Source organism: Nycticebus coucang, chromosome 18 (assembly GCF_027406575.1).
Source record: "Nycticebus coucang isolate mNycCou1 chromosome 18, mNycCou1.pri, whole genome shotgun sequence".
In the NCBI taxonomy this organism is placed as follows: domain Eukaryota; kingdom Metazoa; phylum Chordata; class Mammalia; order Primates; family Lorisidae; genus Nycticebus; species Nycticebus coucang.
In genome coordinates, this window is record NC_069797.1 from 8,318,418 (window position 1) to 8,462,596 (window position 144,179).

The 144,179-nt window shown below is 43.8% G+C and overlaps 3 protein-coding genes and 1 non-coding gene across 4 annotated transcripts; 1 reads left to right on the top strand and 3 right to left on the bottom strand.

The window, feature by feature from the left end:
* Nucleotides 1–2,003: 2,003 nt before the first annotated feature.
* Nucleotides 2,004–31,028, bottom strand: LOC128570998 (putative ankyrin repeat domain-containing protein 20A5). Its single transcript, XM_053570702.1, has 8 exons — nt 30,459–31,028; nt 30,219–30,316; nt 29,156–29,370; nt 24,848–24,962; nt 24,514–24,687; nt 20,731–20,805; nt 18,960–19,096; nt 2,004–2,172 (listed from the first exon to the last, which is right to left on the bottom strand). Exons 3-8 carry the CDS (start codon nt 29,356–29,358, stop codon nt 2,004–2,006), a joined length of 873 nt encoding a protein of 290 aa, XP_053426677.1. The 5' UTR covers nt 29,359–29,370; nt 30,219–30,316; nt 30,459–31,028.
* Nucleotides 16,381–16,483, bottom strand: LOC128571375 (U6 spliceosomal RNA). Its single transcript, XR_008375803.1, has one exon. It is a non-coding gene; the product is annotated as a U6 spliceosomal RNA (small nuclear RNA).
* Nucleotides 29,883–110,939, bottom strand: LOC128570999 (voltage-dependent N-type calcium channel subunit alpha-1B-like). The gene is given in 20 exon segments (XM_053570703.1): nt 29,883–30,035; nt 30,307–30,516; nt 33,786–33,882; nt 36,418–36,524; nt 37,624–37,683; nt 37,975–38,104; nt 40,671–40,797; nt 54,913–55,130; nt 56,041–56,844; nt 60,467–60,529; nt 65,732–65,853; nt 68,500–68,581; nt 75,577–75,661; nt 75,664–75,697; nt 90,129–90,201; nt 90,401–90,532; nt 92,763–92,875; nt 102,760–102,872; nt 106,303–106,512; nt 110,438–110,939. Coding segments are annotated over 20 exon segments (3,435 nt in total).
* Nucleotides 110,940–121,003: 10,064 nt separating this feature from the next.
* On the top strand, nt 121,004–121,942 carry LOC128570585 (olfactory receptor 7D4-like). The gene has a single exon (XM_053569885.1). The coding sequence runs from the start codon at nt 121,004–121,006 to the stop codon at nt 121,940–121,942; it is 939 nt and encodes a 312-aa protein (XP_053425860.1).
* The last annotated feature ends 22,237 nt before the right edge of the window (nt 121,943–144,179 follow it).

Sequence of the window (144,179 nt, forward strand, 5' to 3'; positions counted from 1 at the left end):
TCTTTGTAAATTTTTATCGTTTTGTGCCTTTAATTTAGGTCTATTATCCATCTTAAATCAATTTTTGTGAGTCGAGAATGGTGTGGTTCCACTTTCGGTCTTTTACATGTCCTTATCCAGTTCTCCCAACACCATTTATTGAATAGGGATTCTTTCCCTCAGTGTATGTTATTGCTTGGTTTATCAAAGATTAGGTGGCTTTAAGATGTTAGTTTCATTTCCTGGTTTTCAACTCGGTTCCAAATGTCTATGTCTCTATTTTTGTGCCAGTACCATGCTGTTCTGAACACTATGGCCTTGTAGTACAGCCTAAAGTCTGGTATGCTGATGCCCCAAGCTTTGCTTTTACTACTAAGAGGTGCCTTAGATATATGGGGATTTTTCTGGTTCCATACAAAACAAAGAATTATTTTTCTAAGTCTTGAAAGTATGATGTTGGTATTTTAATAGGGATGGCATTGAATCTGTAGATTCCTTTGGGAAGTATAGACATTTCAACAATGTTGATTTTTCCCAGCCATGAGCATGGTATGTTCTTTCATTTGTTAATATCCTCTACTATTTCTTTCCCTAGGGTTTCGAAATTTCCTTTATAGAGGTCCTTCACCTCTTTTGTTGGGTATATTCCTAGGTATTTCATTTTCTTTGCAGCTATGGTGAAGGGGGTTCTGTCCTTAATTAGCCTCGCACCTTGGCTGTTACTGGCATACATAAAGGCTACTGACTTGTGGACATTGGTTTTATATCCTGAGACATTACTGTATTTTTGGATCACTTTCAGGAGTCTTGTGGTTGAGTCTTTGAGGTGCTCTAAGTAAAAGATCATATCGTCAGCAAAGAGGGAGACTTGGACCTCCTCTGCTCCCATTGGGATGTCCTTTATTTCCTTCTCTTGCCTGATTGTATTGGCTAAAAACAGAACTATGTTGAATAGTAAAGGCAATACCTGGTAACCTCCTCTTTATTGACCTAAAAACTTCTTATTCCGTCCTTATGCCCAGTTTAAAGGTCAGGCTATTAAATTGTGATCATTCTGTCTTTTTGATTTAGGCATTGAAGGTTATTGATTTCCCACCAAAGAATGCTATGGCTGAGTCCCATAGATTATAAAAGCTTGTGTCCCCTTGTTTTTTCCTTATTTCACAATTTATTTTTAAAGAAGATCACAACACCAAGCTTTTGGTGCATTCTGCTATTGTACAAGCTCTATTTAAATGCTGGCTCAGCAGCTGAAGGGCACTCTTTCATAGCATGCCTGAAATGTGAACAAAAGTCCATATAAAAAAATATTTAAATTTTTTCTATAGGAACACAGATAAAGGTAACCCCATATCCTAATCCTCTGAATTGCTTCATCTGTGCCAACCCTACTTTTACAAAAACATTTCAAAACTAGCAGTGATTCAGTTAAGTGTACCCCAAAATCCCTAATGCCAGCTAAACTCACAGTTAACAGCTATAGAATGATGTCTACACATTATTAATGGCTGAAGGACACACTGCTGGGTGACCTTTCATTTCACTTTCCCAAGTACAAGACACAGGCAGAATGCTGACATCCCTCTCTTCTACTTCAGGTAGGACGTCAGGGTTCTGGATTTGTTCAGTTGCCATATCAGTCCTGACATCACATAGTAGACAGTCGAGTAGAAGCAGCAGCTACAGTGTAAGTAGCCAGGATTTCAAGGAGCATCCAGAAACACACATGCATTTCAGGCAGGTCACAGCACTCAACAATCTTATCAAGGCTATCACATACTCATCCCCAGAAGTAGATGGATGAATACTACTTCTCATCTGATTTAGGACTCTTATGCAGAAGAGGCTTTACATGCACATAATCATTAGGATGTTACCAAATGACCCCTACACCCCGTCTTCACATAACACAGACAGACTTATTCACTGCACTCATCATCATCATCATCAGAGCCTATCTGTTCCTTCAACATGACTTTTTGGGCAACAATATTAACTGCAAGCATGAAAGGTGATGCAACATACTATCTGCCTGGCTCAGCTACGATTTTCACTCCAGGGTCTGATGCAAAACACTTGTCCAACACTGGGCTGATTACACTGATGATCTCTTCCAATTTCAGCTTCACATCCTCACATTCAGGCAAACCACCACCAATACGAAGCAGTACGTGCTGAAACCAACCTCGGCTCCTATGTTAAAGACATAGCAGACACCAGAGACCACCTGCATGAAGGGCTCAGGATCATTACAGCCATTTCCTACATGGAAGATAATGCTGATAACATTAATATTTAGTGCTTTTTCTTATTCCACAAGAAATCTTCTGGTTTTGAGCATGGCACCAAATTTAACAGAGTCAACAGGCTGCCTTGGAACCATCAATGGCAACCAGCAAAGCCAACTTTGGCTTTGGTTGTGTTTTGGCAACTTTCATCAGCTTGACTGTGCTATCCAAAGTCATAATCTGGACTCCATTATTGGCAGCACACTTAATTGTAGACACTTGTTTACAGGGATTTGCATAGATAATCCTCTCTAGAGGTACATGACACTCTGCACCAATTGTATTTCAGTCATGCTAGCACAGTCAGATCCGGTCCCCATGGAAGTGAGGATCTTCACAATGACTCTGCTGTCATGACATTTGACTGCATAAAATGGAGTGACAGAAGAAGAAGCTTTTCGCTACTTTTGGGGTTTCCCCAAAATCCCAACATAGAAGGCATTATTCCCTTCAGAAGAAGAAACCTTATTCATTTTTTGGTCCCGAATGTCCCTGGGAGTAAAACCTTGTGTTTTTAGAATCCCACTGTGTGCATCCTCAGATCAAAATGGAAATGTTCAGAGCATCCAGGTGCCACGGGACAGCCCCATGGTCAAGCCAGGGTGCTGCTGTTCCACGTGGTCATCAGTGCCTCGCTCCCACCCATCAGAGATGCCACCCAAGACGGTGTCCAAGCAGCAGGTACAGGGGCAGCTGGCAGTGGCTACAGGGAATGACCTATGTTTCCCTGTTTTTCAAATTATTTCTTGATTTCCATCCTAATTTTATTTTTGACTCAATAATCATTCAGCAGCAGGTTGTTTAATTTCTGTGACTTTGCAAAGGTTTGAGTATTTCTCTAGTGATTCACTTCTAGTTTCATTCCACTGTGGTCTGAGAAGATGCATAGTATGATTTCATTTTTTTTAACTTCTTGAGGCCTTTTTGTAGCCTAAGGCGTGATCAATCTCAGAGAATATCTCATGCGCTGCAGAGAAGAATCTCTTATTCAATAGTTTTGAGGTAGAATGTTCTGAAAATGTCTGTTAGGCCCATTTGATTTACAGTCTGCATTTATTTATACTCTGCTTTTATGATCTGTCTATCTCTGACAGTTAGGTGTTAAAGTCCCCAGTAAACACAATCCTGCCACAGTAATCTTCCTGCTCTCTGGAACCCATGGGGATGGTATATTCCAGATAAATGTAGTTTCTGGTTACTTGAGAATTCCTTTTAAAAATAGCCCTATCTCTTTTGTTCACAACATACCATACCATACCACTAATTCTGTATTGACTTCATATTAATATTGAAATACACTGGTTAAAAGCTAATTAAGACAAAGACAGACTTCACTTACTATAACACAGTTTTACTGTGTTATAAAACAGCTTTTTAAATGCAGTGTACAATTTTAGCTAAATTGAAGTCAAAACATTTTCTTTCTTTTTTATTGTTGGGGATGCTTTGGAGGTACAATAAGCCAGGTTACACTGATTGCATTTGTTAGGTAAAGTCCCTCTTGACATAGTGTCTTCCCCCAGAAAGTGTGGCACACACCAAGGTCCCACCCCCCTTCCTCCTTTCCTCTTTCTGCTTTTCCTCCCCCACCCCATAACTTTGTCATTAATTGTCCTCATATCAAAATTGAGTACATAGGATTCATGCTTCTCCATTCTTCTGATGCTTTACTAAGAATAATGCCTTCCCCTTCCATCCAGGTTAATTCGAAGGATGTAAAGTCTCCATTTTTTTTAATAGCTGAATAGTATTCCATGGTATACATTTACCACAGCTTGTTAATCCATTCCTGGGTTGGTGGGCATTTAGGCTGTTTCAACATTTTGGCGATTGTAAATTGAGCTGCAATAAACAGTCTAGTACAAGTGTCCTTATGATAAAAGGATTTTTTTTCCTTCTGGGTAGATGCCCAGAAGGGGATTACAGGATCAAATGGGAGGTCTAGCTTGAGTGCTTTGAGGTTTCTCCATACTTCCTTCCAGAAAGGTTGTACTAGCTTGCAGTCCCACCAGCAGTGTAAAAGTGTTCCCTCCTCTCCACATCCACGCCAGCATCTGCAGTTTTGAGATTTTGTGATGTGGGCCATTATCACTGGGCTTAGATGGTATCTCAGGGTGGTTTTTATTTTAATTTCTCTAATATATATGGATGATGAACATTTTTTCACATGTTTGTTAGCCATTCATCTGTCATCTTTAGAGAAGTTTCTATTCATGCCTCTTGCCCATTGATATATGGGATTGTTGGCTTTTTTCATGTGGATTAATTTGAGTTCTCTATAGATCCTAGTTATCAAGTTTTTGTCTGATTCAAAATATGCAAATATCCTTTCCCATTGTGTACGTTGTCTCTTTGCTTTGGTTGTTGTCTCCTTAGCTGTACAGAAGCTTTTCAGTTTAATGAAGTCCCATTTGTTTATTTTTGTTGTTGTTGCAATTGCCATGGCAGTCTTCTTCACGAAGTCTTTCCCCAGGCCAATATCTTCCAGTGTTTTTCCTATGCTTTCTTTGAGAATTTTTATTGTTTCATGCCTTAAATTTAAGTCCTTTATCCATCTAAAAGAAAGTGTGAGTAAATATAAGTAGGTTTCATAGAAGTACTGAGTACACTGGATACTTTTTCCTCCATTCTTGAGACATTTTACTCAGGAGAATATGTTCCAGATCCCTCCATATAAACACAAAAGAGGTAGAGGCTTCATCTTTTTTAAGGCTGCATAATATTCCATGACATACATATACCACAGTTTATTAATCCATTCATGGGTCGATGGACACTTGGGCTTCTTCCATGACTTGGCTTTTATAAATTGATCTGCAATGAATAATCAGGTGCAAATATCTTTTCTGCAAAGTAACTTGCAAAATTACTTTGGTGTTTTGGATACACTCCTAGTAGAGGAATTGCAGTATCCAATGGCAGGTCTGCTTTATTTATCTGGAAGCTGCTATTTGAGGTGCATACATACAGTAGAACCATCAGGGTCGACCAACTCCCTACATTGACCCTCCTTAAGTTGACTTAATTTTCATAGACTGGACATGCACCACATGTACGTGTCAGTACAGTAGGTCTAGTTCTTGACCAGTTGACCAGTTTTTTACAGTCCCTTGGGTGTTCTGTTCAAGTCGCTGAGGTTCTACTGTATTCAGGATTGTTGTAATTTCTTGTTGAACTTCTCCTTTTACCATTTTAAAATAACCCTCTTTGGCTTTCTTTACGTTTGCTAATTTAAAATCCGTTTTATCTGATATGAGAATGGCTATGCCTGCTCTCTTTTGGTTTCAATTTGTGTGGAATACTTTTTACCACACTTTCGCATTGTATCTGTATGCATCCTCAGTGGCTCCAATATGTTTCCTGGAGAAAATAAATACTTGGATTGTGTTTCCTTATCCATTCAGTCAGACTACACCTTGTGAGTGGTGCATTTAAACCATTAAGAGATACAATTGATATGTAGGATGCTCTTCTGTTCATGGTGTTGGGTAATACCTTGTACCTTTTTTCCCTTTTGTGCTATTGTTCTATAAGAGTTGTGAGCTTTACTTTTCTGGGTGATTTTACATTGGTGGCTATCAATTGTGCTGATTCATGTATAATGCAGTTTTGACTACTTTCTGCAAGGCAGGTCTGGCCGTAACAAATTCCCCCCATGCTTGTCCGGAAAAGCTTAATTTCTACATCAAATATGAAACCTAGTTTTTCAAGATACCAGATTCCAGGCTGGTAGTTGTTCTGTTTAAAAAGATTAAAGAGAAGACTCCATCCCTCTGGTTCATAAGATTTCTGCTGATAAGTAAGTTGTTAGTCTGATGGCTTTTCCTTTGCAGGTCAGTTACAGATTACACCTAGATGCCTGTAGAATTTTCTCCTTCATTTTAACTTTGGCCAAGTTGATTATCATGTGTTTCAGAGATGTAGCATATGCTATGAGACTTTCCAGAGTTTGATGACCATCTTGTATCTAGATGTCTGGATCTCTGGTGATACCATGGATGTTTTATTCAAAAATTCCCTTGAATAGATTTGTGTACAGCATGGAAATCTATGGATTATCTGAGATATCTCTCTGCCCCCTAAGAGTTTCACATTCAATAATCACTAAATCATGTTGACTATATTTCTTCTTCTGCATATTTCTACTAATGCTGCAGGGTTAAATATTAATACATTAAAATACATTGATAATTCCTAGTTTAGCATGTGCTCTCAATGCATCATTCTCATAGGGAAAACAAACTACCAACTATCATTGTTATTTCATAAATGAAAAAAATACTTTAAGAGAAACAAATAAAAAAGTCATAATGCCAAGAAAAAGACCAACACTTAAAATAAAAAAAAAAACTAAGCTCCCTATTTTTCTATATTTTACCATAGATGGATAAAACCTCATAATAGATTGAGAGCAAGAATTGGTGCCAAGGTAACTGTGGCTTTGACTACCAAAAAAGCTTCCTTTGTCTCCTAATCGCTTCATGTGGTTACCTTCCTCCTATCCCCTACACGAGGCCTCAGAAAACTACAGACAACATATAAAAATTCATCCTGGCATGCCTTTATAAGTAACATTTATTGGAATAAATTCATATCTATTTGCTTACATATTATTGATGACTGCTTTCACAGAACCATGACAGGGTTGAGTAGATGTGACAGAGATAACCAGCTGAGCTAAAATATTTACTGTGTGGCCCTTTGAATAAAAACTTTGCAAGTCCCTGCTTTACCCATAAACAGAGCTCTCTAATACTCAAATCTGACCTGTGACTTCTTTGCTCAAAACTCACCAATGAATCCCTACAGCAAACTTTACTGGCTCCATACCTAATAGCCATTCCATGTTCCCTCTTGCTAGAGAAACACAATCCTATTTGGATATTTATCAACCCAAAACCCTTCCCCAGCTCCAAAACCAGAAATAATTATTCTAAGCTAATCTGCTTTCCCAGTGACTGGTTTAGGGATGAGCATATGATGTACCCCAGCCAACAAAATCTAACAGGATGTCCCCTGCGAGCATGTGAGTTTTCTCTCCATTTAACTGAAACATGAAGAAAAGCAGGCCTTCCAACCATGAGACATCACCTTACAGGAACACAATGTTTGGAGTTACTGCTAATTAGGCAACCACAAAAGGAGACATGAACAAAACACCAGCAACAGCACAGCAGAAAGAGGGACAACAAGGGGGATGCTGAGGATGTGCACTGACCCCCCCCCCAGAAAAAAACAACTCTGTTTTCTGTGGTTGTAGCCACCATTGGTTAGGTCATCTTCAGCATGGATGGAGGGAGGGTAATTGGTGGGAACACAACTACGGTGCATTTTACAAGGGTACATGTTAAATTTACTAAGTGTAGAATATAAATGTCTTAACACAATTAAGAAAATGAGCTGAAGGCTATGTTAACTAGTTTGATGAAAATATTTCAAATGGACAATAACCAAAGCAAAGAGACAACCTACACAATGGGAAAGGATATTTGCGTATTTTCAATCAGACAAAAGCTTGATAACTAGGATCTATAGAGAACTCAAATTAATCTACATGAAAAAAGCCAACAATCCCATATATCAATGGGCAAGAGACATGAATAGAACTTTCTCTAAAGATGACAGACGAATGGCTAACAAACACACGAGAAAATGTTCATCATCTCTATATATTAGAGAAATGCAAATCAAAACAACCCTGAGATATCATCTAACCCCAGTGAGAATGGCCCACATCACAAAATCTCAAAACTGCAGATGCTGGCGTGGATGTGGAGAGAAGGGAACACTTTTACACTGCTGGTGGGACTGCAAACTAGTACAACCGTTCTGGAAGGAAGTATGGAGAAACCTCAAAGCACTCAAGCTAGACCTCCCATTTGATCCTGCAATCCCATTACTGGGCTTCTACCCAGAAGGAAAAAATTCCTTTTATCATAAGGACACTTGTACTAGACTGTTTATTGCAGCTCAATTTACAATCGCCAAAATGTGGAAACAGCCTAAATGCCTACCAACCCAGGAATGGATTAACAAGCTGTGGTATATGTATACCATGGAATACTATTCAGCCATTAAAAAAAATGGAGACTTTACATCCTTTGTATTAACCTGGATGGACGTGGAAAACATTATTCTTAGTAAAGTATCACAAGAATGGAGAAGCATGAATCCTATGTACTCAATTTTGATATGAGGACAATTAATGACAATTATGGTTATGGGAGGGGAAACAGAAAGAGGGGAAGGAGGGAGGGGGTGGGGCCTTGGTGTGTGTCACACTTTATGGGGGCAAGACATGATTGCAAGAGGGACTTTACCTAACAATTGCAATCAGTGTAACCTGGCTTATTGTACCCTCAATGAATCCCCAACAATAAAAAAAAAAAAAAGAAAAGAAAAAAAAAAGAAAATACTTCAAATGGTATATAAAACCAGCACATTGTACCCCATAATGGCATTAATGTACACAGCAATGATTTTTAAAAAAATGCCCATGACCTACAGAATAAGACCTACTCATTTCTATACTACTAAAAAGGTTTTCATGAGCATGTGTGAGCCAGGTATTCACCTCATTCCCAGCATAACTGAACCTTTGAGAAATCCTGCAAGGCCATTTATGAACATCAGATTTTACACTTGCTCTTCCTTCTGACAAATATGTAATCTGGTTAGATATTCCTTCTACAAGCATCATTATTTTGCCTCTTTCACTGGAAGACTGCTGTTCACTCTACCTGCTTACCTTATATCCTATTCATTCCCTTAAAGCTTTAATTTCTTTGCATGGACTTAAGGTGGCTGGCATATACACAACATAATAAATACATAAGGAATGATATAAGCATGTGCTCACACACAGTAAACACTGAAGATAGTAGCAAATAATTAAAATGATAATGATAATAACTAGTTCTTGACTTGGCACTACAGCATAGTGGTTATGGTGCCAGCCATATACACAGACGCTGGTGGGTTCAAACGCAGCTACACAATGACACCTGCAACAAAGAAATAGCCGGGCATTGTCGTGGGTGCCTGTAGTCCCAGCTACTTGGGAGGCTGAGGCAAGAGAATCGCTTAAGTACAAGAATTGGAGGTTGCTGTGAGCTGTGATGCTATGGAACTCTACCCAAGGTGACTTAGGGAGACTGTGTCTCGAAAGAAAGAAACAAACAACAACAACACAAAAAACTTCAACTAGCTTCTGATAGTATTTTTTTAAATGTTTGTCTTCTATAACACTAGCAAAATGCTTAGTAAAAGACACTTAATAGTTATTTGTTAAAATAACTAAATAAAAGACACTTAATAGTTATTTGTTAAATGGGCAAAGGAATAAAGATTATTTCCTTAACAATTCTGTTCATCAACCTCAGGAATTAAATAGGAAATGATCTATTTGGAGCACCTTACAGGCCCAAACTGTCTATTCCATCTGTTTTCTTTGAGACAGTGTCTCACTCTGTTACCATGGGTAGAGTGCCATGGTGTTGTAGCTCACAGCAACCTCAAATGCTTGGGTTCAATCCATCCCTTTTTTTAATTTTTTTTTTTTATTAAATCATAGCTGTGTACATTAATGCAATCATGGGGCACCATATACTGGTTTTATAGACCATTTCACACATTTTCATCACACTGGTTAACATAGCCTTCCTGGCATTTTCTTAGTTATTGTATTAAGACATTTACATTCTACATTTACTAAGTTTCACATATACCCTTGTAAGATGCACCGCAGGTGTAATCCCACCAAGCCCCCTCCTTCTCCCCACCTCCCCCCTTCCCTTTCTCCATTCCCCCTATTACCTCAGCCTCCTGAATAGCTGGGACTATAAGCACCCACTACAACACCCAGCTAGTTTTCCTATTTTTAGTAGATATGGGGTCTTGCTTTTGCTCAGGCTGGTCTTGAACTTCTGAGCTCACTCATTCTGCCTGCCTCAGGCTCCCAGAGTGCTAGGATTACAGGCATGAGCTACTGAGCCCAGTCCACTCCATCTTTTTTTTCTACAACTTGAGAAACCTGATACAGAAGTTCTTTCAGAAAGATACACAACATTATATTTCAGATTGTATAATGCATTTATGTCACATTGAGGTAGCCTAATAGCACTTTTGTTACTATGAAATATTTTTGTACTTTTATTATACTTTGTTTACTCAGAGTTGGGCATTTGGAATATTTATGAGGTAAAACCTCTAGCGAATGGTAACAGAGTATCTTCTTCTAACACAATTATGGTTACCATGATAGTTACCTAGCACACAGAAGAACACACCTTATTCTAACCAAGTAAATATATCTTATTCAATTACAATTTTTGGTTAATGAAGTCAATAATAATAAGGTCTTGTTGGTATAAGAATATATAACTTGTGCTTCTCAACAGGGATTGCCCTTCTGACTCGCCTACTCAGAAGATACCATTAAGAAATATTCACTTATTGGTGTTAGCCCACACTGGATATGTTTCGTAGTTTTATGCCTATTTATGGTACCACAGAGGTATTGTTTATTGTTGAGTTCCCAGGTTTAAAGATAGTATGTCTTTAGAGACAGATAGCACTATGTAATACAGTTAGCCTTTAAACAACAGGGGTGTTGCCTGCAGCATCCACTTACGTGCAGATTTTCTTTCACCTCTGCCACCTGCAGACAGCAAAACCAATCTCTCCCCTCCCTCCTCCTCAGCCCCTGTGAAGACCAGGAGGTGGAAGTCCTCTACAATGATCCACTTCCACTTAATGAACAGTAAATATACTTTTCAATTCTTTCTTTCTTCTGAATGAATTCCTTCCTCTATCTTTATTGTAAGAATACAAGATTCTTTCTTTATTGTGAGAATCAGGTAGATAACACACACAAAAATATGTGGTAATTGATTGTTTCATTCACTAAGGTTTTCAGTCAACAATAGGCTATTAATAGTTTGTAGGGAGCCAAACATTATACATAGGTGGATAATCCTAGCACTTTGAAAGGATGGGGGGATTGCTTGAAACCAGGAGTTTGAGACCAACCTGAACAAGAAAACAAGACTCCAACTCTATAAAAATTTTAAAAATTAGCTGGGCATGGTAGTATATGTCTGTATTCCCAGCTACTCAGGAGGCTGAGGCAGGAGGACTACTGGAGCCCAGGAGTCTGAAGTTGCAGTGAGCTATGGTTGATGCATCCCTGGCCAACAGAGGAAGATCCTGTCTCCCCCCAAAATTGTTGTATGTAAATGTTTGACTACAAACCACACATTTTTTGAGGGTAAACAGTAATTAATATTCTTTAAATGAATGTAAATCCCTTATTACAAAAAGTAAATGGAGGATTTATTTTATTAACAAGTTCAACTCATTACAGTGTGATGATAGAGGACATTTTGAACATTCCAACTTGCACATCTATTTTCTCATTTATACAAAAATCTCATATAAGATTTTAGAGGCCATAACTAATTAAATGAATTGTTTTCGGACAATATTATATTGGATTCTAAGTTATCTGCAACTGACTTAATAAACAATTCTGAACTGTAGGCCTGGAAGGAACAAATGAAGAAAAAAATACATAAAATTTACAATTTTTTTGGTAACTGCTCCTTTGTGTTCAGAACTTACTACTCTTACTATAATAGGTCAACCCAGAGTAATTCACTATCAGAAGTCTTACCTTGTGCAGGAGTTATAGGTTTAATTTTTGCCTTGTATTCCAAAATTTTCTGTTGAATGCTATGTATAAAGAATAAATAGAATTATAGTTTTAATACTGATATGAAATATATTTACCACATATATTAAATTATTAGACTATTTCAGAAAACATAAGAGCTGACATCAGAATGTTATCCCATACAGATCAAATTTGTAAGCTCTATGAATTTTTTATACAGCTTCTAAAGAATAAAGAAAAAAAGCAAGGTGAAGTACTCATGAATTGAGGGAAGTACAGCTCATTACATTAATTAGAATTAGCTTGAAAAAATGGAAAACTTCCTGAACTCAGAATAAGTTCTACCTCTACAACAAATAGCTAATTGTTCGTGCCAAAACTGCTTCTTTAAGGATCAATTTTTTTTCTAAAAATAAGGATTTTATGACCATCTTTAACTAGGTTATTATGATGCTTTACTGAGACAAAATTTTTAAATGCTCAGAGAAACAGGAATACAATGGAATACATTGCTCCTAAAATTTATTATTGAAACTGTCATAGAATCCCACATAAAATACCATCTGTATTTTTCATAGGTTGTAATTGTTTTATTATTTATTTATTTTTTTTGAGACAGAGTCTCACTAAGTCACCCTGGGTAGAGTGCCATGGTGTCACAGCTCACAGCAACCTCAGACTCTTGGGCTTAAGTGATTCTCTTGTCTCAGCCTCCCAAGTAGTTGGGACTACAAGTTCCCATCACAATGTCCGACTATTATTGTTGTTGTTGTTGCAGTTGTCACTGTCATTTTGGCTGGCCTGGGTGGGATCCAACCGGCCAGCCTTGGTGTATGTGGCTGGCATCCTACCCACTGAGCTATGGGTGCTGCCCCATAGGTTGTAATATTCTAATGTTGCATTTTCCAGTACATGTTCATTAAGTCCTACTTTTTTGGATATTGGTTGTTTTCTACTGTGTGGCTTATAAATCAGATTGACAGCACACAAAGCGAGAATAAGATGGAGTTAGTCAGGCTAGGGCTGAGATGACACAGACGGTCTGGCTGGTTAGGTCCTATGTGACCTCTGAGTATGTCCTATGTGACCTTTGCCTCATGTCTCCCATCCTTGTTGTCTTGTAAATATGGGTTTAACCTAACATTGTATATCTTGAATAGCTTAAGGCAATGTATTAAAGAGATTAACTTCTGAATTTGAATGTTGTTATATGGATCATGGGTTATGTCAATTATTGTTTGTTACGGATCATTGGTTATGGTGATTATTGTTATTTAAAATAAGTATTATTACTGCTGTTTAATATAAGGGTTAGTATGATTCTTTCTTTTAACATTTACATATAAAACTGATTTTGGAATATACCATATCAAAAGAAGCAAAAACAAAGACCTGATCCTCTCAATACATGCAGAAAAAGCATTTGATAAAGCCCAGCATCCTTTTCTGATTAGAACACTGAAGAATACAGGTATAGTTGGCACATTTCTTAAACTGATCAAAGCTATCAAACTCACAGCTAGTATTATACTCAATGGAGCAAAACTGAAATCTTTTCCACTTAGAAATGGAACCAGACAAGGTTGTCCTCTATCGTCACTACTAATTCAACATAGTGCTGGAAGTTCTGGCCGATACAATCAGGCAAGAGAAGGAAATAAAGGACATCCAAATGGGGGCAGAGCAGGTCAAACTCTCCCTCTTTGCTGATGATATGATATTATACTTAGAGAACCCCAAAGACTCAATCACAAGACTCCTGGAAGTGATCAAAAAATACAGTAAGGTCTCAGGATATAAAATTAATGTCCACAAATCAGTAGCCTTTGTATACACCAATAACAGCAGCCAAGACAAGAAGACAATCAAGGACACACTTCCCCTCACAGTAGTTTCAAAGAAAATGAAATACCTAGGAATATACCTCACAAAAGAGGTGAAGGATCTCTATAAAGAAAATTATAAAACCCTAAGAAAAGGAATAGCAGAGGATATTAACAAATGATAGAACATACCATGCCCATTGCTGAGGAAAATCAACATTGTTAAAATGTCTGTACTTCCCAAAGCATTCTACAGATTCAAGCAATCCCCATTAAAATACCAACATCATACTTTCAAGACTTGGAAAAAATAATTCTTTGTTTTGTATGGAACCAGAAAAAATCCTGTCTAGCTAAGGCCATCCTTAGTAATAAAAAAAAAACCTGAGTGAATCAGTCTACCATATATTAGGCTGTAGTACAAGGCCATATTGATCAAAACAGCATGGTACTGGCACAAAAATAGACATATAGACATTTTGGAACCAAATAGAAAACCAGTAAATGAAACTAACATCTTACAGCCACCTAATCTTTGATAAACCAAACAAGAACATACACTGGAGGAAAGAATCCCTATTCAGTAAATGGTGCTGGGAGAACTGGATAACCACACATAAAACACTTGAAACTGGATCTGCACTTTTCACCACTCACTAAAATTTATTCACGATAGATAAGAGATCTGAATCTAAGGCACAGAACAATAAAAATCCTTAAAGAAAATACTGGAAAAACACTTCAAGGTATCAGCCTGGGAAAAGACTGTATAAAGAAGACTTCAGTGGCAACTGCAACAGCATAATAAACAAATGGGACTTAATTAAACTCAATAGCTTCTGTACAGCTAATGGGACAACCACCAAAGCAAATGGACAGTCATCAGAATGGGAAAAGATACTTGCATACTATGAATTAGACAAAAGATTTCTAACTAGGATCTACAGAGAACTCAAACTAAGCAATAGAAAAAGTCAAAAATTCCTTCTGTCAATTGGCCAGAGAGAGGAAGAGAACCTTCTCTAAAGAAGACAGATGAATGGAAAAATAATAAACATATGAAAAAATGCTCATCATACCTAATTATTCAAGAAATGCAGATCAAAACCACCCTGAGATATCACTGAACCCCAGTGAGAATGGCCAACATCACAAAGTCTCAAAGCTACAGATGCTGGTGTGGATATGGAGAGCAGGGAACACTTCTTTTTTTGTTTGTTTGTTTTTATTATTTTTTTATTGTTACATCATAGCTGTGTATATTAGTTCAATCAAGAGGTACAATGTCCTGGTTTCATATACAATCTGAAATATTCTCATCAAACCATTCAACGTAGCCTTCATGACATTTTCTTAGTTATTGTACACTTCTGCCTGGGACTGCAAACTAATACAACCTTTTAGGAGAAAGTATGGAGAACCCTCAAAGAACTCAAACTAGACTTCCCATTTGATCCTCCCATTACTGAGTACCTACCCAGAAGAAAAAAAAAATCCTTTTACCATAAGGACACTTGCAGTAGACTGTTTATTGCAGCTCAGTTTACAATTAAAAAAAAAATGGAGAAACAGCCTAAATGCCCCCCAACCTAGAGTGGATTAACAAGCTATGGTATATGTGTGCCATGGAATACTATTCAGCTACTAAATCAAATGAACACTATACATCTTTTGTACTAATTAGGATGGAGATTGGAATACATCCTTCTTAGTGAAGCATCACAAGAATGGAGAAGAATCCAATGTGCTCAATTTTGATATGAGGACAATTGATAACCTAGTACATGTTGGGGGGTCAGAGAATGGGGAAGTGGAGAGAGGGAAGAATGGGAAGGTCACAGTGTTTGGCACACCTCTTGGGGGAGGAACACATTTATAAGAGGAACTTTGCTCGACAAATGCAATTAGTGTAACCTGGTTCTTTGAATGAAGAACCTCAATAAATCCCCAACAATAAAAAACTGTGATTTTGGAAATAGAAGAACAGGACAGTCTTGGAGAGGACACTCTCATCTTCTCCACAATTGATGGACTTCTGACAAATAAAGTTTGGTGCATCTATCCCCATCTCTGCATATTGGCTGACAGTGACAGGTGGCCAAACTCTCTTCATCCAGTAACAAGGTCATCTCAGCTGTTTCATAGTTTTCAACAAAATTTATTTGTAAGACATTAGCCCACTAAATTAGATAACATAAAGTAAATGTCCCCCATTATAATGGTAGAAAACTAATAGACGTCAAGACCTGGTTTGGATTCCTACTATTCTCTCTCTACCTAGTACCTAGTCAGACTCTGAACCGGTAGATCTTTGTTAGAATGGTATTTAATCTCCATGCTCATCTCCAATTGATGTAGACGACAAAAAAATCCTGCTTCCTTAAATTCCATGAAGGAACGAGATCCATGTTCATACTTTCTCATTTCTGAAATACATCAACAACACTTTGCACACAACATCCCAAGTGTTATTCAGCTACATGCTCATTTCATAGATCATCTTACACAAAATTTTTTTTAGAGAACATCACAGTTTCACTATTGGGTGCTGCCCATTTTGCCTTGACTCATACTATTAGAGATTGTCAAACAATTCAGTGACCATTCAAGAACTACACAAAATATGGAATGTCTTAAGAAACTGTATGTGACCTTTGCACATGAGTCATGCTAATCTTCTCTGTATTGTTTCAATTTTATTATACGTGCTGCCAAAGCAACCACAATGTTCTACTTTTGTATGTAACTATTTTTTTTTTTTATTTTGGGGGCTTCATTGAGGATATAAAGAACCTGGTTACATTGATTGCTTGTGTCAGATAAAGACCTTCCAATAATAGTGTTCCACCTCCAAAACGTGTACCACCCCCTGTGATTCCCACCCCCTTCCTTTCTCTGTTCTCCCCATCCTCAACCCCACACTGTGTGCTAGGTCACTAATTTTTCCCATATTAGAATTGAGTACATAGAATTCTTGCTTTTCCATTCTTGTGATGCTGTGCTAAGAATAATGTCTTCCACTTCCATCCAGGTTAATACAAAAGATGTAAAGTTTCCATCTTTTTTAGTGGTTGCATAGTATTCTATGGTATACATATACCACAGTTTGCTAATTCATTCCTAGGTGGGTGGGCATTTAGGCTGTTTCCACAGTTTAGCAATTGTAAATTGAGCTGTGATAAACAGTCTAGCACAAGTGTCCTTACGGTAAATAGATGTTTTTTTTTTTTCCTTCTAGGCAGATGCCCAGTAATGGGGTTGCAGGATCAAATGGGAGGTCTAGTTTGAGTTCTTTGAGGGATCTCCATACTTCCTTCCAAAAAGGTTGTACTAGTTTGCAGTCCCACCAGCAGTACAAAAGTGTTCCCTTCTCTTCACATCCATGCCAGCATCTGTAGTTTTGAGACTTTATAAGGTGGGCCATTCTCACTGGGTTTAGGTGATATCTCAGGGTGGTTTTGATTTGCATTTCTCGGATAATTGGGGATGATGAGCATTTTATCATATGTTTGTTAGCCATTCATCTGTCTTCTTTAGAGAAGATTCTATTCATCTCTCTTGCTCTATGTTGTAAAGGATTCTTGGTTCTTTTGTGTTTATTGAGTTATCTATAGATCCTAGTTATTAATCTTTTATCTAATTCAATATATGCAAATATATCTTCTTATTGGGTAGGTTGTCTATTTGCTTTGGTATTGATTTGTCATGTAAATACAACTAACCTGTTCAGATTCAGAGGTTTACATCCAGCAGCTACATTCTTAGAATTTGACATAGAATTTGAAAACATTCTTAAATTTTGAGGTAGAGAACCAAGTAGCTTCAAAGATTTTCATAATTATGGAGGACAAATCAATTGAGGGCCAAGGACAAGTTGGTGTCCACTACTAGAGAAGGATATGGGATCTTTTACAGCCTAAGAAAAGGTGCTGCACAGGCTGTAAGTAGGCTTCAGGGCATAGATCTGGTAACAAAGAAGAAACGGAACTCCATTCCTTTCCTGCACCGTTATTTGAAACTCTCTGACAGTTTAGAACAATCTCAACTACTATTTGCTAGACAAAAGGACTTTAAAGGAGAATGTACAAAGGATTAGGCTAAGTCTAAACTAAAATGTGAGCTCCATATAAGCTCTATATAAGTAGGGGAAGGGATCTCTTTGCTCACTGTGGGTTTGTGTGGCTAAAGGTCAGAGGCCTAGCTGCCAGAGCAGAGAAGGATGCTAGTGCTTTTGGGAACAATGGACAAGCATATAAGCAAATGTAAGAGAACTACAAAAAGTATTACTTTGAAGTTTAAGTGTGTTTGACCATGGAGACTGAGGCATCTGAATCAGCAAAGACTTCCTAGTAGCATAATTACCAGACTGCAGGACCAGTTTCCAGGCAACAATGCAGCAACACAATCAGGGGAAACAGAATGAGTACAAAGTCCTTCTTCTCCCCTTTCTGCCTTATAAAAGAGGATGGCCTTTCTTGCACTTTAAAACCTGTTCAGTTCTTGAAAATTTCAAGGAGGAAGGTCTAGAGCATAACAGTACAACAGGGAATGGTACAACAGCTTCTACTAAAGTGGACCTTTCACAACCCATATAACTACTCAGAAAAAAGCAGAGCTGTGACACTGTCTTTATCCCACGCATAGGGCCTGTACTTGTAATAAAACAAATAAAACTGAAATCCGTAAGGTTAAAGGTCTTAAAAGTCTTAAGAACCCTGCACTCATTACTACTTGTAACACCTCCATCCTTTTGATTTCTTCCCGCTATCTCATTTCCATTCTAAATCTTTCTGAAACAAACCATGAAATTTCAACTGATGTACAAGTTGCAATAGTTATAATTATTTTACACCTCAATTTAACATTAACTGGTCTTTTTTCTTTTTTTTCTTCTTTTCTTTTTTTTTTGAGACAGAGTCTTACTTTGTCCCCCTGGGTAGAGTGACATGTCATCATAGCTCACAGCGACCTCAAACTCTTAGGATTAAGCAATTCTCTTGCCTAAGCCTCCTGAGTAGCTGCGACTACAGGTGCCTGCACAATGCCTGGATATTTTTTTGTTGCAATTGTCATTGTTGTTTTATCAGGCCCAGGCCCCGTTCAACCCCGTCACCCCCAGTGCATATGGCTGGCACCTTAACCACTGTGCTACGGGTGCCACCCAGCATTAAGTTGTTTTTTATCGTGTACACTTACCTTTCAGAGTCAGGAAGAAGAAAATTATCTGTAGTCCGTCCAAATAAATCTTCCGCAAAGACATTAATATTTTGCTCCAAAAGAAGATCCACTAAGCTTTCCGAATTACAATTACAACAGCAAGCATGAGGGCTGTTCTAAAATAAGAAAGATAACCCACACTTACCAACTTGAAAAAAGTTATTTATAGTACTAATTGGATACACTTTACCAATTCAATATCCTGCCTGTCCGTGCAGAATGTTCTTACAGACATGAACATCTTGGGTACTGAAATGTTCATTTTAGCAAATTTCCACTGAAGCTAAAAGGAAGCCTCTTAACCACTGGTATAACACAGTACAAGTTGCTAATTTATAGGGCTTTAATGGTCAAGAAACTATGCTGAGATCACTTATCTTACATAGTGCAAGATTTAGATGTAGAATTCTCCATTCCTTCCCTATCTAAATAGAATATATTTTAATTCAAAGTCAGACAGTGGTCAAATAAGTAAGAGCTACTTGCAGACTTCCAATAACATTAATAATAATGGTAATAATTTTAGTCAGAGTACTTACAGATTTTGATGGTGATATTCATGTGCTAGGAACTGCATTAAATTATTATGTGTGTGTGTGTGTGTGTGTGTGTGTGTATTGTGCATATAAGACTTTACACACCATAAGCCTTGGCAGATTATGCTCCTTTTCAGATCAAAAAACACATCTGATGATAAATGATGTTCCTAACATCACACCTAGCAAGTGGAAAAGCCGGGAATCCAACCCAGGCTTTGGGGAATCTAAAGCCTCTCTGTTTACACTTTTTTTTTTTTTTTTGTAGAGACAGAGTCTCACTTTATGGCCCTCGGTAGAGTGCCATGGCCTCACACAGCTCACAGCAACCTCCAACTCCTGGGCTTAAGCGATTCTCTTGCCTCAGCCTCCCGAGTAGCAGGGACCACAGGCGCCCGCCACAACGCCCGGCTATTTTTTGGTTGCAGTTTGGCCGGGGCTGGGTTTGAACCCGCCACCCTCGGTATATGGGGCCGGCGCCCTACCGACTGAGCCTCAGGCGCCGCCCCTCTCTGTTTACACTTAATCACCCACCTATGGCTTATTTTATTCAAGGAAAAGTTTATCCAGTTAAAGTTTTCATCCTTCTGCCCATGCCAATTAAAACTAAAACATCAAACTATACTAGAAGTAAAAATGGAAAAAAAGCTGATGAACCCACAGGATCTGGTAATAGCAATTAATAGTCACTTAAGGATAATCTAACGTCAATATTCTTTAAAGAAAACAACTTAAAGCAAAGACTCACTAAGTCATTCAAAAGAGAAAATGAATCCCAGCTCCTATTTATGGGACACAGAACATTCTAAAGGAAAACCATATAAGCAACAGTGGTTAAAAAATACTATGAAAGAGTGAAGAATTTCATATTAAGTCATAAAGTAAACTACAAGTTTAAGTCCACATTTTATACAACTAACTAAAGCCTATCAGCTAATATATCACCAAAACACCAAATTATCAGTCAATATTGAAAAAAAAGGTAAATCCTTCTGTATACTGTCCTTCATATTTCTCAGTCAAAATAACTGCTTTTCTGCGTAACTGAAGATCTGTGTGGATATTTTTCACTATACAACAATTATGAGGTAACGTTATTGTTCATTTAACATTTCTGAGGAGAGATACTATTGCCACTCTAGAATACCACTCAGGTTTTAAAAACAGAACGAATTACTATACCTCCTACATCCATCAACTAGATGTATATTTGCCTTATGCTTAATTAAAAGTTCCACCACATCTGAATGGGTTTCCTTCAGAGCAAGGAAGACTGGTGTGGTGTCTTTCTGCAATACAGCAAAAACAATTAATACAATACTGGACAAAATTATACACTTTTATAAGTGGAAAACTTTATATAAGGTCCTAAAATTGTACACATAAGGTAGAAAATAAATAAAAAGTAGCCCCTTCCTTCTCAGTACTCTGTGCTTTCCAATGTGACACTCCTTCCCTTGGAAACACCTCTCATCTGCCTCTTCACATCAACTCAGGTTACCTCCAAAACTCAGTTCAGACATTTAATGCTTTGAAGAATCTTTGCTTCTATCACAGCATTTACCACAGTATAATACTTTATTGTTTCTCATCTAAACCAAGAGCTTCTTGTGGGCAGAGGCAGTATCTATTATTAATATCTCTATATCCCCCTACCCTAAGATATAGTAGTAAATATTTTCAGTATTTTTATTGAGTTAATGATCTAAATTATTACCCCTAGATCAATATTTCTTACACTGGATTTCAAAGAGTACTTACAAGAAGTATGTACCCCCAACACAAAGTTTCCATGATAATCTACGCATAACAAATATTACCAAACTTTCCATTATATGTCCAATATTAAAGCAATCTCTTGAATTTGCTTAAACCCTCTTTGGCAATACATTTTTGGGGCAAACCCTAACATTTGAGAAATTAGAGTTTCCGTGATCCTTGAAAGCTTTCCAACAAAGGGGGAGGATTTCACCAGGTATACCAACTCAGGACTCTCTTCTATCGATGGTGACAAGACCCCAGATGCCAATTGGTCTGTCACTCCTGCTGCGAATGGTTCACTAAGGTTTTCTGAGTGAAAAAAAAGCTAGACTTCAAATGAACTTTGCTTATCATTAAATGGCCAATGGGATGTCTCCTGTTACAAGATTATCAATTTTTTACTTATGAGGCTGAGGCAAGAGAATCACTTAAGCCCAAGAGTCTGAGGTTGCTGTGAGCTGTGACACCATGCCAATCTACCAAGGGCGACATAGTGAGACTCTGTCTCAAAACAAAACAAAACAAAACAAACAACAACAAAAAAAACAGATTACCGATTTTTATCTCAGCTGTTAGAAAGTTCACTGAGAAATTTTATTCTCGATGAAAATGGTATATGGAAATCTAATGCATATTTAACTTTCTAATCCATTTTTTTCTGGTTTCTCTTTAAATTATGTTTTTTTTAGGCAAAATATAAAGCAGAAATATAATGGTTTCTTAATAGTAGTTCTAATACTGACTTACATGAATTATTTACAGCCTAAGTAAAGGCACTAAATCATTTTCATTTTTAAGGGATGGTGCTGAGGCAAAACATATGTCATCTGCAATATGCATAATCTATCCAACTACAACCATGATTAACTTAAAAAGGCTTATAGGTTTTGTAACAGGAAAACAATTATTTGATAGATGCAAAGACAAAGAGATTTTAAAAGCCATTTTTTAAGTTCTAAGATATGACCCCATCACTAAGGACTAATATAATTTTTTTTTAAAAATTCCTATATGTATTCTTACTAACTTCATGGTTTTCAGTGTTTCAAACTGAGATCCTGATTATGCTGAAGCTCTAAAATATGTGCTAAGACAGTTCATATTACAGCTTCAACTAAAAAAAAAGGTAAAGGATTTGCTACTATTCTGATTGAGAAAACTCTACTTGTAAAAAACATTTATTGACTTAATCATCTGAATGATAACAAAGAGGAAATACTAAAATGGTCAGTCTGCACTTATTGAAAGACTATACACAAGTAAATTTCTAAAATCCCTCTCAATAACAGTAAATGATTGATGGTTGAAAAAGATAAGAAGTTGCTCTGTAAGCTAACAGATACTGCCAGTAACATTCCTTTTACCCTCTTAAGCAGTAAAAGACATCATAAACATCAGTCTAATATTACTGGAAAGCAGAGATTGAAAGAGAAGTAGTGCCTGTAGAAATTTCTTACATTTTTGATATATGTGAATTCATAATTACACTTAAGTGCTCAGTGCATCAGAGTCTTGAAGAAATTGTGTTGTTCTTAGGGACAGTGTCAGATAAAGTGTCAAGAACTCCTGGGTTGGTTCAGTGCCTGTAGCTCAGCAGCTAGGGCACTGGCCATATAAAAAAACCTGAGCTGGCAGGTTCTAAGCCAGCCCAGGCCTGCCAAACAACAATGACAACTACAACAAAAACAAAAAAATAGCCCGGCATTGTGACAGACACCTGTAGTCCCAGCTTCTTGGGAGGCTGACGCAAGAGAATTGCTTAAACAAGAATTGGAGGTTGCTGTGAGCTGTCATGCCAAGGTATTCTACCCAGGGGGACACAATGAGACTCTGTCTCAAAAAAAAAAAAAAAAAAAAAACTCCTGAGATTGACTGATCCTTCCTACCTCAGTCTCCCTCGAACATGTACCTGCCTTCAAGGAAATATTTTTAAATATATGTGCTTGTACCTTATTATATTTACTGAATCAAAATCTTCAGGACAGAGCCTAGACTTCTAAATTATTCTTTTACATTCCCCCCAGTTCATCGTGTTGCACAATTCTAGTGGAGAACTAATGCAACAGAAAACCACTTTTGTCTCATTGTCTACCTACATGAACAATTTCTGTTACCACTTGGGAATTTGGATAAAAAGAAGAAAGAGTAAGAGGTGGAGTCATTACTGAAAATTCCATTTAATGTTTCTAGGGAAGGGGAGAACAGGGATTAGTGAACTGAACATGCACCTTGATTTTGCTACGGAAAAGGTCCTTCTCCCCCACCTTCCCATCAAGACATTCTAGTCTTGAGAGCAGAGTTTACACTCTTACCTAAGTGGCTGCTTCTGCCAAATTAGGATGATCAGTTAATTATTTGTTCTTCCTTCTTTCTTACTTCATCATACTCATTGTCAATCTGGTTTTCTCGGAGTTCTCCTAAAATTGATGCCTAGACAAGTCTACCTCTCACTAACTCTCTCAAACTGAGAATTATTATCCCTCAAAATAAAGAGATTCTGGTTTAAATGTTAAAAAACTGGACAAAACATGCAAAACCCCCTCTTATTGGTATTTCCTGCAGTTATGTATTGTTTTAACTATTTTTTATTAATTATTTTGTATATAGATCATAAAAACATTTATGCCATTTTCAATGTGTTGATTATTTGTATAAATTGGAGTGCTTACATCATACTAATCAACATAGCTTTCACCTCATTTACCCAATCATGCAGTTTTTAAACTGGCCTGTGTGTTTCTGATCAGTCTCCTTTCCCTTTTCCCCATTTTCCTCTTTACCCCTTGCTTATGTGAGGCAAATCATGTTCCTAGAAATTATTTTTTAAGAAACCTGTCAACAGCAAGATTTCTATTTCTTGTAAAATACATTCCTTTTGTCGAAGTTTTAAGATAAAGCCTATTTCTAGGATAAATTGACTTTTCTGTGTTATTTTACAATAAGTAGAAAGAAACAGCAGAATGGTAAAAAAAAATTGAAAAAAATAATTTAACCTTCAACAAATTCAGTGTTATCACAAATATTTAACATAAATGCATAAAAGAAGATGTACTCTCTCATGCTCCTTCGAAAGTACCAATTTTTAAACAGAAACCTTTGACAATTGAGCTATTTCAAAATATTTTATTTTAGGGAATGCTTAAGTTTCCAAACTTGGAAAATTGAACCCTTACATATGTCAATGTTAAAACAAATGTATTTCCGATATTTTCAAAATAAAGTCAGTTAATCTATACCTTGTTCATTATCTCTGTAGCGGCACCATGTTCAAGGAGTTTTGTTGCAATCTCTACATTGCCGCTGTGGGCAGCATAGTGGAGAGCGCAGTTACCGTGGATATCTGTAATGTTGGGATCTGCGCCACGTTCTAAGAGGAGAGTGACGCACTGAGGTCTCTCGCATTGCACGGCCTGTCAGTTTTACACCAAGAAATAGATCATAAGTTCTAGGAATTCAATATAAACCTTTCACAGATTTTACTTATTAGTTATATTCAATTGAGATAAATTCATTTTTATTCTATGGGTTTAAATAAAATCCATCTCAAGCTGAAATCTGGCTACTATATACCTTTATCAGAGGTGTCCTTTCTTCAGCATCTCTGATGTTCAGATCGCAGTCCTTGTAGATCAACATAGTGGACACCTTGGCATAGCCTCTTATGCAAGCCAAATGCAAAGCACTCCTACAAAATTGAGAGAGCCTTTTTAAAAAATTGTAGCACACTAACTAAAAACATGTAATCATTCACGTAGTTGTAAGCATTAAGTTTCATTTATTCCTGTTTTCAGAATAAATTCTTAATTTTCTTGTGAAGATAGAACGATATTTATTAGCACTCACTGTGTAACAAAAGAACAGCCTATTGGAATCCAAAGACATTGGCCTTTGGATTCAGTTCAACTTCAGTTTGGGACACACTTAGCTTTTCTGTGTCTTAATTTCCTCATCGATAAAATGGAAATAAAAATAGTAAGAGCAGGCGGCACCTGTGGTTCAAAGGAGTAGGGCACCAGCCCCATATGCCGGTTGTGGTGGGTTGAAACCCAGCCCCAGCCAAAAACTGCAAAAAAAAAAAGAAATAGTAAGGACACCTTACAGGATACCCTTGTGATGCTGACCATTTTGAACAGTTCCTGGCACAAATAACAGCTCAGTAATTGTTGTCTGTTATAACTATTACTATGAATGCTAAGAAAGATAACATTCTGATTAAAGTAAAATGATACAATCATATCTACTCAGTGGTATGTTTTAAAGATTAGAAATACAACTGTATTATAATGTTTCTTTTTTTTTTCCATTGTAACATCTCTGATTTAGGAATGCCACTTGTAATTCATGATTATAAGTATAATTGGCAGCATTTTAAAAATTACAGTATTGAACTTAAGATAATGGGGCATAGCACATCCCATGGTGGCTTTACAGTGAGTGAGATTTGGCACACACAGGTCTCTAGCATTTATTTTTATATGAATGACATTTAAAGAAATTTTAGTTTTTAAATGTACTATGACAAAAAGATGGCTGAATTAACAACAATTTTCAAAAGAAAGTTAATTCTCATTTTGATTTCAAAAATATTTAAAACAAAAGAAATGCAGAATTCAAATGGAAGTGTGGCTCATTATTCAGTGCTTTGATTGATTGACATGTAAAGGAGAGATTTCCAATGATTAGTATTAGTCATTAAGACTGTTATAAAATGTCAAAGGTCACTAAAATATCTTTTTAAATAATTGTTTAACTTTAGGAATTCTTTTTATGCTAACTTTTATTCTCTTCAAAAGTAAAGGAATCTTTTTATCTGTGTTTAACAAGAGGGAGGAAAAACTGCATGTGAGATCAAGTCCTAATGCAACAATTTTAAACCTCTCATCTTCCTCAGGCTGCCCAGGTAAACATGATGGTTTAGGATGGAATGGTCCTGAAAGGCTATAGTATATGTCTCCTACCAAAGAGGTTTCCAGCTTATGTTTGGAGAATAAATGGATTCAAAGGATGGATAGGGAGCTCAATTAAAAGAAAAAAAAAAAACTCATGAAGTAAAGCAATACTTTTGCAAGATTAATAATCATTTATACTTGCCAGCTTTATTTTCTTAAGGGCACAAATAAAATGATGAATCTATAATTATTTGTATATATAATACATATGATGAAAACAATGTGCATAATAAAATGTATATGCAACAGAATATACATGCACAGATACAGGTAAAAAGATTCATTTTGAAGAGCCTACAAGTTAACAGAAGATACTAATTCAAATGAAATGAATTAATAAAAAGTGGGAAATTATTTTTCTTGTGTAAGATTCATATCCCATAATCCTTGTGAATGGATTATTTCATTAATAATAAGCTGCTACTAAAACTTATACAGGTTCACTGCAGAAATCACAGGGAAAAAAAGAAAAATCTTAGTCGTATACCAATTTCTAACACTAAATGCTTTTATCAAACTTTTTACATATTTTCAGCTAACACATTGCCATAGTCCATGTGTACGTATCAGCAAATTGACATTTTCCTCACTGTATATCTTAAAAGTTCACCTCCACATGTCAGCTGACACCTACCTGTTCATATGCCACCTTCATATGCTACTCTTACCTAAGTGGCTGCTTCTGCCAGATTAGGATTCTGTCACATACTGTACTACCCGATGGATGCATTGAAGTTTCTTTATACATATGTTATGTAGGTTCTCCTTAATACAGTGTTACTTTAAGCAGAGCTGAGAAAGTCAAATTTTATGAATTTCTAATTACTCCATAAAAATATTTTATTATGACTTGTTGGAGTCTATCTAAAAGGTCATGAGCACATAAAAGCATAAGTACCACCACATTGCATCTTTATAAACTTTGTGGATAGAAAAAAAAAAGTATTCCCTTTTTAATTTAAGGTCCTTGTCTTATCAAGAACACTAAATGTTTTTCCCAGGTCCATAGATCAATTGTAGATCGGTAAAGAAAAATGTACTTTGCACAATTTTAGAATTATTTTCTTTTTTGCAGTTTTGGCCAGGACCGGACTTGAACCAGCCACCCCTGCTTTATGGGGCCAGTGCCCTACTCCGTGAACCACAGGTGCAGCCCAAATTAAGATATATTTTCATTTGATGTGTTGCAATTATTTTGTAAACATGTTTTGTTAATTTTTTCCCCCTCATATACGGAGGGTTTTAACGTTTATTTTGCTGAAACAATCTTCAGAAAGCTTGCTTCAGAGGTCATTCTCACGAAGGGCTTCATTACCGTAAAAATGTATCTATCTCAATAGGCATTTGGGTTTGTTCCTAGTACTTTCCTCATTTGGTATATTTAAAACTTTTAATATGTATTTTATTATGAACTTACATTTATTTATGTATTTATTTATTTGAGACAGATTCTTACTATGTTGGCCTAGGTAGAGTTCTGTGGGGTCACAGCTCACAGCAACGTCAAACTCTTGAGCTTAAGCAATTCTCCTGCCTCAGCTTCCAAAGTAGCTGAGATTACAGGTGCCCCCGCAACACCTATTTATTTGTTGTAGTGGTCTTTGTTTAGCATGCTGTTCTTGGAACCCACCCCCCCACCCCCGGTGTATGTGGCCCGTGTCCTGACCACTGACCTGACGGTGCCCAGCCATGAACTTACTTTTGTGAATTAAAAATCTATCTACTTTATTTCCAGCTAACGGACACCTCAGTTATGAAAAATTCATCGTTCACTAATAATATAAAATGTCACCATTATCAAGTTCTAAATTCTCCTATATATTTGGTGTATCTGGATTTTATATTTTGTGCCATTCATTCATGTGTCTTTTCAAATGTTAGTAAAAAATTTGTGGAACTTAATAGCACATTTTGATATCTAAATAGGCAAGTCTTTATTCACACCATTACAAATGTTTCTTAATATCATGACAATAACAAAAGACGGATACCATATGCAACTCAAAAATTGAAAAATTTTGGCATTTTTATTTGGCTGATTTAAAATTAATAAACATGGAAAGAGCTCATATTTTCAGGAAAATAAGTCTTCCTACTCAAGCACATGCAATCATCTTACCACTTTAAAATTGCTTTCTAAGACCCCCTCGGTAGAGAACGCAAACCCACAGCTGCACTTTGATATGAAATGGAAATTGGACTTGATCTAAAGATGTGTTAGCTCAGAGGTGGACATATTGTAGGAATTCTCTCATTATGTACTTTTCCATAACATACAGAACATTATGTTCTAAAATGTGTACATCAAATATAAAATGTGGTTATACCTAATTTTCTTGGTTAAATTACTTTAAAATGGTCAATACAGGCTGGGCACAGGGGCTCGCGTCTGTAATCCTAGCACTCTGGAGGCTGAGGCGGGTGGATTGCCTGAGCTCACAGGTTCAAGACCAGCCTGAGCCAGAGCGAGACCACATCTCTAAAAATAGCCAGGTGTTGTGGCGGGTGCCTGTAGTCCCAGCTACTCTGGAGGCTGAGACAAGAGAAGTGATTGAGGTTGTTGGGGAGCTATGACGCCACAGCATTCTATCCAGGGCGAAAAAGTGAGACTCTGTCTCCAAAAAACAAACAAACAAAAAAGGTCAATACAGAGCTGTATAAGGGGAATCTGGAGTGGATGGAAACCAGATGAGGTTCAGCTTTTGCTCTGCTGCCCATAGTGGTGGCCCGGGACCTCTCCCAGGCTTCCCCATCTCTGTTTCTAAGGAGCCCTGGCGACAGGAGGGCTCGCCCAGGGAGCCCATGAAAGGGGGCGTCTCCCCCCTCACCCTTCATCCCTCACACCTGGTCACCCCACCTCTCACCCCCCACGCCGCCAACCCCTGCCCCCCGCCCCAGCCCGGGCCACCCGGCTCCCTGTTCCTATTACCTCTTCTTCTTGTCATATGCATTTAATTTATTTCTTTTCAGATGGACCAGGTCCATCATGTCGTAGAGGTCGCCGTCGTAGGCAGCTCTGTGGAGAGTCTTGAGGTCCTTAAAGTTGACCTCACACCCGGCCGTTGAGAAGACTGGGTCCTCATTCTGGTCCCAGTACTGGTGGACCAAAGGGGTCAAGACTGTGTTGCCCATCTCCACCTGCAGCTAACAATTTCTTTTAGATAGAGCTCCTGGCTCCGTAGACTCCCTTCTCCCACCCCCTCCCCTCCGCTTTCTCGCTCAGCGTAGCCCTAGGACGGTGTCCCAACCAGGTCTGGCAGCAACTCCAGGAAACAAGCCTGGCGGTTCCGTGGTCAGACCCGTACAACCGAAGGTTAGCAACGGCAATGCGCGTGCGCAGGAAGACCCGCGCTGGCATCCGGAAGTTGTGTGCAGCTGGTGCCAGGGCGTGCAGGGCGTGGCTACAGAGCTGGACCTCGGGGCTCCCTGGGTGCACAGGGTCCTCGCGCACTGCCCGCCAGGCCTGGCACACCTGCTGCACATGGTGCGTGCAGGAGGGATCTAGGGAGTTCTGTACCCTCTCAGCTCAGGCAGATTATTTCCTATCCTTGCTGCTGTTTGGACAGGGCCAGGGACTGTGGGGAGCAGCCCTGCAACTAGGAACCTGCCCGCGCCCCTAGCAGGAAGGAACCAGGCACCTGACACCTCAGTTGCAGTCAAGCCTGGCCAACGACCTGGCGGCAGCCGCTCAGCCGGACTGCCTGGTGGGCGCGGACCCCACACTCCCGGCATGGGCCCAGGAGGAGCTGGCCCAGGAGGCGGAGTCGGTAGGGCCCTTGGGATGCACGCTGGACGCGAGTCCTTGAGCGCTGAACACACCGACCTCAGGTTCGGTGGTGCAGCCGGTTCCACCCCTGAGTGCCGCTGCTAGTGCCGGGCCCACCGCCCGGCTTGGGGCAGGCTGAGGCCCCCCCAAATCGCCCCTCGCCCTTGCATCGGTGCTGCTGAGGGCGTCCCGAGATCTGGGATTTCTGGACAGTCACTGCAGGCACCTGGCAACGAGTTGCGGCCCCGGCTGTGGTGGCAGCGGGCTTGCAGCATAGTCCCTGTCCATCCTGCCTGCCTGGCCTGAGGGCCCACCCTCCTTGACCTGCAAATGAAACGTGGGGCAGCGATGCTGGACCTCGGACACAGCGCACTCTCCATTTTCAACACAGAACCTCCTCCTCCCGGTTCTCTGAACACCAGCTGCCCCTGGGCAGGCAGGGCTGGGACAGGAAGGTCGCACTCACGGTTGGAATCGCAGAACCCCGGTGTCCTGAGGGCGTCGCGCTGAGGTGGTCGCCGGGCCTGGTCCCCTCGGAAAGGGTGGCGCTGAGGAGCTGTGCGTTCTGTCACAGCCACAACGCCCAGGAGCAGTCGCCGGCCACGCCGAGGTACCGTGCCCGCAGCCAAGGGGCCCACGCGTTCTCTCAAGCAGGCGCGCTGAGGCTGCGCCGCCACGTGGTCCCACGCAAGCGCCCTCTCCCCCGGCGGGACGCGTGGTTCGCCCCTCTCAGGGCGTGGCGGGCCTTACAGCCTCGTAGTGGGACCGGACTGCTGCTCCAGTTCTAGTCCAGCCACACTCCTCTCCTGGAGCTGTCCCTGTCCTAATCCCTAGATCCTGTGGGTGTTCCTGTACCTGTTGAGAGGAGCTTTGCATACCTGATTAATTGAAGGATTTTGAAAGAAGGGAGGGGAGGGGAGGGACCCAGTGCCCGGACTTTTAGACTCCTGAGCTCCAAAACCATAACAATTCTAACAGATTTAACACTAAAATACAAACACGATGGTCTAACACAATAACCACATTGGGAAGGGGGCTCCTCCTGTTACTCCTATTACTATCTATATTACTATATACAAAACATGCCTGCCCTCCTGTCTCTTTGCTCATTGTATTAATTTCCAACTAAAATACCTTATGATCCCAAAATTAATACTTGAAATCATAGCCATTGCTCCCATGTCAAAAATTCCCCAAAATCCATACATACAAACCCAGAAACAAAACTAAAAAACGATAATGGATGCTGTTATCCTAAATAACCACTACATACTAGACACTACTAGACAAGCCCTGATGAAATCAGATAAGCCTACATGCCATTATCTAAAAATGATGTGTTCACTTCCAAACTCTACTATCGTAGAGTTGGTAGACTCCATAATACCAAAGACAAAGGACACTCTATACATGCAATAAAATATTAACTATAAATTTTAGTCTAAATAAAAATACTTTAAAAATATAACCACTTTAAAAACACAACAAAAAAATTTTTTGCATTTTTTTCTTTTCTTTTTCTTTTTTTTTTTGGCCAGGGCCCGGTTTGAATCCACCACCTCTGGTATATGGGGCCGGTACCCTGCTCCTTTGGGCCACAGGCACCACCCAAAACAACAAAAACAATTTTTTTAACCTTAGAATCTATAGACAAAGAGATCTACTTAATATATACTATGCTAGTTAATAACATTACTTCTACTTTTACTATATATAAAAAAAGTAACTTCCAAACACCCTCCCCAGAAGAACAGCTCTTTAAAAAGACATCCTTGCTGTTTGAAATTACTGACTTTTCTGTAAATAAAAATAAAATATTTTATCTCTTATCCACTCTTCCAGCCACACTCACGCACAGGAGCAAATGACAAAGCAATAGTTGCAAAGCAAGTGGCACTGACAAGCCTGAGAAGCAGGTGTACGCAGACTGCTGGGACTTGCACCTCCCTAAGCAGCCACAGGTGATGAAGTGAAGTGAGTCCCAGGATTGAACTGTCAGATAGGAACTGGATATTTCCCGATTTGGGAGTCAACGGCCGCCACCTAGGACAATGTCTCTGCTTTGGGTCAAACACCTGATAGTACTTTATGCAGTGGCCAATCTGACATAGCAAATGAAAGGCAGGATAAAGAACACGTTGTGCTGCTATTTTGAGTTCCCTAGAAGTATAAAATAATTGGAAGTGAAAGACTGTTTTTTTTTTTTTGAGACAGTCTTATTTTGTCACTCTGGGTAGAGTGCTCTGGTGTCATGGCTCACAGCAACCTCAAACTCGGGCTCAAGCGATCCTCCTGCCATAGCCTCCACCCCAGTAGCTGGGACTACCGGCATCTGTCACCAGCACCAGTAAGTAACAACTTTTACAACAATCTTGTCAACACCCTGTCAGTAAAGCAGAGATGACATCAAACTTGGTTGCAAAGGCCAAGCCCGACCCAAATCCAGGTCAGCACAGCTGGGGAACCAACAGTCTGATGTCACTTCAGTGTGGAAAAGCCACTAAGTGGATGTCACACCAGCAGCCACTGCAACACATGTGTGGAGGACCTCGGTGTGGTGGACAGTGTGGTCTCCGTTTCCATTTTCCATACGGAGACCCCCTCCTGGATCTCTAACCCTAACCCTCACCCTATGCCCCTAAACTTTATCTTGCAGGCCTCTCTGACCATAATTACCACCCAAACAGGACCCTAACTTTAGCTACACCTAGGGACCCAAACCCCCTATCCCACAGGTTCACCTGAACCAAATTATCATCCAAAATGGAGCCCTGATCTGAGGGGCCTGAACTCTCTTCATGCCGCAGGCCCCCCAGACATCAACCATGAGGCAAAGTCAGGAACGAACCCAGCCCTCATTCCAGGGGACAGAACGCTCTTCATCCTGCAGCCACCATCCCCATCACCCATCACGCCAAGCCGAGCCCGAGCCAGCCCGAACCCCAGTGGCCTCTGCGCCCGGTGTGTGAGGACGTTGGACACAGCGCACTCCCCATTTTCAACCCAGAACCTCCCCCTCCCGGTTCTCTGAACACCAGCTGCCCCTGGGCAGGCAGGACTGGGACAGGAAGGTCGCACTCACGGTTGGAATCGCAGAACCCCGGTGTCCTGAGGGCATCGCGCTGAGGTGGTCGCTGGGCCTGGTCCCCTCGGAAAGGGCGGCGCTGAGGAGCTGTGCGTTCTGTCACAGCCACAACGCCCAGGAGCAGTCGCCGGCCACGCCGAGGTACCGTGCGTCCTCTACAGCCCACGGCGCCAAGGGGCCCAGGCGTTCTAAGCAAACTTTTCTCTGCTCCTACATTGCTTAATGCTCCATGGCTTGCTTTTCTAAGCTATTAATAACAGGAACTAGCACAAAAAATTTGGAGGATTAAATGAGCACTTAGCACAGTGCCCAGCACACACTCCATCAAGATTAGATTTTAGCACAGTTCCAAATGTTTGGGCTACACTCATCCTCTGTCCACAACCTCAGCCATGCCCATCTCCTAAATCCTAACCTTCCTGGAGCCTCTGTCCTAGCAGCATCTCCCCTCCATGATCCTCCACCTCTCTAGACATCCCCTTCGTCCCTGCACTGTGGCTACTGAAGAAAACCCTTGGTCCTGCTGGGCTAACGAAGGGGAATGTTGGGAACAAGGTCTACTTGGGTAAGGTTTTGCAGCTAAGTGAGCCCATCTCCTTCATGCAGGTGTATGATTTGAGTAGACATACGTAAATGCATGCTCATATATGCACACACGTGTGCATACACGCACAGCACACCCTTCAAGCCCCAGGTCCAGGCTCTAACCTTGAGCTTGGGGAGCCGTTTGATGGTCTTGAGGGGCCGTAAGACGCGCAGAACTCTTAGGGACTTGATGGTGTTGATGTCTTTCCCTTTGGATCCTCTAGAAGGGAGAAACCACAGATGCAGACAGGTGGAGTTGTGAGTGGCACCCATGCAGCCCCCCAGGGTCTGGCTCACACCCCTCTGTATCCAGAAGCAGGGAGGCCTTGCCCTGCAGGTACCACAGGCCACTTGGCTCTTCCCATGGTTGCCTGGCTGGGGCCTCATCTGAGGACAGGGGCCAGGCTGGAACCAGCACCAGGACAGCAGCACCTGGGGCACAGGGAGAGCCCAGAGTTCCCTCAACCACACTCTGACAGCCACCCAGAGCCAGCTTCCAGGAGCAGAGGACAGGGGGCCTGTATCAGTACTGTAGCCCTTTAGTACCGCAACATTCTGGAAGGGCTTTTCCCCTGCTTTCTCAGTCCTGGCAGAGGGAGGTAAGGGGGCCGTGTCTGGCCTCTTCCTACAGTTCTCCTTGGCCACCCTAACACTATTGCAGATGACAAAAAGCTGACAGAAAAGAAGAGAGAAGTGGGGAAGGAAAGTAAGAAAGAGACGTTACATACATAAACCAAGAGTGAGGAAGGAGGGAGGGAGCCACAGACAGAGCAGTGGACAGGGAAACTCACACAGAGGGGAGCAGGGAGAAAGTCAGGGAAAAGAAAACTCAGGCATTAGAAACAAGCTCCGAAGTCCAGGGTTCATGTGCCCACATCAGGGACTCTCGCAGGAAAAGCCAGGGCAGACCTAGGTGCTGCTTCTGCTTGCCAGGCCCCCAGGAACTGGGCCTAGCAGGCACTGGGGGCCGACCTACTGACCTCCTACCAACTCCACCTGAGGCGAGGCCAGGCCAGGCTTCATGGAGAGCCTATTATCAGAAGCATAAAGCCCTTAGTCCATGGGGGCAGGAGTGAACAGATGGAGTGGGCTTCATTCATACCTGGGGCTCTGGCTTCTTTGCTCAGTGGGCAATGGCCTGCATGGGGGTGTGTGGTACTATCCTTAGGGGTCTTCCTGGGCCCACTGGGTGGGGTGGGCAGAGTGGCTCAGGCCTTCATGGGGCTGGAGAGTCTGGATACCTAGTCCTCTGCTGCCCCAGCAGCAGCCTGCACCCCAGAGTCCAATTAAACTCCCCTGCAATGCTGAGTTTTCAGGTGGGCAAAGCCCAGCCCCTCTAAATTGGCTATTTCCATCACTGCAGAAGCCCCTGAACCTGCTCTCAAACCACCCTCCTCTGCCAGACAGAGAAGGGAAGACAGACGCTGGCCTGGGGTGGGGCAGAGCAGGAGGAAGGCCACACTGCCTGTCTGGGAGGAGCAGCCCTCTGGCATCCATGCAGAATAGCCAGCTCAGGGCTGCCTCCCATTCTCTTCCTCTGAAGCCACCTGGCTGGGTCTCACCTCTCTCCTCCTGCTGGGACTGTCCAGCATCCCTGGCTTCACTGTCCTCATTGCAGGACCCTCCCAACACCCTGGCAAAGTTCTTGTTCCCTTTACCATGGAAGGAGGGTTCATTAAGACACCCAGAGGGGAAGCTGGGTATGGCTGGGCACTGATGTGGTCAGGAAGGAGTGGGGAGGAAGCTGCACTTCAAGAAAGGAGCCTCAGAGGAAGCAGCTTAAGAGGTCCAACATCCTGGGGCCTATGGCCACAGCTGGAAGTTGCCACCTCACTGCCTTCCAGCTGATATTCTCAGCCTCTAGCACGTGACCAGGACACCTTGATCTCCAGGAAATGCCGCAGCAAGGGCTGACCATGTCCAGCCCTAGGCCCCAACCCAAGGCATGACAGAAACACTGGGCTTGGGTACATGGCTCCTAGCAGCATGCAGCCCAGATGGGGAATGTGGGTGAGCAGGACGCGAGGCTGGTGATGAAATGGTATGGAGAGAGGCCATTGGAGCTGTGATACCAGACGCATGGGGGAGAGAGAGAGAAGCATTACCCCATGGCGCTCCTACCGAGTCCAGCAACAAGGAGGCAAAAAGAGCAGAGTCAGTGACACTGGCAGGATAGGAGGGGCCTTTGTGCAGGTGCAGCCTTCCCAGTAGGCTCAGAGAAGGCAAAGCCCCCAGTGTTGCCTATCGACTGTCAGGGGCCTTCCTTGTCTCTGGCTCTCACTTCACAGCTGCCCTCTGCACCCACCAGGTCCCCCCAGGCCCTGACACTCTCCTCGCAAGGCCTGACAGAGTTCTCTCTAGGCCCCACTCCAGCAGGGTGAGTATTCCCACAAGGGAGGCAGAAGGAACAGCCCAATACCCCAAGAGGGTAAGATGACCTCCAACTCTGGCTGGGAACAGCACTGGCCCAGATGCTCACCTCAGGTAAAGCTGCTCGTATGGGCCCTGTGGGGCTGCACCCAGTCCTAGAACCACCAGGTACCTGTGGGACGTCAGGGACAGACAGGCCTCGGGTCCCCTCAGGTCCCCTGGCCCCATAAAGCCCAGCTCCAGGAAGCTGGACCAGTTCCATATGGCCCACAGACATCACCCCATGCCCCTACATTCAAAGTCTCCTCCTTGGCCACCCTAACACGATTGCACCATGGTTCTGGGGGCTGCACGCATCCAGACCAGAGCCAATATGGTTACTTACGAGAAGGCAAACGCCACCAGGGCCCCACTGACCACAATGAAGTCCAAAATGTTCCACAGGTCCCGGAAGTAGACTCCAGGGTGAAGGAGCAGTCCCAAGTCAATCATCTTCAGGTGAGAAACACACATTAGTGAATATAATGTTCCAGAAAAGAGGTAGAGCCAGGTCCTGGTGTCACAGGGTCACTCCCTCTCAGCAAAGGTTTGCATGTCTGTGACCTCATTGCAGCCTCGGAACACGCTCACATGCCCTCCCAGGGCAGAGGTCACAGTCCAGGTCATACCCTCTAAGGGACTCAAGGTCACTGACCCCAGTGTCACAGTTCATGACAGCCTGGCACCCTGCCTGGGCTCCCTGCCACCCTGAAGCCTGAATGAGACTGGGAGGGTCTGCCACCATGTGCTCTGCAGGGCCATGCTCTGCCACACCTTCAGAGGGCCGGCTCAATGCAGCAGGAAGAGCAGCTGGTCCAGGTTATAGGACTTTCATTTGTGGCCTGGCTCTGCCACTCCCTGTGTGGGGACTTGGGACAGGTGCCAGGACCTCTGTAGCCTCAGTTTCCTCATTTATAAAACATGATGATGTGCCGAGTGCCACCCTGAGAGTATGCACTGGGCACACATGCTGAAGTCACAGGTGTACACACACGTGTGCACATCCAACCACGCTGAGCACATGCCTGTCAGACACTGATAAGGGAACACTCATATCCACACGTAGAGACAGAAAATGAAGGCTGCAGTGAGGTGGAAGACCCTGAGCCTGTTACCAGGCAAATGCCAGACCCCTTTTAAATTTGTGTCTTCACTGCCTACTTCCCACGGCCCCCCAGCTCTCTCCAGGCTTCTTGGCCTCCTGTCACACAGCAGCCCTAGGGAAGGAGCTGAACCCAAAGTGTCCTGTTCCAGGAGTGGAGTGCAGCAGGGACCCAGGCACTGCTGGGGAGGGGATCCTGCACAAGGGGTCCTCAATGAATGACGAAGCCTCTTGTTCTCAAAACACACCCCATATGCATGCAGCAGGTGCTCTCATGTCCTCACACATGTATGCATATACTCACTGCTTACCCGCCCACTGTGCACCCTCGCCAGAGGCTACCAGGAATGTGGCTTAACCCCCAGCCTTAGCCCCATCTCATATGGGGCTGGGATGGCCACAGGTAGCTGGGATGGCCACACAGGTAGCTGGGATGGCCACACAGCTCACCTTTATCACCATCTCAAAGGTGAAGACACCTGTGAAGATGTAGTCCATGTACTTCAGAGCCTGAAACCAAAAGGAAGGTTATTCCAAACACCAAGCTGGGGCCTGAGCCAGGGCTGCTGCAGGGGCTCCGAGCTCCTCTGAGTCACTGGGCAGACAGCCAATCTGGGAGCTGTGGACTTGGGCATTAGGAGGCAGGGCTCAGACATGCATCCATCCCTTTGGGCTAGTACCCTGGCTGTAGCCCCAACCCCTGCTACTCCTGCCTTCAGACATTGGGCCCTGCACCACTGAGGAGGGGACATAGCAGAGAGGGAGGATGTTAGGGGAAAAGCCAGCCCCTCTGCCACTCATATTGTTCCTGGGAGAGTCTGTCCGCACAGGGTCCTCTGCAGCCAGAGCAATGCTACTCAGGGCAATGACCATGAGGATGACCATCTCGAAGTAGTGCATGGTCACTATGTAGTGGCAGAGGCACCGCAGCCTGTGGGGATACAGCATGGAGGCTGTGAGCAAGCTGGGCACACTTGGCTCAGCTACAGGCACCAGAGCCTTCTCCACTTCTCCTGTGAGCATGGAGGCTGTGAGCATGGAGGCTGGGGATAAAGTGTGGGGATAAAGCATGGGCACACTTGGCTCAGCTACAGGCACCAGAGCCCTCTCCACTTCTGGCACAGCAGCCCGGTGACAATGGTGGCTGAGGTACTCATGAGGGCAGCCCAGGACAAGGAGTGGGAAGGCTGCACAGCCCACAGCTCACAGGCTACAGCTCACGGGCCACACTTCCGTACAGCATAACCACTTGTGTCCACCTGGCTGCTGTCTAGAATGTCAGCACTAGCATTCTAGCAGACGGCAGGCCTCTCCCAGCCTAGGAACCTTCCCAGGGCCGCCAGGAACACAAGCCCACTTGCTCACCTGCACTCACTCATGCAACATTACTGAGCATCTGCTCTGCCAGCCTGTGCTGAACTCTGGGGGACATAGTAAGCAACAGGGCAGGCAAGTCCTCCACCTCAGGAAGTCCCATTCTGGCAGGCAAACAGCAGCAAACAGTGTGGACAGAAATAGGAGACTGGTGCGGACAAGTGCTCAGGGGGTTGGAAAGCCAATCTCTGAGTAGCGGACAGAAGGGGCAGCAATAGATGGGCTAGGTGGAGTGGACTGTCTCTCGTGCCAACACAAGGAACATGCTCTAGGAGCACCACCTCTACCTCCTGCATCCCAGGCACACTCTCTGCCCCTCTAGCCCTTCCAGTCTCTCCTCTAACATTGACATCCCAAGACCTTCCACCCAAAGACCCCCTTCTCTCTCTTCTCTGGAGGGAGCCCATGCACATCTCCTTATCCTCACCTGGCTTCTACCCTCACACCCATGGATCTGCCCCCCAGGTCTACCAACAGCCTGCTAGTTCTTCACTCCATGGCATTTCTCCCTCCTTAAAAGAGACACTTTTCCTTCTAATTCAGCAGCCTGTGTCTGGGTTTCTACCACTTAGACTCCGGGCCACTTGGCTACAAGATGTCTCCAGTTGTCTTAGGTTTTCTCATCCAGACCCTCGGCAGCACTGCTAGTCTTGGTGAGCACACTACCTTCTGCCCAGCATCCAGCAGAGATTGGTGCTGTCCTTAACAACCCCTCCTCTCCCACATAGTACAAGTATCATCAAATTCTGCACATTATGCCTCCAAAATTTCTTCCAAGCACTGACTTCCAAACCTCTCCATTCTGACTACTCCAGTCAAACCACCACCGTTTCTTCCTAACACTTCAACCACCCGGCATCTCTGTCCATTCTCCCCATTGAAGCACCCTGCTGAGGTGCAGGCCGAGCATGTCCACCTCTCGGTGCTGTCCATCCCCAAAGGATGCCAGCAGTCAAGCTCTTCTCATCTTGGCGCTGCCCATACTGCCTGCAGCCTGCTGCCTCCCATGTCCACCCTCTGTCCTAGCCCACTATCTCCTACATCCTTCCTCTGCCCCACAGCTTCTGCCCTTCGGGTTTTGGCACAGGTGCCTCTTCTGCTAGGAGAGCTTTACTGACAATCCACCTGCTCCCCAATGCCAGCATCTCTCCATTGAGATATTTTCATGCTGAACTTACTGGATGTTCCCTGCCACTTGTGGCAGGGACCATGCCTGTGCACGTGCTGAGCTGTAACAGAGAGGGAGGAGGCAGGGAGATTGGGTGCTGGAGAGCCATGTGCAGACACCACTGGCTGCTGGGACAGGAGTGGCCGGGCAGACCAGCAACAAACGGGGTATAGGCCAACCTGCCTTTGATGCCCTTGGACTGCCTGTCTACATCCCCTGCTCTCCCTGCACACCCTCCCTTCCACTCCCAACCTTCCATCTAACTTAGTACCTGGACAGCATCTCCACCCCATTTTGTGCTTCCTCCTGCACTATGCACTGTTGGACGTCTTATTACGTCTTTTACTTATTTGTTGTGCCTGGTGTCTGTCACTCCCACAGGCACATAGGCTCAGCAAGGACAGTGCCTCGGTCCTGAGCACCTCCAGTGCCTAGAGTGCTGTCTACCACGTGGACTTTAGTTGGACCGATGAGAGCACCAGACTGATGAGTGGATGGCAAATGCATGCCAGACAGACATGGGAGGGCACACAGGTGAACAAGTAAACAGATACTGCATGCATGCATACACATGCGGGTGACAGGTGCAATGGAAGGGGATGCATGAAACCTGCATGCACACAGGGAGATGGGCCCATGTGTGCAGAGGAGAGTGAGCATGTAGGGCTGAACATGCAGGGCTGAGCAGCAGCTCTACAGCTGCTGGGTTCAAACCCTGCATCACCAAGACTGCTATATCAGTGCACGTAGCACAGAACCGTCTGTGTCCTCGTCTACATGAAAAGTCATGGGCATGTGTCTCGAGGGACTATGGCAGTGACCAAAGAAGCTCACATAGCATAGGGTGCAATTGCGCCCTCAGGGCACCTACAGGCCATGCTGGTTCCTGTGTCTCTGCAGGTCATGATGAATGGAAAAGAGAGACAGCCACATGCCAGGGCAACGAGGGACTCACAGGTTGGTGGGGCTTAAGCAGAACATGGAGCTATATGGCACAATGGGTCGGGGGCCACTCCTCGTCACGTCATCAGCTTCCACCTCCTTCTTCCCCTCCACTTGGCTCTCCGGGTCCACGTTACCACCTGTGAGAGTACAGAGCCACCAGGTAAGGGTGTGGTGTGCACACAGCCCACATCACATGATCTCTCCACCAGGAAGGCCTGGCTAGGCAGGCTTCGCAGACACGGCTGAGGGGATGACGGCAGGCCACAGCCAGAACCAAGTCTCTGAGCTGTGTGTGCAGAGACTCTGATAGGCCAGCCCCTCCTTGCATCTTGATTTGGCAGGGCTGGGGTGGGAACAGATTCAAGCCCAGTGCTGCCCACTAGGCTGTGCATGCTCCAAAAGGAGCAAAGCCAGCCAGGCCTCCCCACGGCCTCTACAGGACCCTTGGAGCAGTGAAATTGGACAGGCAGGGCTGGCCCTGATTCAGAAGCCCACAGGAGCTCCCTGACCATCATTGTCCAGTCTGAACTGACCTGGCATTTTCTCCCTCAGGATTCTAGATAAGGGCCCACAATGATAGGGAGGTCAGAAGGACCCACTGACCCAGGAAGGAGTTGCTGACCAGTCTCTGCTCACAGCTTGCTCTTCCTTGGGTCCTTATGGGTCCTCACTTGGCCCCCACTCAGCACCCGACCTCCCCCAGGCCCACCCTCTGCTTGCTGAATGAGTACTCCAGCCCTGCCCAGTTTTGTTCCCACAAACCAAACTGCCCAGGACTGAGATGGCCATAACCTGATATGTTAGATAAAGCCTGCTATTCATGCATTTTGCTCACAACTCTGCAACTTTAATTATCCTAACATATAGTTCAACTCTTGTGGGTGACAGAGTTCCTGAGACCTCAGGGACACCAAAGAAGATAGTACAGTGACTTGGAGCCCCCCCCACCTGCTGTATCTCCTTTTTACTTCTTTAAAGAAACATAAAAGCAAAGAGGATATTAAGAACAAAAATGAAGGTGCTTATCCCTACAGCCTGCTGTAGAGAACAAGCTCCAAGCCCTCCTTGGCCACTGACCACTCTGAAGTCCTGCAGAGAATAGCTGGGCCAGAAAAAAGAGCCTTGTGTGGCATGTGAGAACAGCTGACATGGCACCGGGCAGCCAGCTCCCCTACCCACAGGCATAGGCAGTTTTATAGTGACCACTTATGAAATGGGTATCATCAAATTTCTCTGCTGAAAACATAAATTATTAAATACACAGACCTCTGAGAAAGAAATCTGACAATACTTAATTAAAGCTTAAAATACTCTATTAATATCTAAGACATTATCCACTAAGGCAATCAAGCATACACACAGCAATCTGTATTTACTTTGTTATAAGTTCTTTTACAGTAACAAAAGTTATGAAACATATAACCATAGTTTGACTAAGTAAAATATGAAATGTTTATATGAAGCACCATACTATTAATATTAAAAAAGCTTACACCTGGGCAGCACCTGTGGCTCAGTAAGTAGGGCGCCGGCCCCATATGCCGAGGGTGGCAGGTTCAAACCCAGCCCCAGCCAAACTGCAACAACAACAACAAAAATAGCCAGGTGTTGTGGCGGGCGCCTGTAGTCCCAGCTGTTTGGGAGGCTGAGGCAAAGAGAATCACGTAAGCCCAAGAGTTACAGATTGCTGTGAGCCGTGTGACATCATGGCACTGTACCCGAGGGTGGTACAGTGAGACTCTGTCTCTACGAAAAAAAAACAAAAAAACAAAAACAAAACTCACACCTGTTGTCCCAGCAATGTGGGAGGAAGGTCACTTGAGACCTCAAGTTTAAGTCTAGCCTGGGAAACATAATGAGAACCCCATTTCTATAAATAAATTGATTAATTAAATTTAAAATGATTTCAGAGATGTAAGAGTTATTTCCTCTTACATGGCAAGTTAAAAGAAAAAAAAAAGGCAGGCCACATACTTGTACACCCTACATGAGCCCCACCTGTAGAAAATAACACCCATGCAAGGAGAGAAATAACACCAAAACATTAGCTGTGACCTCAGAAGGGCTGTTAGACCATACTTTTTGTTTTATTACACTTCTTTTGTCCTGCTCATTTGCATGTCTCATAATTTTTTATTGCATGCTGCACGTGGTATATAAATGATACCAGATAATGTCTTCCACCAGTGAAAGTACCCTTTTGTCTATTAGGCAGATAGGATGAAGGATTTATCACTTTAATTCAATCAGGGATTTATTTCAGGCTGAGTCTGCCTACAGCTGTGGCCAGAATCCTGTACCCATTTATATTATTTATGCTTGTAAGGGGAGGCTCTGGGAGGATGATGGTGGACCCAGCTCCTGCACCAGTAAGACAGAGACAGCTGCAGATGGGCACTGGGTACCCAGACACATGGCAATGGAAGACTAGACAGCAAACATTCAGCATTACCATCATGAGTTCTAGAAGCAGCACAAAGGGCTTGGATATCTACATATCACCTTTAAAGTAAGGAATACTTATTATTTAAAGCCACACTTCTTTCATAGTAACAGCAACGCACAACAGGAGAAAAGACCCAATTGGGACTCAAGAATTCCCTTCACATCACAGCTATGTGAGTTCAGGCCAAGGCTGAACCTTCTTTTCTTTATTGACAGAGTCTTATTTTGTCACTCTCTGTGGAGTACTGTAATGTCACAGCTCACAGCAACCTCAAACTCTTGGGCCCAAGTGACTCTCTTGCCTCAGCCTCCCAAGTAGCTGGGACTACAGGCACCCACTACAACACCTGGCTACTTTTTGGTTGCAGTTGTCATTGTTTAGCAGACCCTGGGCCAGGCTAGAACCCACCAGCCTTGGTGTATGTGGCTGGCACCCTAACCACTAAGCTACGGGCACTGAGCCAGGCTGTTCCTTGAAAGCAAATGCCCACCAGGATCCTCATCTCACAGGAAAACAGGGTTGAGTCTCCGCGTTTAAGGCTGCAGAAATTTTGACACTGACCATAAATGCTAATAGAAATTAAACTTTGTGGGTGGCGCCTATAGCTCAGTGAGTAGGGCGCCAGCCCCATATGCTGAGGGTGGCAGGTTCAAACCCAGCCCCGGCCAAACTGCAACCAAAAAATAGCCGGGCGTTGTGGCGGGCGCCTGTAGTCCCAGCTGCTCGGGAGGCTGAGGCAAGAGAATCGCCTCTCAAGAGTTAGAGGTTGCTGTGAGCCGTGTGATGCCACGGCACTCTACCTGAGGGAGGGACAGCGAGACTCTGTCTCTGCAAAAAAAAAAAAAAAGAAATTAAACTTTGCTATTATTTTTTATCAGGACCATTCCAGTTTTTTAGTTTCTGGTTAAAGAGTTAAACAACTCTTGAGTTATTGGGCCCAACTCTACTCTTCCTACACCTCTACGATTTCTAGTGCAAGGCATTTTCGGGAGTGCACGTGTCAGGTCACACAGGACTGTCTGAACTTTAGGAAGAAAGAGAATCATAGCAAATGGAGGTTTGAGCTGTAAGACTAAAAGGTAAGCCAAAGAGCAGTGAGAAATCTAAAACTGGCAAATCTAAATAAACATGGTCTCTATCATGTCAAAGCAATAATAATATCTACTGTGCAGAATTTTTTTTTTTTTTTTGTAGAGACAGAGTCTCACTGTACCGCCCTTGGGTAGAGTGCCGTGGCGTCACATGGCTCACAGCAACCTCTAACTCTTGGGCTTAAGCGATTCTCTTGCCTCAGCCTTCTGAGCAGCTGGGACTACAGGCGCCCGCCACAACGCCCGGCTATTTTTTTTTGTTGTTGAAGTTTGGCCGGGGCTGGGTTTGAACCCGCCACCCTCTGCATATGGGGCCGGCACCCCACTCACTGAGTCACAGGCGCTGCCCTCTACTGTGCAGAATTTTTAAAAAAGAACTGGAATGCTATACAACAGTAACAATTGTAACAATAATCTCAGAATTTTTTCCTGAAATAAAATACTTATCAATTGATTTTTGACAAAAGTACCAAAAATAATAAAATGGAAAAATGATAATGCTTTAAAAAAATGGTAATGGAATGATTGGACATCCATTAGAGGGGGGAAAAAAACCCTTTCAATCCTTATCTCACATTACATGTAAAAATTAACTCAAGACTTCAGCTTCTGAAGACAACAGTACTGCCTCATCCACTCTGCTAAGCACAGCAAATACAGTCATCCCCATTTACCCTTGGGGACTACATTCCAAGACCCCCAGTGCATGACCAAAATCTTAGATAGTACTGAACCCTCAAAATACTGTTTTTTCCTATATATACATACATATGATAAAGTTTAACTTATAAATTAGGCACAGTAAGAGGTTAATATCAATTTATAATAAAATTATAACAATATCCTGTAATAAAAACTATGCAAATGTGGTCTCTGTCAAAATATCTCATTGTATTATTCTCATCCTTCTTATGATGATGTAAGATGATAAAATGCCTATGAAATAGGATCAAGTGAGGTGAATCATAGGCACTGTGATATAAATGGAAAATTACAGAAATAAACAATTTACAAGTTTTATATTGCCCACTGTTCTAAGTAGTATGATGAAATCTCATGCCATCGTACTCCATTCTGCCCCCAATCACCTCTAGTCATTAGCTATTGTGTAAGCTGAAATGGTATCATAGTGCTTGTGCTCAAGTAACCCTCATTTTACTTAATAATGGCCATTTTCAGATTGCAGTGGACCTCAGGTAACTGAAACCTAGGAATGTGAACCCTTGGGCAAGGGTGCTACTCTGTATAAGATTTTTGGATATCACATACAAGGCAAATATGAGAAAGTTCTGAAAGGTGGAAAGAAGGCGGCAGATTGGCCAGGGACCTTGGGACCTGAGGAACAATGCAACAGAAAGTTTTTCTTTTCTTTGTTTTCTTTTATGCCCCATACACCCTCAACTTGGTGCCAGAGAAGCTGGCAACTCAGAAATGCCAACAAGCACAAATTTGTAAAAGTAAAAAAAAAAAAAAAATCAGCTCTCTTGGGTAGCGCCTGTGGCTCAGTGGGTAGAGCGCTGCCCCCATATACCGAGGATAGCTGGTTCAAACCCAGCCCCGGCCAAACTGCAACAACAACAACAAAATCAGATCTCCTTAGTGAATGGACTACGAAGGGGAAAGCTAGCAAGACAGAGCACTCATAGACAATGACCATGGCACCACAGCCAAGCTCCACAGGGACACTGCAAACTCCACTTACCTCAACAGAGACTGAGTGCAGAGCCTAGAATTCCACCCTCACCATTTGTAATGAGGTGGTCTCAGGAAAGCCAAGTCTCTGGTCTCAAGGGAGCAGGGACTTCTATTCCTGCCCTGTGATAGCAAGACCCTGACCTACACAATGCCAGAGGGCCTTGTGGGGAGCAACCAGCATTAATGACCCATCTTTTCCCTACTTAGGACAGCACATCCAAGTGGAAAGCCAGCACCCTCTCCACTACCTGGAGGGAATGAGGCCAACCCTGCTATGTGGGTGGCAGCCACACTGGTGGCAGTAACAAGGCACTTCTACCTCTCACTGTCCAACTGAGAGAGTGGCATCCTGGGGAGCCCAATGGTAACAAAGACCTCTCTACCACCCAGTGTCGATGGAGGTCAAATTCATCCACCCCATCCAGCAATAATCAGGCAACTCCCAACACTGCCCTTGCTGCAGTGAAAGCACAGCAGACCAGCTAAAGCAGGGGATTTAAACAAGACTCAGAGACTTACAACATAATACCAAAGTATCTAGGTTTCAATCAAAATTCACTCGTCACACCAAGAACCAGGAAAATCTCCACTTAAATGAGAAAGACAATCACAAGACACCAAGGTGATATAAATGTTAGAATTAACTGACAAAGATTTTTAAAGCAGCCATCATAAAAATGCTTAACAGATAATTAAAAACACACTTAAAACAAATGAAAAATAGAAAATCTCAGCAAAGAAACAGAAGATATGAAGAACCAAATGGAAACTTTGGAACACAAAACACAATAACTGAAATTAAAAACTCATTAGATAGGCTCAACAGCAGAATGGAGGGCACAGAGGGAAGAATCAGTGAACTGGAAGATAGAACAATAGAAATTATCCAATATGAACAACAGAGAGAAAATAGACTGAAAAAAGTGAAGAATCTCAGGGGCCTGTATTCATCTTTTCTGTAACAAAAGATCTAACATTCACTTCATCAGAGTCCTTGAACAAAAAGAGAAAGGGGCAAAGATGAAGAAGTATTATTCAAAGAAATAAAAGATGAAAACTTTCCATATTTGGCAAAAGACATAAACTTTCAGATTCAAGAAGTTGAGTGAACCCCAAACAGGATAAACTTAAAGAAACTCACACCAAAACACATCATAATCAAATTCTGAAATATAAAGACAAAGAAAAAAACCTTGAAAGCAGTGAGAGAGAAACAACATCTTACCTATAGGAAGAAAACAATTCGAATGACAGTGGATTTCTCATCAGAAACCATGGAGGTCAGAAGGAAGAGGCACACGTTTTCTTCAAGGGCTGAAAAAAAAAGAACTGTCAACCCAGAAATCTATACCCAATGAAAATATCCTTCAGGAATGAAGGGAAAATCAAGATACTCTCGGATGAAGGAAAACTAAAAGAATCTGTAACCTGCAGACCTACCCTAAAAGAATGTCTACAAGAAAATCCTCTAAACAGAAAATAAATTATGAAAGAAGAAATATTGGAATAGCAGAAAGGAAAAAAGAATAACAGGAGTAAAAATATGGGTAAATACAACACACTTTTCTTCTCTTGAGTTTTATAATTATGAGTTATGTTTGACAACTGAAGCAAAAATTATAACACACTCTGAAGTGGTTCTCATTGTATGCAGAGGAAAAATTTAAGACATTTATATTATAAATGGGGGCAGAAAAGAGATGTAAAGAGAGGTGAAGTTTTTATATTTCATGTGAACTGCTAAAATGACAACACCACTATGTAGGGTAAATTATGTATATAAAATGTAACACCTAGGGCAACAACTAAAAAACCTATAAGAGAGATACACTCAAAAATACTATAGATAAATTAAAATAGAACTGTAAAATATGTTCAAGTAACCCACATGAAGAGAAGTAAAGGAAACTAGAGAAATGGAAAACAAGAAATAAAATAGCAGACGTAAGCTCTAATATATCAATAATTACATTAAATGGAAACAGTAGCTGGGCACAGTGGTGGGCACCTATAATGTCAGCTACTTGGGAGGCTGAAGCAGGAAAATCACTTGAGGCCAGGAGTCTGTGACTAGCCTGGGTTACATAGTGAGACCCCTATCTCTAAAAGGAAGAAAAAAAAGAAAAAATTAGCTGGGCATGGTGGTATGCTCCCACAGTCCCAGGTACTCTGGACGCTGAAGTGGGAAGATCGCCTGAGCCTAGAAGTTTGAAGCTACAGTAAGCAGTGATCACTACTCCAGCATAGGCAACACAGTGAGGCCCTATTAGTGAAGTAAATAAACAAACAAATAATATGTAAGTGGTCTAAATGTGTGAAATAAAAATGAAAGTGACAGAGTGGATTAAAAACATGATCTACTATCCTATCTATAAGAAACTCACTTCTGGGCAGCGCCTATAGCTCAGTGGGTAGGGTGCCAGCCACATACACCCAGGCTGGCAGGTTTGAACCTGGCCTGGGCCAGCTAAACAACAATGACAACTGCAACAAGAACAAAAAAAAAAAAAAAAAGGAAAGAAAGAAAAGAAACTCACTTCAAATATATCTCAATAGCGAGGTTGAAATTAAGTTTAAAAACAGACCATGCAAACATTAATTGAAAGAATATTTATATCAGACAGACTTCAGATCAAAGAAAACTACAAGGTACAGAGAAAGATATTATACAATGATTAAAGGGCTGATCCACCAAGAAGATACAGAAACCTTAAATGTGTATGCACCCAACAGCAGAACTGTAAATACATGAAACAAAACTTAAGGGAAATAGATAAAACCACCTTCATAGCTGGAGACCTGAACACCCCTTCACAACAACTGACAGATCAAGACAGAAAGTGAGCACACACAGACACCAGTAACACCACCAGCCAAGAGCGCCTCACTGTCGCTGTGTCCAGTTAATGTGGAACGCACACTCTTCCCAAACACTCAACAGAACACAGATCAAGACATGCCCTAGCCATGAAACAGACCTCAACAAACTAAAAGAAATAAAATAATACAGGATGTGTTCACTGACCACAAAGTAATCATCAAACTAAAAGTCAATAACAGAAAAACAGGAAAATCCCCCCAAATGCTTAGAAACCAAACAACATGCTTCTAAATAATCCAAGAGACAAAAAGAAGTCCCAAGGGAAATTTTTTTTAAGTGGAAGTGAACAGTAGTGAAAATATATAATATGAAAACCTGTGGGACGCAATTGAAGCAATGCCAAGAGGGATACTCATGGAACTAAATGTTTGCAATAGAAAAGAAGAAAAGAGTCAAATCTAAGCTCCCACCTTTAGAAACTAAAAAGGAGTTTTAAGCCCAAAGCAAACAGAAAGAGGAGAGCAGTAAGGAAAAGAAATCAAAAGAAACTGAAAAACAGAAAAACAGTAGAGAAAATCTGGTTCTTTGAAACGATCAGTAAAATTAAAAAAATTCTAGCAAGTCTGACAAAGATAAAAGAGAAAGGGCAACAAATTACCAATATCAGAAATGAGGCAGCAGCTGCCACTACAGATCATGCTGACATCAAAAGGACATTAACAAAATATTACAAACTATGCACATAAATTAGATAAATTAAATGGACCAGTTCCTCAAAAAGCACAGACTACTGGGCACAACTCACCCAACAGCCCTATCTATACCTATTAAGAAAAGTGAATTTGTAGCTTAAAACTTTCAAAAAAGAAATGTTTCATTGGCAAATTCTACCAAACATTTAAAGAAGAATTAACATGAGTTCAACAGCATCTCCTCCAAAAAAACAGAAGGAACAATTCCATTCAACTCAGAACATTTTAGGAATCCAATATTACTCTGATTCCAAAATCGGACAAAGACAATTCAAACCATTTTATAAATCAGTATTACTCTGATACTAAAACCAAAGACAGCACAAAAAAGAAAATTACAAACCAATATCCATCATGAATATAGCAGCAAAACTCCTAACTAAATATTAGTAAATAGAATTCAGCAATATACAGGAAAAATTATACACAAATAACCAGTAGGGTTTATCCCAGGGTTCAGGCTGGTTTGATATCTGAACACCAATCAATACAAACTACCTTACTCACAGGAAAAAAAAGGAAAAAACAAAACATGGCCATATCAAATGTATAAAAAACTCTCAAAAAAAAAAAGTCAGGAATAAAGAGGAACTTCTTCTAGTTGGTAAAGAACACCTACAAAAACAACACCCATGTAAGATGCCCTGCAGGTGTAATCCCACATGGGTGCATCTTACAAGGGTACATGTGAAACTTAGTAAATGTAGAATATAATTGTCCTAATACAATAACTGAGAAAATGTCAGGAAGGCTATGTTAACCAGTGTGATGAAAATGTGTCAAACTGTTTATAAAACCAGTGTATGGTGCCCTATGATCGCACTAATGTACACAGCTGATTTAATATTAATTAAAAATAAATAAATAAATGTTCAATTTAGCAGAAAAAAAAAAACACCCAAAAACTTAGGTGGGAAACTGCATGCCCCCTAAGGCGGGACGTCACTCCCCACAGCTGGCCCCAGATATGCCCTATGGAAGGGAGGGGAACAAAGGCACATGTGGAAATAGACAAAACCAAAACTGTTCATTTGCAGATGACCTTATTATCCACATACAAAATCCCAAAGAATCCACAAACGTATACCTAGAGGAAATATATGCCAAAATTACTTCTAAAACTTTTCTTTTGGGTGGTGCCTGTGGCTCAAGGAGTAGGGCGCCTGCCCCATATACTGGAGGTGGCGGGTTCAAACCCGGCCCCAGCCAAAAAAAAAAAAGAAAACTTTTCTTTTAAAGTTTGATAAAAGAAGCCAAATCAGAATTGTAATCTACAATTAAATTAGTAATCAGGCAAATTCATAACTTTAATCAATAATAAAATAAAATATCCAACTCAAGAAGCTAGAAAATGAACATCAAAGTAAAACAACAGAAAGCTAGAGGGAAATAATAATAACAATAAAGGGAAGTAATGATTTTAACAACAAGACCACAGTAGTACTAATAAATTTAAAGGCTGGCTTTCTTTTTATGAAAAAAGTATATAAATGAATAGTTCACTTTTTTTAAGAAAAGGAAAACACAAAGGATAAAAATGACAAGGGAGAAAATGCACTGAAACAGAGAGAAACTAAAAACAAAACTGAAGCCACTCACACTTCTATATAAATAAACTGGGAAACCTAGATCAAATCAATAATTTTTAAGAACACAAGGGAATTCTACCAAATATCTAAAACCCAAATAATTCCAATGCTACCTGAACTACTCCAGAGCACAGGAAGAAAACATCCTACTTCTTTTTATGAGCCAAGAACATGAACATCTCACAGACTAACTCCTCAGGTGAGATTTCCCAGTAGACTGCCTTCAAGTTTTATAATGTCCCTACTTCAGGAAAACACATATAGTGTATATCTCTCATTACAGCTCTAAATTTCAAAGCATATAAATCTCTTTTGCAATGATGGACTTTTTGGCTAATGCTTATGTAGGAAAAATGTATACAACCTCAAAACTCAGTATAATGTTTTTAACAAAATAATGTGGGAAAAATCCTCAGGCAAGCTTCCAAATTCAGTTGGTAGATTATCAGAATCATGTGTGGATGTTTTTGAAAACCCTAAGTTTTAATAAATGAGGTGTCCAAGTAATGGTTTATTAACAGGTACTTTAATTGGGGATCAGGAAAAAATATGCTAAACATGTTATGTCCTAGTATGATAGTTTGTTACTTTTCGTTGTTTAACAGTGCTTTAATTATAATTTACATTGGGGATTTTTAGTTAACATGTAACCCATTATAACTTTTTACCATTTTAAATTATGAAAATGAGATTCCTATTCAGAACATTTGATTTTTAGGAATGGAGCAGTGAAGTTAAGCAAGAGATAACTATATGGGATTGATTTCTAAACATTACGATATTTGAGTGCAATATAAGAAAGCTAATGAACATATCTCACTTAAAAATATCAACCCAAGGGCAGCGCCTGTGGCTCTGTGAGTAGGGCGCCAGCCCCATCTACCGAGGGTGGCGGGTTCAAACCTGGCCCCAGTCAAACTGCAACAACAACAACAAAAAAAATAGCTGGGAAATAGCTGGGCATTGTGGTGGGCGCCTGTAGTCCCAGCTACTCGAGAGACTGAGGCAAGAGAATCGCCTAAGCCCAAGAGCTGGAGGTTGCTGTGAGCTGTGATGCCATAGCACTCTACTGAGGGTGACAAAGTGAAACTCTGTCTCTAAAAAAAAAAAAGTCAACCCCAAATCCTACATAAAATATTAAATGGAATCCAACAGCACACTAAAAATAAATATGACATCAATAAACCAAATTGGGTTTATTCTGATTATAAAGATAGTTTTATATTGGGAAATTAATTACTATAAACCTCTATATTTTAAGAGAGAAAAGACATGCTCTCTATGGATGCTGAAAGGGTCTTCAACAAAATTTAACATCTACTCCAGATAAAAACACTTACTGAACTAGGAATGAATGGTTACCATAACATGATTTTACATACACATATATACTCTTCAGGCCCCAAACCAGAATCTCACTTAATGTAGGCAGAAATAGCACAAGCAAAGCCACTAAAACTCCATTGTTATCTGACAGTAAAATCAGACCAAAAAATAATGAGAGACCTGAGACTTAGAAAGGAAGAGTTAGAACTATATTTGTAGATTTCTTTTGATAATATACTTGCAGAAAACAAAGAGAATCAACATTAAAACTAATAAACAATATGAGCATTCAGCAGGATACATTATTATTATATAAATATCATATAAAAAGCCTTGATTTCTGCTTCGAGCAGACGTAATAACACAGACCAGATTAAACCACATTCCTCAACATTAACAACCAAATACCAGACATCATGAGAATGAAAACGCAGGTCACAAACTAGGAAAATATCCTTCAAGAACACATATATGCTAAAAGATTTGCATCCAAAACATACAAAAAACTCTTAAAACTCAACAATTAGAAAATAAACAACCAGATGGACAAAAGATCTGAATAGGAACCTCATCAAAGAGGATCATAACAGGTGGCAAGCATATGAAAAGATGCACATATGTAGCATGGAATCTCACATTAAACAAGATACTACTACATGCCTAATTAGAACAGCTAAAACCCAAAACACTGACACCCAGTATTGGCGAGGATATGGAATGATGGGAAATCTTATTTATCACCGGTGAAAATACAAAATGGTGCAGACACTTCAGAGAAAGTCTGTCAGTTTCTTATAAAGAGAAATACAGTTTTACCATACAACCCAACTGTCATGCACTTAGGGATTTACATATGTGAGCTGAAAACTTAGGTCCACAAATAAACTTGAACATAAATATTTATAGCAATTTTATTCATAATAGCTGAAAACTGGAAGCAATCAAGATGTCCTTCAATAGATAAATGAGTAAACAAACTATGGTACATCCAGACAACAAAATATTAACTCAATGCTAAAAAAAAAAAAAAGAGCTATCAAGCCACAAAAAGACAGAAGAACAAGCATACTGGCAAGTGAAAGAAGCCCATCTGAAAAAGCTACATACTATTTGATTCCAATCCTATGACATTCTGGAAAAGGCAAATATATGGAGATAGTAAAAGATCAGTGGTTACCAGTAAGGGTGGTGGAAAAGAAATAGAGAAAGTGGGCAGGGGTCACATCTGGATTCCTGTGGATAGAAGCCAGGTGGAGACCCGGGCTGGCCCTCAAGCTAATCCAGAGAGAATCAGAGAAGGCAGCAGGAAAGACAAAGACTCTTGTGCCCAAAGGAAGTAACCCAGACAATGGATTAAGGACGCAAACAAAAAGGGAAGATGGAGCAGCTAGAGCCTGTGGCCATCCTTGGTTATGCCTGGGATCATGCACTGGTCCACAGGCCCAGGCGAGAGCCCCTGAGTAAGAGACAACAGGCACATGTGTCTCATTGTGCCAGTGCATCTGCAAACATGTGTGTGTGTGTGTGGAGGCACCTGACTGGGTTTACCCCATCTGCTTGAGAACTAAATGCTTCATCTGGCACTCAGTGTGAATCCTGCTACTATAGCCTCTCTCCTACCCAGTTGGAATGTTTCCTTTGTACTTAGAGGGGACAGCTCCTCTTGGATGCTCATGAAATGACCATGCACTGTGTCCACTGTGTGAGTAGCTGTGACTGTTGCCTTCAGGTCTCTGCCTACTACATTGACTTGAAGACAGAAAAGGCTATTTTTTTTTTAATGGAAACAGAGTCTCAGTCTGTTGCCCAGGCTATGATGCAGTGGTGTCGTTACAGCTCCCAGCAACCTCTTGGGTTCAAGAGATACTGCCTCAGCCTCCCATCTAATTTTAGTAGAGATGAGGTATCACTCTTGCTCAGGATGGTCTCAAACTCCTGAACTCAAGTGATCCTCCCATCTCGTCCTCCCAGAGTGCTGGGGTTGCAGGTATGAGCCATTGTACAGGCCCAGAAAGGACATCTCATTCACACGTGCCCTCAGGGCACGTTAGAGAGCAAGAAGAAAGACAGAAACCGTGCAAAGGCCTGAGAGAAACTTCAGGGTAGGGGCTATACAGGCATGTGAATAGCTGGAAGAAGGGCTACTGAGAATCTTCTCCTCCTCACCTACCAGGCAAGGCTACAGCCATACTCTTTAGCAGCTTCTCAGCAACTAAAAAGAATTGTGACCACTTTGTGGTCTATCTTCCCTCCTCCTGTGTTCCTGACACTCTAAAACAATGCCTGGCACTTAGCTGGCAACTTGCAAATATTTTTGAGGGAAGGAGAATGGAGCTTACCCTTAGTTATTCTGGGGCACTAGAAGTCAAAGGGATAACAAGTGACAGATGCTGACAGCAAAGGACTTTCTCTGTAGCTGGAGAACGAGTCAGAGGCACTCTGTGTACCCAACTAGATGCCAAGCAGGAGGCATGGGGATAGCTGGACCTGCACAAGGTGGACCCTGCCCTACCAGTATAGGGAGATACTCACGGGGAACCACGGTTGTCTCCCCAGGAGGGCCCGTCAGAGTCACTGGGATGTGTACAGTGGTGCTTGGGTCTGAGGGGTGACTGCCCATCCGAGTGACATTTCATTGATTATCTGCATCCTCTGGTTGCTCCTCCACCTTCTGGAGACAGGTGCTAGGCAGTGTGTGCACAGGGCCCACACCCATTGTCCCACTGGCCTCCAGGTCACAGTGCAGCTCCCTGCAACCAAAAATGTACATCAGAATCTGGCACTGCTCCAAACTCCTATTCATTCTACAAAACCCAGTTCCTTAAACCCCTCTCTAGACCAAGTACATTTCTGAGTATCTCCTCTTCTACTCTGGCTTTTTTGCATCGTTGTTATCATCCTGTGTACATCGCTGTGTCTTTAGATTTGAAAGGTAGGGATGAGGCTGACATCTGTAAGCCCTGGGTACAGAGCTGGCACAGCTGGCAAAGTATGTCCAGAAAGCAAAGTCTGTCCAGAAAGTATTCAGCCACGCAGTACAGAAAACACGGACCTGCCTAGCTGGATAGTTTCTGGACTGCCCTCATGCATACCAACAGAATTGTGTGGAGAGTGAAGATGTCTGGAGTAAGACCTCTCCCTAACCAGCCACCCGCCACCAGGTGCCCCACTGGGCAGAAGGCTCAGTCCAGGAGCTCTGTATATACAAACAGCCTGGAGCTGGGCTAATCTGTGCTGCAATCCAAGTGAAATGTTCTGGCTGCCAGTCAGCAAGCCTGAGACGGCTGGTGTCCACTGGCAGGCTGCTGCTATCTCAGGCTCTCCCCAGCCAGGGAGCAGACCTGGCTACCTGAAGGGAGGTGGGGGGTCTGCACTGGCACTCTAGCCTGACAGCCTTCTCAGGCGCTCCTGCTTCTCCTTCCACAGTGGGCCCCATCTCTCTTCTTAATAGGCCACTTTGTTGCTCCAAAGTCAGTGTATCCCAAACCAGTCTCAGCAGTTCCCCCCAGACCTTTTTGCCTTAAGTGTGCCTTCAAACAAAGCCAGATACTCCTGCCAAGCAGCCGCAAGCATCTCAGGAGTCACCCTGCAGGGCAGGAGAGCTCCCGCTCCTGACCCCGTGGACCTCTCCCCCAGGCCCACCCCTGACTGCTCACTCGCTTGGGCTGGTGGTTCCGGAGCTCCTTCTCCTTGTCCACTTGGGCGACCTCGACCTCCTTCTCAGCGGCCTCCTTCGTGGCAGCGTCCTGCACGGGAAGCGCCTTGTGCCGCACCCGGTGCCGCCGCGCTGGCTCCTCCCCACTCCCCGCTTCCGGGGGGCCGGCCCGGGGGCCATCCCGGTGTCGCGAGCGCCCGTCGCCCTTGGCCGTGGGTGCGGCGCCCTCCTTGCCCTGGTCGCACGCGTGCCGGTGCGCGCGGTGGCGCCGGGGCTCCCTGTCGGCCGCCTCCTCCGGGGAGCCGCGCCAGTGGTGGCGCCGGCCGCCCTCGGGGCCAGGCCCCCGGCCACACTCGCCCCGCGCCTCCGGAGGGCCCGCGGCTTCCTTGCTGTGGCTGCGGTGGGGCCGCACACGCTCCTCACGGGCACTGGGCTCCCCGCTGTCCGCCCTCGGGGCGTCCACTCTGTCCGGTTCCCCTGCCCCGGAGGCCGCCGCAGGGGCCTTGTCCCTGTCTCGGTGCCGGTGGTGCCTGCGCGGCGGGTCGGCGCCCTCGGTGGCCTCTGTGGCCTCGGGTCGGGCCTTGCCCCTTGGGGGTGCCCGCGGGCCATCCCGGCCCGGCTCCACAACCAGCGGCCGGTCCAGGTGTGTCTTCTTGTCGGGCCGCAAGTGACGAGTGGTGGCGAAGCGCAGCCGCTCCTCGGGGTCCAGCTCGCTGTACAGCGCCTTGCAGCTGGCTCTCAGGTTCTGCAGCCTCAGCTGGCTGGCCCGCTGCTCCCACACCGAGTGTGCCTTGGCGGAGTTCTGCTGCCTGCTGCGGGAAGATGGGCGGTGAGCTGGGCCCTGCCGGCGCCCAGCCCACCTCTGTCGTGGGGAAGCCACAGATGGACACACAGCAATGGAGGGATGGCAGAGTGGGCGCAGGAAGAAGGAGAGGAGCAGGGCCTATAGTAACCCTCAAGACCCCTTATGGTGGAAGCAGAAAGGATCACAGGGGAGGTGGGGGATGGAATTCAGGGCCCTGCCCCCACAGCGTCCCTCAGGCTGCAGACTGTGACTGCACCCACATGTCAGGAGGATGCTGGGGGGTCCCCAGGACTGGGCAGGGCCTGGAGGTCAAGGAGTGCAGGGCGTTAGAAATGCTAGACTCCAGCAAGGCTTGGTAGAAAGGCTTCAGGGGCCAGTGGGCAGCTGGCCAGCAAGGCAAGGCCAAGCTCTGGAGAGAAGGGCCTCACAGAAATGGGCAGGACTAAGGGAGAGGAGCTGCCTCTGCTCCAGTGGAGGGGCTAGACACATGGCTACCTCTCCTCAGGAGCAAAGCTACCAGCCAGGAGAAAGAGTCTCTGCAAGGGATCAGGGAAAGAGGGTGACACTGATGCAGGGCCAATGGAACAGAGGGGGCATCTGAACAGAGCCTTACTCCCCAAAGGGTCAGCCCCAGCCAGGCAAATGACAATTGGCTGCATACCCAGGAGCCCAGAAGTCAGGTCTGGGGCCAGAGACAGCCCCTCTGTGGTCACCATGTCCTCCTCTCTCTTGGCTCCATGGACAGCCCTTCCCTCCACCAGGAGCAGAGCCAGAACACAGCCCTTAGTGTCCACCAGCACCAGAGGTGGCTGGTGGTCCAGACTCAACCCTCACTGCATTGGCTACCAAAGGCCTTGACCCATCCTCAGCTTCAAAGGCCCAGACACCTCCCCTGTCCACCTGTCACACATGGGACTCCACAACCCAGGGTACATGGGAAGCCCTTTGCATTATGGGCTCTTTGATGAATAAGACCACCAAAGTAGGTGATTCCAGCCCTACTTTGCCAACCAAAAACCTCATCTGGGGCCAGAGTCTGATCCTTCAGCCTCTGGAGGCTTCTGGATGGCCTTGGCAGTGGCAGTAGCACCACCAATGCTGATGGCCATGGCATCTATTTCTTTAAAACAGCCACACAGTACTCTGGGCTCAGTGCCCACTTCCTTCAGCCATTACAACCCCCCCAAGAGTCAGGTGCTACCCTTGTCCCATGTCACTGAAGATACTGAGTCTAGAGAAAGGACATGACTTGCTGAGGGTCCCACAGTGAGTTGCTGAGAGATCCAGGATCAGACACATGCAAGGGCAAAGGGCCAAAAGCATCAAAAGGAGATGTGAATCTTCTCCTGACAACACCTGCTCTAACAGCACAGATGCAGGTACAGCCTAAGCTAGGCCCAAGCTAGCCACCAGTTCCAGGTCCTGAGCTGCTAAGCACAACTCTGATCCGCAGACACAGATGGCCAGGCATGGGAAAAGCCCAGTTCCAGCCCATCCAAGTTAGCTGACAAGAAGTCCTGTCCCTTTGCAGAAGTCTAGCTGCAGTGTGATGAGCAGTTCCCAGGGGTTATAAGTATGAAAGCAAAAGCTCAGGCAGGGGCCAAGCAGGACTGCCCACAGGGCCCACCTCCAACCCACATTTTGGCTGCTGCCCACGGCCCTCACCTATGCCCCAGTGTGGAAGCTGTGCTGCCCAACTCCCAAGGGTACCCTGAGACAGGCCCACCGAGGACCCACCTGCCCCCAGGGAGACTCGAGTCTCAATAATGCTGAACGTGTAAAGTGAAAGACAGACATGAGGGGCAGTCAGCAGGCACAGGAGCCCTGTGAGGGCTGATGGTTGGTCACCGCCTTAAGCTTCTCAATCAGTCCAGCAGCCCTAAATGGGCCTGCACTCTAAGCCATTTGGTCAGCAGCGGTTCAGCCTGTTCAGATGAAGCCACCATCTTAGTGACCGGCATCATAGTTCTCTGTCAGAAAAGACAGGCAATAAGATGAGAGACACACAGAAGCTGGGCACTCAGGTCTGTGTGTGCAGGTGGGGATGGGCTGCTGACTGCACAACTCTGCCCTGTACTGGCCCTCAGACGTGGTTCTTTCTCTCCTAGGAACAAGCTGAAGTACCCAGAGAGGCCAAGCTGTCTTTGGACTGAAGGGTGCTACTGGGCTAACCGGTCTCACTCGTGACTACCCAGAGTGAGACACTAAGCAGCCTGTGCAAGGGCCACTGCCCACCCACCCACTTTGGCCCCAGTGCAGTTCCTCTGCCCAGCCTGCTCCTTCTGATCTGCCACTCTGGGCCCTGCTGTCACAGAGACTATCTGCATCTGCTTACAACTCAGCCAGTACCACTGAGTTCCTCTCTGGATATGTCCCCTAAGTCTGAATCTGTGTACCCAATTTCTCCTTGCTGGTATCTGAGTTAGCCTGCACTTACTCTGGTCGATGTCTCTGCCCTTGCTCAGCTTGCCACATAAACTGCACTGACATACAGGCAAAGTCCTTATTTAAAAGGGCTGTTTTAGAAATCACACAGAGAACCAGCTCCCATAATGGCCCTAGCTTGTAGGCACAACCCAGCTGTTCCATGAAGGACAGCTCAGCCATACTCACCCCAGGTGCTATGGATGTTGGCAGGACTCAGAAAAGAGCTCAATTCTCTGCAGCCCTGAATTGAGGTCTCTAGGTTGAGATCAGATAGACCTGCTGACAGTGTAAAGCAGTCTAGCTGTAACACCATCAGTACCAACATCTGCATCTTATTCCTCAATGTGGATTAGTTATTTAGAATGCAATGTGCTTTCTTACCCCATAAGACATCAGCTAGCTAGAGATAATCAATTCTCATGGGAAGCCTGAACCCAGCTCTATGCTGACTGCCTACAAGGAAGCTTGAGGCAGGGACAGCAGAAGCCTCACCACCGCCAGTGTGCAGAGAACACACCTGGTCACTTCAGGGACCCCTTACCTGCAGGGCCTAACCTTACCTTCAAGAGGAATCCCATAGAGACAACCACCTGTAAGCACTTCCCAGAAGGAGCTGCCCAAAGACAGGTAGGCCAGTAGGGCTGCTGTTCCCCTAGAGGTTTTGAAGGCTCTTACTTGGGCTCTGACTAGTCGACCATAGTTTTACTCATGGACAGCTGTTCTACTTTTCTCCAGTACAAGGACTTCCTGAGGATCACAGACATGTTCCTTCCCAAGTAAGAGGGCTGGGGGCCCATGAATGTCTCCAGAGAGCCCATAAAGAACCCTCTCTGGTATCCTTTCCCATAGGGCCTGCTTCATGGGAACACAAGGACACCTGAGCCCATGGCACCAAGGAAAAGCAGATATGCTTAAAACACCAGCAAGACTGCACACAACCAGACAGCAGATAAAAAGACAAGAGACCAGGAATGAAAGGAAGAGGGGCTAAGCTCACAGAAGTGTGACCCTGTAAGCAGGACCTGGGGGTGTGAGGGAGCGAGCCCACCTTTCCCTGCCCAGGCTACAGAAGTATTTCCTGGAGCTGCCCCACAAAGCAAATGATTTGAGGTGGGGAAGCAGAATTAGGAGTGGAGGGAAGGTGTTTGCATGTATTTTTCATGAAGCCATGGATGGAATATCATAGCAGAGCAACTCACAGTGAGTTTATGCTGGAGACAGATGAGCTGCGAGATACAGTAACTCGAGTTTGCTTTACAAAACTGCACATGCAAAAAACAAAACAAAACAGAAGTGAGAAAACCAGAGAGAAAGTCCTGAGAGACACTAGCAACACCCACGAGCTGCATCCATGCAGGCACAGGCTGCCACGTGCACCTGTGCTGGAGGCCGGGTATGCGTCCATCAGGAGACATCAGCCGAGACCTCGGGGTAAAAGAGTAGTTGAGAACCAATCCCAAGTGTGCTCAAATGTGAACACAGCAAAAATCATGATAGCTAGAAGATAAGAAGCTGTTATCTCGGGGGCCATCCACCATGCACACTGTCAGAATGCACACTGCCCCTGGGAGGACAGTGGGTTGAAAAGAGCCAGCAATGCTTCTTCAATTCCAAAGAGCCCTCCCCACACTGCTGTAGACCCGGGCAGGCTGACCACACAATCTCCTGGCCTTCGAGAAGGAGCAGAGTAGGCTGGTGCCAGAGGCAGGGCACTGAGTCCCTGAGGTACTGCTGGACTACCCTGCCTTCCTAGGGAGTGCTAGCAGCATGCTGCCCACTGCAGCCTCTTGGCGCCCAGGCTGTAATACAGGTGCTTCCAGTTTTGAAAGACCTTCCAGGGATCAATCAGGTTACATCACCAACCACCTTCCCTTTGGGAGTCACTCCACCCATTTGCAAGTGACTTCTAGATGTTTTCACAATACCAAGAAAAAGAAACCAAGACCTCTTTATAGCCATTTCCCTTCACGCTAACTTCCCTGGGCCAGTCAAGGCCAGGGAGGTTTCTATCTGCGCTTGCTCAAGGCCAGGCTCTTTCCACATTTACAAGGAGCTCGAAGCAGCTCACCTGCCCACAGGCTCCGGGTGTCAACAGGCTTGTACCAGTGAGTGTGAGAAACTGAGTGTGTAAGATTGTGTGAAAATGTGTGAGAGTATGTAAGATTCTAAGTGCAGGTATGAGCATCTTAATGTATATAAGATCATGAGTATGACTATCAGCAAATGTGTGACATTGTGAGTATATGAGTATGTGTGAGAGATATGACTCTGAGTGGAAATACGCGTGTGTCAACATGTGTGATTCTGTGTGTAAGGGTGAGAGTCTGTGTGTGAGTCTGAGTAAGCCTGTGCTTAAGTTTGTGTGTGAGTCTGTATGTGAGGGTGTCAGTATGTGTCTCAGCCTGTGTGTGAATCTGTGAGACTATATGTGTGAGTTACTGTGTGTGTGGCAGTTTGAGGTTGAGTCTGTGTGTGAGTCTGTGTGCGTGTGAGTCTTTGAGTGAGTGTGTGTGTCTGTGTGTGAGTCTGTCAGTCTGGTTCAACCACAAGGGACCCTATTGTGTGAGTCTGAGAGTGAGTCTGCGTGTCTATGTGTGCATCCATGTATGAGTCTGTGTGTCTATGTGCGCGTCCATATGTGAGTGAGTTTGAGAGTGAGGCAGTGTGTCTATGTGTGTGTCCATGTGTGTGCGAGTCTGAGAGTGAGTCAGTGTGTCTATGTGTGCATCCATGTGTGAGAGAGTTTGTGTGTCTATGTGTGCATCCATGAGTGTAAGTCTGAGAGTGAGTCAGTGTGTCTATGTGTGCATCCATGTGTGAGAGAGTTTGTGTGTCTATGTGTGCATCCATGAGTGTAAGTCTGAGTCTGAGTCAGTGTGTCTATGTGTGTGTCCATGTGTGTGCGAGTCTGAGAGTGAGTCAGTGTGTCTATGTGTGCATCCATGTGTGAGAGAGTTTGTGTGTCTATGTGTGCATCCATGAGTGTAAGTCTGAGAGTGAGTCAGTGTGTCTATGTGTGTGTCCATGTGTGTGCGAGTCTGAGAGTGAGTCAGTGTGTCTATGTGTGCATCCATGTGTGAGAGAGTTTGTGTGTCTATGTGTGCATCCATGAGTGTAAGTCTGAGTCTGAGTCAGTGTGTCTATGTGTGTGTCCATGTGTGTGCGAGTCTGAGAGTGAGTCAGTGTGTCTATGTGTGCATCCATGTGTGAGAGAGTTTGTGTGTCTATGTGTGCATCCATGAGTGTAAGTCTGAGTCTGAGTCAGTGTGTCTATGTGTGCATCTGTGTGTGTGTGAGTCTGAGAGTGAGTCAGTGCATCCATGTGTGTGAGTCTGAGTCAGTGTGTCTATGTGTGTGTCCGCGAGAGTATGAATCTGAGAGTGAGTAAGTCTATATGTGTGTCCATGTGTGAGTAAGTCTATGTGTGCGTCCGTGTCTGTGCAAGTCTGAGAGTGAGTCAGTGTGTCTACGTGTGTGCCCATGTGTGAGTGAGTCAGTGTGTCTGTGTGCATCCATGTGTGTGAGTCTGAGAGTCAGTGTGTCTGTGTGTGTCCGTGTGTGTGCGAGTCTGAGAGTGAGTCAGTGTGTCTATGTGTGTATCCATGTGTGAGTCAGTGTGTCTGTGTGCATCCATGTGTGTGAGTCTGAGAGTCAGTGTGTGTGTGCGAGTCTGAGAGTGAGTCAGTGTGTCTATGTGTGCATCCATGTGTGAGTGAGTCTGTGTATCTATGTGTGCATCCGTGTGTGTGAGTCTGAGAGTCAGTGTGTCTGTGTGCGTCTGTGTGTGTGCGAGTCTGAGAGTGAGTCTGTGTGTCTATGTGTGTGTCCATGTGTGAGTCTGAGAGTGAGTCAATGTGTCTATGTGTGTGTCCGTGGGTGAGTCTGAGAGTGTGTGTGTCTATGTGTGCATCTTTGAGTGTGAGTCTGAGTGTGTGTGTCTCTGTGTGCTTCTGTGTGTGTGTATGTCTGAAAGTGAGTCTGTGTGCATCAGTGATGAGAGAAAGTGTTCAGAAACCTGAGTGAGGAAGGGTGACACCAGAGGGAACCAGGAGGTGACAAGGAGCTTAGTGTCCCCTCCTTCCCAGGAGTCTGGCGCAGTTGTCACCTGAGGCCAAAGGCATTCATAGCCGCACCTGACCTCCAGCACTGTCCATGGCAGGACTCTGACACCATCTGTGTCAAGCTAGACAGTGCATCACCCAGAAATGTCAAACCCCAAGGACACTGTGGGTCCCCTCAGCACCCATGGCACCTCTCAGAACACCCCACAGCCCTGCCACAGCTACATACACAGCTTGGTAGCAGGCGCAGAGCAAGGGCCAGTTCGGGGGTGCTGCTCCCACATCAGCCCGATAGCTCCAAGGCGTAGAAAGGAACACAGGGAGTAGTGGCCACTGCCTGTCCCATTGTCCCTCCGTAACGAGAGACAGCAGGAGTGGGAGCAACTGGTGACACTGCTCTCCACCCTCGGAGCAAGCAAGAGCAGCACCCTCTCACCCCCACCTGCCTGCCCAGGGCCACACCATGCCCATACAGGGGTCCTCCTCATCCCCAGAGGGAGAACCTTACAGGGTCCCTTGTGGTTGAACAAGACTGACAGTCACTGACAGTGCACTGATGATCCAGCTTTAGGGATGAAGGCCCACAGCTGCATCCCAGGAAGAGCCTGAGGAACCCATGTTGACCCAAGAATGGGAACACAGGGCTGATGTCTGGACACACCCCAGGCTGCCCTGGGCCGGCCACACCCTCCTGACTGTGAAGGCTGGGACACCCAGCTCTGGACCCAAATGCCCCTCAGGAGAAAAGAAGCCCTTTTCCCACTTAGGAATCAGCATGGCACTTGGGCCAACAACTGGTGTTGCCTGTACCTTGCATGTGAGGATGTCAGACAACAGCCTCGTTCCCACATAGTTGTATCTCCAAATGGGGACGGGGGTGGCAGAGGAGGAGTGTCCAGACCTCCTTTTTTGGCAGGCTGATGCACTCTCCATGGCTGTGCCCCGAACCACAATATCCTCTTCTCTGACTTCAGTCAGGAGTGGACTCTCCATAGAGGAGACAGAAGGCAGGAGGCAGGAGGTAGAGCCAGGGACAAGGAACAGCAGAAAAGGCCAGTGCCAACAGGAGCACCATGAGCTGGACAAGCCAAGCATCTGCTGCCCTGTTGACAGCATACACCCCAGTGTGCAAGGCTCACAGCATGGGAGGGGACAGAGAGGTCTGCTGAGCTTTGGAAGCCTCCTCACAGCAACTCTAGGACCAAGTAACCAAGTTAAATCCACTAACTGACCAGATAAATGAATTGGCCAGACAATGAAACATCACAACAACTAGACAGCTGAGCTGTGAGCCCCCAGCAATGCCTGCGTGATGCCCACCATGTCCATACCTGCCCTGCTCCACTGTGGGCCTCTCCCATCCCTTCTCAGTCCCCCAAGGGGCTACAACCTCTTCTAGCTGCTTCTCCCCCAAAGGCCAGAGACGGATCCTCTGCAAATGTTATCTCCCTGGTGACCTCCAGGCAGGAATAGGGTTGCTATGGGTGTACGCATGCACACATGTTCATTGTGCAACTCTCATACAGGCTTACACTCTCATGCACTTGTCCACGCGCCAACTTGCTTACTTAGCAGTGCAGACACCCATGTTACCTCCTCGTCTGTGGCCATAGTGCCACAGCCAGGGAGAGTGGTCAGCTAAAAAGCAGGGGCCCGCTGACCAACATGGGGAACAGGGGGTGTGGTGGGGTGGGTGTGCTCCAGACCAAGCTAGCCACTGCCGGGTTAGACCCAGCCTAGCCCAGAGAGCAATCTGCTGGGGAGCATTTCTACTCTCCTGTGGTCCACAGTATGACTAAAACATGGACCTGACTTTCCTGCCTCTTTTCCCAAGCTCTAGCCCTGGTCTGGTCACTTTACCCAAACTCCAAAGCCCCAAGTACCTTCTGCAATGTTCCTAAGATTCAGCCAAACTGCTGGATGACCAGTTTTCCCCACAGGAGCATCCTTGAGCTCTGTCCCAATACCAAACATTTACAGAGACATTTTTGGAAACTGCATGAAGTATCTTGGGCTAAGATACCACCTAGAATCTCTCAGCTCACAGGATACATTTTTGAAAAGCTGTGTATAAATCAGCATGTTGACTCCTACCTTTGACTGACTCTCAGGCTCCAAACAGGAAGGGGCCCTGGAGCACCCTGAGACTGTCAGGGAGAAGAGCCCATGGCTGAGACAACCCTATCCACTGCAGGAGGGCTGTACCTAGCCACACCCTGCCCCTGCCCAAGTGGAGAGAAGGCCCCAGAGGCTCCTTGGGTGCCTCCTTTGCTCTGGGGATGCTACAAGGGAGGGACCATTCCCTCTCACTGCAGCTCCGAGGCTCTCATATGCCTCTAGATGGGCTGCCCTGGTGCCCAGCCAGGAGGCCCTGCAGCAATGACTGCCGCCCCCACTATCCACTCCTGAGAGCCTTATGCGGCAATGGAGATGTTTGCAGCAGACATGGGGCTGACTTCGGCCACTTCTTTGGCCTTTTGAAGAGCAAGCTTCTGGTTGGCTGCTTCTTCCATCTCCTCTTCATCCTGTTTGAATAAAGAGAAATTTCCAGGTCCCCCCGGAGTGTTGCAGTCACCCCAGTGTTGTCAGCTCTTCCTCCTGAAGCCACCATAGTGTTCCCGCCCTCTGTACTGTGGGGCAGCCTAGCCAGCCCGTGTTCCTCTGGCCCACCAGCGACTCTGTACTGAGTGCCCCTTCCACACATGCTCTGGCATGCTAAGGGCCTCCTCTTTCTATGTCTGTGACCTTCGACCCCAGATTTTTGCCTCAGTACTAGCTCCCAGGGTGCTGACATGTAGGTGCCCCCATACCCAGCCTGACTCCTGCATTCCAGCCCAGGTACCCACCTGCTGCTAGGACATTTCTGCTTGTTTGTACCATAGCACCTCAACCTAACAAATGCAAATATGTCCCTCCTTTTGTCCCACCTGCCCTCCCAGGAGCACCTGTCACACTTGAACAGAGTCATCCTCTCCTAAAAAGCTGTGAGCAAGGACAAGGGGCAGAGCTTTGCCTGTGGCTGGGTATGGGCCCAGTAAAGCCCATAAGAGCCATTATCAGGAATATGTCCAACAGGACCATGTGCCACCTTTGAACTCTCCTGCCTAGATGTATCAGTCATATCTGTGTATTTGCCCCAGTTTTTACTGTGAGAGACTCTTCCTCTCTCCCCAACACCTGAGGGCCACCTGGCTTATACCATGGGGTCAGGCACACGCATGTGTGTGCAGACAGATGCAGACATGAACAGACATGCTGCCCTGTCTCTGCCCCTTCCTGGGAAGGGCAGTGGACAACTAGCTAGACAGACTCACTGACCCTGAGCCACGTCCCTGAACAAAACCAACATGCTCTGTCCTGGGTTCTAGAGAAAGAGCTCAGAGCTGAGCCGACAGGCCCTGGAAGGGAAGCTAAGACCTCCATGTCATCTGTCTGGATGCCCTCCTGGCTCCGTTGAGGGTTAACATTCCACACATTCCTCAAAATGTCCTTGAATTTGCTTTTAGGGGCACAATAATGGCAAAATTAAATACCCTGTTAGCTGCCTCTGCACTTCCTGCCATAAAGGGACTTTCAAACTCCAGGCAGGTCTAAACCACAGAGCATCCACCCCCAGGCCAGCCCCTAAGATCTGGCTTCCTCCTAGTTCACAGCTCGCAGGGCAAGGGATATAGCTAGTCAGTTCAAGGAGTATTCCCAACTCCCCTGAAAGGTCTACACATAAATTTGACTTGAATTTATTCCCCCTTCAAAAAATAAATAACCGTTTGTGAGCTGACAAAGGAAGGAAAGAGCCAACTCCTGTCCTCTGGGGCTCTTGATCAGCCCAGAGAACACCCCTAGAAAAACACAAACCCCAGCTCTCTAAATTAGGGTGGTTCTCCAAAGGGGACCACCACTGAGGGCTGTGTGTGAGCGCAGGCTCACTCATCTGTCCTCATTCACAGTAGAATTGGAGAAGACTGGAGCTTCAGCATTGCAGCAGGGCCCTGCTCCAAGACAACTTGGGGCTTAGGCCCTTCTCTGATCACGCCTGGATGGCGAGCCTCAGCCCTGGCCTACGCTGATGACAGAAATGGGTGGAAGTAAGAGGCCAGAGCCAGGGAGAAGTTTAGATCCACAGGCACAGCCATGGGCCAGTTTTGGGCATGGGCAGGAAGCCTGAACAGAAGCAAAGGGAGGCATAGGGTGGTGGCAGGCAGTTCCCAGAGCTGGGGTGGAGCAGACACTGCACAGCACACACTTTGGGAAGCAGTGAAACAGCTGCCTCCCTCAGCCCCAGAGAGCTCCCTGGCCTCTCCTCATTGAGACTTGGGAAGCATTGGATCGAGCACGTGCACAGTGTCAGACACAAAGATGTGCCCCTGTGCAAGCAAATGCAGACATCCCTCTAGGGATGCTGCACTCACAGAAGGTAAACACACACACAAACAGGTGCGTGCTTGACCTACATGCACACAGATGTCTGCAATGGGTATGTGCCAAGCCAGACAGCAGCAGCCTCCCTCTGGGAGCCAGGGCTCAAGTGAAAGCACAAGCTTGAGGCTAAGACAGAAGGCCACAGTGTCTAGGGATGGGCAGGGCAGGTGCCCAGGTAGGGGGCTATCATCTGGAGAGAAATCACAGAGGGAAATATGTGCAAGTACATCCCAGCAGGCTAAGGGCTGAGAGATTAATACCAAATGGCACCCACTGGGCTTTGCCTGAGGCAGCAGCTGTCCCGCTGGGCACAGGCACTGACACAGGGCCCCCAGCCAGGCTCAGCTTTGAGGACAACAGGTGTCCCCACTCTGTACTTTGGGGTCATCTGAGCAGGGAACTCCCTAGGACCCACCTCTTGGATCATCTCTTCTTCAGGGGATGCCCCCAACTCACACACCCACACTGATGGATGTAGTGTGGGTCTCGTCAGGCCGCACCCCCGTCAGGCTCCCAACACCCCACCCTGACTGCTCCAGCCACTCTTCCAGTGTAAGAAACTCATCTGCCCTCCAGACCCGATGTCAGTCCATGCTTCCTTAGATCAAATCCCCTCCCCTCTGAGCAGCCTAGGTCTGCCTGCCCAGGACCTCAAGGAAATGCTCCTGGACACAACCTGGCCTCCTCATCCACAGTGGCATGTGCTGACCCCCAGCCCTCCCTGCACACAGTCTGCAGGTGTCCCTGCCTACCTTGGTCAGCTCCTGGGCATTGGCAAGGTTGTCCACAGCAATGGCCAGGTAGACATTCAGCAGAGTGTATGGTTGGTTCCAGCTAAGGAAGGGGCCTCTGTCTCCACACCACCCCACAGTCATACTATGGCTACCCATGAAAAACAAGAGCCCACATCCCTCCCAGATCCTAACCAGCTCCAGCCTCCATTCCATAAACCCACAAGCCCCCTCAGGCCCTATTGTTCCTCCAGCTCCCTGGCCTCTCCTTAGCACTAGCTTCTCTGCCCATTCCTCCCTCACACAGCCTCCTGTTACCCAGCCTCCTCTAAAGCCCCTCCCCACAAACCAGTGTGTCAGGGCTGACTCCGGGGCCATGCTGCCTTTGCCTCCTAAGAGGGCATGCAGCCCCCACCACTTCCTGGTCAGTGTGAGAAGCCTTACCAACAAAGAGTTGCTCTCACAGGCTTGAGATAGGGCTCCACCACCTTGTGGGCCCCGTGAGCAGAGACCACCTAAGACAGGATATAAACATGAAAACGCATCTGTGACCAGCACATCCCCAGCCCCTGCTCCTAGGTTCAGAGACACCTACCTGCTCAATTTTGTCTTCTCTTTTCCTTTTCTGTTTCCTGAAGTGCTCTCTTCTAGAGCACCAGGAATAATGTCTGAAACCCAGAGGATGGGAGACAACACAATCTGAGTGGCCAGTACCACATCCCACCTAAAACTGACCCCCATGAGCTGGCGTTGCTGCACAACCCTTTAGAAATGAGAAGTTACAGAGGTAAGTCCTGCACAGCACAGGCCTAGAGTGGGCTACCTCTTTCTTGGACCCCTCTGGGACAAAGCCTTTATTCAGTCACTGAGCTGAGTTACTGTGTTTTCTTTGCAAAAGTAACTCTTCTATTGCTTGAAGCCACCTTCTTTGTTTATGTTGAATAATTCTTTTTTTATTGAAAAAGCATAACACTTTCTAAAATTGGGGCTGCGCTACAATGCCAGTGCTGAACGGTCTCCCTACTCACAAGTCCTCTTAGCTGATCTCCATCTGCTGAGTTGTGATCACAGCCACTGTCCTGAAACTAGACTGCCCCTGACATAAGTGTGGGTGGGTCAAAGAATCAGATACATGGCTGGCACACCAGCCTTTCCTCTTTTGCCCCAAAATAGAAAAGGGTTTGCACTCTAAACAATCTAAAATGTTTTTCTGAAGTTGCATGGGCTCTGTCCTTTAAGAGGGTAACACAGAGATGGATTTCATAGGGAGGAGAGGAAGAGAGAGTTGAACCAACTGCACAGATCTTGGAGTGAGGAGCTATCTGTCTGTTCACATTCCCCCTGACCCCGTCTTAGGCCCCTGTGCCACCAACTACCCCATAATAGACTTTGTTATCTAAAGGTGAAGTCTCACTTTCATTTTACTAGGCAAAATATTGAGAATTATTTTTATAATTAAAAGAAGTATAAATGAAAGAGGCAATCAAGAATATGACCGCATTTTATAAAGAACTGCAACTGATAGAATCTGAAGTTTGTTTGTTTGTTTCTTTTGTAGAGACAGAGTCTCACTGTACCAACCTCGGGTAGAGTGCCGTGGCGTCACACGGCTCACAGCAACCTCTAACTCTTGGGCTTCCGCGATTCTCTTGCCTCAGCATCCCGAGAAGCTGGAACTACAGGCGCCCGCCACGACGCCCGGCTATTTTTTTGTTGCAGTTTGGCCGGGGCTGGGTTTGAACCCGCCACCCTCGGCATATGGGGCCGGCCCCCTACTCACTGAGCCAAAGGCGCTGCCCTAGAATCTGATGTTTTTTTGAAAGATGACACTAGCCTTTCTAGCCTGGCCTCCTTTTCCCCCAATTTGGCCAGTTTATGTTCTTTGAAGAGAAAAGATGGCATGAATAATGAATCATTACATGGAAAATGAAGAAATTAATTCCTTTGGGAAAATTGTTTGTGGGAGATTATAAGAATACATAATAAAGGTGAGCGTAAACCAAAATGGTTTACAAAAAGACCATTTCAACAGGCATCACCATGCATTTTAACACTGAGATGGAAACTACTGTTCTATCAGGTTTATCTGTGAAACTATTTTGCTTTGAACTTTTTAGTTTGAATCAAACTGACTAAGGATTAACAGATTCCCACCTGTGGTGCCAAAGAGTGGGGTTTTCTTTCAGCAGCCATTCTGCGTGGCCTTAGCAATACCAATGGCAAGAGCAACAAAAAGGAAAAACAATGTTGCTGGAGTAATGTTTTAAGCCCAGGTGATTAACAATATTCAAGTAAGTGTGTGGTTTTCAGATCTTGTGGCCAAAGCTTTATTTTCTCCAAAGGAAGAGAAAATAACTTGTTTTAAATGGCTGAAAATGAAGGATTCCATGAAAGTCTTTATCAGTATGGCAAAAATAACTGTTGGAGTAATAAACTGCCATTTATTAGATGTTCTGATTCAATCATTTTTAACTCGTTTTAGTCTGCCATTAGTCATTTGAAAAAATGATAAAATAAGTTTTGCAGGGGTGTCCAGCCTATGGCCTGTAGGCCACATGCAGATTATTTGAGGGCTGTTTTGCTAATCTGTGATGTTGGGTATTGCAAATTTATGCACAACTTCTGTTTTGTTCATCAGCTTTCATTAGTGTTTGTGTTTTTAATATGTGGCCCAAGACAACTCTTTTTCCAATGTGTGTTAAAAAACAAAAGTTAGGACATCCCTGCTGGAGTTTGGAGATTTTTTTTTCTTTATGTATTCTGAATATTAATCCCTTGTTAGAGGAATACTTTGTAAGTATTTTCTCTCACTCTGTAGATTTTCACTGTTGATTGTTTCCTTTGCTGTGCAAAAGCTTTTTAGTTCAAAATAATCTCATTTGTATATTTTTGCTTTTTTGCCTGTGCTTTTGAGGTCTTATTTCATAAAATCTTTTCCCAGACCAACATCCTGAGATGTTTCCCCTACATTTTCTTCTGGTATTTTATAATTTGGACTCTTCTATTCAGGTCTTTCATCTATTTTAGTTTTTGTATAGGGTGAGAGTTAGGAGTCTAATTTCATTCTTCTGCATGTGCATGTCCAGTTTCTCCAGAACCACTTGTTGAAGAGACTGTCCTTTCCCCACTCAGTGCTCCTAGCATCCCTGTAAAAATCAGTTCGCATAGGTACATGGATTGCTGGATTCTTGATTCTGTTTCATTGGTCTATGCATCTGTTTTTATGCTAGTACCACGCTGTTTTGGTTACTACATGGTCTCAGAGTGTGATGCTCCAGTTTTGTTCTTTTTGCTCATGACTACTTTGGATATTTAGGGTCTTTCATGGTTTCATACAAATTTTAGGATCTTATTTCTATTTCTATGTGAAGAATGTCATTGGTATTTTGATAGGGACTGCATTGACTCTAGATTGCTTTGGGTAGTATTTCCACTTCAAGAATATTCATTCTTCTGCTCCATGAACATAGCATGTCTTTCCAAAGTTTGTGTCCTCTTCAATTTCTTTCATTGGTGTTTAGTAGTTTTCCTTTAAGAGACCTGAAACTTCCTTAGTTAAATTCCTCCTAGGTATTTTACATTTTTTGTAGCTTTTGTAAATGGGAATGCCGATTTTCTTTTTCAGCTAGTTCATTGTTTATATATAGAAATACTACTGATTTTTGTATATTAATTTCATATCTTGCAACATTACTGAATTCATCAGTTCTAAGAGCATTTTGGTAGTCTTTAGGTTTTTCTACATATAAGATCATGCCATCTATAAAGAGGGACAAGTTGATTCCCTCCTTTACAATTTGGATGCCCTTTCTCTCTTTCCAAATTGCTCTGCCTAGGACTTCCAGTACTATGTTGACTAAGAGTGCTGAGAGTGGGCATCTTTGTCTTGTGGTTTGTCATACATGACCTGGTTAAGATACTTTCCTTCTATTCCTAATTCATCGTGAAGGGATGCCAAATTTTATCAAAAGCTTTTTCTGTATCTATTGAGATTATGAGATGGTTTTTGTCCTTCCTCTTATTGATGTGAAGTACAGCATTTATTCATTTGTGTGTGTTGAACCATCCTTGCACTCCTGGGATAAATTCCACTTCATTGTTGTTATTACCTCTTTTATGTATTCTTGGATTCAGTTTGCTAGAGTTTTATTTAGAATCTTTGCATCTATGTTCACTAGGGCTACCAGGCTGTAGTAATTTTGTTGTGTCCTCATCTGGTTTTTGGTATGAGAACAGGGCCCAGGACATGATCACATGGCTTCTTAGCTGGCCTAGGCACATGTCTGCTGTGGGTGGCCTATGGGACTACTATTCTGGCTCAGGAAACAAGCACACAGCTGCTCAGGCAGCTTGAGGTCACGTCTGCCAGGGGAGGCCCACAAGGCTGCTTCTTATGCTCAGGATGCAGACATATAGCTCTCTGGCTGTCCTCGAAGCTTTTCTGTGGGGAGTGGCCTGTGGGCTGTTTTCTCAAGAATACTCAGTTGGCCTGGAAACATGCCCACCGGAGGCAGGTCCAGGAAATGGGCTCCTGGCTGCTTGGCTGGTCTTGGGTGCACTTGCCAGGGGCAGCCTGTGGGACTGTTTCTAAGGCCCATACTGAGAGCTCACGGTTACTGGACAGGTGAGGTGCCTCTCCTGCTTAGTGGAGGGCACACAGTCATTTGGCAGGCTCAAGAACAGGTTCAGCCTGGGCAGGACTAACTATCCCTTTGACTGTAAGTGTAGTGGTGAAGTTGGTTTTCTGTGCAAGATCAGAGTCTCAGCTCATCTTGGACCCAAGCTCCATGCAGCTGGGGTAGTGGTGTTCAGTCACCCACATGTGCTTGGCATAATGAAGATAGAGCCCCAATGTTGTACAGGTTCAGTGACTATTGGCCCCCAGAGCAGGGTGTGCTACAGGGAGGGCTCTGGTCTCACAAGGGTACAGTGCTACAGCAGCTTGGCTCCCAGCAGATGCACAGGGTAGGGAGTGTACACTTTAGCTCCTAATCACAGGCAAAATAGCTATGTGAATTCCTGGCAGCTCCCCACATTGGGCTGGGAGCTCATAAAGACTGCAGGGTTGTCCAGCAGTAAGGACTGCAGGTGTTTGCAGTGGCAGTGGGGCTAGTGGGTATCCTCAGCTCATCTTTTCTCCTCCAGCTGGGGAAACAGTGCTGCAAAGGCTGGGTACCTCCATGCTGTCCTCCTGGACTTCACGGCACTCCAACATCTTCCCTTACACATCCAGTCAAATAATCTTAGCAGGTTATTCATTGCCTTGGTCCTTTTTTGACACAAGGATGGCTGCAGGTGTTATCTAGCCAGCCATCTTGCTGACATTCCTCTCAGAAGCCCCCTTCCCACAAGCTCACTCACTGCCAGAAGCAATTCTTCAGAAACATCCCCTGTGATATAGCCCAGCCTCTCTGACAACTGGACACAGCTCCTACCAATCCCGGGCATCTCGGGGTGCCCTCCTATGTTACCACTGCTGATGTATAAGCTGAACATCCCTTGTCCCTGGACTCCACCCAGCTGATGACAGCAGCCCCTCTCCCAGTCCTGACAACCACAATGACTCAGACACAGCCAGAGCCCCCACCAGGACCCTGTACTCCCTATAAGTGAGTTTGTTTCACTACAGGCCTAGGGACTCACTCCTGCCCAGGCTGTGGTTGTTTTCTCAGTGGCTCTGCCCTATGAAAGAGCCTCGTGTGCCAGGCCTGAGTGACAGATGGCTCTGCATGAGGCCTGCAGCAATGATCCCTGAAGGGCAGGCCCTCAGGGGAGCCCACATCCCCAAGCACAGCCTCACAGGCACAACTTCTAAGTGTCCTGCAGAGTCCACAGAACAGTACAGTGAGGCCAGGGCAACCCCAAGCATGTCACCTATAGGCACAGACCACAGCCATGGCCACCCTCCAAGCCCTTTCCATGCCCAGAATGCAGGACTATGGGCTGTGGTCCTTGAGACCCAGACAGAGGGACACAATGGCACAGCAGGAAAAACTTCAATTAGATGGGGGCAGTGGCACATCCTATAGCCAGCGTGCCTGGCCTGGGTGTCAAGGTCAAACTCAGCTGTGGTGAGCAGCTGGGCTGGCTCTGTCTCAGGCGGTGGCATTTCCTCTGGACACCAACCATTCCCAGGCTGAGGCTAGCACTGCAGCCTCTGTCTCTCTCTGACAGCTGTGGCATCATTTCCTTGATCCCTGCCACACCAGCCCCCCAGGCTTCCCACTTCCAGAGCCAATGCTGCCCTCGAGCTCCACACCTGCCCCCGCTTCCTAGCCTGGGCTCAGCTTCTTGGGAGGCTAGAAGGCTCAGGACTTGTCCTGTGACCTGAAGGAACAAATTATGGCTACACTCGTCCCTGCTAAGTCAATCCAGGGAGATGGAACAAGGGATGAGGAGTTGGGAGACAGAAACAAAGAGAAACAGGGTCTAAAGGATGGAAGCTCCTTACAGGATAAAGTGGCCAAGTGTGTTCGAGAAGATGGGGGGCAGCTGTGAGAGCACAACTCACAGACATTTGTCTTTAGCTCAGACCTTTCTTTAGGGCTCCACAGGACATTCTCTCACAGCAGTTCTCAAAGTGGGGTCCCCAGATCAGGAGCCTGTTAGAACATGAATGTTCTCAGGACCAGGTGGCTGGCCCCATTGGATCTGGGGACTCTGATGCCCAGGTATGTTTGAGAACCAGAGACAGGCCTCCTGTACCTCCATGTCCCACCTCAGCTGCCCTGCGGCTACACTTGCACCGGCCTTATGAGCCCTGCAGTCCCTCCTCCTGGACTGTTCCTGCCTGACCCTTTGCCCAGCAAGGCCCTGCCCCAGGAGCAGCTTCCCAGCTGCTGGGCTCCCAGACCCCTGACCTAACCTCCAACATGAGTTCCTGAAACAGCCCCATATTGTCCTCAACAAGAAACTTCTGATGCTTCCCAGCAAGGGTTACATTTCAGCAGGAGAACATTTTCTTTCTTAAGCCCAGTGGTAAAACTTAATTACTCGATTAAATAAGGGTGATCAGGAAACTGACCACAACCCCCCTTCCTCAAAGCCTTACCTGCCCAGTGAGCCACCCATGTCCAGCCCACCTGTGCCAAGCCCCACAGAAGGACACAGTTTCCAAACAGTGTCAGGACGATGAAGTAAAAGGACAAGAACATGCCTTTGCTGACCCCACCTTGCGATTCAAATACATCACTGCATTCCAGTCCTCTCCAGTCAGGATCTGTGGGCAGAGAGCAGCTCGGCTCCATGCAGCCACATGCCCCATGTACTGCACCCCTCACGCACCCCCCGCATGCACCCCTGCACCTGTGGCCTCCCCACACACCCACAGGCCTCTACAAGATGGTGCTGCCAAAGGTCTGGGCAGCCCAGTGTCCTCCAGAAAAACTTCCAGAGGAGCCTTGTTGCTGAGCTGGGTTGTAAAAGATGAAAACACACTAGATTTTCTGCCAGAAATGGAAAGGGCAAAAGCAAGGAGGACAGCAAAGGGAAGAAGCAGAGCTGCCCTGGTCACTGCCCATAGCTGAGTCTAAGGTTCAGCATGGGGAGTGGCCTCCTCAAAGCCCCATGACAGAAGCAAGGCCTGTGACCCTCCAGCTCAGGCCACCTGCGCCTAGCAGCCCCGCCCTCACAGCCTGACTAACTGCCATCCTTGCCCCATCCGCAAACCCATGTCTCTTTTGTTTTCGGAGACGTACAAGAGAATAAAATCACAAATGAAACTTAACATTCTGCTGCATTCCTATGGCCCTACAGGTGACTTCAGTCATACATAGGGTCAGACACTCCCCCCTCCCCACTTTCAACTTAGTTTTGTTTCCATGGTTATGTAATATTTGTGCATATTCATGGGGCACATGTGACATTTTGGTGCATGTATGTGTAATGATCAAATCAGGGCACTTAGGGTACCCATTACCTGGAACACTATCACTTCTTTACATTCCCAACAACAGGTAAGAGTTCCCTTTTTTCTGCATCCTCGCCAGCATTTGTTATTTTTTGTCTTTTTGGTAATATCTATTCTATTAATAATTGGGGTGATTTAACATCTCATTGTGGTTTTGATTTCCATTTTCCTGATGATTAGTGATGCTGAAAGGTTTTTTTTATGTACTCGTTGGCCATTTGTACGTCATCTTCTGGGAAATGTCTGTTTAGGTCCTTTGCCCACTTTTTACTGGTATTATTTGGGGTTTTGCTGTTGAGTTGTTTGAGTTCCTTGTATATTCTGGATATAAGTCCTTTGTTGGATGAATGGGCCCAAGTCTTCATAGCTCCATAATACACCACACACGCACATACACACACATCTAACAGACAGAGTACAGCGTGTGGCAGGCACACACTGCAAGGACACAAGTATATGTTATTCCTCATCTTGCTATTTCTATTCAATATTATTTCTTTAAAGTGTATCCGTGTCAACATGCATTAAATCTACTTATTTGTGTAAACCACTGCAAATTCACTTATCTCTCTCTATCTTTTTTTTTTTTTTGAGACAGACTCCTACTTTAACACCCCGGGTAGAATGTCATGGCATCATAGCTCACAGCAATCTCAAACTCTCAGGGTCAAATAATTCTCTTACCTGAGCCTCTCTAGTAGCTGGAACTACCGTTTCACCCCACAACGCCTGGATATTTTTAGAGATGGGGTCTCACTTTTTGTGCTCAGGCTGGTCTCAAACTCCTGAGCCCAAGCAATCCACTCACCTCAGCCTCCCACAGTGCTAGGGTTACAGGTGTGAGCCACCAGGCCCAGCCACACTTATCCATTTTCCTTCTGATAGGCACTTTTAGTGGTTTCCAGGTTTAAAAATGGAATTTTTATACAGTGATCATGTGTCCAGCCACACTGCTGAATTCTATTATTTCTAATACGTTTTCTTGGATTTTCTATGTAAATAAACACATCATTTGCAAATAATGACAATTTTTTCTATTCCTTTCCCGGCTTTCTACCTCTTTCTTTTTCTTACCTACATTGATTGTTTCAATTGTCTGAGGACTGAACATCCTTGTTTTCCTTTCAATAATACTTCTAGTATTTTACTACTATCTATTATGCTTGTGATAGTCTCTTTTAAATAATAGCTTTATTGAAATATAAATCACCCATTTAAAGTGTATAAGTTAATGTTGTTGTTTTTTTTTCCTGGTCAGGCCAGGTTTGAACCCACCACCAGTGGTATATAGGGCCGGCGCCCTACTTCTTGAGCCACAGGCACCGCCCCTTAATGGTTTCTTAGTAAATCCTCAAATATGTGCCACCATTATCACACTCAATCTCAGAACATTTTCATCCCCTCAAAAAAGAAACCCATTCCCACCGGCTCTCATCCACCCTAGCTGTGGGTTTTTGTAGATACTCTTCATCAAATTAAAGAACAGTTCTATTAATTCTTAATATGCTATTTTTACCATAAATAAAAGTTGACTTTTACCAATTTGTCACCTTACTACATCTAATGACATGATTATTTTTCTCCTTTAACCTGTAGAAATAAGGAATTCCTTAGAAATAAGGAATTACTTCAACAATTCTTATATTACTGGGATGAACACAGTTTAGGTATGTAGTTCTGTATGTATGTATACAGACAGTACCAACAATGTGTACACATATTTTAAGAAAAATACTGTATTAAAATTATAATACTCAAGTCACGTTTGACTTCCGCAATTTTGAGAGGTACTCAAATGTGAATTGTATTCATCTTTTGTTATTCACATATATTATTATTTTAATAGTTTTTTCCTTTCTTAGAATGTGCATCCATTTTTTGGTACCTTCTTTATACTCATACCCATACATACATACTACATACAGTTGGATTTGATTTTTAAATATTTTATTTTGGATTATTTGTATTTATTTTGTATTACCTATTTTTTCACTAAGCTGATATTTAAAATACCTGCTGTGTCAGCCAGCATTCAGGTGCTTAAGATGGTCAGTGGACAAAACAGACAAAGACCCTGCCTCACAGAGCTCATGTTCTGGTCTGCGTTTGACTTGCTTTATGTTGCCCTTGCATGGCCTTGGTGTCAAGGTTCTACTAGAATCATGAAATAATTTCTTCCATTCCCTAAAATTGTTTGAGTGAAATAGTAATCTGTTCATTAAAGGTTTGGTAACAGTTACTTTACAACTGACTACGCTCAGGGCAGGAGGCAAAAAGACAGCCAGAAAGACAGTGTGGACTATTGATTCAGTTTCTTCAAAGCAGTGGTTCTCAACCTTCCTAATTCTGCGACCTTTTAATACAGTTCTTCATGTCATTGTGATCCCCAACCATAAAATTATTTTCGTTGCTACTTCATAACTGTAATTTTGCTACTGTTATGAATCGTAATGTAAATATCTGATATGCAGGATGGTCTTAGGCGAACCCTGTGAAAGGGTTGTTCGACCCCCAAAGGGGTCGTGACCCACAGGTTGAGAGCCACTGCTTTAAAGGCTATGAGATGTCTAGGGTTTTTATTCTTCTTGAGCTAATTTAATATATTTTCCTATAAAATGTATTTTTTTAGGATAATCATTCAAACTTTTTAATCTCCCTTTACACATTATATTAACATTCATATTGCAAGGCATTCCATTCACAAATATTACAGTTTGATAAAAACTTCACACACATACTCCCAAAAGTCTATACCAGATTCAGTCACTTTACTAAATCATGAAAATAATAAAAGTAATGAAAACATTATTATAATTACTTTAAAGCAATATGGTCTGAGGCACTCTGGGAAAGATGGTCTCTTATAAGTTTAATGTCAGTGGTATCAAATTATATTACAAGAAAGTCATCAGATTTAAGTAATCAAGTACACTCTAATAACAATGACTTTATGATCTGATATGTTTTCATAGGATACACTCCTATTTGGACAATGGTTGAAAGGAACACAGATATTGGGCAGCTGAGGTCATTTCTACATGTAATGAGGCTCCCAACTGCATAAAGATGAGGTGTGTTTTCAGCACACCAAGGGACAGCTGCATCTCTGCTGCAAAGTTACAGTACAAAGAAGTTCCTTTCTCATCACTGTCAGGTCTACTACAGGTTAGAATCTGACAGCCCACTTGACACACTGTGCTCACAGCTGGAGACCCCGTAGAACTTGCTCCCTAGCATCCTCCACAGAGTGACCTCACCCTTCTCTGAGTACCTCCAAGGTATGTCCTTGAAATAAAATAGAGAAGGGAAGAGGGTCTTTCCCCCTCCCATTTCTGACCAAGCAGAGGTCTGAAATAGCAATGTATTACAAAATTCTCATGTCCTACAACAGCCAGCCACCACATGGAGCATAGCTGTGTTTTTTCTTTTTTTATGCTTTCACCAAAAACTAGACTTTAAAAAGCCTAATAACCTTTTCCAAAGTGAATTTTATCACATTCATTCACTGACACACACGAACGCACACTGGAGAAAATCTCATTGAGTGAGTCTTACCTACTCACAATTAACAAGTGTAAATAATCAGCTTGGGGTAGTGGAGAAGCCAATTCCCAACCAGGAATTAAATCACTACAAACTAGGGGTCCATATATGACAGCACATAACCCTGTCAGAGCAGAACCAAACACAAACCCCAGGTCACGTCATGTTTGGTTGATTATGTATATGGAATTTAAAACATATACATATATATTTCCATTCAGATAATTTTAAAAATCTGGTGCAACACATATTGCTAAAGGTTCAAGGATTCTCATCTCCATCAATCACCTGAAAAGCAGCTGGCTCTTGACAGCCGGTTCGTAGGCAGTGATAAAAGCAACTAGAAGCAGATTTAAGTAAAAGTGCTCAAAGGGCCAATGAGAAAAGCGGTGCACGGAAAGAGATGGGGAGGTGGGGAGGAGGGTAAGCATTGAAGAGTTAAGCAATGTGTCCTTTATTCTTCTCAGCTTTTTCAGACCCAAGACAAGTTCTTGAGGACACACATCAAATGCTGTAGTCCTTTCTTATCTATAGTCAAAACAAAACAAGTGATAAAAAAGATTCCACTTCTCTGTACTCTCAACAAAATGCATAGTACAGGAAGAAGGTATCATTGAGATGTGCCATCTTGTGAGAAATTAAAATTGGGACATGAAGTGAAGCCGCACATTATTAAGTCGCTGGGTTAGGATTTCACAGCCAGTGTCCATGACCAACAGGTGTGCTCAAACTGAGCAGACCGCTTTCCATCCCTTGTCACCGCAGTCCAACAATCTGGCCAGGTTTCACCCTGCCATCCACCTTACAAATCATTGGCTCAATTGTAAACACATGGCCTGACTTCATCACTCCAACTGCTTTATTTCTGGTATAGTGGGGTACATTGGGGGCTGTATGAAAAAGTTTGTGGATTCCATGCCCACAATAGCTTCGAACAACTGAAAACCCATTTGCTTGGGCATACTTCTGAATAACGTTTCCCAATTCTCTGTATCAAACACCAGGTTTGACTGCATCAATGGCTTGCATCAGGCACTCATACATGGTCTGAACGAGTTTCCGCGCTCAACCACGTCTCCAACAAAAAATGTCTCATTCAGGTCTCCATGATAACCATTGCGATAAAGAGTAATGTCCACATTAACAATATCACCTTCTTGCAAGGGCCGTCTGTCTGGAATTCCATGGCAGATGACTTCATTTACTGAGGTACAACAAGATTTTGGGAAATCATAATAATTCAGGGGAGAAGGATTGCAATTTCTTGCAATGCATGCTAAATGTACAGCATGATCTATTTCTTCAGTAGTTACACCTGGTTTAATCATCCCAGCAGCAATATCCAAAACTTCTCTAGTGAGCTTACATACAAGTCTCATCCCTTCTATATCTTCAGATGAGAGTAATTTAATTTGCGAAGTACCTTTATGAGCCTGTTCAGATTCAGACATTCCTAAGGGATGATCAGCATAATCTGGTCTTTGTATATAACTTGGCACTGGCCTTGTTGGCATCAGTGGATAATGTGGTCTGAGTTTACCAATATACCGATAACCTGCCCATGGGTCAGTGTTAATATCACCTTCTACAGTCCAGGAAGATACTTCTCTCTTTGCCTTTTCATCTTTTGCTTTCTATGTAGTAACTTGTGAGTAGCCCAACTTCCTTTAAAACATTCCTGCAAGCAGAAGTACGAGCCCTAGATGCCCAGCTTGATGCAGGTGGGACATTGGAGCTTGGCCTCACTGCTGCAGCCGTCTGTTTCGCACATCCGCGGCTCCACAGCCACAATGCTGCCTGCCTTCTGGAGGAGCGCCTCACTGAGCTATAAAATGTATTTTTTAACAAAGTTCGCAAATGCATTGGCAGAAAGTTGACAAAGTATTCTGACGATGGAATTTTGAAAAATATCTTCTTTTTCTATAGTTATGACTTTCTTTGGGATTATTTTTATGTATTTTTTTTCTTGGTCACCCTTGCTATAAAATTATCTACTTCATTCGTCTTCGTAAGAATATGGTTTTGTTATCTTGGTGTTTTAGTTATCTGTGTCATAAATGTCTGCTTTACCTTCATTATTTTCTAATTTCAATGTTTCTTTGGTTTGTTATCCTTTTTTCTAGTTTCTTTAAATGAGTACTTGTTTTGTTTTTTCTTCTATTTTTGATAATTACATTTAAGATTATAAATTTTCTTCTAAATACTGTTTCAGGTTCATCCTATACTTTTTGGTTTGAGACAGAGTCTCACTTTGTCATCCTCGGTAGAGTGGCATCATCGTAGATCACAACAACCTCAGACTCTGGCTCAAGCAATCCTTCTGCCTCAGCCTCCCAAGTAGCTGGGACTACAGACACCTGCCATGACACCCGGCTTTTTGTTGTTGTTGTTGTTGCAGTTGTCATTGTTCTTTAGCAGCACCAGGTCAGGTTTGAACTCACCAGCCTTGGTGCATGTGGCCAGCTCCGTAACCACTATACTACGAGCGCCAAGCCTGGTTTTTCTATTTTTAGTAGAGACAGGGTCTCACTCTTGCTCAAGCTGGTCTCAAACTTCTAGCTCAAGCGATCTGCTGGCCTCGGCCTCCCAGAGAGGTGGGATTACAGGTGTGAGCCACCGTGCCCGGCCCATCCTGTTGTTTCAATATTATTTAGTTCTAAATATTTTGTATTGGCCATTACGATTACCCCACTGACCTACCCAATCTTCCCATAAATATCGAAGATTTTAAATGACTTCACTGACTGTGTCTATTTAAATTATACCAAGGATACACTGTGCAGAGTAGCAATTATTTAATATTTGTAGAAATTTCCTGGATAAACTAACAAATGGTCGAGTTCTGTGACTGCTCCAGGTGTCCTTAATAACGACTCCTCTGCTTGCTATTGGTTTCAGGTTGATAAGTACCAGCAGGCTCACACTCACTGTGTTAATGCATTTACACCCTCTCAGTTTATCCTCCAGTTCTATAGATATGTTATAAATTTCTTACAAATGGTAAAGTGCTTCTTTCTCCTTTTAAGTCTGTCAGATTTTATTCAATATATTTTAAGGCTATGTTGTTCAGTCATGCAAATTCATGCCTGCACTACATTCTTGATAGAATCTTCCTTTTACCATTACATAATAAGCCTCTTTATTCTTCCTAATCTTTTTTTAACCTTAACTCCTATTTTGGATGATATTAATACACAAGCTTTCTTTTGGTCAATGTTTACTTAGTTTAGTTTCTTGTATTCCTTATTTATTTATTTATTTATTTATTTATTTTTGTAGAGACAGAGTTTCACTTTATTGCCCTCAGTAGAGTGCCGTGGCGTCACACAGCTCACAGCAACCTCCAACTCCTGGGCTTAGGCGATTCTCCTGCCTCAGCCTACCGAGTAGCTGGGACTATAGGTGCCCACCACAATGCCCGGCTCCTTATTTATTTTTTTGAGACAAGGTCTCAACCTGTTGCCCTGGCTATAGTGCAGTGGAATCATCACAGCTCACTGCAACCTCAAACTCCTAGCCTCAAGTAATCCTTCACCTCAGCCTCCCAAAGTGCTAGGATTACAAGAATGAGCCACAACACCTGCCCCCACCCCACCTTTTTTTTTTTTTTTTTTTGAGACAGAGCCTCAAGCTGTTGCCCTGGGTAGAGTGCAGTGCTATCATAGCTCACAGTAACTTCCAACTCCTGGGCTCAAGCAATTCTCCTGCCTCAGCCTACCCAGAGCTGGGACTATAGGCGCCCATCACAATGCCCAGCTATTTTTTGGTTGTAGTTGTCATTGTTGTTTAGCAGGCCCATGCTGGATTAGAACCCACCAGCTCTGGTTTATGCTCCAGACACCTGGAGCAGCTACAAGTGCCAAGCCATGACACCCTCTATTTTTAATTGCGTAATATTTTAAACACTTAGAAAAGTACAATGAATAATTTAGGAAACATTTGTATACTCACTATCCAGCTTAAAAAATAAAACATCAAAATATTGCTGAATTTCCTTACCTAAAACTTCCCAATCCCATTCCTCTTATTCTCCCCATCTCCCAACACCTGCCCTGTGTAAACAGTGTCCTGAATTTCATGTTTATCACTCCCATGCAAGTTTTTAGACTATTACTGCATATACACCATAAACACATAATATCGTTTTACATGGTTCTCGTCCTTATTTTAACACTAACATATGCTATGCATTATTCTGAAACTTGCATTGTTTTGTCCAACATTATTTATGAAATGTGTCCATGCTGGTCCACACAGCTCTGGGACAGTCACTAGCCTTGTGAGATGCATCCACACTGGTCCATGCAGCTCTCGGCCAGTCATTAGCCTTGCGCGATGCATCCACCTTGGTCCACACAGCTCTGGGCTGGTCATTGCCCTTGTGAGATGTGTCCATGCAGCTCTGGGCCAGTCATTGCCCTTGTGAGATGCATCCACGCTTTTCCAGCTCTGGGCCAGTCATTGCCCTTGTGAGACCTGTCCACACTGGTCCACGCAGCTCTAGGCAGGTCATTACTCTTGTGAGATGCGTCCATGCTGGTACACACAGCTCTGGGCCAGTCATTAGCCTTGTGCGATGCATCCACCCTAGTCCACACAGCTCTGGGCTGGTCATTGCCCTTGTGAGATGTGTCCATGCTGGTCCATGAAGCTCTAGGCTGGTCATTACTCTTGTGAGATGCATCCATGCTGGTCTACATAGCTCTGAGGCAGTCATTGCCCTTGGGACATGTGTCCACGCCAGTCCATGCAGCTCTAGGTGGGTCATTACTCTTGTGAAATGCGTCCACACTGGTCCACACAGCTCTGCGCCAGGCATTAGCCTTGTGCAATGCATCCACCCTGGTCAATGCAGCTCTGGGCTGGTTATTGTCCTTGTAAGATGTGTCCATGCTGGTCCACGCAGCTCTGGGCCAGGCATTAGCCTTGTGCGATGCATCCATGCTGGTCCATGCAGCTCTGGGCAGGTCATTACTCTTGTGAGATGCGTCCATTCTGGTCTACATAGCTCTGGGCCAGTCATTGCCCTTGTGAGATGTAACCATGCTGGTCCATGCAGCTCTGGGCTGGTCATTACTCTTGTGAGATGCGTCCATGCTGGTCTACATAGCTCTGGGCCAGTCATTGCCCTTGTGAGATGCATCCATGCTGGTCCATGCAGCTCTGGGCTGGTCATTATTCTTGTGAGATGTGTCCACGCTTTTCCACACAGCTCTGGGCCAGTCGTTGCCCTTGTGAGATGCATCCATGCTTTTCCACACAGCTCTGTACCAGTCATTGCCGTTGTGAGATGCATCCATGCTTTTCCACACAGCTCTGGGCCAGTCATCGCCCTTGTGAGATGCATCCATGCTTTTCCACGCAGCTTTGGGCCGGTCATGGACCTTGTAAGATGTGTCCACACTAGTCCACACAGCTCTGAGCTAGTTATAACTCTGTGCTGCCCAAAGATGACATGCCTCTCATCCATCCTCAATGACGAACAGTCAGATGCTTTCCAGACCTTTGTTACTACAGATAATGCTGCTGCTATGGCCTTCACAAGTTTCTTTGTGCACCTGGGCAAGAAACTTTGGCAGGGGTCCTCAAACTGCGGCCCGTGGGCCACATGAGGCAGTGTGATTGTATTTGTTCCCGTTTCGTTTTTTTACTTCAAAATAAGATATGTGCAGTGTGCATAGGAATTTCTTCGTAGTTTTTTTTTTTTTTTTTTTTTTTGTAGAGACAGAGTCTCACTTTACTGCCCTCAGTAGAGTGCTGTGGCGTCACATGGCTCACAGCAACCTCCAGCTCTTGGGCTTACGTGATTCTCTTGCCTCAGCCTCCTGAGCAGCTGGGACTACAGGCGCCCACCACAACGCCCGGCTGTTGCAGTTTGGCCGGGGCTGGGTTCGAACCCTCCACCCTCGGTATATGGGGTCGATGCCCTACTCACTGAGCCACAGGCGCCGCCCAGTTTTGTTTTTTTTTTATGTAGTCCAGCCCTCCAACAGTCTGAGGGACAGTGAATTGGCCCCCTGTTTAAAAAGTTTGAGGACCCCTGTGTCAAGAGCATAGAACAGGAACTGCCTATGTACAGATTCCAGTGGATTGGATATTATGAAATTACTTTCCGGACTGTTTGTACGAACCCACCAACGGCATAACAGAATCATCATTTCTCCACATCTTCTGTAAAATTTGACATTTTTAAATGGAAAGGCTTTCTCATTGTGGGTTAATTTGCACTTTCTAGACTACAAGAGAGGCGAGCACAGTTCTGTGGGTTTCCACTCTGCCTCCTCTCCCTGGAGTTGCTGGTTTGCACCCTTTGCCTTTTCCTACTACATTGTCTTTTTGTCTTAATTTGTGACATTTTTTGATACATTCTGGAAATTGACCATGTGTTGCTAATTCACTAACACTGGAAATGTCTTCTCTATTTTTTTTAAACCTTTTTATGGTGTCTTTTGATGGACAGAAATTATTTTAGTATCATATTTGTTACTAATTATTATAATTATTATTTCCTTTCTGACCTGTGTTTTTGTTTTCTTTAAAAAGAGCTTTTCTGCTCTGAATTAATAACAGAGTACTTCTAAAAATTTACGTTTCTCTTCATGCTCAGTCTTAATCCAGCTAGAATTGATTGTCGTATCTGGCACAAGGTAAGAAGCCAACTTCATGCGTTTCTATACGGATAAACACACTGTCCCACACCATCTGCAAGGATAGCACTTTGGGTTTTCAGCATATATAAAGATTTCATCTGTAAATAATGGCATTCTTTCCTCTTTGCTAATTTTGAGAATTTTTATTTTATTTTTTCTTATTCTATTGCACAAAAGACCATTGATACTAGCATAATCTGCTAAGAGTTTTTATTTGGAAGAAGTGTTATTTTTTATCATATAATTTTTTTTTTAGAAAAAAGTTATTGTGGACATTTAAGACACACACAAAGTCCAGCATACAGGGAACCCTACATGTCTATCACCCAGTTTCAGCAGTTAACAAACTGCCACTCTTGCTTCATCCCTCAACTCAGTAACGTTGTTCACTGACCTTTTGCTTTTTCTGTCATCCAGGGTGTTTTCTACCTTAATCTGTGAATATGATAAATTAAATTAGTGGATAATTAAGTTACCTAAGTTAACTTGAGCAGGGATGATTTCCTCTGGATGTTTTTGCCTCTATATTTGTGACAGGAATCTATATTCTTCTTTTCTGGTATTATCCTTACTTGTTTTTAACATATCAATGATATTCTAGCCTCATAAAATAAGTGGGACTCTAAAAAAATTAAGTGGGGTGCTTCCTTTTTATATTTTCTGGAGTGCTTTAAATAAAATTGGAATAACTTCTTAAACATTTAATAGAATTCATCTATAAAACGATCTGAAATTAGTAGCTTAGGTAGAAGATTTTTAAATTATTCAATTTCTGAAATGGTTCAGGTTCCCTGTTTCTTTTTTAGTTAATTTAACGTATTTCTTTCTTCTAAGTCATCTACCTTACCAATTATATGAACATTTGTAGTGTTTCCAGCAATAATCTGGAGCCGGGGTCCTCAAACTTTTTAAACAGGGGGCCAGTTCACTGTCCCTCAGACCATTGGAGGGCCGGACTATAGTTTTAAAAAAAAGAACTACGAACAAATTCCTATACACACCGCACATATCTTATTTTGAAGTAAAAAAAACAAAACGGAAACAAATACAATCACACTGCCACATGTGGCCCACGGGTCATAGTTTGAGGACCCCTGATCTGGGGGTCATGCTTCACAATTGATGGCTTACTGGGTTCAGAGTTCCAGGCTAACAGTGGCTACACCTGGCATTTCAAGGTGATTTCTCATGACCTCCGGCATTGCTTGCTCACAAGAAGTCATTTTTTTGTAGGTAATCTGTTCGTTGAAGGTAGCTTTTAAGACCATCTGTTTATCATAATGTATCTGGGTCTAGAACAGCGGTTCTCAACCTGTGGGTCACAACCCCTTTTTAACAATGAAAATACATTGCGGTATCAGGAAGGTTTAGAACCACTGGTCCAGAGTTATTTCTGTTTGCCTTAAATGACCTTCTCAGAGATTACACCAGGGCTTGCCCTGAAAGGCGCCCACCCCTGCCCTGTGCCCTGGGCTGTCTCCTGCTTCCTCCTAGCACCCAGACTGCAGCTTGCTTAGCTCTAACTCCCCTACTCAGATCACATCCAGTGTCCACTCCGCCTTTTGTTTCTTAATTTAAATAGCTCTATTTTTCATTTCTAGGTTCTCTAGTTAGTTCTTTTTTAAATTAACCTATTCTGTGTTCTTAACTGCCTTTTTTTCTCAAGTGTGTATGTTATATGGGTTCTCCTTTTACCCCTTGGAGAATCTGAAGCATATTCAGTTTAAAGCTATATTTGCTGTTATTTCCTTCTCTCTGGGCATGGTCTCAACTTCTGATGGTGGATGTTTTTGGTCCCCTCTGTGGTGTCAGTTCCTACCCTGCTGTTGTCTGCAGGTTCCCAGTTGCAGAGTTTAAGTTGCTCCTCCCCACACTCCTCACCCCTACTCCAAACCAGAAGAAGCAGGGCGCATCCCAGCAGCCTGCCCTGCCTGCTCCACAGTCGTCCTGTCTCCTCAGCCTCCTTACAAGGGTGAGCACCTTCCCCAGGGCTCAAGAAGGCTGAGCCACTCATAAGCCTCTGAGGCTGGGTGCACACACCGGCCCACCTGCCTCTTCCCAGGCCGCATCCCAGTGCCTGGGTCTCTGCCACCTCTCACCATGGTACATTTCTGCTCCGTTTCTAATCCACAGAGACTGTTTTTTGCTTGGCTAGGTCCTTTCACTTTCTACGTATTTATTATCTTGTTGCTGTTTTCAAAGAATCGTCTGATTAGAAGAACCTTCCTTTCTCCTACCGCTGGCCTCTCCTCACCGTGCTCAGGTCCCTTCTTGCAGCAAACACAAGTAGGGCTCTGACCACCACCCTGCTACCTCCCTGCTTAGGACACCTGTGGCAGCTCCTGCTAGGCACAGTCTCTGGGTTGGACACCTTGGCCCCCAGCCTGGAGACCCCCCCCACCCATCCATACCAGACTCACTCCTACCATGCTGCCTTGTCTGGACGTGCACTTTCCCATCTCTCCTGCCTGGCACTCAGCCTGGGCCCTTCCCATCACTGAGCAGACCATGCTCTCAGGAAAGGGTATGGCCATACCCACTGGAGGCTCCGGCTTGGAGACCATGGTCCCCAGAGGCCAACATAGATGCTGTCACCCACTAAGTGCTCAGAAACATCTGGGAGACCAAAGTTTGGAAGTTGCTGGCCTGTGAGCAAGTCCAGGCTTCCAATGCTTCAGTTGGGGAAGGTCAGAGGATGGGGAAGGGCAGCGAGGAAGGATGGACATGAGGGGCTAAGAGGGCTGTCGCACAAAAGTCTGCTGGACCATGACTCAGAGCTAAGGCCACAGGGCCAAACCCTAGGGCACATGGTAGGGACTGCAGGTGAAAATTCCTAGGCCTGAGCTGCTCTGGCAGCCAATCACCCAGCTTAGTCTGAACCATTTTCTGGGAAGGCTCCCACCCTTCTCTCACATGTGTTATGGGTACCAGCTTTGGCCAGTATTGGGGCCAGCAGCCCCAGAGACTGGGCACCAAGCTAAGCCTCCAGCCTGGAGAATGCAAGGCCTGCTGGGAGTATTTGTGGACAAGAGCACAGCCTGCCTTGTCAAGTAGGTTTCATGAAACAGAAAGGCATGCAATGGTCCTATCAGTGAGGCTAACACTGGGAGTATTTGTGGGGCCACAGTCCGAAAGTCCTCAAAAGGGAACCCTCCAAGAGAGCAGAGGTTATTTGGGCCATCGAAGCTTAGTCATACAGGAAATTGGCCCTTTTCCCCAGGAGCTGTGGTGGGCACGTTTCCAGACACAAAAGAGAACTGGGGATGTCCTAGGGCCTGAGACATTGGGAGTGTTTCACAGAGGTCAAGAGGAAAATTAGTCACTTAAAGCCCAGGTGAGTCCCCAGGGAATTACACTTGCCCCATAGGACAACACCACAGTGCAGGCACTCTCACCATGAGGGTCAGGTCTTGGGGACTGGAGACCCACACACTGAGACCTGCCCACACTCATCTTCTGCTTGTGGAAAGTTCTGTCTGGGCTTTATGGGGAGCAGAGGAAGACTACAGAGTGAGGGCTGAGCATGGTAGGAGTGCACGGGGCCATACCTGGAAGACAGTGAGGATGGCTGCAGGGAACGTGTCAAAGTTGGTTGTTGGAGTCTCATCTTGAAAGTTGAACCTGAGAAAAACAAGCAGTGTTAGGAAGCACGGCCCATCAGGAGCTAGGAGCAGTGGTGGCGACGTGCTCATCCCAGGCGCCAGGGCTGCTCTCCAGGAGAGGCAGGCAGGTGGAAGAGGCCTGGGCAGCACTGTCTGCTCTGAGCACTGCCTCCCCGGGGGGACCCCAAGAGTGTTGCTCCCCTCCTGCACCCACTTACTGTCCCCCAAATAGCTGCATCCCCAGCAGAGCGAAGACCACGATGAACAGGAAGAGTAAGAAGAGGAGGCTGACGATGGACTTCATGGAGTTGAGCAGGGACACCACCAGGTTGCGCAGCGAGCTCCAGTACCTGCAACAGTCTGTGTCTGAGTCCTATGCTGTGCCCAGCTCGGCCTCCTGGCCCACGCATAGCTGGGCTTTTGGCATTACACCCATGGCTTCTGCAAACTGCAAACCTGAGGGCCCCACACCTAGATAGACAGCGAAGGCTCCCTCTGGGGTCCCAGACCCGCTACTCCAACTTCACTGCTAGGGCCCCCAGGGCTGGCAGAGTAAACACGTCCAGTGCTGGACTCACCTTCATTCTCCCAATGCCCTCCACTGTCATGCAGTTTAGAGGGTGATCGCACCACTCATCAGGCGGCCAAGGCCAAGTACAGTCCCAGACACCAACCCTGCCCTCCTCTCCTCACTGCCAACACCAGCCAGCTGCCAAGTGCCCAGGCCAGCGCATGAGAACCGCAGTAGGACCAGATGAGAGTTGGCATGGTCTCTCAGCGAAGTCTTTTGCAAGCCCTGGGATCAGCATCAATGCCCAGGCTCCAGCCTCTCACAGAGAACAGGCCCGGCCGCCGGGACCCAGCTTCTCTGACAGCCTCAGTTCCTCCCTGACATCCTTGCTCTCATCCAGCACCACCAAGGCTGCTGAGGGTCTGGATGCTGACAGCAGCTGAGGGACTGTGCCTGTCAATGGCTGTGGTCAGTCTCTAGTACTGCCCACACGTGCTCACAGGGCACGGCTGCCCTCCAGGTGCCCAGTGTTGCCCCTGCTCCCCAGGGAGACCCACCTCTGCATGTGCCACCCAATCACTCTGGAATGGAAAGCCTATAGGACAGACACCATTGCCCCCTGTGCTCACACTCTCTTTGAGCACCGCTGGGCCCACCCCAGACATCTAGCCCTCCCCTATGGATTCTCTTAGAAGGCACCTGAGGGTTAAGGGAAGATGGCCTGGAAAAGTCTGGGACTGGCAGGGTTCTAGGCCTACTTGCCCCAGGATAAGGGTCAGTCACCGCTCCTGTGAGAAAAAAGAGCCCAAGATGCCAGGCCCCAAGGCTGGGTGGAGGCAGGCCTATGTTCACTCCCTGGAGGTCCCATCAGCAGCACATGGCAGGGAAGGAGGCCTGGACACATGGCCCAAAAGACTCTGTAGGAGTCTGCAGACACAGCTAGATGGGCTCTCTGTGTTACACCTCACACCCTCTGATGGGCCTGTGCTTGGGTTTTTAATGGACAGGAAAATACCACCAGGATTTTGGTCTAGCCCAGGAGGCCACTGTCTCAGGCTCCACACAACTGTGCCAACTGCTGCAACTCTGCTGTGGTCTGGCTGTGTGGGGTGCAGGCCCCAGAAATGCAGGGCGTAGTGACCCCATAGCAGCATGGGGCCCTGCTCTGGCATCTGGCTGTGGCCAAAATGCTGAGTCCACAGCAGCCCTTGCTTCTGATGAGACTCTTCCCACCAGCGCTGTGGAAGCCCCAGCCCCTCCCTGGCAGCCTCGCATCCTGCCCTGGGCCACAGACTCCAGGGCACATGCAGAGGTGCGTCTCCCTAGGGAGCAGGGGCGACACTGGGCACCTGGAGGGCAGCCATGCCCTGTGACAACGTGTGGGCAGAGCTAGAAACTGGCCACAGCCACTGGCAAGAACAGTCCCCAGCTGCTATCAGCATCCAGACCCTCAGCAGCATTGGTGGCCCTGGATGAGAGGGTCCTGGTAGAAAGTCTGTGAGGGGAGGAGCTGAGGCTGCCAGAGAAGCTGGGTCCAGGCGGCTGGGCCTGTTCTCTGTGAGAGGCTGGAACCTGGGCGTTGGTGCAGAACAGATGAAGCAGGATACGAATGAAGACATGGTCTTGTCACTGTCTTGTCACTGGGCTGGGGTGTGCCAGGTTGGCTCGACAGGAAAGACCATGTTGGGTCAGAGGTTACGGCGAAAACTCCCTGCCCTCCCCAGGGGTGGGCTGCAGGGAAGGACACAAGCACAATGGCAAGGACACTGGCTCTACTGACTGCAAAGCAAAGTCACTTTTGAGGGCTGGGAGGAAGGGTCTGGATGCATCAGGAGGGCACAGAATACAGACTGCAGGGGGCAAGCAGGCTGACAAGGGCTGAGAAAAGAGCAGGTAGCACGGAGACCCATCCAGGAGGCCCCAAGGGTGCAAGGTGCCCAATGGGGACTGCTCTACAACCAGCCTTTGTCTGGAAACCAGTGGAAGCCCCCAAAAGTGCTCTAGGGGTACCATGAACCCCTAAAAACACACCACAGGGGGCCAGCCTCACCGCAGGAGCACAGACATACTTGGTGACTTTGAAGATCCGCAGCAGGTGCAGCGCCTGCAGCACGCTGATGCCGAAGGAGGCTCCTGGCTTGATGGCTGCCCAGACCACCTCGAAGATGCTGCCCACAATCACCTACAACAGCATGGGGTCACCTTAGGGTCTCCAGGGCCTGCACACTCACTCACACACTCACTCGCACACTCATCTACACAGTCGGCCACACACTCACCTGCACATTCACACACTTGTCTGCACACTCAGCTACACATTTGGCTGTACTCAGCCACACAATCATCTGCACACTCACCTGTACACTTGACCACACATTTGCACACTCAACTGCACACTCGCTATACACTCAGCCACACTCACCTGCACACTCGGCCAAACACTCACTTGTACACTCATTCACTCAGCTCTCAGCTGCATACTTGGCTGTACACTCACTCACACACTCACCTGCACACTCGACCACTCAGCCACACACCCAGCTGCACACTCGGCCACACACTCACCTGCACACTTGGCTGCAAACTCAGCTGCACTCAGCCACATATTCCCCTGCACACTTGCCTGAACACAGCCATACACTCACCTGCACACTCCCCCACACCAGGCCAGAGGAGGCGCAGCCTCATGCTCAGCCTGCCTCCAGGAGGCCCCAGCCCCAGGACCTACCCTCCCACTCCTCCCAGACCCACCAGGGAGACAGACATGGACCAAGGCCACCTGTGGTTTCCTGGCAGCTCTGAGCTCCACCCAGCCTGATGCTGCCTCTGTGCCTCATCACAGCTCTGTAGCCAGCAAATCATTCCAGACAGGCCCATCAGGCCATTCCTCATAGACTGGCAGTCTGTTTCCCCAAGACTTCTAAAATATTCAGTTTCATAAACTACATCGTGAGTTCTTCCTTGTCCCAGTGACCAGGAGCCACATGCGCCCCTGGAGCTGGTCACGATAAGCCTGACATCTGGGTGGTGGACAGGGCACCGCAGGGACTGGTAGTGCTGGGGTCTGTGAGCAGGGGGATGACTCCCCCATTGGCCATGAATGGACTGCGAGAAGGGCTGTCCTATCATGCCTACTGCAAAGGACTTGGGGCAGATCAGGGGGCTGGAACACAGGAGACCCTCATCACTTTCCTTTTGTATGGGACACACAAGGGGTTCAAACAGGTCACTCCCGAGGGCATTGCACCCCGTGGCTCAAGGTCAGCACTGAGGACCCCTGTCCACTTTGTAGTGTGACTCGTTTCCTTTTACTCACACTCCTGCAATCAGTGTTAAGCACAAACCTTGTGAATTCTGTCTCTTCACATTTGGTGCACATATTTTCTAAAATTTCAGTCACTTCTACCAATTTCACATCAACTGCAAATCCGATCAGCTTAACATCAATATTCTTTTTTTTTTTTTTTGATTGTGATAACAATTCCTTATATTTCTCCTGGGGGTTCATATACTATGATTTGTCTGTTCACATCTGCTTTCCCTGGTAAGTTTCTTTTTTTTTTTTATTGTTGGGGATTCATTGAGGGTACAATAAGCCAGGTTACACTGATTGTAATTGTTAGGTAAAGTCTCTCTTGCAATCATGTCTTGCCCCCATAAAGTGTGACACACACCAAGGCCCCACCCCCCTCCCTCTATCCCTCTTTCTGCTTCCCCCTCCATAACCTTAATTGTCATTAATTGTCCTCATATCAAAATTGAGTACATAGGATTCATGTTTCTCCATTCTTGTGATGCTTTACTAAGAATAATGTCTTCCACGTCCATCCAGGTTAATACAAAGGATGTAAAGTCTCCATTTTTTTTAACGGCTGAATAGTATTCCATGGTATACATATACCACGGCTTGTTAATCCATTCCTAGGTTGGTGGGCATTTAGGCTGTTTCCACATTTTGGCGATTGTAAATTGAGCTGCAATAAACAGTCTAGTACAAGTGTCCTTATGATAAAAGGATTTTTTCCCTTCTGGGTAGATGCCCAGTAATGGGATTGCAGGATCAAATGGGAGGTCTAGCTTGAGTGCTTTGCGGTTTCTCCATACTTCCTTCCAGAAAGGTTGTACTAGTTTGCAGTCCCACCAGCAGTGTAAAAGTGTTCCCTTCTCTCCACATCCACGCCAGCATCGGCAGTCTTGAGATTTTGTGATATGGGCCATTCTCACTGGGATTAGATGATATCTCAGGGTTGTTTTGATTTGCATTTCTCTAATATATAGAGATGATGAACATTTTTTCATGTGTTTGTTAGCCATTCGTCTGTCATCTTTAGAGAAAGTTCTATTCATGTCTCTTGCCCATTGATATATGGGATTGTTGGCTTTTTTCATGTGGATTAATTTGAGTTCTCTATAGATCCTAGTTATCAAGTTTTTGTCTGATTGAAAATATGCAAATATCCTTTCCCATTGTGTAGGTTGTCTCTTTGCTTTGGTTATTGTCTCCTTAGCTGTACAGAAGCTTTTCAGTTTAATGAAGTCGCATTTGTTTATTTTAGTTGTTGTTGCAGTTGCCGTGGCAGACTTCTTCATGAAGTCTTTCCCCAGGCCAATGTGTTCCAGTGTTTTTCTTATGCTTTCTTGGAGGATTTTTATTGCTTCATGCCTCAAATTTAAGTCCTTTATCCATCTTGAATCAATTTTTGTGAGTGGGGAAAGGTGTGGGTCCAGTTTCAGTCTTTTACATGTAGACATCCAGTTCTCCCAACACCATTTATTGAATAGGGAGTCTTTCCCCCAAGGTATGTTCTTGTGTGGTTTATCGAAGATTAGGTGGTTGTAAGATATTAGTTTCATTTCTTGGTTTTCAATTTGATTCCAAGTGTCTATGTCTCTGTTTTTGTGCCAGTACCAGGCTGTCTTGAGCACTATGGCTTTGTAGTACAGACTAAAATCTGGTATGTTGATGCCCCCAGCTTTATTTTTGGTACTAAGAACTGCCTTAGCTATACGGGATTTTTTCCGGTTCCATACAAAACGCAGAATCATTTTTTCCAAATCTTGAAAGTACGATGTTGGTATTTTGATAGGAATGGCATTGAATAGGTAGATTGCTTTGGGAAGTATAGACATTTTAACAATGTTGATTCTTCCCATCCATGAGCATGGTATGTTCTTCCATTTGTTAATATCCTCTGCTATTTCCTTTCTGAGGATTTCATAGTTTTCTTTATAGAGGTCCTTCACCTCCTTCGTTAGGTATATTCCTAGGTATTTCATTTTCTTTGAAACTATGGTGAAGGGAGTTGTGTCCTTAATTAGCTTCTCATCTTGACTGTTATTGGTGTACACAAAGGCTACTGACTTGTGGACATTGATTTTATATCCTGAAACATTACTGTATTTTTTGATGACTTCTAGGAGTCTTGTGGTTGAGTCTTTGGGGTTCTCTAAGCATAAGATCATGTCATCAGCAAAGAGGGAGAGTTTGACATCCTCTGCTCCCATTTGGATTCCCTTTATTTCCTTGTCTTGCCTAATTGTATTGGCTAGAATTTCCAGCACTACTTTGAATAGTAAAGGTGACAGAGGACAACCTTGTCTGGTTCCAGTTCTAAGAGGAAAAGCTTTCAGTTTTACTCCATTCAGTAAAACATGGGCTGTGGGTTTGTCATAGATAGCTTCAATCAATTTTAGAAATGTGCCACCTATGCCTATACTCTTCAGTGTTCTAATTAGAAAAGGATGCTGGATTTTATCAAATGCTTTTTCTGCATCTATTGAGAGGATCATGTGATCTTTATTTTTGCCTCTGTTAATATGGTGGATAACGTTTATGGACTTGCGTATGTTAAACCAGCCTTGCATCCCTGGGATGAAGCCTACTTGATCATGATGAATGACTTTTTTGATGATAAGCTTTAATCTATTGGCTAGGATTTTGTTGAGAATTTTTGCATCTATATTCATGAGTGAGATTGGTCTGAAATTCTCCTCTGGTTTTGGTATCAGGGTGATGTTTGCTTCATAGAATGTGTTGGGGAAGATTCCTTCTTCCTCAATTTTTTGGAATAATTTCTGCAGTACAGGAATAAGCTCTTCCTTGAAGGTTTGATAGAATTCTGGAGTGAAGCCATCTGGACCAGGGCATTTTTTGGTTGGAAGATATTTTTATTGTTTCTTTGAACTCAGTGCTTGAAATTGGTCTGTTCAGGAGCTCTATTTCTTCCTGGCTAAGTCTAGGGAGAGGGTGTGATTCCAAATATTGATACATTTCCTTCACATTGTCAAATTTCTGGGCATAGAGTTTCTGGTAGTATTCAGAGATGATCTCTTGTATCTCTGTGGGATCAGTTGTTATTTCCCCTTTATCATTTCTGATTGAGGTTACTAGAGATTTTACTTTTCTATTCCTTGTCAGTCTGGCCAATGGTTTATCTATTTTATTAATTTTTTCAAAAAACCAACTCCTTGTTTCATTAATTTTCTGAATGATTCTTTTGTTTTCAATTTCATTGATCTCTGATTTGATTTTGGATATTTCTTTTCTTCTACTGAGTTTAGGCATAGATTGTTCTTCTTTTTCCAATTCCATAAGATCTCTTGTGAGATTGTTGATGTGCTCTCTTTCTGTTTTTTGAATGTAGGCATCTAAAGCGATGAATTTTCCTCTCAAAACTGCTTTTGCAGTATCCTACAGGTTTTGGTAGCTTGTATCTTCATGATTGTTATGCACAAGGAAGTTAATGATTTCCTGTTTTATTTCTTCCTGCACCCATCTGTTATTCAACAGAAGATCGTTTAATTTCCATGCCTTTGGGTGGGGTCGAGCATTTTTGTTAGAGTTGAGTTCCACCTTTAGTGCCTTATGATCTGAGAAGATACAAGGTAAAATTTCAATTCTTTTGATTCTGTTGAGATTTGTTTTGTGTCCCAGGATATGATCAATTTTGGAGAATGTTCCATGGAGTGATGAGAAGAATGTATATTCTTTATCTTTGGGATGGAGTGTTCTATATGCGTCTATCAAGCATAATTGTTCTAGGGTCTCATTTAAATCTCTTATATCTTTGTTTAATTTCTGTTTAGAGGATCTGTCCAGCTCTGTAAGAGGAGTGTTAAAGTCCCCTGTTATTATGGTATTATCAGATATCATATTGCTCAGACTGAGTAAGGTCTGTTTCAAGAATCTGGGAGCATTTAAATTGGGTGCATAAATAATTAGAATTGAAATGTCTTCTTGTTGTATTTTTCCCTATACCAAGATAAAGTGACCATCTTTGTCTCTTTTGACTTTAGTTGCTTTAAATCCACATGTATCTGAAAATAAGATTGCAAATCCTCTTTTCTTCTGAATTCCATTTGCCTGAAAAATTGTCTTCCAAGCCTTGACTCAGAGCTTTAATTTGTCTTTTGAAGCCAGGTGTGTTTCTTGCAGACAGCAAATGGATGGCTTGTGTTTTTTAATCCACTCAACCAATGTATGTCTCTTCAGTGGGGAATTCAATCCATTAATATTTATTGAGATAATTGATAAGTGTGGTAGTATTCTATTCATCTTATTTGGTGAGAGTCCATTGCTTAGTTTTATCTTTTGCATCAGTGTGGAGGTTAGGTTCTGTCCTTTGATTTCTGAGTTCTTATGTTGCTGCTGATCCATTGTGGTGGTCAGTGTGCAGAACAGGTTGAAGTATTTCCTGTAGAGCTGGTCTTGTTGTGGCAAATTTCCTCAGTGATTGTATATCCGTAAATTATTTGATTTCTCCGTCAATTTTTAAGCTTAGCTTAGCAGGATATAGAATTCTGGGCTGAAAATTGTTCTGTTTAAGTAGATTAAAGGTAGATGACCATTGTCTTCTTGCTTGGAAAGTTTCATTAGAGAAGTCTGCGGTCACTCTGATGGATTTGCCCCTGTAGGTCAACTGGCACTTACTCCTGGCAGCTTGCAGAATCTTTTCTTTTGTCTTGACTTTGGACAGGTTCATCACAATGTGTCTTGGAGAAGCTCGGTTAGAGTTGAGGTGACCTGGGGTCCGATATCCCTCTGAAAGCAGTGTGTCAGAATCTTTGGTGATATTTGGGAAATTTTCTTTTATAATATTCTCTAGTATGGCTTTCATTCCTCTGGGGCATTCTTCTTCCCCTTCTGGAATTCCTATAACTCGTATGTTGGAACGCTTCATAAAGTCCCATAATTCTGACAGTGAACGTTCTGCTTTCTCTCTTCTTTTCTGCCTCTTTTACGATCTGAGTTATCTCAAGAACTTTGTCTTCTACCTCTGAAATTCTTTCTTCGCATTGGTCTAACCTGTTGCTGATACTTTCCATTGCATCTTTAAGTTCCCTAATTGACTGTTTAAGTTCCTTCAGCTCTGCTATATCCTTTTTATATTCTTCATACAGTTCATCTTTTATTTGATTCTGTTTTTGGATTTCCTTTTGGTTATTTTCCACTTTATTAGCAGTTTCCTCCATTGTTTCTATCATTTCTTTCATTGTTTTCAACATGTGTATTCTCAATTCCCTTTCTGTCATTCCTAACATTTCTTTATAGGTGGAATCATCAGCAGTAGCTACCTCATGGTCCCTTGGTGGGGTTGTTCTGGACTGGTTCTTCTTGTTGCCTGGAGTTTTCTGCTGATTCTTCCTCATGAGTGATTTCTTTTATCTGTTTTCTTGCCCTAATTTTCCTTTCACTTCCTCTTGCTCTTTAAGTTCTCGTGCCTGTGGAAGTTGCGGGCGGGTTTAAACATTTTTCCACTGTTTTAATCCTCCTCTTGGGGTCCAGAAGTCTCTCGCTGACTCCCTGTATCCTCGCAGGGGTGATGATAGGCAGTTCCCACCAGCCAGAGATTCCTGGAGTCCTATCTTCCCAGACTCACGGTGCCCAGATGGAAGGAAGCTGTTACTCGGCCGCCATCTTGCTCCACCTCCTAACATCAATATTCTTGCCAAGTCACCAAGACAATGGTAACTACATGTGGGCAGGATAGTACTAATCCACTGTCCGATGTCTAGGAATGGCAGGTGCACCATCTGTGCCAGTCACCCCAAATGCATAGGCATCTGCTACATACCTCTATTTTGCCCCAAAACATACCATTCAGAGAATATCACATGTCCTGCCAACATCCAGGTGTGCCAATACTACAGAACCTGCGATAACCCTACCCGCACAACAACCTGGGCAAACTGGCCAAAATTTGTTCTTGGTGATCACACCAACTTTTCTCAACACCAGCAAATTATCTAGATGCTTACCCAGGGTTTAAGACTGTAGTTTTCTAAATATCCTTCCTTCTTGTCATCAGTCTTCCAGCAGCTCCTGTTTTTCACTATTCCTCAAAATTGGACCCAGTGATTTACACAGGGGGTAGCCTCAGAGATGACCCCCAGCAACATAGTGCCATGCTCACACCCATGTGCCATCCCACCCCTTGAGGGCAGTGCCAAAGAGAATACAGCAAAAGTAATGAGATCCCACATCTGAGATTAGGTAACAAAGAGCTGTGGTTCCTGCCCTGTTCTCTTTCCTGACTCCCAGATTGGGAAAGAGCTGTGTTATGAGCATGCCCAGCAAACTCTGGAGAGGACCTGTGACTTGGACCTGAGCCCTGCCAATAACCTCGTCTGTGAGCCTGAAAGCTGATCTTTTGAGGCCTGTCAACAGCCACAAGCATGACCTTGAATTCTCTAGCTTGGGGTGACTACTATAACATTAGGGTATAATTTAACTGGCCTGGGAGGGTAGAAACAAGGGCCCAGAGGGCTTCTCGGAACTCCCAGCACCTGCCAACTGGGTTTCAGCATTGCTGTGGACCAGCTGTGCCTCCCCTTGTCCCCTTTTCAAACAGGAACATCTACAGCAGGTACCTTGTGCCCACTGCTGTGCCATGGGCATGGGAGGCAGAGAACTCACCTCTTTAGCCACAAAGGTTGGTAGAGTTGGAGGTATTGCACTTAGGGAGCTAGGCCCATGGAGCCTCACCACACCAGGGCCTGGCTGACGAGATTCTAGGCCTGGAGCTGATATGATGCGAACCTGGGGAATCTGGGAGGCATGTCCATTAGGGACCAGACAGCAGGCTGAGGCAGGCAGGCCCTAGAAGAGTCCCCAGAGACCCTCCCCTCTGTGCTCATGCCCTGTGTGAGTCACGTTCCTAAGTACCTCCATTGCTACTGGGCCCTGTGGCTCGTTCCTAACAAAGAGAATATAGCAAAACAGGCACCACTTCTGAAACTGGGCTCCTATTGCTCCTGTCCTGAGCACTCCCAGTTCCCTCTCCAACCACAAGCTCACATGCTGTGAGAGGCCCCAGGTCAGGGCCAAGGCAGCCACATGCATGAGCATGAAAGCAAACTCTGCAGCCCACATCCAGCCTCAGGTTGATGGCCTCCCTGGCCTTCAACTACACCAAAACCTCCTGAGGGACCCTGAGCCCCAGGCACCCAGTTCCATCATGACTAGGTTCCTATTCCATAGAAACATGGGATAATAGATTTTCATAGTTTAAGCTGCTAAGTTTTAAAATACTGTGTTAGCACATGTGCAAATTATCTCCATGTCCTGGGACCCATTAGTTCAGATCAAATCAAAATGCATTTAAAATATTAACATGCCCTGGCTCGGTGCCTGTAGCTCAAGCAGTTAGGACGCCAGCCACATACATTGGAGCTGGTAGGTTCTAATCCAGCCTGGGCCCTCCAAACAACAATGACAACTACAACCAAAAAATCGCCGGGCATTGCGGCAGGCGCCTGTGGTCCCAGCTACTAGGGAGGCTGAGGCAGAAGAATTGCTTGGGCCCAAGAGTTTGAAGTTGCTGTGAGCTGTGATGCCATGGCACTCTACCCAGGGCAACAGCTTGAGACTCTGTCTCAAAAAATAAAATTAAATTAAAAAAAAATAAAATATTAACGTGTCCTGAAACCTCTCCATCTCTTGGGTTCCCTCTGCCTGTGGCACTTACTTAGCTTTTCTTTGTGACCAAGGCAAAGGGTAAGAAGAGCTGGTGTTTTCCCAGCCAACTGTCAAAGTCACAGATATCCTCACCCCAGAGCTCACCCTTAGCTGCCACCACCCAGTCTTCCCAGAAATCGGACACATTGCATGGTGCACAGCCCAGTGCCTGAGGGTAGAGAGCAGGGCTGAGCACAGGTGCCCAGGCAGACCAGATGGACAGCCCTGGGCCAGTCATATATACCACGAGAGTCGTGAGGATGTAACAGTCATGGACAATGTCCTCTCTATTGTAGGAATGTGGTGCCCACGAGAAAGAAGTTTAAGTCAAACTGAATTTCCAAGCTGAAGTTTTATTTCTATGTGGGTCCAGGTCCTCCCCCCATCCCCCGGTTACTGCAGACTCTGTAGAGCACTAAGTCCTTTCTTGGGGTTGGCACCTCTACTTGCCACTCAGCGCCTCCCACAGGTTAGAATGCAGCCCTGGCAGATGTCAACCCTGCTGCATCCCATGGCCCCCAGCTCAGGATTGCCAGGCCCTGCACCCTGGTCTCAGCTCAGCAAGTTGTGTCAGCTCCTTGTCCACGGGCTGGCAACGAAATATAGGCCAGGCTCATCCTATATCTACCCCAAGTAGGACACAGCCACCATGGCCCAATCTTCCTCTCCCAGAAGGGTCCATGCATGTGCCCAGCCTGCCCAGGGCCACAGCCACAGGCCAAAAGCACAGCCCCACTGGGCTCTGCCATAGAGAGATTGAGGCCTCCGCAGGTTACCTATACCCCAGGCACGGAATGAGTGCAGAGACTGCGGCTACTCTGAACATCTAAAGACAGGTTGGAGGGAAGAGGGCAACCTCTGACATGAACAGCAGCTGCGGCCAGCACACCCCCCCCCCCCCGCCCAGTCAGGCCAGGCCAGACCTCCCTCTGTCACCTCCATGGACTGCTCTGTCTTTAATTAGGCCTTCCTGAGTCATGGGACCACAGAGCCCAGCCCTCCCTGGGTATGTGAGGTGGGCTGTGTCACGTGATGGATCTGGGCACTCAGCAAGGATGGGCTCATACACCAGGGCCCCAGCAGGTGTCCCTAATGAGCATCTTACTCACCCCAAAGTCAAAGCAGTTGAAGGAGGACCGGAAGTAGCTTCTGGGTCCCAGGCCGTACATTTTCAGGGACATCTCTGTGAGGAAGAGACCCAGGAAAACAAACTCCACAAAGTCTAGGGGAAGTCAGACAAGAGAGGATTACTGCAAGGCCTCCTCCCAGCCTGGATGCAGCCCAGACTGCAGAACACCAGAGCTCTGGGCCTGCCAGGTCTGGTCTGCAGCCCCCATGCTCTGAAATCTCAGCCCAGGACAGGAAGGACAGATTGAGAGGAGCTGGAGAGATGCCTGGCGCAGAGTGGGGGTAAGCTTCCTATGCTGGGGACTCAGAGGGCGGGCTTGGAAGGAGACTCCTGAGACAGGCTCAGAGACAAGCTCTGGGAGGGTGCTCCTTCCCTCACAAGAGGTCCTGGGGCTGTGGGGCAAAGGCCTAATCCAAGGAGGAGAAACTGGGCCACATTTTCTGTCTGCCCATTGGGACATTCGGAGGCCCCTCTGGCCCCACTGCAGCATTCTGAATTTCACTTTGTTTGTGCATCTGCCTGCTTGGTGGAGCTCCTTGCCACTTAGGCACCCTAGGCCTGTTCTTTGCCATGATCCCAGAAGGTAGCACCTGCTGGGGGCTCAGGGACACTGTCTTCGCAATGCCAGTGAGACAAGGGGCTCCTGCAAGTATGTCAAAAGTGGGGGTAGCCTCGTCCCGGGAGTCCACCTGCAGCCCTCCTTAGGCTTTGGGAGAAGCCACTCTGGGACCAGGGGCTGTGTGGGGACTTCAAGGCACATAGACACTCCAGCCCAGCCCACGTAGGAGGAGGGAGGCAGAGAGAGAGAGAAAGCAGTTACTCCAGAAGCTATACAAGGCCACAGATGGCAGGGGACAGCCAGGCTCATCACTGGCCACACCAGGAGCCAGGTACTGCATACAAGAGGCCAAAGGCGCCATGGCCTGGGGCTAGGTGGCAGAGGCCAGGAGAGGAGCCAAAACCTAGGGCAAGGCCCCATAAAGAACAAGGCCATGGGAGGGCACAAAGGGCAAGCTGAGGGTCCTGTCATCTGGTACATGCCATCCCAACCTGCCCAGACCTCCGAATGCCAGGGTCTCTGTCAAGAGAGGACTGTAAGCAAATAAAGCTGCTCGTGAGACAGCCAGTGGAGGAGCACCCTGAAGCCCGCCTGCACCCACAGCTGTTGTGAGGGCTGTATAGGCCTGGTGGCTTCAGTCAGGAGCACCATGCACACAGCCTCCCCTCACTGTGGCCGAGAACATGGACAGCCGGGTTACCAGGAACAAGTTGCCCACAGCCAGCCTAGCCCCTGAGCCAGAAATCACCAGGCACCCCAGCCAGGCATGCAAGGATACCAAGGCCAATAGCCTCCCTGAAGAAGCCAAGGAAGGGGCTGATATCAGAGGCAAGGATACCCGTAGACCCTCAGGCAGATCACCAGAACAGGGCTTAGCTCCAAAACAACAGGTGCTGTGCCAGGTCTATCTCATGAGCTGTGTGAGGCCTCAGGGAGCTCATGAGGCAGCAGGGCCAATAGCTCTCCTGCCTCACCATTTACACCTTGGTTTTGAAACCCTGGTAATGCACCGAGGGTGGGTCCTAGAGGACAGGCAGCTAGGGTCCACACCTACAAAGTGGCAGCCTTGGGACAGGTACCGCAGGAAACCCGCCTCAGGCCAATACACCCTGCCCTTTGAGTCAGCCTCCTTTAGGCTCATGTGTGGTGAAGGACAGAGACGCTCAGTCACAGCAAATGCCCACCCACCTCCAGCCACTGTCCTCTGTAATACAAGTGAAGCTGGAAACCATGGAGATGACCGAGCAGTAAGTGCAGGTTCCAGCACTCGGCACTTCCAGCCTGTTCTCTGCATGTGGGATGTGTGACCAGACTGTGCAGCCACCTGCTCCCAAGCCTGGGCACTGCTGGGGTCCTCTCACAGAAGGATGGGCCTGGCTAGCTGGGTTGGGAGGAAGCCCCACCTCATTCACATTTGCTTGAGCTGAGAACTCAAGCAAAACCCTGAACCCAGTGCTAAGCAAAGTTCCAAGAAAGCAAACTATCGACCCCAGGACTCCTGAATTAGGAGTCAGAGAAGGTATTCAGCATACATCCCTCCCTGGACATCACCCTCCTGGGAATGGGAGCCAGGGTGCCTTCCAGAAGCTCCCTGGATCCTTCTGCCCCCTTTTCCTATTAGAGCAGGAAGAGATTTCAGTACCAAGTCTGGGGAACTGTGGCCTAGGATCCTACCCATGTCTTCCTAGGCCTATAAGCCTTGTCTCTCTAGTTTGTGAAAACCCTGCAGGTGGAGGCTGGGTCAGTGGCCCCTGGAGAGAGTCTGGGCCAGCCCATCAACACAGCAGAACACTCAGACAGGGCTGGGGGCCAGGACCATTCTTCTCTGAAGTCAGAAGAGGCTCTCCTGGGGCAGCCTAGGTGGCTTCAGGCACACAGGGCCCTCATGAGAGAGCAAGGCCCATGTGGGAGTCCCAATAGTGCCCCATCCCCAGCTCAGCTGCAGACGCCAAGCAGGGTGAGCACAGCTGACTCCTGGAGAATGGAGAGACTGAAGCACTAACCATAGGACAGAAGACATCAGTGGGTTCTTTGTGTTTTGTGGTCTCACTCTGTTGCCCTGGGTAGAGTGCCATGGCATCATCACAGCTCACAGCAACCTCAAACTCTGGGGCCCAAGTGATTCTACAGCCTCAGCCTCCTCAGTACATGAGATTACAGGTGCCTGACATAACAACCAGCTAGTTTTTCTCTTTTTAGTAGAGATGGGGTCTCGCTTTAGCTCAGATGATCCTCCCACCTTAGCCTCCCAGAGCACTAGGATTACAGGTGTGAGCCATGGCCTCAGGTGAGTTTTTTGTCTTTAATCCTCTTTGTGAGGAAGACAACAGAGCTGGACAACTCCACAGGCCACAGATTCCCACGTGTGGAGGGCTGGCACTGGGACCAAGGTCCCCACCCCCAGTCATCTTCCTCTCTCATCCCTGGGGCTATGGCCAGGGCCAAGACAGGTCATGACTTCAATCCCTGTTACCCATTGCAAGGCTCCAGTCACAGGGGGCAGGGATGCATCCAGGGCCAACCAATCACATAGGAAAATGGAAATAACCCCAAAGGTAGCAACCAGAACAGGTGCCCAGGGCAGGGGCAACAGCCTTGTGGCAGGAAGGAGCATGGCACTGAGGCCCTAGTCTGTAGGTCTAAGCCCTCCAAAGGAGGATAAAGGTCTCTCTGGCCTGGTCTGGCCCTGGCCACCCCACATACTTTCTCCCCTGGGGGCCCAGGCCTCTCATCTCATTTCACAGTATGCTGAGGAATAGAGGTTCACAGGACCTGGGCAGCCCAGGGATGGGGAGGCCACCTCAGGTCCCAGACACATTCCAGCCTCCAGCAGAGCCCCTGGGGGCTGCCCATGTCTGTGGGACAGTCTGGGCAACACAGGGATCCTGTGAGGGCTCCCAGGTAGAAAGGGGCAGGAGACGTCCAAGTTGCCCATGAGCAGAAGGGGCCCAGCCAGATACATACACAGCACCGTGGTGAGACGCTGTGGCTGGTTGTAGTGCACCATGGCCACACACAGCGTGTTCAGGGCCACCACACACAGCACCGCCCAGTAGAAGCTCTGAGCCTTCACCACACGCTGGATGAAGAACCGGAACAGCTTCTCCTTCCTCCGGAAGTATGATGAGCTCTCCGTCTTCCCGCTCTTGAGGCTGGCACGGGTGAAGGGAGATCCTGGGGGACAGGGGACTAGCTGAGGGTGTGGGGGACCAGCAGGCCTCAGGACACACACCTGACACTCCCATGGCACACTCTCACAGACACACGCTTGAGGACACTGGCCCCTAGCCCAGCCAGTCACAGATACTTATGCTGATTATCTCTGTGGCCCCCATCTTGCTAGTGAGGGAGCCGAAGGCCTCAGTGATTTCCACGGTTACTGGGTGCCAGATGGGAGTGTTGGACTGGGCCTAGATGATCCACTGCCACTGTCTCTGGTCCCAGCACCCTGCCACTGTCTGCAGGTATCCCGAGCTTTCTGCACCTCCAAGACATAAATCTCCCCAAATCCCACCTCATCAGTTTGGCTGAGGAATTCTGCAGCACCTGGCCCTCCCTCTCTCCCAGTGGCTCAGGGTTCACAGCTAGGGGCCACCTGTTCTTACCCAATTTCCTAGGGCACAGCCAAGTTCACTGTGCACATGTGGCCCATGCCTCCTGCCCACCAAGCCCCAAGCCCTACTCTGATCCAATGCCTGCAGCTCTCCCCTCCTCACATCCAACCATGTGGCCTCCTTGCATTTCCACACACTCTCCCTTCTGCTCTGCCCAGCCCCTCATGGTGGGTCGTTAGCTCCACTCACAGTGGTCTTCACTAACTGCCCCTGTCACTGTGTCTGCTTATTGACCCACTCTGTGCCCAGCTCCCGCAAAAGCCCCTGAGCTCTGAGAGGACAGGGGCCACATGCCTCTGTTACCATGTGATGGCAAGGCTTCTGATAAAGCATGGTGAGTGGGGCAGGGCCTAATCGTGCCTGGGATGCTGTGTGTGCCTCTAGGGCTGGCCATGTCCCTGCAGCAGCCTGTGCAGGAACTGCCTGACGTGTGCAGCAGGGGCTGGCCACTGTGTCCGTGACACAGACAGCTGTGCCCAGCCAAGGGCCTCTCGGGGTGCAAACCCTGTGTGAAGACACAGGGTGTGTGAGTGTATCGCTGTGAGCACCTCTGCGCATGTCATGTGTGCATGTGCACACCCAGGCGCTCAGCACAATGGAGAATCAGCAGGCTGGGAAAGACAAACTTTGAGGCCTTCAGGGGGACACGTCCACAAGCTGAGCAGCTGTGTCAGACACACAGGGAGACACTGTCATAGGTGGCCTTGGGCCCAGCAAGAGGGTCCAAAGGAGACCACAAGCCAGTCATGGGTGTCCTTGCAGGGCCCTAAGGGTGGATTCTTAGTGCTTGGGATGCAAATGCACAGAACACCATCCCCACAGCCCTCTTTCTGTAAAGCCAAGATAGAGCCTCACACCATCCACATCCGGACCTCACTGGAAGTAGTCACTTAGTCAGAGCTGACCCACCACGGCCATGCATATGCACTCATCCTCAGAGGAGCAGAGCAGGGTGCAGAGGGGGCAGGCGCACAGAGCAGGCCATGTGGGACAAAGCCACACAGGGCCACAGACTGAGCCATGCACTCATAGCCCCTGACACTTGCAGTCACTTGGAACATCAGAGTTACACTCATGCTCAGCCCTGACTCAGCTCACTCTGAAGGCCAGCCAGAAGCCACATGACATGTCCTCAGCACATGCATAGCCACCCATGGAAGGGGGGAAAGGAGCATGCAGACCCCCATGGCCACTGCACCTGGCAGTGAGGGGGCAGCAAGTCCTCCAAGGGAGTCCCCAGCCATACAGTAAGAGCTAGTCGGTGCCTGCCACAACAAAGGCCTAGTGAGAATGCTGCCTTCTGTGTCTGGCCAGCCATGCCCCACGCACTCATCTGCCTGCACCCACATAGCACACACCCTCCCTTGTCACCATATTTGCACAAAACCACACCTTCCATGGGGTCCCTGAGCCACAGCAGTTCCTTGGTGTGACCATGTGCGATGGAGCGCCAGGGCAGGGGCACCCGATAGCAGGACTATTCTGTCCTGCATGCAGGGAGCCAGCATAACCACTCAACTCACACTCACACTCTGGGACAGACCCAGCAAACTCACAGGCAGACCAGCCAGTGTCCTCAGAGCCACAGAGCCATGTGGCATGGGCCATTTGTTGAGGAAATGGGGAAAGTCAGGCCAGCATCCTGCCAGTATATCCTGGGCCACCAGTGCATTCTGGGCTGGGTGCAGGTACCCAGGACAGCATTTCCCAGTAGGCAGCCCCTGTGTGGCTGAGTCTGCCGTGGACAGCGGCCCTGGCTCAGCTCTTTGCTATTACCCTCTGTAGCAAGTGGGGAGATGTCTATGTCCAGAGCCATGTTCAGGTGGGGAAATCACAAAGGGACCGCACTTCTGCTTTTCAGTCTTTTGCATTTTCCAAGTTTAGTTTAATCAGCACATATTTTTTAATGAAAAAAAAACATTATTTCAAGAAAAAAAATATTTTCAAGGTAGGGGAAAATCAAGACCGAAACTAACTTATGAATGACAATGAATTGAGCTTTCATGAGAACAAGGCATGACTGCATGCAAACATTTGAGTTCTTTCTATTCTGCCCCCTACATAGGCATTCCATGCCAGGCCTGGACAGGGAACAGAAACAGAGTGGCTAAGACCATCCCTGCCCTCAGCAGCCCTTCCAGAGGCCAGTGAGACGACAGACCAGAAAAATGTGCTTTCCTTCAAGCCCAGCTTTGACTCACCAGCAGAGGACACCAAGGAACCCCTCACCTGGGTATGTGACCCTGCACACAGCACACAGCCTGGAGATTTCACGCAGAAAACCCTAACCTCACAGGACTGTGAAGATTGAGTGAAACAACAAAGGGCCTAGTTCATTGGGGCTCAACCCACTTGACATGTGGCCTGCGCCTGGGACATAGCAGTCCTTGGCACCAAGGGAGGGCAGACAAAGTCACCATGCAGCTCTGAGCACGTGAAAACCCAAGTATGGCTTCTTTTCCTCCCTCTGAGCCCCAAGCCCATCTTGATCTGACAACTTCTGAGTCCAGCCAGAGGTGAAGGCTGGAGCTCTACTGGAAATCCAGGAGGGAAAGTTGACAAGGTCCCAGGAATTCAGGTATAGCACCAAACAGATCAAAGTGAAACTAACTAAAAGAGAATGAGAAAGGTGCTTTTGAGAAAAAAAAATAAATTCCCTTCTAAAACCATTCAGCAGATAAAAGAATAGGAAGGTCACTCTTAAAACCCAAGCTAGAAGCCTGGAAGATGAAGCACAAGAACATTTCAAGTCTATAGGAGACCATGAGGGAGAACTCACAAGGACAAGGCCAGACCAAGTGGATGAGCAGAAGACCAAGAAGAGGAGATGAAAGCAATGGACAGATGGAAGAAGGGGGCTCTGAGGAGGGGCTGGACCCACAGATGAGGCCCTGGGCTCTGCAGCAGGCACAGAACAAGCTCCCAAGGAGGGAGAAGAGTCCGGCAGCCCCTAGCACCTTGTCTTCAACAGGGAACAGAGACAGGGTAATGTTTACGGCACTGAGATGTGCCAGGATCTCGCTCCACAGTAAGGACCAAGGAGGGGTGCTTGAGCATAAGCCAGAAGCTAAAAGTCCACCACCGGTGTAGTCCATCCAGTGACAGATGAGAGGAAGGGACTGACCAGGCCACAGGATGCCAGTCTACAGAGGAACTGACTCCCACTGAGCATGGTTGGAGTGGAGAGAAATCGTGAAGGCAAATTGCACCCTGATGGCTGTTAAGGGCTCTTGCACTTGGGGGGAGGGTGTGGCCACTCTAAGGTAAGAGCCTAGAACTAAAAACACTAAACTGGCCCAAACCAAGAGAGGGGATAGAGTATTACAAAGATCATATCTTACTGGATTGGGGGTAGGGGCAGAAGAAGAGGAAATAGAGCAAATTAGTGATGGAAATAATGCATCTTGGTGATAAAGATAGTAAAGAAACAAATAAATACTGAAGGAAAATGTTCCTAATTATGAGAGTGGGGAAGGGAAGATAACCCTTTGTGGAACAGGAGAGTGAGAGAGAAATGATGAGTAACAGGCTGATCAGAGCTGAACAAGTGAAGCTGAAAGGCAGGGACAGCAGCACTGGGACACTCAACAGAGATAGGAGCAGGGATGGCACGCAGCAACCAGGAAGCAACAAGCACAGGAGCAGATCAAGCGCTTCACACGTCAGGGACAGCAGCACAGGGACACTCAGCAGGGACAGCAGGACAGCAGCACAAGTCACATGCAGCAGGGACAGCAGCAGGGACGGCAGCACCAGGACACGCAGCAGGGACAGCTGCAGGGATGGCATGGACGGCAGCACAAGTGACACGCAGCAACCAGGAAGCAACAAGCACAGGAGCAGATCAAGAGCTTCACACGTCGGGGACAGCAGCACAGGGACAGTCAGCAGGGACAGCAGGACAGCAGCACAAGTCACATGCAGCAGGGACAGCAGCAGGGACGGCAGCACCAGGACACGCAGCAGGGACAGCTGCAGGGACGGCATGGACGGCAGCACAAGTGACACACAGCAACCAGGAAGCAACAAGCACAGGAGCAGATCAAGCGCTTCACATGTCACTGAATCAAGACAGGCTAAATGCTCACATTAGAAATAGACCAGACAACAGGGTTAAAAAAAGCAAACTCAAAAATATGATTTACAAGAACACTTAAAATGGAAGGGCAAGAAAGGTACCAGGTAAATGCAAGCTAAAAACCAAGAACAGCGACAGCAACAAAAAGTAGCAGTGCCACATGACAGCAGACAGATGAGGTGTCTACAGAGAGACTGACCAGGCCACAAGATGCCAGACAGGCAGGGTGTGTACAGAGGGACTGATCAGGCCACAGGACACCAGACAGGTGGAGAGTCTACAGAGGGACTGACCAGGCCACAAGATGCCAGACAGGCAGGTTGTCTACAGAGGGACTGACCAGGCCACAGGACACCAGACAGGCAGGGTGCCTACAGAGGGACTGACCAGGCCATGAAACACCAGACAGGCAGGGTGTGTACAGAGGGACTGACCAGGCCACAGGACAACAGACAGGCAGGGTGTATACAGAGGGACTGACCAGGCCACAGGAAGCCGGACAGGCAGGGTGTGTACAGAGGGACTGACCAGGCCACAGGACACCGGACAGGCAGGGTGTGTACAGAGAAACTGACCAGGCCACAGGACACCAGACAGGCAGGGTGTGTACGGCGTGGATGTGGAGAAAAGGGCACACTTCTGCATGCTGGTGGGAATGCACACTAATACGTTCCTTCTGGAAGGATGTTTGGAGAATACTTAGAGACCTAAAAATAGACCTGCCATTTGATCCTATAATTCCTTTACTAGGTTTATACCCAGAAGACCAAAAATCACAATATAACAGAGACATCTGTACCAGAATGTTTATTGTAGCCCAATTCATAATTGCTAAGTCATGGAAGAAGCCCAAGTGCCCATCAATCCATGAATGGACTAGCAAATTGTGGTACATGTATACCATGGAATATTATGCAGCCTTAAAGAAAGATGGATACTTTACCTCTTTCATGTTTACATGGATGGAGATGGAATTTATTCTTCTTAGCAAAGTATCTCAGGAATGGAAGAAAAAGTATCCAATGTACTCAGCCTTACTATGAAGCTAATTTATAGCTTTTACATGAAGGCTATAACCCAACTGTAGCACAAGAATATGGGGAAGGGCTAAGGGAGTGGAAGGGAGGGGGGAGGTTTCGGTGGAGGGAGGGTAATGGGTGGGGCTACACCTACGGTGCACCTTAGAATGGGTACAGGTGAAACTTACTAAATGCAGAATACAAATGTCTGCATACAATAACTAATAAAATGCCATGAAGGCTACGTTGAACAGTTTGATGAGAATATTTCAGATTGTATATGAAACCAGCAAATTTTACCCCTTGATTACACTAATGTACACAGCTATGATTTAACAATAAAAAAAGAGTACAAGCCCTGAAATACACATGAATTCTACAAAAATGATTCTCTAAATATGGTCTCTGCCTGAGCAGCAGCAGGAACTTGTTAGGAAAGCAAGCCTTGGCCCTGACCCAGATCTACTGCATCAGAAACTGCATTGGATGGGCATCCATGCATTGGTCTTTAACAAGTCCTGCAGGTTCTAATGTTTGCTGAGGAGTAAGAACAACTACAAAAAATGGAGTTTCTGGTCTCTTGCCCAATAGACTCTGGACTAGAGGATCTATTTCTATTGTATTCAATACTAATATGAAATCAATAGATAAACAACTGCATACCTATAGGAGAGAAAAACACAATTAAATTCAAATGGAGGGATAAGGGAGAGAAGGGTCGGGGGAGAGAGGAGGGAGGAGGACTGATGTGTTGAGAGATAATTGGAGGATATACTGTAGCCAGGGTGAAAGTCTCAACTATAACTTGAACTTTACATAACATCTAAAAAATATAACATAATCATTCATACCCTCATAATAATCTGAAATAAATTTTTAAAAGAAGTTCTTCTTGAGGGAAGCAAATTGGATAACTTTTTCTTCTGTTGAAATGACTAACAAAAGGTGCACAGGAAAATCTTTGACATTTGCTGGAGACAGAGGAACATTTGTTGATATTAGGGCTTCATTTATCACCTCTAATGAGAAAGATGGGAAATAATAATTTAGCTAGAGTGAGTTGAATAGTGAATATTAATGAAATATAGAATAGAAATATAAACAAACTATATAGTTTTTCAGAGATGGAAAGAGGAAAGATAAAGCATACTGTAAACACATTATGAAATACATTGAATGGCTTTACAGAAAGTGTTTAAATTGAATATATGGAGACCCGATTAATTTCAAAGAGAATGTGTATAATCAATGAAGGCATTGGAACAGTGAGGAAATACCAGGCCCACGTTTTTAAAAAAATTATATATACTGTGAATCAAAGAAATATCATAATATAGTGCAAATTGGTTATACAGAATACATAGTTCCACACACACACAAAAAAGGTTGGAAGTAGAAGTGTCCTTGCATAATGTTAGTTCCAGAAAGCCACATGGGAACTTAGTGCTTCGGGTCTCTGCTAGCCTGGTGTTTGCAGAAGTGACAATACAGTGTGGGGTGTAACAGTTCCCACAGACCTCTGAGTGTTGTGACCCTGGGTGAAGCAGTCTTCTTTAGCTGAAGTATATTCTCTAAGAAGGTAAAGGCTGAAGGCTGTCAGATGTCCGCACCACCCATTCTAATTCTGAGATGGATTAGTGGACTATGCAGCACAGCATTCATTACACTCCACCCTTTTGGCCATTTGGATGTACTTCTTCATGTAAGTTCAGGGAGTGGCAACTTCATGGTCATTATTTAGGGAAGAAAGGTCAATAGGATGAAATACTTCTTAGAGCACTGACAATAGGTCAGAATTTAGCCTCTTCTCCTGAAGATCATCTCAAGATCACACTGAAATATGGTGTCTTCATCCTCCACTGTCTGCTCTCAATGCCACTCAGCCCTGCATAACCTCTGCTAGTGGGTATGATTGACACAGTAGGTGGAGCTTGTTCTTCATCCCTCAGTGTTCTGATCCTGGTCATTACATCATTTTCTTTTCATGTTATGGCTGCTACATTTCACCATTTATTGTCAAAATTGAGAAACAGACTATCATCAGTGCCTAGATGAATTAACTGCATGCCAGAACTGTCTCCACTTCTGCTGTGATACACCCCTATTGCATGGGTAATATTAAATTCCAGATCTATGATATTAAATGACATGGGAGAAAACACCTTCAATGTGGATTTATGGAATGTCTTAGGAGAAGAATCACAATACAGACTCCAGGGATTCTATAACAAGGCTATTCTCTCCATAAAGAATGGGGGGTGGGGCCTTAGTGTGTGTCACATTTTATGGGGGCAAGACATGATTGCAAGAGGGACTTTACCTAACAATTGCAATCAGTGTAACCTGGCTTATTGAACCCTAAATGAATCCTCAACAATAAAAAATAATAATAATGAAAAAAAAAAAGAATGCTCATATGTCATGGAGAACTAGTTCCTCGTTTGTTACTGAGTCATATAGATGTGAGGTGTTTAACCACAGGGTACCCAGTAACCTCATTTCCAAAACATACCATTACAAGACTGGTTTCATGGCCATACTGCCCATTCTAATTCTGAGATGAATTAGTGGACTATGCACTAATTAGTGCACATTTGCACTAATGACTGATTTTACTAAGTCATAAATTCAGATAGATATAGTACTATTATATGGAGTTTTAATGGTCCATTAGATATCAAACTGAGGTGTGTGTGAGCCACATGACCAGAAAGTGCAGATGTTAGAATCATCCACTATTACTAAATCAACATTACTATTTTAGTCTAAACCTATTTTCTATTGGGGTCAAGAGGTATCCTGTACTAGTAATACAGAGGATAAAAATTTTTGACTTTGACTTACAGATAGATTGGTATCTGTAATCTGAGTGTTGATAAAGCCAAAATTGGACCACATATTCATTATAAACATCCTTGGTATCCTTGCAATGAAAGACACATGAACTGTATCTAATATGACTGGAATTGCAAGCAGGAGATCTGGTCATCCAATTTGTGTACAAGATAAAGTGGGTTAAGGTGGCAAGGCCATCTGGTCAAGGGCTTTGAACATAAATGAATAGAAGAGTGGAGACAGGCATGGGAGGACATGGAGGAAAAAAACAAGAAACATGAATTTTTTTTGGTTTCCTAAGTCATAGAAGATGATTGGAAAAACAGGTAAGCACTTCTTGAGCCATGTAAGGTTGCATCACCCACCTGATGGAAGGATGGACAATTAACCGTGTGGCTGTGGTGAAAGAGATAGCAGAGCTCAAGGAAGTGAAAAAGTTATTCAAGGAGCTTCAAAATACAGTAGAGTCCCTCAGTAATAGAGTTGAGCAAGCAGAAGAAAGAATTTCTGAAATTGAATACAAGGGTTTTAAATAATACCAAGCATTCAAAGAGGCAGAAAAAAGGAAAACAAGAACAGAACATTAACTGTGAGAGTTGTAGGATCATTCCAAAAGTTCAAACATGTGAATTGTAGGGATTCCTGAAAGAGAAGAGGATGGTCCTAAAGGCACAGATGTTCTACTCCAAGATATTATGGAGGAGAATTTCTGAAGCATTATAAGACATACAGAAAATCAGATAGTAGATAGTTTCAGAACCCCCTGCACAACTCAATTCAAACAAAATATCTCCTAGACACATTGTAATTAAGGTTGCCAGAGTTAATATGAAGGAGAAAATCCTGCAAGCAGCCAGATATAAGAAAAACATTACCTACAAATGGAGAAATATTAGGATGCCCACATATATTTTAGCTGAAATATCTCGGGCTAGAAGAGGATGGTTATCTTCTTCAACCTTCTAAAACAAAACAACTTTCAGCCTAGGATCCTGTATCTAGCTAAACTGAGATTTATTTGTGATGGAGAAATCAAATATCTTACTGACACATCAACATTTTGAGAAATTTGCCAAAACTAAACCAACTCCCCAGGAAATACTCAGACCCATTTCCCACAATTACAGGCACAAAGGTTTACCAGCAAAGTAAAGTCACCGAGAATTTAAACAAAAAACCTTAATTCTACATTGGTGAAAGTGTTAAAAAATATGCAGTGGACCTTTGAAAAATAGGACAGCCAAAACACTACAACACTTATAAATTCTGTCAATTAATGTGAATGGCTTATATTCTCCTCTGAGAGACACAGGTTGTCTAAAGGATAAAAAAACTCAAGCCAGGTATCTGTTTCCTACAAAAGACTCATTTTACCTTACAGTATAAAACAAGATCCAGGGTGAAGGGATAAGCATCTCTAATACAAGTAAATGGAAATCAGAATGAAACAGGGGTAGAAATTTTATTTGCAGATATAATAGGATTTAAACAAACAAAGATAAGGAAAGACAAGCACTATGTATTTGTCAAGGGAAACAAGCAACATGAAGCGATTTGAATAATTAACATTTGTGTGTTCTACCTAAATGCTCTTCAATTTATAAAACAGATATGAAAATTTTGATATTTTCCTGCATTATAATAGTTGGAGATTTTAACACTCGTTTGGCAGTTCTGGATAAATCCTCCAAGAAGAAATTTATCAAAGAAATAATGGACTTAAACTTGACATTAGAACAAATGGACTTAACAGACATTTAGAGAACATTTCATTCTAATAAAACTGATTATACATTCTTCTCCTCAGCCCACAGATCATCCTCCAAAACTGATCATATTTTAGGACAAAAATCTAACTTCAACATATTTGAAAGAATAGAAATTATTCCTTGTGTCTTCTCAGACCACCGCAGAATAAAAATTGAACTCAACAACAGCAGAAGTCTTTATACTCAAACAAAATAATAGAAAATAAATAATTTAGGATGAATGATAGCTGAGTCAAACACGAGACAAAGAAGGAAATCATCAGAGTTTTGAAACAAAATAATAATGGAGACACAAATTATCAAAACCTGTGAGATACTGCAAAGACAGGTCTTAGAGGAGTAATTTATAACTTAGAAGCCTTCATCAAGAAAACAGAAAGTGAGAAATTCAACAACATAAAGGGTCATTTCAAGCAACAGGAAAAGGAAGAAAAATCCAAGCCAAAACCCAGCAGAAGAAAAGAAATAATGAAAATTAGAGCTGTATTAAATGAAATTGAAAACAAAAGAATCATTCAGAAGATCAATGAAACGGAAAGCTGCTTTTAGGAACGATTAATTAAATTCATAAATCCTTGGCTAACCTGACCAGAAATAGAAAAGTAAAGTCTCTAATAATGTCAATCAGAAATGATAAATGGGACATAAGAATAGATACCATAGAAATTAAAAAATCCTCAATGTTCATGACAAAAAACTATTCTCAGAAATATGAAAATCTGAAGGAAATCTGTCACCTTTCTAGACTCAAGTAGAAAAAATTACAAATTTGGAATAGACCTATATCCAGTGCTGAAATAACATCAAGAATACAAAATCTCTCAAAAAAATAAAAGTCTGGGACCAGATGATTTCAGATCACAATTCTACCAAACCTTCAAAGAGGAACCAGTACCTATATTACATAACCTTTTCCAAAGCATAGCATAACAGAGAGATGATTCCTGAGTTTTGTTGCTTATAGAAATTAAACTTTCCTTAGGGGAAACCTTGTGACTTTTAAATAAAACCAAAGGAAGAAGAGTTACTCCTTAGGGGAAATACATCCAGCTTTCTCTATTACGGTCTTTGTAGACACAAAATTGACTGGAAAGTTTGAATTCTGCTGTCACCTTTGTATCCTAAGGGAGCCAAACGGTTTGCAGAGTGCAGAGACAATAGAACAATTCATTTAATGAGTCACTCTGGGAATGCAACTCTTGAGACACAAGAAATGTTAAAGATGCCCCTGCTGGCCCCCACCTGTAATTCTTTGATTTCTGATTGTGTGAAAACCCAGGAGGGCTTCCCAGGGAAAGACTTTGGAGAAAAATAAATCTTCAGTGACACCAGCAGAGAGAGTCAGTGTGAGCAGAGGGGCTGGTGGAGAAAAAAGAAAGAAAAGTGGGCACAGGCTTTGCCTTTACAGCAATGAGATGGGGACAGTTCTGCAGGTATTTAATCTATGAGGGTACAATCTCTATCCTTGGAAGATAAGATACTTTGAGACTGGTCTTTTCCCACTCTCCTTCAGTTTCCTGTTCTTTCTTTATGGAATTGTTAATAGAATCTCTTTCTAGTAAGAGCTAGAAATGGCCATTTCTAGAATGTATCATTTCCTGGACAGTCTTTAGAGTTTCTCCTGTCTCCTAAACATTGTAGGTTCCTGCTAGATTTCCTTGATCCAAACATTCATTCATTAACTACTGTTTAAGGACTTCTTATTCACCAGGTATTGGATGTGCTGTTTTTAATTTGATCACATTTTTAAATTTACTTCCCTATTACTAAAATCACTGAATAGTTCCTATATGTTGTCATCATCATTTTTATTAAAGTGTGCAAAATATGATGGAAAAATATACTTATTTTTCACACTTGGCACTCAGGCCACTTTCCTTTGACCATTCACCAATCTCTTTAAATGTTTGGGAGAATACTGAATAATATAATTTAAAGTAGTCTGCGTTTCCCTAATCATAAATGTTGCACAGTTGTTCTAATATGTTAATGTAGGATATAATGTTACCTGTGGGTTTTAAATCACCATTCTTTACTTGGTTCAGAAGTTGCCTGTGTACTTTTGTGTATGTCTGAAGATTCTCTGCCCTGCCTGCTAACTGCAGAAATGGTTATTCTATATTCTCAAACACATTTTTTTCCTTGTGATTGTGAATCTACTTATGAACCTGTATGTGTGCTATTCTTTTTTTTATTTTATTTTTTATTATTAAATCATAACTGTATACATTGATATGATCATGGGGCATCATACATTCGCTTCATAGACCATTTGAGAAGGCTACGTTAACCATTGTGATGAAAATGTGTGCTGTTCTATGTTAACAAACATTATAAGACAAACTTTGTTCCCCTTACTAAAGTGTTACCTGCTCATTATTTATTAGTCCTATAAAATGGAAATGAATATATTTTATTTAACCTTACCACTCCACTTTGAATCTATATTCAGGCATGTAATGAGGTTCAAGATTTCTGTTCATGTTGCTTTTACACATTTGGTCTCACTCATTATTACACATGCAAGATTTGTATTTGTTGAGCCCTGACAACATGACAGGCACAAAGTGTATCAACATACCTGGAAAGAAAAATAATGAGAAAAAACTGTCACAGCCTCAGACTTCAAACAAACATAAAATTATCAACATGAAATGAACTTTAAGAGATATCACAGGATACTCTGCTGTGGCCTCACACCTCTGCCCTCATGACCCTCATCCTTTGCTCTCCATTTCACTCGCCCTCAAATTCCCACTACAATACTCACTGAACCATGTGTGTAGCATCCTGTTCTCTTGCCTAGAAAGTTTATTCTGTCCTTACTCCCTTGATTAACTCTGACCCACACTTCCTCTTTCAGATCATATATACATATATCAGAGAATTCCTGCCTTCACAACATTCCCATCTAAATTTTTCTCCATGATTTTTTTTCTGCTTTTAATTTAGTGACCCACTCTATGAGTCATAACATGTAACACAAAATATTGTTCTATCATCAAGATGTAAAAATTACTTTAAAATATCAAATTTGGCTTTTGGTTTTTCTAGGATGATTAAATTTATACACATTTTGGAAACCTTCAATTGAATCTATCAGTTATATATGTTGGTGACTAACTTTGCTGATTCTAATACATCTCCTACTGAGAGAATATCCACATGAGCAAAACTTCTGACATGTACCTTGTATTTTATTTCAATTTGTTTGTGTGCTTTAATTCCCTCCTTTTATGTATATGGTCTACTCATTTTTTCTTCTTTGGAGAATTCACTTGGTGTGCATATTCTGAAAGAAGGAGATATAAGGATCTTCACTAGTTACAAGTCCTATATGGCAATCAAAACAGGTAAGAGACCTGACCTGATATTTTCAGAATGATCAGAATTACATCCTGAAGGCATTGGAACAGTGAGGAAATACATCCTGATGGTTGATTCTTGTATATGGGGTCTTGATATAAAACATAGGCATGAATGGCAGATTTATTGTTATGTTAATAATGTAAGATTCAGTAACCAGAATAGAAAAATGATAACTATCCCACCATGTTTAATTTCATTCTTTGATAGATATTGGATATATTTACTGCTCCTACTATAGAGGTGAGGTACCTGCAGATAATAGTTTAAATAACTTTCTCAGGTCACTCCTTAGTAAGCTGTTGTATAAATATTTATCTCTAGAAAGACTGACTAAATAAAACTTTTTGTTCATTATTCTTATCCTGTATGATGGAGAACTTAACATATCTAAAATAATTTTACTAAAAAGAAAACTTTAACAATAACAATGACAAGTAGTATTTATTGAGATTATTTGTACAAAAAACTAGTCTTAAACCTCACACATGAGGTATACTAATGATCATATATTTAGAAAAATAACAAGATCCTAAGAGGTTACTTTCATATCAATAGGAAATGTCACATCACAGAAAAAGGAGTGAGTTGAAAATCCATGTGATAATCACCATTGGAGACCCAGTAGAATAAAAGGATTCTGAAAAAATAGATTATGAAAAAAAAAAGATGGGCTATGTCTGCAATAACTTGAAAGATTCTATCAAGGAAGAAATTGGTTAATGACAAGAGGTTTAATATGAGAATCAAATCTAGTGAGTAGATGAGAAAATAGAGGGATTGCTGCTAATTGGAAGGAAGTCTGAGAAATTCTTCACATTTCAAATACAAGTGGCCGCCTGCTCAACAAAGTGAATACAGTCTTTGAAAAGACTCTACTGACTGTGAAGAATCATTATACTGTGATAACTAGCCAAGGTGTAACCTGGCATTTTATAAAATGTTCCATTTATCTTCCTCCCTGACAGACACACTACTAGCTACATGGAAGCAGAAAAACACACAGAAGTATCACAATTCCTCCTCATGGGCTTCTCAGAAGATCCTGAACTGCAGCCCCTTCCCTCTGGGCTGTTCCTGTCCATGTACCTGGTCACAATGCTCAGGAATCTGCTTGTAATCCTGCCCATATGCTCTGACTCTCACCTGCACACCCCCATGTACTTCTTCCTTTCCATCCTTTCCTTGGCTGACATCTGTTTTACCTCCACCACGATTCCAAAGATGTTAGTGAACATCCAAACGCAAAGCAAAGACATCTACTACATAGGATGCCTCACTGAGATGTATTTTGTAATGATGTTTGGTGGACTGGATAATTTCCTGCTGACTGTGATGGTCTATGACTGGTTTGTAGCCATCTGCCACCCTCTTCACTATATGGTCATCATGAACCCCTACCTCTGTGGCCTCCTGGTTCTGATGCCTTTATTCATCGTGTCTCTGGTTGCCATGGTTCATGTTCTACTGATCACAAGACTGACCTTCTCTGTAGGCACTGAAATCCCACATTTCTTCTGTGAAATGGCTCATCTCCTCAAGATGACCTGCTCTGATCCCCTCATTGATACCATCATATTGTATGTGTCAAATGTGTTTCTGGGTGTGTTTCCTGTCATGAGGATCCTATTCTCTTATTCTCAGATATTCTCCTCCTTAATGAGGTTGTCATCCATGGCAGGCAAGTATAAAGCATTTTCCACCTGTGGGTCTCACCTCTGTGTGGTCTGCTTGTTCTATGGAACAGGACTTGGGGTCTACCTGAGTTCTTCTAGGACACATTCTTCCCAGAGAACTTCTATTGCCTTAGTGATGTACACAGTGGTCACCCCCATGCTGAATCCCTTCATCTACAGCCTGAGTAATAAGCATGTGAAGGGGGCTCTGGGAAGACTTCTCATCAGAACAGCCTCTTGCCTGTGACACACAGATCACTGGTTCAGAACTCAGTGGACATTGTGGTCCTCAAAGGCAAATGTGAATTTCCATATCCTTGTTGTGTTTCTCCTTTTAATGATATGGTTCTTTTGTTTTTTTGCCAAAGCAACCAGTTCTCTGCTTTTTTACATTTTTGTTTTTGTTAAACAAATGACTCAGTAATTTAATATCTCTCCTCTATAACTGGGCCTTAAAGTGCTAATTTTAGTAAGTTTTCATAGAGCCATTCCTGAGATTTATAACTTGACAAAAGGATTTCATATTGGATACTGGTGCAGTTTTCTGAAAAATTATCCTCTTTCCTGTTACTTTTCTTCTCTAATTTATATGTGCTCTTGCTATTTATGAAATAAATGTAATAAAAATGACAATACTGAAAGCTGTAGTCTTCCTCTACCAGAATTCTGCTTGTTGCTTTACATGTATGAAAATAATTCTAAAAGCATGCCTTTGAGATTTTGTTATGTGGGCTGCTCTTACTGGAATTAGATGATATCTCAAAGTGGTTTTGATTTGCATTTCACTGATGATTAAAGATGATGAGCAGTTTTTATATGTCTGTAGGCCATGCACTTTTCTTCTTCAGTGAAGATTCTGTTCAAGTCTCTTGCCCACAATGAAATGGGATCATTTGTTCTTTTCTTATTAATAAGTTTGATTTCTCCATGGATTCTGGTTATCATACCTTTGTCAAAAACATATGGATTTAGATAAAAGGGAACACTTCTGCACTTTTGGTGGAAATGTAAGCTAATACAGTCCTTTTGGAAAGAAGTTTGGAGAACACTTAGGGATCTAAAAGTAGACCTGCCATTTGACCCTGCAATTCCTATACTAGGTGTATATCCAAAAGACAAAAAATCACTATGTAACAAAGATATTTGCACCAGATTGTTCGCTGCAGTTCAATTAATAATTGCCAAGTCATGGAAGAAGACCAAGTGTCAAACCACCTATGAATTGATTAATAAACTGTGGTATATGTATACCATGGAATACTACGTAGCCTTAAAAAAGATGGAGACTTTTTCTCCTTTTTGTTTACATGGATGAAGCTGTAACATATTCTTCCTAGTAAAGCATCTCAAGAATGGAAGAAAAAGTATCCAATGTTCTGAGTACTTTTATGAAACCAATTTATAATCATTCACACTTTCGTATGAAAGATAAATCACAACTACAGACCAGGATGTAGAAGGGAAGATGAGGGGGATGGGAGGGGAGTGAGGAGGGTTGATGGAGGAAGGGTAAATGGTGGGGCCACACCTATGGAGCATATTTCAAGGGTATGTATCATATCTAAGTATAGAATATAGATGTCTTAACATAATAATTAAGTAAATGAAGTGAATCCCTATATTAACAAATTTGATCTAAGCATTCCAAATTGTAGATAAAAGCAGAGCATTGTACTCCATAAATGCATTAATGTGTAAATGATCTATGTGTATATGACTTAATAAATAATAAAAGAAAAAAGAAAAAATGGTCAGTGGCATAGACAACTGTATAACTGGCAATCATTTCTATTCTAATCACCTTTCCCCTTTAATTCCTAATAAACATTTTTGGTAGATATTGCTGGCCTCCATCACTGGGGAAAAAAAAAAAAAGAAAAAGAATAAATATGAGAGCCATCAATAAGTATGCTGAGTATGCAATTTCTATTGCATCTAATAGAAATATTCTCCCTTAAAAAATAACAAAAAAACAAACAAACAGACAAAAAAACCCAAAAAAACAAAAAAACATGCCTTTGAGAGTTTTCACACATTCTTCAATTTCTCCAAGGAAGAGGCTGAGTTACAATGGACTATGACTCTGCACTGAGTCCACACTCTTGTTTGCTGCACTGCTTTTCATAAAAACAGTGATGATGGGTGTGGAGCAAGATAGTGAACCCAAAGAATTGTTCAACTGAGCTGTACGAAAATGTCTGGGGAAAAAGAGAAAACCCAACCATACTTGGCGTGGGGGAAATTATCCAGAGTCATAGCTCAGGGAGCACAGCCAGGAGGGGGTGAGCTGGATACAGCATATGATCCCAAGTGGTGGAAATGTTATAAATTAGGCAGGTGATTTCTATCAGCTTGGATCGGCTGGACTCCCACAAAGGTGTGGAAGGGAGGAAGACTTTCAGGGTTTTTCAATTGTTGGGGGAACTATGCATTGAGTGGAAATCTTGGAAGGGAGGGGGACTTGAACATATAGTAACTACATTTGAACACTGATTGGAGTGGATTTGCCATAGGTTTGATGGCTGGTGAGGCAGCCATAATGAGAAGGTCTCAGTGGCCAGTGGTCTCCCATTGTGGGAAGGTCATGAGAAGGTCTTAGAAAGTGCCTAAAGCACAGCCATCTTAATTCCACCTGGAAGGATTATAAATCTACTCCTGGGACAGGCTAAGGGACTCTCTGTACCCCTTAGGAACTGAAGTCAGGGGGCACAGTGAGACCTCCCCTGAAAGGTTCTTGTGAGCTTTAAAATCACAGCCTTGCAGGATGAGAATGCTGAAGAAACAATCAGGAGATCAATGAAGGCAACTAAGTTTGGAATAAGGAACATAGGGGTTGCTGGTGGTGCTCTCTGTCTCCTAAGAAAACCATAGCATCACCTGGTGTCCTGGTGACATATTGCAAAATATTGTCATCAAGAACAAGGATTTCTGTTTATTTGGCCATGAGAAAAAATTGGGTTTTCTCAGGCTGAGGCCATTTCAAGACCAAAGCTCTGAGACAAGGGAATTTGAAAGAAGGGAGGCAGTAAGAAGGGAAAAGGAGGACAAGAAAGTGAACAAGAAGAAAGAACACATGAGGAGGAACCAACAGAACAATTGGTGCAACATAAAAATGCAAAACAGAGGAACTCCCTAATGGGAGTTCTTGGAGAGGTATCTACTGCAGAAGACTCTACCTATTAATAATTAATGGACTTTACAGAAAGGGAATTTAAAATATAGACAATAAAAGGAATTGATGAGAAAATGGAAAGACAGAACCAAAAGTTGAATGAGAGATATGTACAATATAGAAAGGATATGGCAGAGTTTAAGGAAGGAGACAATCAGGGAATGTAAAGATGCGGTAGAAAGTATCAAAAACAGGTTCTTCTCATGGAGAAGAAAGAACCTCAGAGCTAGAGGACAAAGTTTTTGAGTTAACCTGTTAGTTATAGAGGCAGAAAAGAAGAGTGATAAAGCAGAACAGTCACTTAGAGAACTACAAGACTCCAGGAAGCACTCAAACATATGAATAATAGTGATTCCTGAAGGGGCAGAAGATTATCCCAAAGGAATGGAATCCCTACTGGAGACTATCATAAATGAAAACTTACCAAGTTTTACTAAAGACACTAACACACTCCTTTCAAATGGATATCGAACCCCAGTTTGTCTCAGCTTAAACAGAGCCTCTCCAAAACACATTGTAGTCAACCTATCCAAAGTCAAGATGAAAGAAAAAAATCTGCAAGCATCCAACAGTAAGTGTCAACTGGCCTACAGAGGGAGAGCCAATAGGAGGACAAAAGACTTTTCAATGGAAAACTTCCAAGCCAGAAGAGCATGGTCATCCACCTTTACCATTCTTTTTTTTTTTTTTTAATTTTTTTATTAAATCATAACTGTATACAATGATATGATTATGGGGCATCATACACTCACTTCATAAACCATTTGACACATTTTTATCACAGTGGTTAACATAGCCTTTCCGGCATTATCTCAGTTACTGTGCCAAAACATTTACATTCTACATTTACCAAGTTTCGCAAATACCCCTGTAATAATGCACTACAGGTGTGATCCCACCGATTCCCCTCCCTCTACCCACCCTCCCCCACCTTTCCCACTTCCCCCTATTGTTAAGTTGTAGCTGGGTTATAGCTTTCATGTGAGAGTCCCAAATTAGTTTCTTAGTAGGGCTGTGTACATTGCGTATTTTTTCTTCCATTCTTGGGATACTTTACTAAGAGGAATATGTTCCAGCTCCATCCATGTAAACATGAAAGAGGTAAAGTCTCCATCTTTCTTAAGGCTGCATAGTATTCCATGGTATACATATACCACAATTTATTAATCCATTCGTGGATCGATGGGCACTTGGGCTTTTTCCATGACTTAGCTATTATGAATTGGGCTGCAATAAACATTCTGGTACAAATATCTTTGTTATGTTGTGATTTTTGGTCATCTGGGTATATGCCCAGCAGAGGAATTACAGGATTGAATGGCAGATCTATTTTTAGATCTCTGAGTGTTCTCCATATATCTTTCCAAAAGGAATGTATTAATTTGCATTCCCACCAGCAGTGCAAAAGTGTTCCCTTTTCTCCGCATCCACGCCAACATCTCTGGTCTTGAGATTTTGTGATATAGGCTAGTCTCATTGGAGTTAGATGATATCTCAAAGTAGTTTTGATTTGCATTTCTCTGATGATTAAAGATGATGAGCATTTTTTGATATGTCTGAAGGCCGTGTGCCTGTCTTCTTCAGAGAAGTTTCTCTTCAAATCCCTTGCCCAGCCTGCGATGGGATCCCTTGTTTTTTTCCTGCTGATGCGTTTGAGTTCTCTGTGGATTCTGGTTATTAAACCTTTGTCAGAGTTATACCCTGCAAATATCTTCTCCCATTCTGAGGGCTGTCTGCTTGCTCTGCTTACTGTGTTCTTAGCTGTGCAGAAGCTTTTTAGTTTGATCAAGTCCCAGTAGTGTATTTTTGAAGCTGCTTCAATTGCCCGGGGGGTTGTCCTCATGAAATACTCACCCAGACCAATTTCTTCAAGGGTTTTCCCTGCATTCTCCTCTAGTATTTTTATAGTTTCATGTCTTAAGTTTAAATCTTTAATCCAATGAGAGTCTATCTTAGTTAATGGTGAAAGGTGTGGATCCAATTTCAGTCTTCTGCAGGTTGCCAGCCAGTTCACCCAGCACCATTTGTTAAATAGGGAATCTTTTCCCCACTGAATGTTCTTAATTGGCTTGTCAAAAATCAAATAGCGGTAAATAGCTGGATTCATCTCTTGGTTCTCTATTCTATTCCAGATATCTACTTCTCTGTTTTTGTGCCAATACCATGCTGTTTTGATCACTATCGATTTGTAGTAAAGTCTGAGGTCTGGTAGTGTGATTCCTCCTGTTTTGTTTTTATTTCTGAGTAATGTCTTGGCTATTCGAGGTTTTTTCTGATTCCATATAAAACGAAGTAATGTTTTTTCAAGATCTTTAAAATATGACAGTGGAGCTTTAATAGGGAGTGCGTTGAAATTATATATTGCTTTGGGTAGTATGGACATTTTGATAATGTTGATTCTTCCTAGCCATGAGCATGGTATGTTTTTCCATTTGTTAACATTTTCAGCTATTTCTTTTCTTAGAGTTTCATAGTTCTCTTTATAGAGATCTTTCACGTCTTTTGTTAGGTAAATTCCCAAATATTTCATCTTCTTTGGCACTACTGTGAATGGGATAGAGTCCTTAACTGCTTTTTCAATTTGACTGTTGTTGGTGTATATAAAGGCTACCGATTTATGAATGTTGATTTTGTAACCTGAGACGCTGCTGTATTCCTTGATCACTTGTAGGAGTTTTGTAGTAGAGTCCCTAGTGTTTTCCAGATACACAATCATATCATCTGCGAAGAGCGAGAGTTTGATTTCTTCTGACCCTATATGGATACCCTTGATCGCCTTTTCTTCCCTAATTGCGGTGGCTAAAACTTCCATTACAATGTTGAAAAGCAATGGAGACAATGGGCAGCCTTGTCTGGTTCCTGATCTGAGTGGAAATGATTCCAATTTAACTCCATTCAATATGATATTGGCTGTGGGTTTGCTGTAGATAGCCTCTATCAGTTTAAGAAAAGTCCCTTCTAGACCAATTTTCTTGAGTGTTCTGATCATGAAGGGATGCTGGATATTATCAAAAGCTTTTTCTGCATCAATTGAGAGAATCATATGGTCTTTGTTTTTTAATTTGTTTATGTGCTGAATTACATTTATAGATTTACGTATATTGAACCAGCCTTGAGACCCTGGGATAAAACCAACTTGGTCATGATGTATAATTTGTTTGATGTGTTGTTGGATTCTGTTTGTTAGGATCTTGTTGAATATTTTTGCATCTATATTCATTAGTGATATTGGTCTATAATTTTCTTTTCTTGTTGGGTCTTTTCCTGGTTTGGGGATCAGGGTGATATTTGCTTCATAGAACGTGTTGGGTAGTCTTCCTTCTTTTTCTAAATTTTGGAACAGGTTGAGTAATATAGGTACTAATTCCTCTTTAAAGGTTTGGTAGAATTCTGACGTGAAACCATCTGGTCCCGGGCTTTTCTTTTTAGGGAGGTTTTGTATAGTTGATGCTATTTCTGAACTTGATATGGGTCTGTTCAACATTTCCACTTGATTCTGGTTAAGTCTTGGAAGGTGGCGTGCTTCCAAGTATCGGTCTTTTTCCTTCAGATTTTCATATTTCTGAGAATAAAGTTTCTTGTAATATTCATTAAGGATTTTTTGGATTTCTGATGAGTCTGTGGTTATTTCGTCTTTGTTGTTTCTGATTGATGATATTAGAGATTTTACTCTTTTTTTCCTGATTAGGTTGGCCAGAGGTTTATCTATTTTATTGACCTTTTCAAAAAACCAGCTTTTTGATTTATTGATCTGTTGTATTATTCTTTTGTTTTCAATTTCATTTAATTCTACTCTAATTTTGGTTATTTCTTTTCTTCTACTGGGTTTGGGGTTGGAATGTTCTTCCTTTTCCAGTTGCGTGAGATGTCCCATTAAGTTGTTAACTTCCTCTCTTTCCATTCTCTTGAGGAAGGCTTGCAGTGCTATAAATTTCCCTCTTAGAACTGCCTTTGCAGTGTCCCAGAGGTTCTGATAGCTTGTGTCTTCATTGTCATTTTGTTCCAAAAAATTGGTGATTTCTTTCTTAATCTCATCTCTGACCCAGCTATCATTCAGCATAAGGTTATTTAACTTCCATGTTTTTGTATGGGTATGCAGATTCCTGTTGTTACTCAATTCAAGTTTTATTCCATGATGGTCCGAGAAGACGCATGGAATAATTTCTATTCCTTTAAATTTACTGAGGTTAGAGTTGTGACCTAAAATGTGATCAATTTTGGAGTAAGTTCCGTGGGCTGATGAGAAGTATGTGTATTCAGTTTTGTTGGGATGAAATGTTCTGTAGATGTCTGCTAAATCTAAATATTGGATGGTTAGGTTTAAATCTAAGATTTCTTTGCTCAGCTTCTTTCTGGAGGATCGATCCAACACTGCCAAGGGAGTGTTGAAATTTCCAACGATTATGGAGCTGGAGGAAATCAAGTTACTCATGTCTGTTAGAGTTTCTCTTATAAATTGAGGTGCATTCTGGTTGGGTGCATAGATATTAATAATTGAGATCTCGTCATATTGAGTATTACCCTTAACAAATATGAAGTGACCATTCTTGTCCTTCCTTACTTTTGATGGTTTAAAGCCTACTGTATCTGCAAATAAAATTGCAACACCTGCTTTTTTCTGATTACCATTTGCCTGAAATATGGATGACCATCCTTTCACCCTGAGTCTGTATTTGTCTTTTAAGTTGAGATGTGACTCTTGTATGCAACAAATATCTGGCTTGAGTTTTTGTATCCAGTCAGCTAACCTATGCCTCTTTAGAGGACAGTTTAAGCCATTCACATTGATGGAAAGTATTGATAAGTCTGGTGGAATTTTGGGTATCGAGTTTTTCAAAGGTCCAGTGGACATTTTTAATCCTTTCACCAGTGTGGAAGTTGGAGTTTGATCCGAAGTTTCTGAGTGAGTTTACTTTTGTGGTATAGGATTGGGTTGGTCATTGTGGAGGATAGGTCTGAGAACATCCTGAAGAGCTGGTTTACTTATGGCAAATTTTTTCAACATATGAATGTCATTGAAGTATTTAATTTCTCCGTCATAGATGAAACTCAGTTTAGCTGGATACAAGATCCTGGGTTGAAAGTTTTTTTGCTTTAGGAGATTAAAAGTTGATGACCAGCCTCTTCTTGCTTGAAAAGTTTCAGCAGAGAGATCTGCAGTTATTCTAATATTCTTACCTTTGTACGTTATAGTTTTCTTTCGCCGGGCTGCTTTGAGAATCTTCTCTTTCATGTTAACTTTAGTGAAGCTAATTATGATATGTCTGGGAGATGGCTTATTGGGGTTGAATCGTGCTGGGGTTCTGAAGCTGTCTGCTATCTGAATTTCAGATTCTCTAGGCATGTCTGGAAAATTTTCTTTCATAATTTCATGTAGAAGGGCCTCTGTGTCCTTGGCAGCCACTTCATCATTCTCCGAAATTCCTATAACCCTTATGTTGTTTTTTTTCGAATTATCTGAGAGCTCTCTGAGTGAGTGATCTGTTTTTGCTCTCCATTTCTCTTCCTCTTTGAGAGATTGGGAGCGTTCGAAGACTTTATCTTCAATGTCAGAAATCCTTTCGTCTGCTTGCTCCATTCTGTTACTGAGGGATTCTACTGTATTTTTCATATCTTTGAGTGCTGTAAGTTCTTGTTTCAGTGTGTCTAAGTCTTTGGTGGTTTTGTCTTTAAATTCGTTAAATTCTTGAGACAATTTTTGAATTTCTCCTCGAATTCCTAATTCCATTTTATTAATCTTGTCTGCAAACCAAATTCTGAATTCAACTTCTGACATCTCAGCCATTTGTTTATGAATGGGATCTTCAATCACATCTGCCGTATCTTTTCTTGGGGGGGTTGATCTATTCTGGTTATTCATGTTACCAGAGTTTTTCCACTGATTCCGCCCCATGGTTTACTCGCTTTGGTTTTTCCCCTGGGGTTTTATCGAGGGCCCGTACAGTGTTGTGGCCTGAGAAACTGGGGCCCTGTCTGGTGTGGTGGAGCAAAGTGGTTCTGTCTTGTTTTCAGCTGGTTTCTGTTCGATCCTATTGCAACTTCTACTCTGGCTTGAAGTCTCAGCTGTGTGGAAAATCAGCAATTAAGTCACCCCGCCTGCCCACCTCTGGCCCCAGTTGGAAAAGGAGAATCAAACCTTCCTACAATCGCACACCCAGGGCACCGCCTGAAGAGTTCTCAGTCTATTAGCCCAGTTCAAAAGGTCCGAATCAACTGTCTCAATCGGCACTTGTCTCGGGTGGAAGGGTTCAAGAGGTCTCTGGGAACTGGATCACAGGGGCCTGGTGACTCCTCTGACACAGCTCACCCCAGTGCAGCGTGGAGTCAGGAGGAGCCACCCAGCAAACAGTGCAGTCTGGGAAGGTTGACGTCTCCTTCCCCACTTTGCCCCTCCATCGGACCCAGTCACTGGTATCTCTGCAGATGGCTAACCCAGTTGCCTGCAGTGAACAGACACTCCAGGGGTTTGCACCTGCCTGAATCGCAAGGAAGTCTGCCAGGCCCCCGCAGACTGCCGCTATCTAGCAGGAGGAGATGGGGCCTGACATCTTTGAGTGTTTGATGCAGGTGATGGGAAGGAGGTGTTCATTCAGGCTTAGCCCCGTCCCTGATGCATGCTGCTAACAGAACAGAACAGAACAGACAACTTTGTGAGGTTCTGTCTCTGTTCCTGTCGTCGCCTACAGGAGACGGGCTGTTTTGAGTTCAAACGTCTTTGCTGCTGGAGAATTGCGTCTGAACACCTCTCTAGGTCGGCCCCGCCCTGGAGGCTTCCGGGTTTGTGAGCCGTGTCACCAGTGGCCTCCTCTGATTGCCTCCTCTGGTTGCCCAGGGAGACAGGGAGTGTGGCCTCAGAATATCCAGAAGTGAGCGTTCTGCCCTTAAAGAAAAAACGGCTTTTGATCTACCTCCAGGGAACTGCTGCTCTGGTGTGGGCACTCAGGCGACCCTTTTCTCCTCTGTCCCGTGCCCCAGCGTCAGCACTGAGCGGCCGCAGTTTGTGCTGGGTCCACACCCCTTAAGAGATCCCCCAAGAATCAGAACTCTTGGGGGATAGGCCCCCAGACCCCGATTGGGTGTGGGGCAGGGGGAAGCTAGAGTTTCATTCAGTTTCACGCAATACTACGGTCCGGGGAGGGCTCCTGCACTGCACCGCAGGGAAGTGCCGCCAAGGCTTGATTTCCCCTCAGCAGAGTGCCCTCTCCTCGCTCACGTGTCCCAGAGTCAGCGCTGACCTGACGCAGCTCAGGCACTGTGCACTCCCCTCGAGAAATCACCCAAGGAGCCGAACTCCTAGGGGGTAGGCCCTCAGACCCCGAGTGAGAGTAGGGGTTCTCAGCTCTCAGCGGGGAGGCCAGAGTCTGATTCAGTCTTGGGCCCCGTATGCCTGGGGAGGGTTGCTGCACTGCACCGCAGGGAAGTGCTGCGAGGCGTGACTCCCCCTCAGCCCGGTGCCCTCTCCTCACTCAGCGCGCCTCAGAGTCAATGCTGACCAGGCGCAACTCGGGGACTGTCCACTCCCCTTGAGAAATCACCCAAGGATCCGAAGTCCTGGGGGACAGGCCTCCAGACCTCAGTGGGCGGGTGGGGAGCGCCGGGGATTCAGGGTTGCCGGCAAAGGATTCCCAAAGTTTTATTCAGCCCTATGTCCGGCAGGAGAACGCCACGGCACCCCAGTAGGGGAGGTAGGTCCAGTTTTTAGAAGGTCTCTCCCATGGAGTGTAGTGGGAGGGCCTTTAATTTCTGCCCGCTTGTTCAATTGTGGGGCTCTAGAGCCGGTCTCATGGGGGAGGGGGACTCCCGTCTGCTTGGTGGTGGATTTTGTACCTTTTGTTTGCGTCCTTGTGATCACAACTTGCCTCAGCGGTGTTGATGTGCGTTCTTCAGCCTTCTCTCTTGGTGAGGCTCAAGTCCACCAGGATACTTACTAAATTCCTGTCCCTTAACTCTCCTTCTGGACGGGAGCGTTTGTTGAAAGCTGGCTTCAGTCCGCCATCTTGTCTCCCCCACCTTTACCATTCTTAAGACATTTTTTTTTCAGCCCAGAATTCTGTACCTTGCTAAACTAAGCTGCAATATTGATGGAGAAATCAAATCTTTTGATGATGTACAAGCTCTGAGGAAATTTGCCACAACAAGACCAGCTCTACAGGAAATACTTAGACCTATTCTCAACACTGACAATCACAATGGACCACCAACAAAGTAAACACCCAGAAGCTAAAGGGGAAAACATATTTTCCACAGTGACACAAAGATAAAATACACAACACACTTTCTCATAACAAGATGAATAAAATTCCATCACACTTATCAATTCTCTCCATAAATGTCAGTGGACTGAATTCACCACTGAAGAGACACAGGCTGGCTGATTGGATTTAAAAAAAAAAAATCCATATGCCTCCAGGAGACACACTTTTCCCTGAAGGACAAATCAAAGCTCAGGGTTAAGAAATGGAAAACAGTGTTTCAAGTAAATGGAAATCAGAAAAAAGGAGGGGCTGTAATCTTATTTTCAGATACAAGTGGATGAAAGCAACTAAAGAAAGACAAAATTGGACACTTTATAGTGGTAAAGGAGACAAGAAGACATTTCAATTTTAGATATTTAGGTACCCAACTTAAATGCTATCACATGTATGAAACAGATCTTGAAGAGTCTGAGCAATATGACATCCCACAATACCATAGTAGCTGGGGACTTTAACACCCCTCTCACAGATCTGGACAGACATTCTAAACAGGAACTAAACAAAGAAACAATGGACTTAAATGTGATCCTAGAACAAAAGTGATTAATAGACATATAGAGTACAGACCATCCCAAAGATAAAAAATATGCATTTTTCTCATCAGCCCATGGTACATCCTCCAAAATCAACAACATCCTAGGATACAAATCAAATCTCAGCAAAATTAAAGGAATAGAAATAATACCATGTATCTTCTCAGAACACAAGGCAATAAAGGTGGTACTCAACTCCAACAAAAATGTTTATCCCCACAGAAAGAAGAGGAAATGTATTGCATTAGATACCTATATTGGAAAAGCAAAAAGAGAGTGCATCAACAAACTCATGGACCTTCTAATGGAATTGGAAAAAGAAGAACAATCTAATTACAGACCCAGCAGAAGCAAGAAATAGCCAGCCAAAATTAAATCAGATTTATGAAATTGAAAACAAAAGTATCGATCAGAAAATTAATGAAACAAAAAGTTGCATCTTGGAAGGGTGCAAGTGAAGTTTACTAAGTGTAGAGTATAAGGGTTTGAACACAATAATTAAGAAAATGCCATGAAGGCTATGTTAACCAGTTCTGTGAAAATATTTCAGACTGTATATGGAACCAGCACATTGTACCTCAAGATTGCATTATTGTATACAGCTATGATTTAATAAAAAATAGTTGTTTTTTGAAAAAAATAAATAAAATTGATAAACCTCTAGCCAAATTAGCTAAAAATAGAAAAGTAAAATCTCAAATAACATCAATCAGAAATGATAAAGGGGAAATAACAGCCAATGCCACAGAGATACAAGAGATCATCTCTGAGTAGTACAAAAACTTCTATGCCCAGAAATTTGACAATCTGGAGGAAATGAATTAATACCTAGAATCACACCCTCTTCCTAGACTTAACCAAGAAGAAATAGCGTTCTTGAACAAATCAATTTCAAGAACTGAGATCAAAGAAACAAGAAAAAGCTCCCAACAAATAAATTCCCTGGTCCAGATGGCTTCACATCAGAATACTATCAAACCTTCAAGGAAGAGGTTTGATAGAATTCTGCAAAAATAATTTTTCCCATACTGCAAAAATTATTCCAAAAAATTGAGAAGAAAAGAATCTTCCTCAACATGTTCTGTGAAACGAACATCCTGATGCCAAAACCAGGAAAAGACCCAACAAAAAAGGAGAATTTCAGACCAATTTTACTAATGAATAAAGATGCAAAAATTCTCAATAAAATCCTAACTAACATATTAAGCTACCCATTAAAAAAAATCATTCATCACAGTCAAGTAGGTTTCATCCCAGGGATGCAAGGCTGGTTTAACATAAGCAAGTCCATAAACATAATTCACCATATCAACAGAAGCAAAAACAAAGATGATATGATCTTCTCAATAGATGCAGAAAAAGCATTCAATAAAATCCAGCAACCTTTTCTAATCAGAACACTGAAGAGCATAGGCATAGGTGGCACATTTCTTAAACTAATTAAGGCTATCTTTGACACTCCTACAGCTAAAATTTTACTGAATGGAGTAAAACTGAAAGCTTTTCCACTTAGAACTGGAAGCAGACAAGGTTGTCCTCTATCGCAATTACTGTTCAACATAGTGTGGGAAGTTCTAGCCAATACAATCAGGCAAGAGAAGAAATAAAGGGTGTCCAAATGGTACAGAGGATCAGATTCTCACTGTTTGCTGATATGATCTTATACTTAGAGAGCTCCAAAGACTCAAACACAAGACTTCTGCAAGTGAGAAAAAAATACAGCAATGTCACAGGATATAAAATCAATGTTCATAAATCAGTAGCATTTGTATATGCCAATAGTAGCCAAGATGAGAAGCTAATTAAGGGCACAATTCCATTCACAGTAGCTACAAAGAAAATGAAATACCTAGGAATATACCTAAAAAAAGAAGTGAAAGACCTCTACAAAGAAAATTACAAAATCTTAAGAAAATAAATGGCAGAAATAATAACAAATGGAAGACCATACCATGGTCATGGCTGGGAAGAGTCAACATATTTAAAATGTCTATACTTCCAGGGCAGCACCTGTGGCTCAGTAGGTAAGGCGCCGGCATATACCGAGGGTGGCGGGTTCAAACCCAGCCCCAGCCAAACTGCAACCAAAAAACAGCCGGGTGTTGTGGCAGGCGCCTGTAGTCCCAGCTACTTGGGAGGCTGAGGCAGGAGAATTGCTTGAGCCCAGGAGTTGCAGGTTGCTGTGAGCTTTGTGAGGCCATGGCACTCTATCGAGGGCCATAAAGTAAGACTCTGTCTCTACAAAAAAAAAAAAAAAAAAAAGTCTATACTTCCAAAAACAATCTACCAAGTCAATGCAATCCCCTAAAATGCCATCATCATATTTTCAAGATTTGGAAAAACAATTCTTTGTTTTGTATGGAACCAAAAGGAACCTCATATAGCCAAGGAACTCTTAATAATAAAAACAAAGCTGGGAGTATCACACTATCAGATTTTTGGCTATATTACAAGTCCATAGTGATCAAAGTAGCATGGTATTGGCACAAAAATAGAGATATTGACATTTGAAACCCAATAGAAAGCCATGAGATGAAACTAAAATTTTACAGCCACCAGGTTTTTGGTAAACCAAGAAAGAACATACTCTAGGGGAAAGAATCCCTATTCAATAAATGATTTTGGGAGAACTGGATAACCACATGTAAAAGACTGAAACTGGACCTGCACTTCTCACCACTTACAAAAATTGATTCAAGATGCATAAAAGATTTAAATCTAAGGCATGAAACAATAAAAATCTTTGGGAAAAGTGTGGTGAGCACACTTGGAGATATCAGCCTGGGAAAAGATTTTATGAAGACTTTCATTGCAACTGCAACAACAAAAATTAAAAAAAAAAAAAAAAGGATTTAAGTATACTGAAAAGCTTCTGTACAGCTAGGGAGACTACAACCGAAGCAAACTGATAACCTTCATAAGGGGAAAAGATATTTGCATATTATGTGTTGAACAAAAGCTTGATAACTAGGATCTATAGAGGACTCTAATTAATTAACAAAAAAAGACCCAACAATCTCATATATCACTGGGCAAGAGAGATCAATAGAACCTTTTCAAAAGAAGGCAGATGAATGGCTAATAAACATATGAAAAATGCTCTTCATTACTAACGATCAGAGAAATGCAAATCAAAACTACTCTGATATATCACCTAACCCCAGTGAGTATGTCTCACATCACAGTTTCAAAGCTGCAGATGCTGGTGCAGATGTGGAGAGAAGGAAATACTTTTACACTGCTAGTGGGACTGCAAACTAATACAATCTTTTTGGAACCAAGTATGGAGAATCCTCAGAGAACTCAAACTAGGCTTCCCATTTGATCCTGTAATCCCATTACTAGTCCATCTACCAAGAAGAAAAGAAATACTTCTATCATAAGGACATTTGCCCTAGACTGTTTATCACAGCTCAATTTACAATCGCTAAAATGTGAAAATACCCTAAATGTCTACCAATCCAGAAAAAGATTGACAAGCTGTGGTATATGTATACCATAGAATACTATTCAGCCACTAAAAGAGATTGAGACTACATTTTTTGTATTAACCTGGATGGGGTTGTAACACATTCTTAGTAAAGCATCATAAGAATGGAGAAGCAAGAATCCAATGTACTCAATTCTAATATGAAGGCAGTAGATGAGCCAATACAGGGGAGGGATAGGGGAATGAGTAAGTGTGGAGAGGCGAGGACAGAAAGATGTGAGGGATCACAGTGTATGGCACACCTCTTGGGGATGGGTCACAATTATAAGAGGGACTTTATCTAACAAATGCAATCAGCGTAATCTATTTCTTTTTACCCTCAATGAATCCCAAACAATAAAAATGTAAAAATAATTAAAATGAATTTAATTAGTTCTATAATATGGGTATATGTCTAGATTCTCTATTCTGTTTAATTTATCTGTTTGTCTATCTTTAGCGTATGTCAATATCCACTGTCTTGATTTATGAAGCTTCATGTATCCCTTTCATGTATTTATGAAATAAGAAAGCAATAACTCTCCAACTTTGTTTTTCTTTTTTAAAGTTATTTGGCACTCCTAAGTCTTTGCATTTCCATGTAAATAAAGGAAAAGTGATGGAATTTTCAACATAGATGCTAGAATTTAGATTTTACAGTAAGTTCATGTATTTGATTCCTATGATAACGCTGAGATGTTGCTTCAACTCTTGTGATTTTTGTCTTTCTCTCCTTCCTTCTTTATTCTTTACTGTCCTTCCTTCTTTTCTTCCTTCCTCTTGCCTGTTTTACTGGGTAATGTTAGCATGGTACATTCCATTTTATGGCTGAGTAATATTCCTCTATATAGTAAACCCAAGTTGTTTATCCATTTATTCATTAATGGATATTCAGGTAATTTCCATCTCTAGATTCTTGTGAATAGTTCTGCTAGGAACATGCTTATGTCTTCATATTCTTTCCAATACTTATTATTTTCTTTCTTAAAAAATGACTACATCCTCCTAGTAGATTTGAAGTAACATCTATTTGTCCTTTTGAGTTGTGTTTTGCTAAGGGAAAATTGACCATCTGTTAGAGTGCTTATTAGCAGTTTGTGTATCTTCTGTGGAGAAATGGCTTTTCAAGTCTGTTCAATTTTAATTGTCTTCTTTGTATTTTTGTTTCTTATATTAGTTCTTATATTAGTTTATTATATTAGTTCTTCATATATTCTGGATAATTTGACCCTTATCAGATATATGTTTTGCTAATATTTCCCCTTTCACGTTATCTTTCAAGAATAAATTTTATTGTTTTCAACTGTACTCATCAGAATGGAAAATAGATATCTTGAAATTCTTTTTCTTTCTTTCTTTCTTTCTTTCTTTCTTTCTTTCTTTCTTTCTTTCTTTCTTTCTTTCTTTCTTTCTTTCTTTCTTTCTTTCTTTCTTTCTTTCTTTCTTTCTCATTTTTGGCTAGGGCTGGGTTTGAACCCACCACCTCTGGTATATGGGGCTGGCACCCTACTCCTTTGAGACACAGGCACCACCCCTGAATTTATTTCTTATTTCCTATTTCACAATCCCACAGTACCTAAAATTCTTCTGTCTGCTTCTATGAGCTAGACACTTTTAGATTCCACGTAAAGGAGACTTCATGTTGTAATTGTTGGCTATGACTTCCTGATTTCACTTTACATATAGTCCTCCAGCTTGATCAATGTGGTATGAAAACAGGATTTCTTTCTTCTAAAAGGCTGAACAATATTCCACTGTGTATATACCACATATTCTTCAGCTATTCTACTAGATGTTGGAACAAAGTTCCCTTTCATATGATGGATATTGTGATTAATGCTGCCATGGAAATTGGAATGCACATATCTCCCAACATATCAGGAGTCATAGTCCATAGTTTGATTTCTGGAATACATGGCAATTCTATTTTTATTTATTTTTTAATTTTTTGTGCAACCTCTGTATTGTTTTTTCATAAAGGTCACACTAATGTACCAACAGTTTTCAAGTATCCAAGTATCTGTCCACCACACAAATACACCAATACTTGTTGCCCTTTTCTTTTTTCTATCACATGGATGATTACTTATGCTGAGATTTTTCACATATACCTGTTGTCTCTTTGTGATTTTTTAAACTTTAAAATGTATATTTTTAATATCTCAAAATGTTAACAAGTATTTTTGTTAGCTGGCATGATTCAGAGCTGTAAGTGTGCCCATCAACAAAATAATGTTCATTGTACCCTTTAGGTAGTTTTTTGCCCCTACTTTTTCCCCTTCCCCTTGCTTAATTTCCAGTGACTTTTAATTGCTCTGTGCATATGTGTGCCTATCCATTACTTTCAATTTACTGGAGAATACATATGGTATTAGTTATTCCATTCTTGAGATATATTACTTAGGAGAATTATTTCCAATTCTTTCCAGATTTTTGAAAAAGGCACTAATTCATCCACTTTTGTGGCTGAGTAGTACTCAATTGTATACATATACCATATTTGTTTAATCCACTCATGAATTAAAGGGCATTTGGATTGATTCCAAATCTTTGTTGTTTAAATTGTGCTGCAATAAAAATTTGAGTGATAAATTGACTTGTTTTCCTTTGCATACATTCCCAACAGTTGGATTGCTGGATTAAACGAAAGGTCTACTTTTAGTTGTTTCAGAAATATCCATACTATTTTCCATGGAGAGTGTACTAATTTCCAGAACAACCAACAGCATATAAGCATTCCTTTCTCTCTGCATCCACAGCATTATCTATTGTTTTTGGACTTCAAAAGGAAAGCCACTAACAGGCATAAGGTGATGTCTCAATGTGGTTTTAATTTGCATTTCCCTGGTGATAAGTAACACTGAGCACTTTTGCATGTTTGTTTGTCATATGTCTATGTTCTTTGTAACACCACTGTTCATGTGTTTTGCACCCTTTGTAATGTGAGTTTTATTTTTTTCTTGATTATTTGTTTGAGTTCTTCGTTGATTCTGGATATTAGCTCTTAATTGGATGTATAGTTTACTAATATTTTCTCCCATTCTGTAGGTTGTCTATGTACTGTGTTTATTTCCTTATCTGTGTGGAAGCTTTTTAACTTAATCAAATCCCATATATTTGTTTTTTGTTGTTGTAATTGCCACTGGGGTCTTAATTATAAATTATTTTCCTAGGCTGATATCTAGAAGAGTTTTTTCTACATTTTCTTCTAGAATTCTTAGTTTCATGTCTTAGATCTAGGTCTTTTACCCACCTTCAATTAATTTTTGTGAATTGTGAGAGACAAAGTTCTGCTAATTATTCTTCACATGGCTATTCAATTTTCCCAGCACCATTTATTGAATAAGGCTTCTATTCTTTAGTTATACATCAAAGACTGGTTGGGTGTAGGTAGAGCTTTTATATCTTGGCTCTCTATTTGGTTCCATTGCCTATGTCTCTATTTTTGTACCATTATCATGTTTTGGGGGGTAGTAGAGCCTTGCAGAAAAGTTTGAAGTCTGGTAACTTGATGCCTCCAGATTTGTTTTTTTAGCTTATGATTTGGCTATTCAGGATTTTTTCTTGATCCAGATGAAGTGTGAAGTTATTTTCTCTAGATCTGTGAAACATGACATTGGTATTTGGATGGAGATTGCATTGAATCCTTAAATCACTTTGGGTAATATGAACATTTTAACAATGTTGATTCTACCAATCCATGGGCATGGTATGTTTTTCTTGTTTTATAGTTCTCTTTGTAGAAATTTTTCATCTCCTCAATTAAGTATATTTCTAGGTATGAGTTTTTGATTTGACTTTCATCTGAACTGTTTTATTTTTCTTTTTTTGCTCCAGGAATGTATATAAATGTATGTCTTCTTTTGAATAATGTCTCTTTAGGTTGTTTGCCTATTGTTTAATTTAGTTATTTGGTTTTCTCACTATTGAGTTACTTGAGTTTCATACATTTTGTATATTTCTCCCTTATTTGATGTATGCTTTGCAAATACAAAACCCCATTCCACAGGATGTTTCATCACCCTGGAGACAACATAAATATACCTTTAAAACACACTAACAGAAGGAAGTAAAAAAAGATAGCATACCATATGATTATATGATTCCATTTGTAAGAATTGTCCAAAATAGACAAAGAAGCATAAAAAATAGAGGCATAAAATAGATTAGTTGTTGTCTAAGGAAGGGCAAAAAGGAGAAAATGAAATGTAATTTTCTTTTTTTTTTTTTTCTTTTTGTAGAGACAGAGTCTCACTGTACCGCCCTCGGGTAGAGTGCCGTGGCGTCACACGGCTCACAGCAACCTCTAACTCTTGGGCTTACGTGATTTTCTTGCCTCAGCCTCCCGAGCAGCTGGGACTACAGGCGCCCGCCACAACGCCCGGCTATTATGAAATGTAATTTTCAATGGGTGCAATATTTCCTCAGTGATGATAAAAATATTCCAAAATTTTATTTAGATGATGACTGCACAGTTTTCTAAATAGACAAGCAACCATTGAAGAGTATGCTTTAAATGGGTGTGTGTTATGGTATGTCAGTTATAATTGAAAAGCATGCCACTAAAAAAGAGCTTATGTGGGGGCAGAGACAAGACGGCTGACTGAAGCCAGCTTTCCACAGAGGCTCCAGTCCAGAAGGAGAGTTAAAGGCCAGGAATTTAGCAAGTAACCTGGTGGATTGAAGTTGTGCCAAGAAACAAGGTTGAAGAATGCACATCAACCCTGCTTGGGTGAGCTGCGACCCCGAGGATACAAACAAAAGGTGCAAAATATATCACCAAGCGGATGGGAGTCCCCTCCCCCATGAGGCTCAAAGTACCCCACAAACAAATGAGAAGAGTTAAAAGTCTTCCCATTATACTCCACAGGAGAGACCCTCTAAAAACTGAACCTACTTCCCCTACTAGGGTGCCGTGGTGATCTCCTGCCAGGCATAAAACTATATAAAATTGTACGTATTCTCTACCTGCAAATCTGAGCTCCCAGCACTCCGCTCCACTCTCACTCTGAGGTCTGGAGGCCTGTCCCCTAGGAGTCCAGATTCTTGAGTGATTTCTTGAGGGGTGTGGACAGGACCTGGACTGCAGCTGGTCAGTGCTGATTCTGCAGCATATAAGTGAGGAGATGATGGTTAGCTGAGAGGGAACCATGCTGCTATGGCAGTGCCCCGAGGTGCAGAGCAACAGCCGTTTTTGGCAACAATAGGGCTCAGCCCTGGATATTCTGGAGTCACACCCCCTGTCTCTCTGGGCAACCAGAGGAGGCTGGGCATCTTCTCAGGTGGAAACCACCATGGAACAGATCTGGGAGGAACCCCATGAGTAAAGGATTTGCCTGAGGTGGTACCAGCATGGGTGGAGTGCGGGGACACTGAAAACGCATGCGCAGAGCCAGGAGATTCCCAGGGAAGGGCTGACCCAAAGGACTACTTTAAAGAGCCTAAAATGCACCTGGGCCCCAGGGGATCTTTAGCCTAAACAAAGGAGGGCAAGCAGAGGCTGGAACTGACAGGTAACTGTGCTACGAATACAAACTACAGCTGAGACTGTAAGGAGGCACAGATAGGGCCTCAGGCTCAGGTTCTGAGGAACTCAAAACAGCTTCTCTTCTGCAGGGGAATTTAGCAGGGACAAAAACAAATTCCCACAAAGTTGTTCTGTTCTGTTCTGTCAGTAACATCAATCAGGGGTGGGGCTGGAACTGAGTGAACAGTCCCAGCCTCTCGAGGTTGTCAGGCCTCACCTCCCCCTGCTGGATATAGATATCCTTGGGATTCATACAGGTGCAAACCCCTGGGGTATATGCTCACTGGAGGCAACTAAGTCACAGCCCTGCGGGGTTATCAGGGATTGGATGTGACAGAGGTGCAAGGTGGGGAAGGAGGCATCAACCTTGTCTGAATAATCTATTTTCTGGATGGGTCTTCCTGATGTCATGGAGCACTGGAGCAAGTCATATTTGAGTTGTCAGCAAACCCCTGCAATCTAGTTGCCAGAGACTTTTTAAACTCTCCCACCTGAGAAAGGTGCTGATTGAGACAATTTACTTGGACCTTTTGAACTGAGCCAATCACCTGAGGACTATCCAAGTGGTGTCCTGGGTGTGCAGTTGTAGGAAGGTTTGATTTTCCTTTTCCAATTGTTGCCTGTGGGGGGTGGAGTGACTTAATTACTGGTATTTCTCCACAGCTGATACTTCAACCTAGAGTAACTGTTTCACTAATGTCAGACAGAGACCAGGTGAAAACAAGACAGAGAGATTTAGTTCCACCACACCAAAATGGTCCCCAGTTTCTCAGGCCATAGAACTGTACAGGTCCTTGGCAAAGTTCCAGAGAAAAAGTCAAATGGTATAAAATAATCATGGGGTGAAATCAGTGGAAAAACTCTGGTAACATGAATAACCAGAATAGATCAAACCCCCTCCAAGGAAAGATATGGCAGATGTAATTGAAGATCCCACTCATAAACAGCTGGCTGAGATGTCAGAAATTGAATTCAGAATTTGGATTGCAAACAAGATTAATAGAATAAAGAAAAATTTGGAATTAGAAAATCGAGGAGCAATTCAAAATTTGGAATTAGAAATTCTAGGAGAGATTCTAAAGTTGTCTCAAGAATTTAATGAATTTAAAGACAAAACCAGCAAATATTTTGATGCACTGAAGCAACAATTTGCAGTCCTCAAAGATCTGAAAAAATACAGTAGAATCCCTCAGTAACAGAGTGGAGCAAGTAGAAGAAAGGATTTCTGAAATTGAAGACAAAGCATTTGAATGTTCCAAACTCTAAAAGAGGAAGAGAAATGGAGAGCAAAAACGGATCATTCTCTCAGAGAGCTCTGGAATAATTAGACGAAGGTTAATATCCATCTCCTTGGAATCCCTAAAAGCGATGGAGTGCCTTTGCAAGACACAGAGGCCCATCTCCATGAAATTATGAAAGAGACTTTTCCAGACATGCCAAGAGATTCTGAAATTCAGAGAGCAGACAGTTTCAGAACCCCAGCACGATTCAACCCAAATAAGACATCCACCAGAAACATCATAATAAA

Excerpts from the sequence above, each read along its gene's own strand:
- LOC128570998 (XM_053570702.1), bottom strand. The coding sequence starts at position 29,358 with ATGGGCAACACAGTCTTGACCCCTTTGGTCCACCAGTACTGGGACCAG. Across the intron at positions 24,688-24,847 it reads AAAGGACACCTCTGATAAAG|GCCGTGCAATGCGAGAGACC; the intron begins GTATATAGTAGC and ends TAAAACTGACAG. Across the intron at positions 19,097-20,730 it reads AACTTTTAATTAAGCATAAG|AACAGCCCTCATGCTTGCTG; the intron begins GCAAATATACAT and ends TTCTTATTTTAG.
- LOC128570585 (XM_053569885.1), top strand. The coding sequence starts at position 121,004 with ATGGAAGCAGAAAAACACACAGAAGTATCACAATTCCTCCTCATGGGC.